Source organism: Ceratotherium simum, chromosome 29 (assembly GCF_057802395.1).
Source record: "Ceratotherium simum simum isolate JZ-2026a chromosome 29, ASM5780239v1, whole genome shotgun sequence".
Classification (NCBI taxonomy): domain Eukaryota; kingdom Metazoa; phylum Chordata; class Mammalia; order Perissodactyla; family Rhinocerotidae; genus Ceratotherium; species Ceratotherium simum.
This window is the reverse complement of record NC_141928.1, coordinates 33052397-33183975: the sequence shown is the minus strand read 5'-3', so window position 1 is coordinate 33183975 and position 131579 is coordinate 33052397. Positions and strand designations below refer to the sequence as shown.

Below are 131579 nucleotides of genomic sequence, written 5' to 3'. Positions count from 1 at the left end.
TAGAAGATTGGGAACTGGATTCCTTAATTGACACTGGTGCAACTTTCTCTACCATCCACTCAGAGGATTTATCTGCCTCTCACCTCTGATTCTATTGAAGCAGTCAGTTTCTGGGCAGCCTGCTTCATTGCCCAGATCTCAGCCCACTCCAATATCTTTAGGCCCTCTTAACTCCTATCTTGACTTTCTAGTTTCCAATTGCTCACCAGCAAACCTACATGGTAGAGATTTATTGTGTAAATTTAATGCCACCATAAATTGTAATGAGAAAGGCATTTTTATTTCCTTGCCCTCAGACGAAGTCCCAAATTTCCTACCTTCTTTACCAGAAATTCCTCTTGATTTAAGTTCAGCTGAAAAGGAGAAATTTTTTTTTTATTTTTGCATATCTGGTTTTCTGAAAAGTCTACAAAAAACATGTCTTACCTTCATAATCTAAAAAGGTATTAATTTTTTTGTGTGGTCTTACTTTTTCTACTTTTTGTTATTGATGTCACAATAGTTTATAACATTGTGAGATTCCAGTTGTACGTTATTATTTGTCAGTCACCATATAAATGCACCCCTTCACCCCTTGTGCCCATCCCTCAACTCTCTTCCCCATGGTAACCACCAAACTGTTCTCTCTGTCCGTGTGTTAGTTTATATTCCACATATGAGTGAAGTCATACAGTGTTTGTCTTTCTCTGTCTGGCTTATTTCGCTTAACATAATACCCTCCAGGTCCATCCATGTTGTTGCAGATGGGACGATTTTGTCTTTTTTATGGCTGAGTGGTATTCCATTGTATATATGTACCACATCTTCTTTATCCAATCATCTGTTGAGGGACACTTGGGTTGCCTCCATGCGTTGGCTATAGTGAATAATGCTGCAGTGAACATAGGGGTGCATAAGCCTCTTTGGATTGTTGATTTCAGGTTCTTCCTTGTCTTTACTGCCTCACCCTGTAACACTCTAATCTTGCCAGTAAAGAAAGAAGGTGAGTTTGACTCAGATGGGAACCAAATCTATTGATTTGTACAAGACCTAGGAACCATAAACTCTTTTGTAATCCCTAGGCACCACATAGTCCCAAATCCAGCTACCATTCTCATCTCAATTCCTGCTCATGCAGTCTGGTTCACAGTAATAGACCTCTGCTCAGCTCCCTTTTCAATCCCATTGCACCCTGACTCACAATTTCGTTCTGCATTTACATTTAAAGGGAGACAATTAACATGGACTAACAAACCTCAGGGGATATTGCTAGTCTTCCTCAATATTTTCCCAAGTCCTTAAAGCTGACTTGGATTCTGTAGCCTTTACCCAAGGCTCCACACTTGTTCAGTATGTTGCTGAACTTTTACTCTGTAAGCAAACTAAGCAGGGAGCTCTCATAGACTCCATCCTCCTACAGGCACTGGCTGAATGAGGCCATACAACCTCCAGATCTAAACTTCAATAGGTACAACTAACTCTTACCTATTTAGGACATGAGCGATCTCAGGGCATTCAAAAGCTCACCCCAAAACACCTTGAGTCAATTTTGTCCATCCCTCTCCCCAGTAGAAAAAAACAGTTATGTAAATTTTTAGGGTCAGCTGACTACCGCTGCCAATGGATTCCTAATTTTGCAGCCCTCGTTAAACCTCTGTATGCTCTTCTCCCAGAAATCAACCCAGAGACTGTTTCCTGGCCTTCAGGGCATTAACCTCCTTTGAAGCTTTAAAATTAGCTCTGTCCTCACCCCCGGCTCTTGGCTTACCTGATTTTGACAAATCTTTTCATTCACATGACCATGAAAATAATGAGATTGATGCAGGCATTCTAGGACAGTCTTTTGCCTCTCAGATACACCCTATAGCATATTTCTCATGCCAATTAGACCCTGTGACATCTGCCACTTGATTGACAGAGCCAGCACTCTAACATTAGGCTCCCCCATTCACCTCTATGTTCCCCATGCTGTCTGCTAATTTATAAGTTCATAAGTTCGTAGGATGCAGCACCTCTCTACATGGTGACAGACCACCTATAAACAGGCTTTTTTAATTAACCCTTCCATCCTCCTACATCATTGTAACACTTTAAATCCAGCTATGTTACTACCCCTTTCTGATGATAGAGAGCCCCACTCCATTCCACGTGATCATCTTGCAACTATAGAAATGGTCTCAAAAACACAAGAGTATCTTTCGGACCTCCCTTTAGATAACCTGGACTTCTATTTTGTGATGGATCCTGCAAGTGAAACTCCCACGGAAACATGATAACTAGTTATGCCATAGTCTCCCCACGTGAAATACTTGAAGGCATACTCTTTGCCCACTGTGAAATCAGCCCAAGCTGCTGGACTCACAGCCCTGACTGCAGCTGGCACATCAGCAAAAGGAAAAGCTGCCACTATTTACACAGACTCCAAATATGCTTTTGGAGTCTGCCTTGCTGTTGGCACAATTTGGAAATCCTCTGGATTCTTAACTTCTGTGGGTACTCCTATTGCTAATGGACATATGATTGCTGCCCTATTACAAGTGATTAACCTCCCTTCTAAAATTGTGATTGTTCACTGTTCAGCCCATACTAAGAAGACTAGTATTATATCTTTAAGAAACGACAGGTTTGACAGAGCTGCTAAATATACAGCTCAAAACAGACCCCCTTATCCTTTCTCTGCCTAATTTTGAAACCTGCCTTTATGCCTGACTGATATTACTATCAGGCAAATGCCCCACAATCTGAAAAAGACAAATGAGTAGAAAAAGGTACCAAACAGTGATCAGATGGATTACATAGTGAGCCAAACAGACTTCCTGTAGCTCCTTTCCTTTTGGCTCTTTGGCTTTGCACTTGTTTCCCAAAATGGGACATAGATGCAGGTGGCGGATACGTAGGGAACAAAAGACAGTTGGTTTTGCACTGGCATCCACAGAATTTCTGACCAAATTATTTCCCAGTGTACCACTTGCAAGTCTCACCAAACTTCTGAAAGAAATCAACATGCCCCAGGAAGTCCTCCTAGGCCCATGCTGTCCTTTGCGGCACTCCAGATGGACTTTATAGATTTGCCCCCAGCTTTAGGCTATTCTCATTCTTTGGTTATCGTCTGCATGTTTAGTGGATGGGCTGAATGTTATCCAGCTAGATGTGCTGATGCCACAACAGTGGAAAAGTTAATAACTGAGATTATCCCGCAATTTGGCATTCCTGTATGGATTGAGTCAGACCAAGGAACTCATTTTACAGCAGAGATAAACCAGCTACTTGCAAAAACACTTGGGTATTCATTAAAATTTCATATCCCATACCATCCTCAATCATCAGGGTGAGTGGAACATAAAAATCTAGACATAAAAAAGACTTTAGGAAAGATCTGTCAAGAAACCAGAGCTAAATGGCCAGAAGCTTTGCCTTTGGCCCTTTTAAAGATCCAGAATACTTCAAACTGGGGACATGGGTTGATCTCTTTTGAAATAGTGTTGGACACCCAGTGCCTACTGGCATCTCTAAACCTTCTATTCCTAGATTAAGTGAACATTATGGGAACTTAAGCAAACAATTTGATGGTATGAGTAGCTATGTAAAAAGAACTAACTAGTACACTTGAACCATTTTACCAACGGATAAAAGGGACATGGCCTCCACCAACTGACAAGCCTTGCCATCCTTTTCAGCCAGGAGACTGGGTGTACATCAAGGTCTTTAGAAGAAAATACACGCTGTCACCTCACTGGGAAGGACCTTAAGTATTGCTAACCACCCACACTGCCATCAAAATAAAAGAAAATCCTCGTGGATCCATGCAAGCCATGCCAAAATAGACTCAGGTCATTGCTCACAAGACAACTGGAAGATAGTCCCTAGAGGTGACCTTAAAATAAGGATATCCAGAGTCAATCCCCAGGCCCCAGTAGCAGATGGCACCATGACACAGACAGCTTTTCCCAACATCATGGATCAAGAAACTTCACTTTCATTTATTCTGGTTTTTTATGACTCCCAATACACTCATTAAAAAAAAAGCCTTCTCTTATTAATGAACATTTTCCCACATTTGTTAACCATTTATCAGAAGGCTGACTGCAGAGTGCTCTCTGTATCTGTCTCTCTAAGTCTCCACTATGGGCTCTTTTTTAACCCGTGTCTTGTTCTTATTAACCCTCTGTTTCAACAGGTCAGGCACAGAGCAAACACCTCCTCCTGCCAGCTTACCAAACTCTGGCCACATTAACTAATCAATCTGACCGTTGGTTACGTCAACATCTAAATAGTGCAAAAGAACCTGAACTAGTCTTCGTTTCTGCCCATGTGAACACCTGGTGGACTAAGTACCATCAACACAAATAATCCATAATCAATCTATATATCAAAATTGTGGTGCGTTTATTATGAGTCAATTTTGAGGACTATAGCCTGGGAGAACTTTTCCACCAAGGAAGGAAGCTGTCTGAAGAGGCGTGGTGCACAGAGTGGTTATATACCATCTTGGAACAAAGACCATACATCACATATGACAGGAATATCTCTTTTACTACTGTCACAAGATGCTTTGCTAGCACAGCAGGTCAGTGGTCACAAGGTGAGGACGGCAAGTTGGTGGTCAGGAAGTCAGTGGTCATGAGATGAGTTAAAACAGGTCAGTAATTAATCCTTAGTTTCTGGGAAGAAATGCTTACCCTTAAAGAAGTGCTGATATGGGGGAGGAAACATCCATGTCTTTAAAGCATCATTCTTGGCTTTGGGACATTGTAAATGTTTAAAGCAGACGACATTGCATGCTCAACAGGACATATCAGGTCTTTCTGGAAAAACAAGGTCAGGCTGGATTAGTTTTAAACCAAATGGCTTCCTCATATACTCCAATATATCCTATTGCTTTTCATTTATCTATCAGTATGGAAGATGGATGAGTGACAGGGTATGGTATCCACAACAAGACAAACAGCACTCTGCCTCTTCTTCTGGTGTGTCATTTGGGCCTGGAAAAATGCTATAGAAGCTCAAGGACTGTCCCTTGCCCAGATAAAGACAATAGGTGAAATTTTTTCCCTTTGCATTGAAAATAGAAATTACACTGGACTTTTCGGGTGACATTCCAGGACAATAGTACAATCAAACTCGGTGGTTTGACTCCATTGGTGGCATCTTCAAACCTTTCAAGGAGATTATAAGTGACTCTAGCACTACCGTTTTTGGCACAAACATCTGCCAAATCAACAAATGTTTTGGATGGCTCACAAGTCACCCTGTACAACATGGGATATCATAGCTGTTCCCCCGATTAAGCTGCCTAATACCACAAACTATATGAACCAAAAGTGTGGACTTACTTGGCCAGGTGACAGACCAAGCTTTCCAATTGCCAAAACCAGACTACAGGTCTCCTATACCAGCTATTTCACAATCTGTTTTGCTGGCACAGATCAACAGGAGCATGTGGGAAATGGAAGTGTACAAATACTAACAAAGGTCATGAAATAATTACAGGCTCCACTCTGACCTTATCATTGTTTTATTTAATTATTTTATTGAAGTCATATTGGTTTATAACATTGTGTAATGTCAGGTGTACATTATTATATATCAGTTTCTGTATAGACTGCATCGTGCTCACCCCCAATAGTCCAGTTTTTATCCATCACCACACATATGTGTCTCTTTACCACTTTTGCCCTCCTCCTCCACTCTGACTTTATCTTTGGATCACCCTGGTGGTCTTATTTTACATGGCAACTAAGTACATAGTGTTCCCACCTAAATGGTCAGGATGGTGTGGACTTGGATACCTGTCTCCCTCTGTCAACAAGTATGCCACCCTAAATGCCAGCCAAATTACACACTTGGGCTCCTTTGTTCATAAAGTTGTGCCACATAAATGTACCAGTTGAGAAATAGTAGAAAATCTGCTTGTACATCACAACTCCAAGTTCTTTTCAGCATTGAGGGTCTTATTCCCAAACTTTAGAGATTATGAATTGTAAAAAGCAATCTTAAATCACTCCGTGGTAATGGAACAAGAGTTCAATACGACTATGCAAACTTTGAAAATAAATACTCCAGGCAGAAGGAACAGCTTAGCCTCTGTGGTACTCCAAAATCATCATGTCCTGGACACACTGACTGCCCAGGAGGAGGAGCTTATGCAGTCATTGGTGAAAAATGTGGCTTCTATGTAAACCAAACAGGACAAATAGTATCTAACTTAAATCTATTAAAAGAGAGGATTAATATTTTTCATCAGATAAATGAAGCACAGACATTCTATTGGTTTGGTCTACTCCTGGGGTTGAGGGACTGGTATAAGAGGGTGTGGGGAAATGTGCTTCTATTTGTTCTTTTCTGTTTGTTCACCCTCATTCTAATCTATGTTCTTTTCTCTCTTTGCAGATCTTTTACCACTCAACTTCTAACTCATTTTCTCTCTCCACAGCTGTCAGCTCAGCTTTTAATGTGTAAAAGTTCCAGGGACGTTTCAAAGGAGGGAACTGTTGGGGTCCAGGAAGGGTGCCCTAAAATATCTCATAATGGCATATTGATTATTTTGAATTAAAGTTACATGAGAAACAGCTGACATAAAAAGAGCATTTTTGACCCTCCTCTCTCTGTCCCCACTAAAAGCAGAAAATAAATTTCCCATGTGAAAGATATCTTCCCTGCACCAGGAGATAAAGAGACATCCCTATCACCAAAGCTATGGAATTAAGGGCCAAGAAACCTGTATAAACAAACCTTGTTACTTTTTTTACTACCCCAAATCCAAAATATGCTTAAATTCCTTACTAATTAAGCACCCAAACCTGATTTTCTTTGTCCTCTCAAATCCTCACAAATGTATTTTTTCTTTGGGTAAAAAGATATGTAAAATGCCTACTTTGTTCACTCTCTGAGCATCATTTTTTTATGATCTCCCATGCACACATATTAAATTGGTTTTTCTTCTGTTAATCTGGTCTTGTGTCAATTTTATTATTAGTCCAGCTATAAGAACTCAATAGGGGTATATAGGGGGAATTTCCTACTCCCCAACACACTTTTACTTCTCTTCAAATGTCATCACTTCTTCCTTAATATTCCTGGTTTATTACATTTCACTACCAGAAAGCATTCCCGAATTGCATAAATATGTATGACATGTAGTCGACTTTCAAGAAATATTTTCACAGAATGTAATTCCAACGTGTAATTAGTCTTACATTAGAAGAAAATCATCCTTCAAACGAAATAAAAATAGGACTATAATTCAGCTTCCCAGACTAAGAGAGTTTCTTCTATAATGTTCTAGGAAATAGTCTTTAAAAAGAAGGAGAAATATTAATGGGGATGGGGGAAATAGAATAAAGAAAAGTTAACAAATAATTTAAGATAGTCTTTCATTTTCCCTCAGAAATATAAATTCTGTCTTGATATCCTCATAATTACAAGTCCCTGTTGATGTCCTTTCTAAACAGAATCCAACTGAAAAGACATACTGTTATCTGAGCACTCTTGGAACTTCACAGCTTTCCAAGATTATAAAATGAGCAGAAAGACTATTTGCCCTCATTGCCTGCTAAATTCCAAACACTGGAGTTAATAATCTGATTCATTTCTCATGCAACAGCTGAGATTTTAAACCATCTCCAATCTGCCCAGAAGAGAGAGCCCTGATAACAAGCCAAAGTACCTGACTTTTTCCTCTTGAGCCCTCTTTTCTAGCAGTAAAGGAAGAATGACACTACCAAGAGTTGTTCTGATGGTCAAAACCTCAAATATGTCTTTTGTTAAGTCTAACCGAGCTAATGTAAGAGAATTACCAGCTTACTGCCCACTTCTTGCACTAGTTTCCTATTAACTTTTAAAATTTATCGAGTCCTCTCCTATTTTCCTTCTTTTTGTTCTCTGTGTTCTCTAAATCTCGCACCCTTAGGGATAGCCCCTACCTTTTACTCATATATTTTATTAATTTCCATGACAAACAAGTTGTTTGACCTCTGTTGGTACCATTTGGGCATATCCTTCCTCTGCAAATAAAGAAGTCAAGGGCTTTGACTTACCACCAAAGGGTTCTGAACTAGCTGAGAACTACAAGTGTGGTCACAGTAACAAAATACTTTCCCTATGGCACAATTTCTACCTTTAGAATTTGAGTAACACCAAATCTCCCACTGATTCCCTCCCCCTCCTCAACTAATTCACAAGGGCTCTTGAGATAGCTATCGAATGGAGCATTAGTGGGATTTTACATGACAAGAAAATAAAAGCACTATCTCCATAAAATTATTGAGTCCTTATTTATTTGAGGTGATGGACAGAGCATTTAAAAAGTGAAAACTTAAGGAAACTATTAGTAAATTTAACTTCCTGAATTTTAAGAACTTCTGATCAGCCAAATACTCCAAAAACCTTGAAAACACAAGCCGCTATCTTGCAATAGACTTATGCTACACATAAAACTGATAAAGAATTATTAAGCAGAATACATAAACAATTCCTAAAAAATTAATTTATGAAACTCTCAGTTGAATATGAGAAAAAGACTTCAACAGGCACTCTATGGGAGAGGAAACACAAGTATAAGCATATGGAAAAAAGGCTTAATCTCATTAGTTATTAGAAAGATGCAAATTAAAATCATAGGGTATATTTATACTCACAAGATGGCAAAAAAGTAAAATTCTGAAAATAATAAGAGTTGGTTAGGAAGTGGATCACCAAGACTCAAACTCTGCTAGAGGAATGTAAATGGATGCAATCACTTTAGAAGGCAATTTGGCATCATCTACTAAATGTGACAATATGAATAACTTTTGACCCAGCAATTCCATTTCTAGAGACATACCCATCAGAAACGTGTGCACAAGCGTATCAGGAAATATGTACAAAAATATTCACAGCAGCATTTTTCAAGATGTTAAAACACTGGATACAACCAAATATCTATTAACAATAAAATGAATGAATAAATTTTGGCATATTCATACAGTGGAATACTATAAAGCAATAAAAATAAATGAATCACAACTACATGCAATAATCTGGATCAATCTCACAAACGTAACATTGAATGTTAGATGCCAGTCATAAATGAACTCACATAAATGAATCTTATAAATTTATATGTGCTAAACTAAAACTATAGGGCATACTTTTAGAGTAAATCTTTAAACAAAAACAAAGAAGGGATTACCAAGAGTCAGCATTGTGGTGAAAAATTATCAATGTAATTCACATTGATAGATTGCAAGTAAAATGGATGAAAAACAATACAGCGTGCAACAGTAAGCATCGGAAACCCGAAGTGGCTATATTAATGTCAGATAAAGTAGATTTCAAGACCCAGAGTACTATCAGAGATAAAAGATAATGATGACAAGATTATAAAAATCATAAATCCTAATAATGGATTTCAAAATATATGGAGCAAATTTGACAGGATTAAAGAGAGAAATAGACAATTCTATAATAGTGGTTGGAGATTTTAACATCCTACTCTCAGCAATTAATAGAACATTTTGACAAAAATCAGTACAGGCGTAGATTTAACACTATACATGACCTGGACCTAATTGCTGTTTGTAGAACCCAACAACTTCAAGTGCATGTGGTACATTCAACAAGATAGGCCATAAACTTCACTGTAAAATTAATCTTAATAAATGCAAAAATATTGAAATTATAGAGTATTTTATCTGACCACAGGGGAATTAAATTAGAAATTAATAACAATAAGAGCTAGAAAACCCCCAAATATATGAAAATCAAACACGCTTCTAATAATCCATGGGTCAAAGAAGAAATCAGATCAGAAATTAGAAAATATTTCAAACTGAATGATAATGGGAGTACAATATAAAAAAAATTGTAGGATGAAGCTAAAGCTCAAAAGGGAAGTTTATAATTTTAATGACTTACATTAGAAAAGCAGGACTAAAGTCAATGGCCTAAGGCTTTACCTGAAGAAGTTAGAAAAAAGAGGAAAGTAAACCCAAAGTAAATAGAAGAAAAGAAATAATAAAAGTACATATTAATGAAATAGAAACTAAACAGAAAAAAATTAACAAAGACAAAAGTTAGTTCTTTGAGAAAAGCAACAAAACTGGTAAACTTCAAGCTAGACTGAGCAAATCAAAACAAGGTAGAATACAAATAACAAACACCCAAAACGAAAGAGGGCTTATCATTGCAGATCCAATAGACATCAAAAGGAAAATAAGAGAATATCATCAACAACTTTATGACAACAAATTTGACAACTTAGATGAAATGAATAAGTTCAGTGTAAAATACAAATTACTGAAGAATTGTTTTGAGGTAAAGGAGATTAAGTAGACATGACAACAAAAGGCAAAGCATGAACCAGGACTGAACTCTGGATCAGGGGGTGAAATTGATATGAAGGTCATTCCTGGAACATTGGTGAAATTTGAATATGAACTGTGTATAAGTAAGTGTTGCATCAGTGTTACATATTTTGAATTTGATATTTCAGTGACGGAAAGAAGCAGAAATTTGATGGTAGCTGTAGTGTGCTACTATACAACTAAGAATAACATTGGAATTCTGTGGAATTAGAAGTTAACTTGAGATATTACTTTTGAATTCAGAAACCATTCAAGTAAAAACTTTAGGACTTTTGCACTGTGAAATAATCTAATGAAAATGAAAGAAAAGTAATTACAGATAAGATTAAGTTCATGCATGCAGATATAATTACGTTCAAGGTGCCTGTCACTTTCTACTTTAGGATACACAGAACACATGCTAATGGGATTACAAATCAAAGAGGCAGGACCAAGTTGTCCATTCCTAGGTTTAGAGTCAAGAAATTTACATTGGAATGACTTCCATCTCCGAGTAGAAGGGAGTTTTATGGCAAACCAATACTCAAAGAACTAGAAAAAACGGATAAGAAACAACATAAAAGCTAAAAACCGGCAACAATTTAAATATCCCATAACAGAATATAGATTGATTACATAACACCCAGTTACGAAATAATATGCTATTAATCAAATTTGTTATTAAGACTATATAAAGATAAGCAGAAATGATTGTAATGTGAAGGGGGTAAGGCGACATGATGTCACAGTAAACTTTAAAATACAGGAAAAAGGTTTTTTTTCATTTGGAAATATCCCAGAATGTTAGGTGATTATCTGAGCAGTGGGATAGAAATGATATTTTTGTTTTTCTCTTTCCCAATTTTCTTTAAAAAATGTGCTACCTTTATAATCAGAAAATTGACATGTTAAAAAACAGAAGCCTGTTTTATGCTGCTTGAAATACATACTGTTTATATAAGACCAATTTCTATTAACCCCAAATCTCTATTTTATTAGCAGGTTTTAGGTAAGTGTACTTACTGAGCTCAAAGGCCCAACTAAGTAAAAATAATTGGTAACTTTTTATATAGCAATCATTTAAGTTTTTTAAATGTAAACCTTTTATAATGACGTCACATGTTTGGTTACCTCTGTAAACAAGTTAGCAAATCTAATTTAATCTTCTCAGGAAAACTAGGTCATTATTCTGATATATTCATTGTACTGGACTGTAAACCAGTGACGCCCTCTAGAGTTACTGATGCGTGTGCAGTTTACCTTACCTGTTAGCTAAAATTTCCAGGACTATTGTTTCAGGGGGTGGATTGTCTCCCACCTCAGTACTAGCATCTAGGGTGTCAAAAGTTCAGAAATAGCCAAAATAAAACCAATGAACCACCAAAGTAATAATTAGTAAAAATTTATTGTGCATACACCAAAGAGTCTGTAAACCAGGAGCACCCAAACCAAAACATGGAATGAGGTTTAGGGGTATATCATTACAAAGCAGCTTATACAGTGAGAAGGCAGTGTCTTCACAGTGACTGGTAATTAAGCTCAATTCATGACTAAACTAGTTTTGTCTGCTCAGAGAAGCTTCAAGGCTGGTCTTCCTTTGGTTTTGATTTTAACAAGGGCCACGTTACTCAAAACATTATCAGCATTACCTACGAGCTTTTTGGACTTGCAGAAGCTCAGGACCCACTCTGGACCCAAGGAATCAGAATCTGCATTTTTGAAAGATCCCCAAGTGATTCACCAGCGTATTAAATTTTGAGAAACACTGCTCTAAGCTACAAAGGAGTAACTGCTTTTGATTTAACACTGACGTGAAGCCCGGTTTTGCAGTTCTCCAGCTGAAACCAAGTGTTTTTCCACACTACCCTTACCATCCCTTACTTCCATCTTGCCTGTTGCATTTTTCTGTGTCTCCAGATTGTAAGTAAAAGTTGTGTGGGAAATGGGAAAATCAAATCCTGATTATAAAATCCAAATGTTTCCATGCTGAACCCTTTTCACACAGCAGAAGGGATGTAACAGCTCTCATGTTTAAGCTCTAGGTCTCCAAACACTCTGACACTCCAGACTTCTGAAGTTCTTAAACATAGGTTATTGAAAACCTGATTGTCTGCTGATGACATTTATAGGGCATGACTGTAGTGTAACTAATTTTTCTAACAAACATGCCAGACTTTAAATACCCAACTGATTTTTGCCCTCTTCAAAGAAGTCACCCTGGGAAAAATAAATGAAATTTTCCTGTTTAAAACCTACCACTTTTTTTCACAATTATTAGAGTCAAGACATTCCCTCTCCCTGTCTCATTACTCTGTAGCCGTATCTAAAATCTGATAAAAAACAATCTCTAATTTAATCACTTCCTCATTTAATCATTTTGTCATTTAAAACCATCTGGTAACTTGATATTTGAGTAATTTCCACAAATTAAGTAGACCAAAGTCTGCAAAGACTTACCACCCTAGTGGATACTCATAGGTCCTCAAGGCCACTTTTAAAAATTACAGAAAAGATAAATGGTTTGAAATAAACACCATCTCCTTTGAAAAGAATATTCATTTAGATATAGAATCTGGTATATCTCTTATTTAAAATAAAAGTCAGCACTTAATAGTTGGCAAATATTCTAATTTTTTCATTTATAATATTTAAATTCAGGAAATGACAAGGCAGAAAAGCAGATTCCATCGTTAAAAAAATGAAAACACACAACACACATTCAAGAAATCTACTTTAATTCTGAAAGAGATTCATCCAGAATGAACAGTACCGTTTTCTACTATTTTTACTTGGGGGTAAAGCCAACAGTGAAACAACTTTCTATAACACACAATATAGATTTTTATGTTTCTTTTAAAATATCTCATCTAAGTTTCCTTATTTGTATACGTACTATATATAATACCATCTTAGATTTAAGAGTCCTAACAAGATTAAAACTTTTTCTTGCATCTACTCTTCTATGCCTATGAAGAATAGAGACCACGTCTGAACACGTAATGGCTTCATATCTTAAATCCAAGTTAACTACAATGTTTTCCAGAGAAGAAAATTTTCATAAAATATTAATGACCTGATTCCATTAAAAAAACAAAAAAGTTTCAGCAAATGTGAAAAAAGAAAATCCTATTGTCAATTCATGATATGAGGGAACAAAAAGAGACAATGCATTCTCCCAGAGAAATAGTGGGTTTTGAGAACAGTCTGATAGCATTTCACACAGTAAAGTATCAAAAGGTCTGACAAGCCTCCTTGCTCAGAGGGAAACAAATGGCTTCAACGTGCTCCTCTTCTGAATTGCTCAGTAACCCCAAGTGATTTTCAAATTGGGAGGCAAATTACTGGCCATAAGTTCATCAAATTTAGATCTATCCTGAACAGGCACATTATAGAAATCAAGAACATCCCTGACCCTGCACATCTGGTAAAGCCTGGAGTTAGGCACCGCATGGCCCAAGTCATCAGCTAAACGTGCCAAGAAACTGAACTTCAGACGACCATCATCCAGGGAGACGTCCAGCCAATTGCTTTTAACAGATGAGCCAAAAATTTCTTTGACGTGAGATTCCAAACGACTCTGGAGATCTTCAGGTGGTACGTATGTTCGGCTTCGTAAGGGTGGACACACCAGTATAGGTTCTTCCTTCACCTCTTCTATCTCAGCCACAACTGGCTTCTCTTTTCTGAAATGATCAAACAAATAGGTGAATCTTTAGTTCACCGCATTAATGAAGTTGACAAACACCAGACCCAATCTTGCCCATCAATCTAAATCAACAATTTGCACACTTACTACTCTTCCGGGCACTGTGAAGAGAAGAAAGAATAAGATAGGTCCCCGCCCTTGGAAGCTTATAGTTGAACTGAGCTGGCACAGGCAGAAAACAAAAGGTCGTTAGATTCTACACGCTCTAAGAATTCCCATGGATGGGTGAAGAAGGTAAGTTGTCTGTCCTCCAAGATCCAAACCCAATCTACCTCAGTAACCTCATCTCCCTATAATCTATATATACTCTATGCCCTACCCAAACTAAACTACATTCTGTTTCCCACTTTCCTGATGTTGTGTGTTAGCTCAGGTCATATCCTGTCTGAAATGCCTCTCATCTCCACCTACTTCTGACTTATCCTTTAAGTCCTAGGACAAAACTATTCTCTTCCAAGAAGCTTTACTTGATTTCCCCAATCAAATGTAACTGCAAGTTCCTCTGATCTCCTATAGCACTTTATATCGCTCTCAGGGCATGTCGCATCCTACCTGAGTTTTTATTTTATTTACACTCTACTTCTCTTACTAGATCAGGGTTTCTCAACCCAAACGTTATTGACATTTTGGACCAGATAATTCTTTGTTGTGAGGGGCTGTCCTGTTCTCAGCAGGATGCTTAGCAGCCTCCCGGGCCTCTACCCACTAAATGTCAGTAGCACTCCTGTCCTCCAGTCATGATAACCAAAACACATGGTCAAATGTCCCCTGGTGGGCAAAAATGTCCCCAGTGAAGAACCACTGTGCCAGATTATAAAGTCCTGAATACAGAGACCTCTTTTACTGATTTGGAGGTCTTTGGAAAACTGCTTGAATAACTACTGTTGAGTACATGGGCCAATGTGACGGAATCTGCCTGATACACTATTTCAGCGCTTAATGAAATATTTGTTTTCCAAGGAGCTGGCATCTGATCAGGATCGGGCATCCCTAAAATTGGAGGCACCAGAAATGAACGATGTCTGGCCAAGAATATGGTTTGTAATGCTGTTCCTCTTTGTCTACTCAAAGACTCTTCCAGAAATTTATCCCTCTTTCTGCACCAATTCTTTATCAATTTCTCCCCATCTACTAGAGCATTCCCAGGGCACACAATATACTGTAATGTCTCCCATCTTTAAAGAAAAAAATTCCCCATGACTCCATATTCCCTTTCAGCTTCCTTTACAAGAAAACTCTTCAAAAGAGTTGTCTATACTTATTGTCTCTACTTCCTCACCTTTCATTTTCTCCTAAACTACTCCAGTCACATCTCATCAGAATGAAGTATAATCCATTCCTTCCATCTCAGTCATCTCTTAAACTGCTCTAGTTTTCTTCGCAATTTACCACTTTCAGAAATTATACTCTACGTTTGTTCATTTTTTCCTCCACCAGAACCTAAGCTCTATGAGGACAAAGATTAGGTCTGTCTCATTAACAACTGTATCCCTAACACCTAGACACCTAGTTTATAGCAGACACTACAGATATTTGCTGAATGAGTGAATGGAACAAATTTGAAGGAGGTTCGAGAGATAATAACAAATACTAACCAAAAAAGACGGGAAGCTGAAAAATACCTGAGCCGATAACAAAAATCCTTCTGGACTAAAGGAGTTTTTGTCTGAAAGCTGAGGGCATACGTTGTTCCCTGAGGTTCCCACAGATTTTGATGTCCTAACACTATCTGAGGCAAACAGGTTTACCTTCAAAAGATTCCACATGGTGCTGTGGGATAAGCAGCGGATGGGGAGTCAAGAGACCTGGATTCTAGATCCAGCTGTGCCATAACTTGCTCTGTGACTTTTAGCAAAATACTTCTGTGGCGCCTCAGTTTCCTCACACGTCAGAGTGCTTAAGCTCTGAGAAGGGACTTTGCTTCCGCTGCGTCCTACTTAGGAAGATGCTGGGCCGCAGTAGGAGTGTAAGCACTATCTGTCGGGTGACTTAATGAATGAACAAACGAACAAAATGAGGAGGCTGCACTTCATCTCTGAATCTTAGAGATCTCTGCACTCAGAACCCTAACGCACTTTCTCACAACACTCCTTTATGAATTCGTCCCTTTATCCTGCTCAGTTTGTCTCCTTACTTTCCATGAACGTGACCCACCGTCTACCTTTCCGCTTTACCTGAATCGAGACCAAAATTCTCTGCGCGGCGCCCCTGAGACTATCCACGCGACGCCTCTTCGGGTAACGCCGGACACCCACAGCGCCGCCATCTCCGAGGGGAGTTACGGATCAGAGCTCCGCCCTCAGCCGGCAGTGACGCGCCAACACTAACCAATCGGGTGTAAGCTTAGTGGCAGGTGTTCCCTTTTTCCTGACTCACCAGCGGCTCCCTCTCCCTTTGCACGCCGGGAAATGTAGTCCGGTAGCCATTGCCGGCGGAGGCTGGACGGAGGCGCTCTCTCTCAGAGCATGACGGGAGTTGTAGTTTAGGGGCGTCCCGGGAAGGTTCCGGGTGACGCCTTCTGGTCCGGGGGCGGGCGGTCATAAAGCTCCTTGGCTGAAAGGAAGAGTAACTGGCAACGGGGAGGAGGTTCCAGCAAGGCCTAGGAGGCTGCGTAGCCAGGCAGGGGAGGGGGTTTGGAGTTGGGGGGCGGCCAAATAGTGCGTGTGGTATGCTGCTGGGGTCGTGACCGCTCGGGGACCGAGGCAGGACCTGGCCAGACCCATTCTGGAGGCCTCGCCTTCGTCGGGCCTTTTCTCCACCGGCCGGGTAGGCCTCACCGGAGGCTCCTTTGCGTGCGGCCGCCCCGGGTTCCTGCCCTGATTTTCTGTCCGGGAGATGGCTTCCCCGAGCCCCCCGCCGGAGCCAAAGGTAAGTCGCCCCTCCGGGTATCCCCGTTCTGTCGCCGCTACCGCGCTAGGCCGCGCCACCGCCCCCCGACCGTGGTCTCTAGGGCCAGCGCCGTGCAAGGAAGTACCCCCTAGTGTCCTGGGGTGCGGTTCGCCACCAGACTGCCCACTGGCTCCTTTTTTTCAAGAGCGACTTGATAAGTCAGCTGGAGAAAATTAGTAATGTTCCAAACTAGTGATCTCATTTGAGTTCTTGCAGGTAAGGCATCATTTTTGACCCTCCCCTGTGTCTTCTGTGCCTGTCACGATGCCTGGACCCAAGGTAGGCGCTTAGAGAACTTAATGGACTTGAATTGAATAGGGTCTCAAGCCAGTGTGAATAGAGAGTTGGAGCGGGGCACTGAGGTGTAGGAAGCTTGGGGAGGCCTTGGGGCAGCTTACTAAAATAAAGATATTAGGGCATGATTATTAAACCAGAAAAGCCTTAGCCTGAATCCCCTCATTACCGAGAACAAGGATCCAGCTCAGTTATCCTCTAGTTCGAGGTGCCTGGCTGTTACAGTCGGTTCCCTGAATTGGGCTCCATTTGGAACTCGTAGTTACCGTGTTCCTCCTAGCCTACCCGGCCCTGATGAGTGATTGCTTCTGCTACTTTCAGTGGTAGAATTGTCCTTGAGACAACAGGAACTGACTACAGAAATCATACTATTTCAGGGGTTGCTGACATTTGAGGATGTGGCTGTGTTTTTTACCCAGGAGGAGTGGGATTATCTGGATCCAGCTCAGAGAAGCCTGTATAAAGATGTCATGATGGAGAATTATGGAAACCTGGTCTCACTGGGTAAGAACCTGCTGTTTCTCTGATTGAAATACCTAAGAGGCTGTTAGAATTGAAACTCTGAGGACGCTTGGACCAGTACCAGTACCCAAACTGCTTTGTTCCAAAGTTCTGATTCAACCCTTTCAGCTGTTGTTTCCATAACTCTCATCCCTAGCATCCTTGCAATAACCAAAATACAAGCCTTTCTGGCTTCCTGTCTTCACAATCTCATTCCCATATTGCTCTGTTCTTTCCCTTCTAGCTCTTCCTCCCACGGCTTTCCTCCCACCCCTTTTCACTCTGCCTTCTGGAGCCCCTGTTCCTCTTCACATAATGTTCCTTACCCCTCCTGGCCTTAACTGAAACCTGGCAGTTTCCCAAGGACACCACTTCTCTGGCAGGGGCTGCTTATTCTCCCATATCCTCTTCCTTCCCCACCCTTTGTCTCAAGGCTGGAAGGCAGAAGTTATTGTTCTCCCAGCTTTTCAGTGCTATTCTCAAAGCGTTAGTTTTTCACCTTGAAACAAAATCTTTCTCCTTTGAGGCCTCAGCAGTCTTATTCTACTCATTCAATTCCTTGTCACTATCGTCTGTCAACTTTTTTTTGGTCCCTCACCTAGACTTTGTCGTGTGTTCCAGAGTCTTCTCTATGCTAACCCACACCATCGAGGATGCAGTCATTCCTTAAGCCTCACTGTACCTTAACTGTATTGTCTTCAGGGACCCTGCTTTTCATTTTTATTCAACAACTCACATCAATGAGCATACCCCTCAATTTTGTCATTTTGTTTAAGGCAAATCTTAAACGCCAATATTTTATTCTTTGATCAGTTATTCGTGCAATAGGTATGTATTTACTGTAACTAAACAAAGGTCACCAAAACAGACATGATCTCTGCTCACGTGGACCTTACTATAATTTCTTTCCTTTCCTCCTCTCCTACTCCTTTCCTACTTTCATTCTTAATGATGTTTCCTTTTCCTTGACTTCTCTAGTTTTTTTTCCAGGCTATCCATATCCATCTCTTCCTGACTTTGCCTCCTCATCTAATCCATGGAGCTATATATGAATTATCACCAGCATGCTCTCTTGCCACCTTGTTGTTAGGCTCTACCCATTCTGTAAACTTGAAATCCTGTATTGGTTATAAAATCTGCCTTTTCTTTTCTCCTACCTGAGTTGCTAAACACAGCAGGAGAAATGCGTTAACCGAGAGGATTGATGCCCTGTATATATGCCTGGCTTTTCTTCTAGTTTCCACTGGCTTTTTACATCTCAGCAAATTTCTTATCTTTGATTTGCTCAATCTTCTGTTCCTTTTGGTGACTATTCTAAAAACTTAAGGTTTTCCTTAGATCTGTCACTCAGTAGTGGACCTTACCTTCTGCTTCACAGAGAAGATAGAGGCCATTAGACATGAACTCTCCACTTTTCTGCCCCTCATCTGCCCACTTAAGGCTGCTCCTTTCTTCTCACATCTCCAAGAACTTGTTTATCAGTCGTCTTTTTTTTTTTTGCTTTATAGCTTCAGTCACTATTCCTTCCCCCCTGGTACCTTTATTCTGGTGATAGGCATGTTCATGGCTTTTCCACTTGGGGAAAGGAGGGGAGAAAGAAAAAACCTCTTCTTGGAGCCACAGTCTCCCTCTTGCTGCTCACTGTAGCCTGCTACTTGTTCTCTTCACAGCCCAAGTTTTTGTAAGAGTAGTTAATGTGTAGTCTGTACTTCTTTACCTCCCATTATCTCTAGATCCCTTTTCTTGCCTCTGCCACTCCCCTTAAATTGTTTAAAATTGGTCCGTAATAACCCAGTTGTCAAATGCAGTAGACTCTTCTTGGAACTTATTTTATCCCACCTCTCTATAGATATTTGAAACTCTTTATTGCTCCCTCCCCTTGTCTTGCATTCTCAGACTTCCTCTCAGTCTATATACTTCATTGGTGGACCTTATCTGCACTTGGGTCATCAGCTACCACTATATGATGTAAGTCCCAAATCTTTACCTCCACCTAAGAGAGACAGTATGGAGCCTGACTGCCTAAGTGAGAATCCTGGTTCCACCGCTTAGCCTTTGTGACCATGGGTGAATTACTTAACCCTTCTATGCCTGTTTCTTTTTTTATAAAGTGGGAATAGTAATAGCACTTAACCTCTTAGGGTTATTGTGAGCATTAACTGAGTTAATATATGTAAAGCACTTAGAACACTGACTAACATGTAGTAAGTGCAATATAAATGTTGATTGCTATCATCATCATTGTCGTTATCTTCTCTGTTGAGCTCTAAATTCCTGGTCATCTCCTTTTGAAGACCATATAAGCAACTCACACCTGGAAAATCTGACATAATCCATGAAAATCTCAAGGGCCTCCCCTTCAGAATTACACACTCCTTTCTCTGTGCTACCTGTATACACTTCCATTGTTGAATTTATCACACTGCTATAATCATTTATGTTACTTCTCTAACCAGACTGATCTCCATGAGAACAGTAACTATATCTTTTTCATTTGATTTCTCTAGCACTTAGTACAGAGCAGGCATATATTATATGCTTCTTAAATATTTGTGTGACTGAATGGCTATACTTAAGACTCAATACCTCTTGACTAGACTATTGCATTAGCCCATAAACTAGCCCCTTGCCACCAGTCTCCCTTTCTTTTAATATGTGCTCTTTACTGCCCCCAAAGTGATTTTGTGTTAGTTAACTACTTACAACTTCTGTTGATCCTTGATAGCTTAAAAGATAAAAATCTTAATTTCTTGTTCTACATACTAAGACCTCCCTATATAGTCCCTGCCTAGCTTTCTAGCTTCATCTATTATTTTCTGCACGTTACTTCAATCTTCAGCCATATCAGCTGCTGATTTTTTTTTTCAATATGCCATGGTATTTCTGAGTCACTGCCAGCTTTATCCACACATATGGTATCCTGGTTGATAGAACCGGGCAAATGCCCAGCCTTGCCTGTCCCCAGTACTGCAGAATGTGAGTTCCATATGGACAAAGGTGTGGCAGTGAGCCCATCTGTGAGCTACTTTCAGGCTCTTTTCTTTATTTTAGCTGAAATACAGCTTTTCATCAGTTATCATTTCTCCCTCTACAATCTTTTCATCCTTCTCTATAGACTGTGTCTCCATCCCCTTGATGAGAGATCATGATTACGCAACTGTTGCAACGTAATGTTTTCCTCCACTTCATCTTGTTGCTTTACTTGACACAACTCTCTTCTAGCTTTATAATTTTGGCTCTTTATTTATACCTTTCATTTTCATGCTGATTTTTCTTTAAAAACTTTAATAGCTACATTGATGATACAGCTTGTAGCTTGATCTCTCAGTTCTTGATTTTTCAGTTCTTTCAATTGAAACCAACTTCTTCAGTTTTAGTGACTTCTCTCCAGTCTGCCTGAGCCATATGGGACTTGGACAGGATTGAGAATTGTTGTACCTACAAAACTTTAAACTCATTATTTCTTTTCTTTGATTATAGTCTCTCGTTGCTTATTTGTTCAACTGCTCATTCATTCAATAAATTATCAAGCACTGTGCTAGCCCTAGAAATACAAGTTCTTCCCTATTCTCTCATTATTTTACCAAGAAAACTGTTCTTTGTATACTCTGTTGGATAGCAGGGTTGGCAGCTATGGTCCACAGGAAAGATCTGGCCCACTGCCTGTTTTTGTAAATAAAGTTTTATTGGAACATGGACATGCCCATTCCTTTCTGTATTATCTATGACTACTCTCATGCTACAGTGACAGAGTTGAGTAGTTACAGCAGAGACCATATGGCTCACAAAACCAAAAATATTTGTTGTCTGGCCCTTTTTAGGAAATAAGTGCGAATTCCTGTTCTGTCCTAAAGTTCAGCCACTTGTACTTTACCATTTTCTTGCCTTCTCTCTCTCCCTTCGGCTACCATATTATTAAAACTGATTAAAGATTATAGAAATCAACTCAAGTTAGCTTAAGCCAACAAGAGAAGTTATTTTAGGGACAGAGATGGCTCATGGAATATATGAGCAGGATTGCAACTGGACATCAGAAGAGGACTGAAACCAGAAATTGGATCACTCTCTGGAAGTCAGGAATTAACTCTTTTTACTCTGTTTGTTTCTCCTTTGCAGACTAGTCTTTCTCCCTTGTGTCCACATACATCTGTTCCTTTAGCTTCTGAGTTGATAGGTACAATTCTGGTCACATTCAGAATAACTAGAAATTTCAGTTTCAATTCCAAATTACTGGGAGAGATGCACTTTGAGTCAACTGTCTGTTCTAGACAAATTAGCTATGATCACAAGATGGGAACATATATGCATTGCAAAGATCTCAGGAAGTGATTATAGCTACCAAGCCCAGCTATAATGGATAGTCATTTCTAGGTTCCTCTGTGTGGAAGACTGGACTCACTTCTTTTCTTTACCTCTCTGTTTGACCTATTTATTTTCATGCCAGTTCCTCTCTGCTTTATTTACTTTAGCATTATATTACATCGTATGTCTGGTAAGAGAAGTCATTCTTCTATATTCTTTTTCAGGGTATACTTAACTAGTTTTCTGCATGTTTCCAATTGAAATTTAGATTCATTGGGGTTTATTGATTGGTTCCTAGGATTTTGATTGGAATACAGGGAGGTCAATAGATTGGTTTGGGAAGAATTAAAGTCCTTACAATAATGAATCCCTTTAGCAATTTGGTTGACTCTATTTAACTGCCTTATGTCCTTCAGAAAAAGATTATGATTATTTTAATGAATCTTGCACATTTCTTGTTAGATTTATTCCTTTATGATTTTTATTATCATGAAGAGCGTGTTTTATTTTTCAGTACTATTTATTAACTGGTTACTCTTGGTAGTAAGAACCAGTATTTATTTTATATATTAGTCTTGTTGTTGCTATTGTATTTCATTTAATTCTTTTAGGAATTTTTGATAGAAATTCATACTGTCTGCAAATAATGATAATTTTATCTTTGTCCTTTGAGTAAAACCCCTGGAACAATGTCTACTGAGTAAACATTGTGAACAGACTTCTCCTTCTCACAGGGAATTTATAATCCAATGGAAGAGACAAACACAAACAGTTAAAAGTGCAGTGTAATAATAGCTATAATGCAGTTATGGACAAGGGCTGATGATGAAAAACAGAACACCTAAATCTATCTAGTGGACTTAGTGAAGGCTTTGTAGAGGAACTGTTGCTTTGAATTGAGTCTTAAAGAGAAACCAAGAGTTTGCCAGGTAAACAATGTTAGGGGACATTTAGTAAGATATGCAGAGAAATGGCATAAAAGACTATAACACAGGCAATTTGCCCACTTAAAGTGTGAGGGAGTGGGTAGGAGCGTGAATTGAGGCTTAGAGACTGTCATGAAGTGCTAAGTATCATAGTGTAAAGAGCTTTGATTTGATCTTACAGGTGATGGAGTGCTAGTGAATCTACAGGTGGTGACACGACTAGAATTCCATTTTGGGAAGATCTCTCTGGATTCAGTGAAGTAGATGTAGTATGGGGACAGCCTTAAGATCTGAGCTAAGGATTATTAGATGGCTTTTGCAATAATCCAGGGAAAACATAGAAAGAAGGTAGATGTTAGAGAGTAGAATCATTGATTTTGCTGATAGATTTCTTCTAACAGTAAGAAAAAGGAAGAAATCTAGGATGATTTCCTGCTTTGGGACTTGAGGGTAATGGATGATGATGCCTCTCAAGAGAAGATGATTAGAGGTGGAGACAGACGTGACAGCAGATGACGATGATGATGTTAATTGTGAACCCTTTTTGAGACATCTCTCGGTGCTATTCAGAGAGTGTGTATATAGGGCAAGATAAGGATGTAAACATGGGTAACAATAACCTTAAACAGTTGACAAAGGAAGAGAAATACATGAGGGAAATGCAGTATAGAAAAGGCCAGAGAAGAAGTAGGGAGGGAGCTAGAAGAATATAATAGCATAGAAACCAAAAACTGTCAAGAAATGGGAGTAGTCAACAGTGTCAGATGCTGCTGAGTAAAATAAGGACTGAAAAATGTCCATTGTATTTGTTATTCGAAAGTCATTGGTGATATAATGAGAAGTTTCTCTAGATGCTAGAAACAGAAACTAGATTTCACAGTAGATTGTAGAATAGATTGAATGGGAAGAGGTTGGGCACGGAAAATATAGGAAATGGAGAGCTGCAGTGTTAAGATTTTTTTCAAAGCTTGGATTTCATCAAGAGAAGGATTTCAGGTTCAAGATAAAGTTGAGCATACTTGTATTTTGGTAGGACATGTCAATGGAGAATGCAGATTGAAGAAAGAGGAAAAAATGGTAATAATTGACGAAGTGTTCAGTGGCAAGTGGAATCGAGAGAGGGTAGATAGCATTAGCCTTGGATAGGAATGGGATATATCTTCATATACCACTACAGATAATTTTATAGGTAGGGGGCAGAAAGTTGAGAGAGTTCTCTCATCTTTTTTTATTGTGTGAAAGAAAATACAGTCCACTGAAAGTGGATTTAAGAGAGAACACTGTAAATACAGTCACGCTCCACATAATGACCTTTCGGTCAACAACAGACCTCATATATGATTGTAGTTCCATAAGATTGGTACCATATAGCCTAGCCGTGTAGTAGGCTGTACCATCTAGGTTTGTGTAAGTACACGTTATGATGTTCACACAATGGCGAAATTGCCTAATGACACATTTCTCAGAATGTATCCTCATTGTTAAGCGACGCGTGACTGTAACCTACGTAGAAATAAAGTTTCTACTAGTTTCTTTGGGGAATAAGAGAAGTGTTTTTTTTGGAGTAAAATAACTTAATGACTGGTTTGAAGTAAATAAAAAGAAATTTCAAAGATGACTCCACAGTTAGAAGACTAGAAAATTGAGAAAAAAGAGGAAATCTGAAAAAGGGAATTTTGTAGGGCCAAATATAAATTTGGTAGTGATAGAATTTTCTAGTGAAGTTATCGAACAGGCAGCAAGAGAGAGAAAATCAGGAAAGAAGTCAGAGGCATACTTAAGTGTTTTATATGCCACTCTGTTACGTCATAGACTGTTACGTTATCTTTCCTCCAACACATGCAGGATTTTCATTTTTCGGATGTCATACAGACTCTCAGTTGGAATTGGATGGTTCCAACTCGGGTCTTACATTTTTAGAGGAGTGAGAATCATGTATACTTGAAGAATGTGGTATGATTTGTGGTAGGTGAAGTGGTAAGCTACTGCAGACTTCTCTGTTCCTATGTTTCTTCCATTAGTTCTAACCATGTTCCTTTATATTTATTTTATTCTGTTTTTCTTTATCATAGACTCCATGTCATTCAACCCATTATTTTTTTTAAGCCATTTTGTCTCTTCATATAGGAGCTGCTTTACTTAATATTCTCTTTATCATATTATTTTCTTTGTCATATTATTTTCATTCTCCATTTGTATTTGTCATCCATTCCATTTGGTAGAAGGCTTCATGTCTTATCTCTGAATCCTGGATCATTACACGATGCCTGGAATACTTTTGATCACAATAAGTTCTTGTTAGTGAATGAATTGTTGCGTCCCCTGGTTTTCGTCTTCATGCTCCTCAGCATCATTTTATGTGTTCCTTTATGTCAATTATTTGGTGTACTCACATTCCGATAATGCTGTCTCATCCTAAATTTTCCTGTACCTATTGTTTTCTTCCCATGTTATTCTTTCCTCCTTGATAGATTGGTTCATCCTACCACTACTTGTCTTTATTTCTTTGTTTGCCCATTTTACCTTGCATAATTCACTGTTGATTTATCAGCCCTTCCTCCCAACTCTACTTTCTCCTACTGACTCCTTCTTTGCCTGGTAAACACTCTTTTCATACCCCTTCTCCAAGAAAAGCATTTCATCTCATCAGATAACTAATACTAAATATTTATATAGCTTGTACTCTTTGCCAGGTACTGTTCTAAATGCTTTTTGTATATGAACTAATTTAATCCTCACAACAATACTGTGAGGTAGTAAACTACATTTTATAGACATAATAGATTAATTTATCTTTTTTCTGAAAATTTATCCTTGCTAGCAAAGAGCTTGGCTGATGTTTCTGTTTTCTTTGTATTATTCCAGATGTTTTGAACAGAGATAAGGATGAGGAGCCAACTGTGAAACAAGAAATGGAGGAAATTGAGGAAGAAGTGGAACCACAGGGTGTAATAGTTACAAGAATCAAAAGTGAAATTGACCAGGATCCCATGGGTAGAGAAACCTTTGAACTTGTTGGTAGGTTAGATAAACAAAGAGGAATCTTCTTATGGGAAATTCCAAGGGAATCTTTGACCCAGGAACAGAGAACGTTCAGAGGAAACACTAACATTATCCATAAGAGACCAAACTCAGAAGAGAAATGCCATAAATGTGAAGAATGTGGAAAGGGTTTTGTCCGCAAGGCCCATTTCATTCAACATCAAAGGGTCCATACTGGTGAGAAACCTTTTCAATGCAATGAATGTGGGAAAAGTTTTAGTCGCAGTTCATTTGTTATTGAACATCAGAGAATTCACACTGGGGAAAGGCCCTATGAGTGTAATTACTGTGGAAAAACCTTTAGCGTGAGCTCAACCCTTATTAGACATCAGAGAATCCACACTGGAGAGAGACCGTATCAGTGTAATCAGTGTAAACAGAGCTTCAGCCAGAGAAGGAGCCTTGTTAAACATCAAAGGATTCACACAGGTGAGAAACCCCATAAATGTAGTGACTGTGGAAAAGCCTTCAGTTGGAAGTCACACCTCATTGAACATCAGAGAACTCACACTGGTGAGAAACCCTATCACTGTACCAAATGTAAGAAAAGCTTTAGTCGAAATTCATTGCTTGTTGAACATCAGAGAATTCACACTGGGGAAAGACCCCATAAATGTGGTGAATGTGGGAAAGCCTTTAGATTAAGTACATACCTTATACAACATCAAAAAATCCACACTGGTGAGAAGCCCTTTCTTTGTATTGAATGTGGAAAAAGCTTCAGTCGGAGCTCGTTCCTTATTGAACATCAGAGGATCCATACGGGAGAAAGACCTTATCAATGCAAAGAGTGTGGGAAAAGCTTCAGTCAGCTTTGCAACCTTACTCGTCATCAGAGAATTCACACAGGAGACAAACCCCATAAATGTGAGGAATGTGGAAAAGCCTTTAGTAGAAGCTCAGGTCTTATTCAGCATCAGCGAATCCACACCAGAGAGAAGACTTATTCATACAATGAAACTAAGGGAAGTTTTGATCCAAATTGTAGTCTTGTTATACAGCAGGAAGTCCATCCCAAGGAAAAATCTTATAAATGTGATGAATGTGGGAAAACTTTTAGTGTCAGTGCTCATCTTGTACAACATCAAAGAATCCACACTGGTGAAAAGCCCTACCTATGTACTGTATGTGGGAAAAGCTTCAGTCGGAGCTCATTTCTTATTGAACATCAGAGAATCCACACTGGTGAGAGACCCTATCTATGCAGACAGTGTGGCAAAAGCTTTAGTCAGCTTTGTAATCTGATTCGACATCAGGGTGTTCACACAGGTAATAAACCCCATAAATGTGATGAATGTGGGAAGGCCTTTAGCCGAAACTCAGGCCTTATTCAGCATCAGAGAATACACACAGGAGAGAAACCTTACAAGTGTGAGAAGTGTGACAAAAGTTTTAGTCAACAGCGCAGCCTTGTCAACCATCAGAAGATCCATGCAGAGGTGAAAATGCCAGAAGCCCATGAATGTGATGCTTGTGGCGAAGCCTTCAATTGCCGCATATCTCTTATTCAGCATCAAAAATTGCACACTATGTGGATGCAGTAAATGTAGAGAAGTTTTGAAGCTTAGTTTGACTTGAGACTGGCTACCCAAGTTTGGGTAGGCTCAACATGCCTCAGGTTTAGTGATAAAGCAAATTCTCCTCGGCCTCAGGCAAATGGTTTCTCAAGATTCTGTGAATAGTGATCAACTGTCCTCAGGCAATTGAAGACTTCCATTACTCTCTGTTTTGACGATCGTAGAGAAAGACTCAGTAATTTATCTAAGCATCTTTCTTTAACAGATCTTTCAAGAGAGGTTAAACCCAGGCTCAGAGCACTTGGTTATAATTAATAAAAGGAGAAGGACAAAGTTGCATTGGTACAAGGGAGCTGGAAGCAGCTGATGTTAGAAAACTAGAATAATTATTCGAAGAGTTCTCTGCCACCATCCTGTATGGTGGGTCTTTCAGTTCTGTGATATGTTTGGCTGTGCATGCCAAAGTCCAGTAATTAATCATATGATTAAGTTTTCAAGGAAACAAAGTCCAAATGTTTATTTTTTGGAAACTGGTGTCCACAGTTTTTGTTGTTGTTTAAGAAAGCCAATTGTTTGGCATGTGGGTGAAAGAAAGGCAGTTCCAATGCCTTGTGGTTGCCAGATCTGTAAAATGAGTGGACCATTAATTTTACATGTTAAGATTGAGTAATGAACAAACCTAGCAAAGGTGTTAGCAAGGAAGCTTTGGGAGTGCCTTTTTTTTTTCAAGATGGGCCCAAAAAGGTGGAAGAAGACACTGTTCTTTTGGTGCCCTGCCATCTGTGAAAGATATTTGTAGTCCTATACAAATAATCATTTTCCTCCACTACCAGTAGCATGTGAAAGTGTACATATTTTGATTACCAAGAATTGGGAATAAAAAGACCTGAAGTCTATGCTAGGAAGCTGAGATATTTTGGTATTGCTTTGGTTTTTATGGTAACTAGACTTTGCATGCAATTTTAAAATCCTTATTTCTGGCTCTAGGGCTTCCCTTAGTTAACGGTTATTATAAACTTATTAATTCATCTGTTTTAATAATTAAACCTGTTTTGTTTTTTGCTTTGTGTAAGAGTTCTTTGTTATTTTAGTATAAAATCTATCCTGTCAAATATGTTACTGCTTTTAAAAATTAGAATCAAGGATTTAAAGGAAGTTGCTCTCACTTCTTGTACCAATGACTAATTACGTTTTCTAGGATAGTTCAATTAAGGTTAAGTCCAGGTTCTTTAGTTTGTGAGTACACAATGCCAAGTCACCAGAACCCTGTAATTCTAACTTCCTAATTGAGCAAAAGATCTCCCTTTCTCCTGTGCCTTACACATTCTAAGCATCACCTCCAAATTTTCACCTTCCTGTCTCTGAGTATGTGTGTGTGTGCACGTGTAAATGTGGATGTTACGGTACATGTATAGAAATATACCTCTGTGTGCACTCCCTTATTCTAATTAGGTACTCCTAGTTACCATACAGCTAACTTCAAAACAGAGTTTGTAGCCCAATTAAAATTACAAAAAAAGAGAAGTAACTGAAAATGCACTTGATTCCTCAATAAAATTATCCTGCCCTAAATCTCCCCAGTTTTACTTATTTTACACCTATGGTTCCCAGGCCAAGGTCTCAGCTAAAAATAAGGTTCTTAGACCTCAGTATTTTGAAAAACCTAATGAAAGGTGTGTGTTTTCACTGCATGCACATTAAAACATTGCTTTGCTTTCTGCTGGAATTGCATCTGTTTCACGTATGGTTATCTTGCTTAGCAGAAGCTGGCTTTGTTGACCTCATTGTAATTTGGCGCCATGGTCATATGAGAGATTCCTATTAAAATTACATAGTTTTTAACATTCTTGGATGTGAATCTGGAGCAACAGCTGAAAACTAGCAGTGAAACAATTCTTGACTATATTTACAATTCCTTGCTTATAAAAAGCATAGCCAAAAAGGTGAGTTTTTTTTTTGTGTGTGTGAGGAAGATCAGCCCTGAGCTAACATCCATGCTAATCCTCCTCCTTTTGCTGAGGAAGACCAGCTCTGAGCTAACATCTATTGCCAATCCTCCTCCTTTTTTCCCCCCCAAAGCCCCAGTAGATAGTTGTACGTCATAGTTGCACATCCTTCTAGTTGCTGTATGTGGGACGCGGCCACAGCATGGCTGGAGAAGCGGCGTGTTGGTGCATGCCCAGGATCTGAACCCCAGGCTGCCAGTAGCGAAGCATGTGCACTTAACCACTAAGCCACGGGGTCGGCCCAGGGTGAATATTTTTAAAGCAAGTTCATTGCAGTATTCACTGTTGTTTGCCAAGGAAATGACAGAAGTACGGAGAGGGCTTTAGAGAGGGATATGAAGTGCCTAGAAGAGGAGGGAAGGAGAAAATTAAATATTAAAAGAGGAGATGATGCTTAAGAGGAGACTAAAAGATGAGTATCAGGAAAGATGATTAGTGTCTGAAGATGGGGAGTTGTGGGAGGACCTGGTAGCTACAGGGTGAACTCCCAGTTGCTCCGTGACAAGAACGTGGCAGGAGGTAAGGCTGCCAGCAAACAAGTGCAGAACAAGCGAGTTGTCATGCTCAAGAGAGAGGACTTGGCTCTTTTGCTTAAAATTCTGTGGTAATGTTTTCCTTATATTTAGGTATGTTGTATGTGTGTGGAAAGGGCACATATTTGAAGTGTGCAACTCTGAATTTTCCAAACTAAACACGAAACTGGCACGGCTTAAGAAACATCACTGGTACCCCAGAAACTCCCCTTGTGTACCTTTGCAAATACTGCACGGACAACACATCCTGTGGTGCCTCCATTTTAAATCAAGAGGCAATGTGGAAGTGAATAGGAGGGAAAAGATTGGTTCTTGACCCTTAGCTCTCTGGATCTTATCCTCAGAAAATTACACGAAGTACTGTTTCAAGAACTTGTGGTTTCCCTGTTAACTTCAAGAGGCTCTTAGAGTAGTACAGTTGAGAGATTATGGCATTTTCAAGTAAGGCAGTGGGAATGAGAAAAAGATGGATTTGAGCAATATAAATAGAGTAAGGGTTGGTTGGTAACTGAATGAGGAAAGTGAAGAGGAAAGAGTCAAGGTGGGTTTGGGTGGTTGGTGCTCTTATTCACTAAGATGGGGTGGGTGGCAAGCGGTGCACCTGGTGTGGAGTGAGGAGATTACTAAAGCTTTTGAACATGTAATGTTTGGTCTATCTGTGAGACAGTAGAGATGTCCAGAGGTAATTGAAGTCGTGGATATGGTACAAGGGAAGAGATCTGGACTAGAAATTGGCTTAGGAATTCACCAGTGTGTAGACACAGAAATGAATTAGGACTTGAGGAAAGAATAAAGAAAGAAAAGAAATCCAGAGATGGAATCCTGAGGCCCACTATTGTTTAGTGGGTGGGCAAGATGCAAAGGAGGCTGAGGGAGGAACACCGAGAAGTGTGGAAAACCCAATACGAAGTGAGAACTGCTATGGGAAAGTGACCTGGCAGAGTGCTGCAGAGACATCAAGGAAGGGTTGAAGGGTCCTTTAGATTTGATAATCAGAAAGTCATTAGGGCTGGACCCATGGCTTAGCGGTTAAGTGCGCACGCTCTGCTACTGGCGGCCCCGGTTCGGATCCCAGGTGTGCACCAACGCACTGCTTGTCCGGCCATGCTGAGGCCGTGTCCCACATACAGCAACTAGAAGGATGTGCAACTATGACATACAACTATCTACTGGGACTTTGGGGGGGAAAAAGGAGGAGAATTGGCAATAGATGTTAGCTCAGAGCCGGTCTTCCTCAACAAAAAGAGGAGGATTAGCATGGATGTTAGCTCAGGGCTGATCTTCCTCAAAAAAAAAAAAAAAAAGAAAACAAAGTCATTAAATTTGTTGTATAAGAGCAGCTTCTGAAATTGGGAAGAGCCAGTTTTCAGGGTGTTAAGTAGTGTCTGCAGAGTGCAGATCGTCAGGTCCCAAATGCTATCAATTCATGACAAGAAGTTTACTGTTCTACATTCAAATGGTAAAAATAAGCACAATATAGTATCTTTGTAAAAAAGCTAAATTGATTAAAGACCTTACTTTATTCTGAAGTTATGCACCCCTTTTAAATAAAAAAATCCTTTTATGAAATAATAGTAATTTTAGGGAATGGTCTGTTGAATCTGTGTCTTTAGTGAAAAAAAGAAAATTGACAACCCTTTTTTGATGATTCTTCTTACCCACTTAATTTTACTGGTCTGTAAAAGGGAATAGAAAGTAGATTACTTGTCTGTGAATATAAAGAGGGATGTAGATGGACTTTAAAGAAAAATTTGAGTATTTTGCCATTCTGAAAAGATAGCCAGTTTAGGGAGAGGTTGAAGATAAAGGAGAGCAGGTGGAAACTGATTAAGTTATTAGATAAGCAAAAATGAATTCTAGCACTAATGGAAGGATTTTCTTTGGAGGCTTTCTTCCTCCAATTTGGGAGAAAAGCGGGGTGGACACCGGTAGGGGTAGAGTTGGGAGCCTCATCAATAGTAAAGATTTGGAGTAGCAATTGGGGAGAATGGAAGAGAGAACCAAACAAAAACTTGTGGAGGGCTTATGGCGTTTTGTTTAGGGACCAGCTGAAGCAAAGGGCTATGAACTTGTAATGGGATTACTCAAATTGTAGGAATTAACACATGGAATGATTTTGAAAGAAGATTAGGGTTAAAGTAGATGAAGCAAATATAAATCAGTAGATGTTTTCAGGTTCTCCAGAGAAGCAACCAATAAACCAATAGGATGGATAAACAGACAGACAGTGGGAATTGACTCATGCCGTTATGAAGGCCAAGAAGTCCCACAATATGCCATCTGCAAGCTGGAGAACCATGAAAGCCAGTTGTGTAATTCAGTCAGAGTACAAAGGCCCAAGAACCAGGAGCGCTGATGTCCAAGGACAGGAGAAGACGGATGCCCCAGCTTAGGCAGAGAGCAAATTTGCCCTTTCTCCACCTTGTTGTTTGATTCAGGCCCTCAATGAATTGGATGATGCCTACCAACATTGGTGAAGGCAGTCTTCTTTACTCAGCCTACAGATTCAAACACAAGTCTCTTCCAGAAACACCCTCACAGACACACCCAGAAATAATGTTTTACCAGCATCCCTTAGCCTAGTCAAGTTGAAACAGACAATTAACCATCACAGTAGATAACATTTTAAAATGAGCAAGTAAAAGGAGTCTTTGGTGGCAAAACAAAAAAAAAAAGGAAATCACTATAATACTCCATTTCTATGTAATTTTGATGAGGAGGGTCTTTCTCCTTCATCTGTCTTCCTAAAGGAGGATGTCATCAGCAAATCTAGGGGGGGTCACAGCATACCCAGTTGAGCGTGATATTTGTTTACAGAATAAATTTCAACTCCTTTTTTAAATCTAGTCCGGATATTCCAATCATTTTTTTAAAGTTACTATTCCTAATCAGTATTTGATACCTTTCACCTTCCCTCTCTATCTCCTTCAAAAGTATTTTGTGGCCTTGGATGGTTGGTGGGGTGGGTTGGTTGGTTTCTTTTTAATTAAGGCCATCTCTACGATGCATGGACAAATGAAGAACACATTCACTTACTTTACCTCACAAATGGTACAAGTTCAATTAACATGTATTTTTCAAATACCTGCTAGGTGCTATGTTAATACTGTAAGTATTAATTGCATCAAGCAGTCTTTTATCCTCAAGGAGACTTTGGGGAGTGAGTAGTAAGCCGTGTGTATTCCATAGTGTAAAGGCTGGGGAAAAAAATCACCTAACTTTGCAAAACACTGAGTTTTGATACATTTTTCACAAATACAACATAGCATATATCTCTACCTTCACTATTTCCTGTCCAGGAGCCATGTTCTCAAGAATAGACTTATGTCAGTCCAATGGCTAAGGTAAACCTCCACATCACATGACAGTCATTGTGTCCCTAGAAACAAGAAGTACATTCTAACTTCTTTGGTCTGTATATTCCCTGAGGTAAAACCAGGGCAAGACAAGGAAGGAAAAGTTGGAAGTGGCTGCAGAAAGATGCCTTGACCTTGGATGTCTTAAGAGGCCAGGGTAGATTTGTCCGACACCTGAGACCTCAGGCTACAGCTTAGCCCTGGTTGTTAGGAACTACCAGAAGAATTAGCGCTATATTTAGAAGATGCTCTGTATTTCACTGTGCCACCATACTCAAAGGGCTGTGTCTGTGCGTGTATGTAAGCTCTTTTTGAGAACAAGATGTAGGAGAATTTTGAATTTTCATTTGTCCCGGTGCTTGCCTCTCAGGTTGCAATAAAACAGAGACGTTATTTGGGTGGTAAATAGCTATACTACATAAGGAGAGTTTGTTGTTGTTGTTTTCCCTAGTCTAAAGATGTCGTGTCCACTCACTGACTCCCACCAACAAGAGACTAGGCCCTGTGTTGGATTGCTACTATACACACTTAGCTGGCTCCCAGTTTCCTCCCAATCCTCTACGTTCTAACAAATAATTTTCAGCAGCACTCTTTTATCATGTTATTCCCTGCTCAAAAATTAGTCGCAAGTTCCTATTTTTCATTACTTCAAGGCCAGACTTTCCATATTATTCCTGCCCACTCTCCCCTTCCCCTCCACTATGCCACTCCACTTGATCTCACCATTCTGTTCCAATTTCCCACAATTTCCTCAACATACACAATCTGTACTGCAGTCAGGACCCAGTTAATTCATCTTCACTCCACTCAAGTGCCTTTACCAATCTTCAAGAGCCACCTGATGGGGAAAAAATATAACTAATATTTCTTCACGACTTATGTATCTGGCACGGTACATAAAATACTGTTAACCTCACAGCGACCATATTTTACAAATGAGGAAACTGAGGCTCAAGATCGCAAGATCATATAACTAGCAATAAACTGTCTGCAATTCATCCCACCTCCTTTGTAAAGCCCTTCTGATCTCAACACCTGCCCTTTGCTGCTGTAATGTAGCACATTGTTGTGTACCATTTTTCTTCCTAGTTGGATCCTTGTCTTCATCTCAACAAGGCCCGTGTAGTATCTTTACAGCACCAAGCATACAGTAGATGCTTGTTGACTGAATAATTGTTGACTGATTTTATATATGTTTACATATATTGATGCCCAGTACTGAGCGTTAGACTATTTCAGAAGGCTTAGGACAGTCTGTGCGACAGCCAGAAAACCGTGTTTATTTGAGTAATGAAAAAAGAGCCGTGAGTGGCTGTGTTGCGCTTTGCCATTATGACTCCTGTCTCTTAATTCATCCTCTCTAGAAAATGGGCTTAGGGAATTGGTAGCGTTACGTGAGCCTTCTGGGCTCTATTGAGCATGAGTAATTCATCTTCTACCCTAGAAGCGTGGCAGATGTTAAACTAAGGACAGGTTCACAATTCTTTATCTGAGAGCCTTGAGGGCATATGTGTTTTGGAAATCAATATGTTGGAGAGTAAGTATATTGCTTATGCTGTACCTTGTGTAACTCCCTCTGCAGGGTCCGAGTCAGCACCTACAATCAGACACATTAATATCTCTGCATCCCATCAAGTGGAATAAACACAACAGCCTCGAGTCAGGTTTGCCACCAAATAGTTTGCTCCAAACTTATGAGAAAACTTTTGGTTTTCAGAGCTTTTTGGATTTCGGGATTGTGAACCTATTATTGAGATGTATTGACTCCTTTAACCTCTCACTAATTTGCGATGCTATACTTGTCTTTATTTTGGAGACAAAGAAACTGAAACACAGAAAGGCCGTGTAATGTGTCCAAGCTCACACGGCTAGTAAGTGGCAGAGCCAGCAGTTGAACTGAGACTGTCCGACTCCAGAACCTGTGCTTTTCACCACCACGGGTACTGCCTCCCAAGAGGACTTGGCAAATCACACTGGCCTAAGTCTCACCCACGGGTTACGCGACCTTGGACAGCTGCCTTAGTGCACCGGCCGGTTTCCCCCGCCGTTGCTCTGAGTGAAATGCAGACGTCCGCTGGAGTCTTCCACCCCAGGAGAGCTAAATCAGATGGACTTGAAGTCCCAAAGCTGCCGTGTCTAAAGCCTGCTCCAAGATTTCTGCACGTCTCTAGACGCTTATATTCTCATTGTCACAGTCGGCTTCTGCTTCTGCTAAATTAATTCCCGTTATGAATCACTATGCATCATCTCGGCGTCTTGTTTTTGTAAGGCATAACATAGACGCATCCGTGAAACTCAGCTCTTCCGCTCAAGAAGACAAATATCTTTAGATTGCTTGATATTTCTCCCCCTTCCGAAAAGTCCTTTAGTCACCTCCCCACGATTCCATATTGCCCTAGCTTCTCCCTGCCTTCTGTCTTCCTCTCCTTTCTGTTTCTTCCTTTCTCGTCACTCATTTTCCTGCCCCTTCCCTCCTTCCTCTCCTTCTTCCTCTTCAGAGCAAAAACAAATTCCTCTTTTTATTCTTCCCAGCATTTAGTAATTTTTTTGTGGCGCTGGCTTTTGATACTTATGCCTTCATGGTATTACCTCCTAGTGACTTATCGAAGTGTTTTCTTACACAAAGGCAGTTCTAAGAGTTCCTTCCCCTTTGCCATCCCCTCATGTCCAACCTAAGTGCCCTCTCCTCCCTTTCTGCAGCCAGCTCTACTGAACGGCTCTCCTTCCCACTTCCCAACACTGTCAATGGCATTTTCGTTTCTTGCTTAGCTACTGAAGCTTACTTGTCTGGTATGCGAATGTTATGGCTATCCTCAAGCTGAAACCTCTTAATTACTTTCAGTGCCTAGTACCAGGTTTTATTTTTAGTAGGTGTTCAATAACTACTAGAATAAATCTGACAGTGTACCAAAACCTAGGATGCCACTAATATGTTCACTCAGTTAGTAGAAATGGAAGTCTGTAGCCTCATACAGTTAATAGAAACAGAAGTCTGTAGCCTCATAACACTCGTCTTGAAATTACCCTGAGTGGAGGAACTTACTGGGGTTGAGATTTCAGAGACACCTGTAGTGCTTTACTCAGGAAAATATATCAGATGATAGCCAGGGAAAATGCATTATATAAATCCTCACACCCAGTGAAATGTAATCGGCCCTGACCAAAAGACATAAATAACTCAGTCTTGATTAGAAATTCATGCTCAACCTGTAAATGAGAGTCTAAGAGGTTTCTTTACAACATAGGGTCAGTGATGCTGAGTAAGCTCGAGATAAAAATTTTCTGGCAGAAGAGCTTTGTCACACCAGGTGTTACCAGCTTTTAGGACAGCTTAGCACATGATAGGAGCTGAAGTGCTTGCTGATGGGATGAATGAACACAATACAACGTGTTGAGGACCTACAACACTGGTGGCAGAGGTGTGGAGCGCTGCCTGGTGCCCTGCCCTGCCCTTCCTCTCTGGCCTTGTGTCCGTTATAGGAGAAAGAGAGCTGAGTTTTAATCTCTTAACTCTACCCTAAACCCCTAAAGGTGTGGCCTGCAGCAAGTAATTCGACTGCTCTAGGCTTGGTTTTACCATCTGTAAATCGAAAGCCTTGGGCTGAATGACCTCTAAGGGGGGTTTGAATTGCTTGTATGAATATAGTTGTCTTTAGAAAAGTAATACAGGTACATGGAAATCAACACTCAAGTGTTGCAGAGGAACATAATAAGTAAAAATCTCCTTCCCTACGCCCTACTCCCAGGTCTTTTGGACTAATTCTGTCTTATTCCTCTAAATAATATGTTTATGCCTCTATTTCTCAATTTATCTACTCTAAACAATATTGTTTATCCTTGCACTCTTCCAGAGAGATAATTTAGTTTACTACCTTTTCCTATATTTGAATTATAGGTATGAATATTTTAATCATTTGTATCCATTTCCTTTGTTACTCTGATGGACTTACAACACTATTTCTTTTTTTAAAGCACCATTTCTTAATCCATCAATTGTAAGTAGAATCCTGACTCCCCCTAAGTGAATTAATGCTCCCTTTGCTTCCCTCCACTTCTCCTCCCCCTTTAATTTCTCAGCTTCTGTCAGTTAAATCATTACTTTTTTTTCACCAAAATCATTACTTTTATACTGTCCAAAGTTATAATGTTTAAATTCTCTATTGTAACTATGGTTGTCTTTAATGCTTTTTCTACAGGTTAATTCTGAAAATTGAAAGTCAGTAAAGTATAATTATGGGAATATTCTTTACTGCAAAACTAGGTAGTGTGCTCGGATGTGCAGAGGAAGACGTTGTCCTGTGTCACCAACCTGGGCCACTCGAGGAGGAATGCTCCAAGCATCAAAGTCACACTGAATCTCTTTTACACTCCACATGTTGCTCGAAATCTTTTTACATTTTACCTTGCTTCACGTTATGAATGGCTTTCATTTTTAAATATGCTCAAACTTGAACTCTAGCTTGGTAGTTCTCAAACTTGGCTGCACATTGGAATCATCAAGGGAGCTTTAAGAAACCCTGATACTTAGAGGATCCCACATCAAGAGCTTCTGATTTAATTGGGCAGGAGTGTGGCCTGAGCATCTGGGTTTTTTAAATTTTGCCAGGTGATTCCAATGAGTAGCCAACGTTGAGGACCCTGACCATTAATACCAATCATCTCTAGTAGGGTCAAAGATAATCAAACATACTGAGCCCTTTGAAGGCAAGAGCAGAAAGGGAAACCTGATACCAACTGAAGGTTTATAGAATATTTTATTTCCTTTTTGGTTGCAGCTGTCTCCTTCACAACCTACCACTGTTGAGATTGTTCAATGAGACGCACTTCTCTGCATTCAGCTTCTGAGGGGTTTCACTCGGTGGTCGTTATTTGGCTGGAGAGTTGATTTTGTCTTCAAGTCTATTCTTGTCTTAGGTGGATACTCAGGGGCATGGGGAGCTGGAAGTGTGGCAAGGAAACTGTTGGGTGAAATTTCGTTAGATCCTTAATATTCAGACTTATGTTTCAATAACTGATTTTTTTTCTTGTGTCCAAGAATTTAACATGCATTGTGTTTCCAGCAGTTTCAATCTAATTTTTCCTGATTTCCAGGGTTGGTCAAAAGTTGTTCCCTTTCAGCCCTCCTTCCCAGACCCCTGGAAGAGTGAGAGCCAGGCCGGCAGGCCTCGGGTTCTAGTAGGTGTAGCAGGCTGTGAAGAGCGACTGGGTAGAAGCAGCACTGGAGGCGCCTGTGTGAACATACTGGCCTTTGGCTGCCTGGCTGTTAGCCTGAAAAACAAGTGTGAGAGAGGAGGACGAGTTAGAGCCAACTCAGCGGTACCACGGCTTCAAGTCACTGCTGCTATTGTCTGCTCTCTCCAGGACTTATTTCTACACCTACAGTCATTTTCAAAGTGTGTTTCATGGACCTTGTTAGAAATGGAAATTCTCTAGCTTGACCCCAGACCTTCTGAATCACAAACTTGGTGGCTGATGCCCAGCAATCTTCGTTTTGACCCTCCCATCAGGTGGTTCGGACACACACCAAACCACCATACCCAGTTCTCCATCATCGCGTGGTAAAGCACTACCTCTAAAATCTCACACCTCACTTATGCCCCTGAGATGATTTTTTTTAGCTTCGCTGGGGCCTCCCTTTCTTTAGCGCCTCATCATCAAATTTCTGGCTGCACTGGGTTCCTTGCCCAGCCTCCTCTGTGATCAGCAAGCTGATTAAGGCTGTCACTCAAATTCAGCACTCTTCTGTCTTCCTGTTAAACTTTTATTCTTCTACCCTGCTATTTCCCATATAGGTTGATCTCAATCTTCCTGCATGCTTAAGAGAGCTGTTAGGAAAATTCAGGATCTAAGTTAATATACTACAAACTCATTCTCATTTCAGCTGCTCCTTGCCTGATGCTTGGACGGAACATCTGGTCAGTTTCCTAGTAGACCACTTCAACAGCGATTCCAGGCTTCCCCACTGGTAAGACTGAAATCTCCATTCCCTTATCACTCTAATAGATGGCCTCCAACTGCTACATCTCTTCACCTCTACAGACCTGATTCCAAACCCATTCTCTTTCTTCTTTGCTATCTCTTCCCTCCTTTCTAAGGCCAACTCTGCCACCTGTATTTAATATTTAGTTTCATACAATCCTGATTCCTCTAAGTCCTTGTCCTCTCAATGATCCCCGCTCTCCTGATCTCTGATCTTTCCTCTGGCTCCTTCTGCTTTACATTGAAACATGCCAAACTCTCTCCTATTTGGCCAGACTCTAAGCCTCCTGAAGGCAGTGGCTGTGTCTGCTTTGTTCACCCCAGTCCTTGGCTCACAGTAGGTATTCAAAAAGGAATGGTTACTGCTGGAATAAAACCCTTTGTTGTCCTCATTTCTCCTGGTAACTTTTCTGGGTTTTTTCCTAACAAACATTTTGAATGGTCATCTTTCCTCTTCTCTCTCTATTGATACTGTTTTGTTGAGGGTCACTGATATGCTCCTATGTGCCAGTCTCAGCCTTTTCAAAAAGTCCTTATTCTGAATCTCTCTATAGTGTGTTGTCATTGACCCCTTGAAACTTGTTTCTGTTTGTTCCCAGAAGCCTTGGTTCATTCTATCATATTATTGCTGCTTGGTTTGGTAGCTTGTCTTCTTCTTCTTCCCAAAATGAAAGGTGTGCTGGGTTCAGTCCTTGGCCTTCTTATCTTCCCTCTGAAGTATCTCTGTGGAAACAGTCCTTCAATCTACTGTCATCCAATAACCTCCCAGTGTGGATAATTCAAAACTCTCTCTAGCCCTAACCTTCCTACTGAGCTCGACTGCCACATTTTCAAATATCTAGTAGACACTATCTGGGGAAACCGTCATGGCCTGAGAAAGCAGTGCTTCTCCATGTGAGAGAGCCAGGCCCTGAGTATCCACTTGATCAAGGAGCTAAGAGGAGTGGCATCTTACCAGGGCCCGCTTCATAAATGCCTCCTGGGTGGCCTTCTTGTTTGCAGCCTTGCCACTCCAGGCAGCCAGGGCACTGGCCTGCAGGGCTCGTCCATAAGAGAAACTTAGTTTCCAGGGCTTTGGAAGAGGGCAAAGGTTGATCGCATTGAGGTTGAGAGTCGCATCCTCTTCACTCATGCCTCCAGACAAAAAGCAGATGCCTGGAAGGAGAGAAGCCATTACATTCTACTAGGCCCAGCTTATGTGCCCTGCTTGAGAAAGCAAGCAAGGAGCCTAAAAGAAATGTAACGTCTCAATCTTTTCTCTACTTAATTGTGTGGGACTGGGTCGGAGAAATTAATTTGCCTTTGCCGAAGCTAGTTGCGCTAAGGAGAGAAGGGCTTTAATAAATAAGGAGGGTGGTAAAATATTGAGGAAATCAATGGATTGTGTGCCTTTGGACAGACTCAGGATACGTGGTATCATGGAGTGCAGGGGGCAAGTGCTGGCTGCCTGTGAGACAGCAGAGGTCTGTTTCGTCGATAGAGGCAGACACCTGGACAAACACAGACCCTTGTGGCGCTCCTTCAAAGGATGAGGGCTGAGGCCTCGAGCTGGAGGAGAAAGAAAGCCTTACCAGGAACTGCAGCAGGAACAGTCCGGTGGAGAGCTGTGACAGTGGCCATAGCCACTTGCTCTGGAGTATACTTCTTGGTGCAGGCATGTCCAGCAGTCACCATGTTGGGCTTCAGCAAGGTGCCCTCCAGGTAAACATGATGGTCGTTCAGAGCCTTGTAGACAGCAGCCAAGACCTGAAGGACAAGAGGTCCCAACAGGTGAAACCCAGAGCCAGCCTTAGAGTCACCTGACCTTGGCCCTTTTACATTGTGGGGATGCAGGATGAAGGAATTCCCATATGTTGCTTAGCCGAAGCTTCCCAACCAGCCTCTAGGCCTCATCAGAGTAATGCATTGTAAACCACAGCCATCGAGCACAGCCAGCTGGCCTATCCCTGCCACCCCTACTCTGAATGCTCACTTCATGCACTATTGGCATGGCTCTGCCTCCTAGAGGCCCTTCACTCCTTCTTTCTCATTACTCCCCTTGGTCAATTGAGATGGCCTTGATTTAGTTAGCTGAGGACATCTAAATTGGCCTCCATTCTCCATCCCCATAGAAGCTGAGTGGTCATAAAAACATACATTTTAGAGACAGAAATGCTTTCAGATCTCATTTCAGTCCACCTAATTCTGCAAGTGGAGAAACTGAGGTCAGGTTACATTAGGACTTTCTTACTGTCTTACAGATATACTGTGGTTAATTTAGAAAGTCACATGGGAACAAATGACTTCTAATTACAGTTTCTCATGTGAGTCTCATATCTTATTTTAAAATTTCTTAGTTTACACATAATGGAACTGAGGTCCAAAAAGATATGACTTAACCCAAGGTCCCACAACTGGGAACATGGATTCTCGAGCCCTAGTCTTGATACTGCAAATCCTGTGCTTTTTCCATAAGGAGCATATCATGTGCCAAAACAGTAGAAGGTTTGAGAACACCTCGTTACCTTCTCAATGCTACAAAATGATTCCAACTAAAGAATATTTCATATATAACAGCTGATATATGTTAAGTAACAGCTATTACTTAAAAACAAGATTGTTCAACAGGAATTGGGTCCTTTATATTCAAGACTCACCTTCTCAGTAACGTACTGACAGTGTTCCAAGTCATGGTCTCCATCAGGAATTACCTCTGGTTCAACAATGGGTACCAGCCCATTCTAAAAAGGAAAAAGGAGGAGACAAAGTGAAGCTCTGCTCATCGGGAACTTTTCCTTAGGAGGATAGTCAACAGTTACAATTGGTGTAAAACGAAGCCCTTATGGAGAAATACCATATAGGTGACTTAAAGGCAGTGAAAGAAATTTAGTGGGATGTCTAGTGAGCATTTGTGGCTTAGCCAAAAAAGAACAGTGAGCTAAAAAAAAAACCAAAAAGTTTTTCTGGGAATGAAGTAAAATAAATGCAAACCCTTAATTTCTGTATCTTATTCTAGAGACTGTTCTGGCTACCTCAGCACCTAGCTGTCACCCTTTAACGTCAGTCAAGTTTAAATCACTAAGAAAGATGCCTCTTGTCTGGGTTAATTAAGGAATTAAGCAATGTTTACAGTTCTAATTGGGACTCTCCAGGTGCCCACAACTCAAGTAACCCCAACATAGCACCCACACAAGCAATCTGACTTAACTTGGATCCCAGAGAAACTTCAACTTAGATTGGAAACTTGAGCATCAAGTCACCATCCTTCAAGAAATTATGTGGATTGGAACTAGATCAGAACTATCACCTTCAAACTGAGGATCTAAGAGGATCATGCCTCAGACATGGTGGAGCATAGACAAGCAAGTGCCCTGGCCTTACGAGCCTGATCACTTTTAAGGCCCAGCTTCTAGAGCTCTGGCAGAGGGCAGCAGTTGATGGCATTGGTCTTTGGGGCTCATAGCTGATTTGTGGAATTAAATCTTTCCCTACCACGCTTGGCTATAGCAAAAGTAGTGATAAATGCTACCAGGATACATTGGTGAGAGAAGGCTCATGTGTAGTTATAGTAAAATTGGAAAGTTATAGTAAAATTGGCTCTGAAGAAAGCTCTTGCCTCCTGTTTTTTAGCCCAAGGGGAAGGCAGAGCACCTGCTGACAGATGCTGGCGTAGCGGGCCAGGGCGTTGGCATTTTCCTGGATGGCAAGGTTGGATGGACACTGGTTGTCAATCCTCAGCACAGCACGCCACTTCCCAAAGTCAGCACCATCTTTCTTATACTGAGCACAGCGTTCAGAAAGGCCATCAAGCCCTGCAAGTCACCAAAGAGAGAAAGGCTTCTTTGCACCCAGTCCCTGATCCATGGGGCCGCTGATAAAGTGAAGGAGTTCTCCCTTGGCTTAGCTTTTAGCCACAGAGTTTGAGGACCGAAAACATCCAGGCAAATATATATTAATCCCAGTACTGAGGCAAAAGACCTGGATTTAATAAATATGGTTTTAACATACCGTGGATACTCCAGAAGAAGACTAGAGGGAACTAATATTTGTCTAGTACTTACTATGGTCCAGGCATGGTTCTAGACGTTTTGTACACCTGATCTCATTTAATTATCATAACAACCGTGAGACAGTAGTCCCCCCTTATCCACTGGGGATGCTTTCAAGACCCTCAGTGGATGCCTGAAACCGAGGACGTTTTTTCCTATATACACATACCTATGATAAAGTGTAATTTATAAATTAGGCATGGTAAGAGATTAACAACAGTAACTAATAATAAAATAGAACAGTTATAACAATACACTGTAATAAAAGTTACCGTAGATCTTAACAACCTCAGCATGTGAGTTTTTTCTTCTTTCCTTATTAGTCAAGAACTTTTACCTTTTCACTTAAAGGAAGCACTTTACAGCTTCTCTTAGGCATATCCGAATGGCCAGCATCACTACTCTTGTGCTTTGGAGCCATTATTAAGTAAAATAAGGATTACTTGAACTCAAGCACTGCGATATCGTGACAGTCGATCTAACAACCAAGATGGCTACTAAGTGACTATACAGTGGGTGGTGTACACAGCGTGGATCCGCTGGACAAAGGGATGATTCACGTCCCAGGCGGGGTGAAGCAAGGCGGTGTGAGATTTCATCATGCTACTAAGAATGGCATGCAATTTAAAACTTATGAATTGTTTATTTCTGGAATTGTCCACTTAATATTTTTGGACCACAGTTGACCTTGGGTAACCAAAACTGAGGAAAGCAAAACCACAGATAACGAGGGACTACTGTTGTTGTTATACTATTACAACCCTATAGTCATATCATACAACTAATAGTTGTATACTCATTTTACAGATTTGGAAACTGAGGCTCTTAGAGGTTAAGTGACTTTGCCAAGTTTACATAACTAAAGAGTGACAGAGCTGGGCTTCAAATTCTGCTTAGCTAACCCAGAGCTGTGAATTATACTTGTCTCTTTGGGCAGTGAAGTACCTTGCAAAATTGTCTAAGTAGTAAGTGATGGAACCAGGCTTCAAACCTAGATATGTCTGATCCCAAAGCTTGCGATCTTTCCTCTCTACTGTTGCTGGATTTTTCTCTAAAAATAATATTCCCAGGTCCAGAGTATCTTGTCTGTGCAAGGCACTTGGTAAGCACTTTATGTATATTGTCTGATTTAATCCCACCACTATTCTGCAAAGTAGATATTGTTATCCCATTTTGACTGAGCCTCAGAGCCTTTAAGTGACTAGCCTGAGGTCACACAGTTATTAACTAGAGGAGCTGGGACTGAAAACCAGGTGTGTGGTTCTAGAACCAGTGTGATATCCACATTTTGTTTTCCCTTGCTCGCCTCTTGGCTTGCCTTCATTCCAGCATATAATGTGATTCACATCAATGGGTAATCGCCTTACCTTGAATGGTGGTTTCTTTGTTTGTTCCTGCAAGGGGAGCACCTCCTTGGTCTAACTGTGAATATAAATAATTAACAAGTAGTTAGCGGTGTCAAGTGTCCCAGTAGGACACAAGCAGAGCCCCTGATGCTAACAGTTCTCATCTTTCACAAACTAAGGAGATGAATTAGGAAGGTGTATTAGTCATGGGGGGAGGGGGACACAGTTCAGTCCATAGCAGAAGGGAAGTTACCTGGACGGAACATGTAAGGGGTCAGCCTAACAGGATGGAAAGCACAGGCCTGGAGCTTGGGAAGGAAGAAGTAATCCGACAGTTCCCGGGATGCAGAGGTGCCGTATAAGAGCAGCTTCCCTTAAACTGTTTATTCAAGAGACATTTATTAAGCACCTGCACATACCAGGCACTGCGTTATTACAGGAGACAAAGAGGATAAAGATGCAGCTTCTCCTCTCAGCAGAGCAGAGGCTAAGGTCATGAGCCGGAGAGGTAGACAGCCTGGGTTTGAACTGGCTCCAATTTTGCCTTGCCGGGGGCAAGTTATGTTACCCCTTGTCATTCCATTTTCTCACCTCCTTTCTAAAATAAGGATAATAATTGAGGCTACCTCCAGATGTTGCGAGGAGGACGCAATTAGTGCTTGGAGTTGTGAGCACTCAACAAATACTAATGTTCACTCCGGAGACGTTCGTGCAGATTTGGAAGACATAGTTACAACGGAACAGTAAATGCTTTAATCATAATAGCTATCATTAACTAAATAACAATTATGCAACAGGAACTGTTTTAAAAACTCATTCATCCTTATAAGAACATTTTAAGGTAGGTACTATTATTCCCATTTTAGAAATGAGGAAATTGAGACACTAAGAGATTAAGTACCTTGTAGAAAACTTGGTTAAAAGAAGAGAGCACTGGAAGAAAAGTCTAGAAGAGGATCTGGTTCTCAGTGGGAAGATGATGATGGAAAAGAGTGAGGACAGAAATAAGATGATACGAATGTTCAGAGTGTTGGCCCTCCCCCAGCCACCGGGCTGGGAGTTTGACTGGGGTGAGGCAAAGGCGAGATGGGAACAGAAGTATTCACCTTGATTCCCACCACGATCCCCTTTTCCTTGAGGATGTTTCTGAACAGCTTTCCCTCGCTGTCCTTCTGGTAGAGGGTCTCATGGAAAAGGATCACACCCCCGATGCTCTGGTTGATGGAGTTGTCCACAGTGAAGAGGATTTCTCGGAACTGCCGGCGGTTCTCTTCTGTGTTCTCCACCTTGATCCTCTGCAGGCGGTTTCCCATGGTGCCTATGGTGGGAGGGCCGAGGCAGTATAAGGAGCAAGCCTGGGCTTTCCTGATGCCCTCCTCCACACCAGCTCAGTGACTCTCACCAGGATGGGCAGCAAGACTCTCTTTTTCATTCAGATCTTCAAAGCTCCTGCCTCTTTTTTCTCTCCCCAGGAAAGGCCTTGGTTGCTATCAGGATGCTGGTTAGGAAGGTATGGGCTGGGTGTGTTGAGGTCAGGATGGAAGCCACCATTGGGTCCAAGTGGGTATGTAAGGCCCTGAGGCCTCTCCAGCCCTCCCCAGGTCCAGCCCTCAACCTGACTGGATGTACATACAGTGGAAGGAGGGGGTTGGGACAGACTCTTGACTTCCCTGGCTTCTATCATTTTATGGTGGGCCATGCAGGCCCCGCCACCACTCTCCCTCATGCCAACCTGGGCTTCTGTCTGCCACAAGCCCTTCCCTGTCCCAGGTGTGGACACTTCCCTACCCTCCCTGCCCTTCCTTGGCTGACTCTACACTGATTTCTTGTAAGCAGCAGAGGGTTGTATGTCTGACCATATTCCGGTTACTGAGTTCCTGGCCTTGCTACAGATGGATTCAAACGATCCCTGGCAAGGGGTCCTAAAATGGAGGGTTTGAGCCTCGTCCCTTTGTTTTCAGAAATCTGTCTACTGGAACAACAGGCCTCAAAAGGTCTATGCTTACTGAGTCTTCTGCTCCCACTCCCGTGTACAGAAAACTTTACTTCCTCTGAGAGGAAAGAAAATATGATTATCAAGTTGCCTTTGCTAAGTGGAGAAACAACAGTATGCCTGTTGTATCATGTTTCTTGAACTCACCTACAGACTCATCTGCAGCCAGGATCCCCTTGCCATTGGCAACAATGCGCTGGGCAATTTCTGAGAGCTCCTTCTTCTGTTCTGAGGTGAGGGCTGGAAATCGGTGGGCCATCGTGGCAGGTCTGGAAAAGAGTGCAGGAGAGGCATGAACAGAACTGTGAGTGGCTCGATGGAATCATGACCAAGACTCCAGTGTATTGAGCTAAGCCCTATAGGCCCCTCTGACATTTCTGGCCTATTTCCACAATTGGATAAACAAATTAAGTCTGTAGTTTTTTCCCCTTAGCCTAAGTAGTTGCAATTAGCCACAATAGATGAAGGTAGAATGCCAAATGGTGATCCTAAACAGAGTGCCTTCCAGGAAACCTTTGGGATCACTGATCCTGGTTCTGAACCAGCTAATTAGTGACCCACTGAAATCTGACAAACAGAGGGCACTGCAGTAACTGACAGTCCTTCTATTCTGTGGATTCCAGGTGCCATCGGGTGCCCTGGATGGCTTGAGGCCAAAACAGTGAGGCTTTTGGCCTCTGTGACCATTCTTCACTTTGCTCTGTTAGCCTGTAGTCCAGACTATTCTCCAGGCAACAGGCTTGAGAGGAGAAACCACCACTTGGCCTTGAAGTTAACCTCCCTTCACCTTTGGGACCTAGGGGGTGGGTGTAAGGCTCATTTTTCTTATATTCAACCACCTATGAGACCATTTGAAGCAGATGGGGGGTATTTTTCCTAAGTGCCTCTGGGCTGGAGGTTCCCACAGGCTCTAATGATGCTAAAGTCACAAAGTGATCCCTGCTCCAGTAATTCTCAGCTTCACTGCCTTATCAAGGAGACACTCTGGCTCAAAGAACCCCCTACCCAAACAACGTACTCAGCAGGGTCCTCTGAAGAGGTCCATTGCTTCTATTTGGCTGCCACTTTGGGCTAGTCTTGAAAAATGTAAGCCCATAGGCTCTCCTCTTGGATTTAGAAAGAGTGATTTTGTGTAGATTGAGCTATCAAACTAATCAAATCACAGTGAAGATTATCTGGAGTAGTTTCCTATCCAATCCTGTGGCCTCCTCCTTTCCCCAATTTCCTCTCCACTCATACACTCAGACACAGGGTGGTGTGGTCAGCAACGGAAAAAATAAAGATATTCCTTAAATAAAACAAAAGGAAAAAATAGCCCAATAATAATAGCAAATTATCATTTATTGCCAGCACTCTGCTAATTGCTTTACATACACTATATAATTTATTGCTCACAACAATCCCAGAAGGCAGCTGGGCTTCTCTCCCCTCCCATATAATAAATAAGGAAAGAATGTAAGAGAGTTTAATTATTTGTCCAAGGACAAATAGCTAATAAGGCACAAAGTTGGGATAAGGGGCAATAGTCCCCTCTTTCAAGGAAAGAGTGAATTTGGTGAAAGGAATCAGCATTTGGATGATTCTAATGTCCTTGATGACACCCCTCCAGTACTCAAAATCTTTGGGCTTGGATCATCATCCCACACCACTGACATGACCAATTCATAAACATCTGACACGTTCACACGGAGGTTTGCTGTAGTAGATCAGACAGACCCGGTGCAAAGACCAGCTCTGCCTCCCCTAGCTGGGCAAGTTGGTCATTTCTCTGAGTCTTAGGTTACTATGGATTAAATGGTGAAGATATTTGCTCTGGTTGTCTCATTGCCAAAAGGATCAAATGTGACCTGTGTACACCTTACTCATTGTAGTTGCTCAAAATATATTTGTTGAACTGCATGATAAATGTGAAGATGCTTTATAAAGCATTATGAAAATGTAAGGTATTATTATGTCTCTCTTTTTAAATTAAAAAAAATAATAATTACCAAAGGGACTTCCATGTTTCTATTTACTACCAAGCTATTTTCTTCAGACTGAGTGTGCTGACTTAATCAGAAAAACAGAGGACAGGTCAAATTGAACCAATACTGTTTATGGGAAGTTAAACTTCTACAGAGGGATTAAAGGTCTGTACCACATCAGCACAAATGTTGCCCCTTTGTTAATCATAAAACGGGGTCACAGGCCAATGTTCACCACTGGGAGACAGGAGGCCAGCAGGAGTGGGAAATGATAGAGAATGATTTCTGTGCCCCCAAACCTCTGCTCACTGAGGTGTCAAGTCAACTTTTCTTTTTAAGTGTGATTTTAAGTTCACACTATATTATTGAGTGAAAAAAGCAAGTTTCAAAGAAGTATGCAATATGTAATATTGTTCTTTAAATTAAAACACACACGTACCGGGCCGGCCCCGTGACTTAGCAGTTAAGTGCGCGCGCTCCGCTACTGGCGGACCGGGTTCAGATCCCGGGCGCGCACCGACGCACCGCTTCTCCGGCCATGCTGAGGCCACGTCCCACATACAGCAACTAGAAGGATGTGCAACTATGACATACAACTATGTACTGGGGCTTTGGGGAGAAAAAAATAAAGGAGGCGGATTGGCAATAGATGTTAGTTCAGAGCCAGTCTTCCTCAGCAAAAAGAGGAGGATTAGCATGGATGTTAGCTCAGGGCTGATCTTCCTCACAAAAAAAAAAAAACAAACCACACATACCGTTTGTGGGTCTGTATAAGCAGAGAATAACCACCCTGGGGTCATCTCTAGGGCATGGGATGGAGCGGAGTGACTCTCACATTTCACTTTATGGATTTTTTATAATGTTTGATTTCTTAGTGAACAGATTTATATATTACATGATTTATTATGCATAATCTATTAACAGGAAATATGTGTACAAATCTGGGGGAAGGTTGTGAGTATGAACATATACGAATAGAAGGTAACTACAGAAAAACAGAGCTACAAGTGACCTCAGACAGATCTGCATCAACCTGCCAACTTGAGAGATGAGAAAACTGAGGCCCACGAAGAATATGTCTGATGCCACTTCTAAGTTATGACATTCTAGGATTAAAAGTCATATCCTATTGATTTATGACTTGGAAGCCTATTTCCAATCCTTCTTCAGCATAATGACAGATGGAACCCTACAGTGTGGTTCTTTCTGCCTTCCTTGAAGAGGTTCTGTGAAAAGATAATAATTTGTAACATATGAACATTTAACTCCTGGAGAAATATACGGCAGTGGAGAGTCCACGTGCTTCTCCATGCGCGAGGCAGATGGATTTTCAAGAAGACAGACGTGAGGGGCTTGTTCATTGAAAGCCTCTGGTTGCCAGGCACTGTGCACAGCCCTTTTATATGTGGGTGCATGCATGAAGATGCCCTCAGCTTCATGACCTACCCCAATGCCTCAGTGACGAGTGCAGTGAGATGCTCTAGGACAGCCTGATCCCTGGTGCCTTTGAACATACGTGGAGCAGCCTAGAAAGAGACCTGAGTGTTGCTCTTTCCTCTGAACTGGCAAATAAGTGGAAGGAACTCCCAGGTTTATAGCAACTCCACTCCACCCCCTGCCCCAGCGCCTCCGGTCTAGCCTGGGCCTGGGTGGTCGCCAGATGTGCTTTAGCTCAAGTGATGATGGCAGCAGAGCTGGAGCCCCTGCTGGATCCAAATTGGCTAAGGGAGCCCAAGGTAACTATTTAAAGAGAAGTTTATTTTAAAAGGCAACCTACCCTCACAACACGCCTATTTTTCAGATAGTAGAACAAATGTACCAAAATACATCAGCAGCTTTTGATTTCAAATATCTTAAACCGTAGGATCTTCAGGGTGTTTGGTGCCAGTAGGAAATGTTATAGAAACTATCAAACAAGTGGACAGCTTGAGAATCCATAATCAAATGACAACTATGCTGTATGAGGTTTCCAAGCCTGTTTCATTTTCTCATTTGAGCTGTGGGTAAAGCTGAAGGGCAAATCATGCCAAGAGTTCATTTCTGTGACAAAGAAACTTCAGTGCTGGTACTAGTCAGTGTGGGAAGAGAATGAAGAAAATGACATAAGGTGATTGCTATGTAAATATATCATCGAAATAAGCAGGTTGTTATGGAGAGAGCAGAAATGAGCAGGAATCTCAAAAACTGAGTGCAACCTAAGCAAATAGTATTCAAGCTGTTTTTTCTAAGCCAAAGTCTCAGAAGAGCCCTCCTACAGGTAACAGTGGTAACTGGCAGCAAGGTTGAGCATTTTGCTGCCACTCAAAGAGCCAGGGAAGGTGTGAGTGAGCATTCACGCTGAGGGAGAAAAGCAATCATTTCAGCAGATCATCACATTTTTCCTGAAAACAGAGGCAAACAAACTTTCCCCTCTACACGCTTAGTGCTGTCGTTAACCCCTTACTCCTTGGTGAGTGCAGGTAGACAAAGGAGGTTCTTTTACTTACAGTTCGGGAGAGGAGAGTTCTCTTAGACGCCAGAAGCTGTGGACAAGGCAGCAGTTGCCACGTAGGACGAATCTTGGGGAATGCACAGTTTTTATAGACTTCTCATCGAAGTTTTTTTTTTTAAACTTTTGCCCTCCCCTTCCCACCTTGGCCTGGTAGGGAGGTGTTTATCCAATACCTCTGATTGGCTCGTAAACAGCCAATCCTTCTAATCATGCTCACACACTCATTGTACTCACAGAATGTTAAAGCTACAAGGGATATCTGGAAACCATGTAGTTCTTAATCCAGACTCTTCGTTTTACAGGTGAGGAGACTGAGGCACAGAGGATTCGGGGATTCCCCTAAGTCACGCAGCTAGTGAGTGACTGGGCTCTAGAGTCCACTGAGAGACAGTGGGGAGAGTGTTGGCTTAGCCCCAGCACTTACTGGACACTGGACCTTGGCCAAGGTGTTTTTTGTTATTTCTCTGAGCCTTAATTTCCTCTTCTGTAAATTGGGATCTCAACTTCATGAGAGCATTAAATGAGTTTGTAAAGTGCCTGCCTACAGTGGGCATTCAAAGATCTTCCCCAGTGCCCCCAAAACCGGGCTGGGCTCCCTGATGTCTTTAATTCCAGAACACATTGTCTTTTACTCTATCCTCATTCTCTCTCAATCTTTACATTTTTGTCATCAAAGTTGGTAAAAACCAGAATGAAACTCAAAGTGGTTGATATAAGCCATCAACTCCCCTAGACATGGCACTGACTGGCGATGGGCTCATTCCACAGGGCTTTCTCCTGAGCATTCAGCCAAACTCTAATTCAAGAGAAAGTAAATAAAAATATTGCATGCTTCCTGAGGCAAATAATGAATGAGGCAAATAAAAGTTATGGGGAAATCTAAAAATAATGAAGTGACCATGATCACAGGAAAGTATAAATTCTCAGGATCATATTCTTTTGGAATAACACATAAAATGGGGGTGACATATCAAAGTGCTCAGAGGTATAGAGTATAACACCAGAACCTATGGGTGAAAAGTGAAATGTCAATGAAATGAAGGAAAAAGAAGCAGAGAATTAGGTTGTCTACATAGAGTTTCAGCTCAGATCACTTCTAAAAGTGGGTAGTGTTAGACGTTGAATGTGATTATTGAAGGAAATTGAAATGCTTGAAACACAAAATTGAGGGAAATTTTGGCCAAAGCCTGTCCTAAGGATAGCAGAGGCTAGACCAGGTGAAGGTGCCATCAGCACTCTCGACTCCACTGGCCACCCAAAGGCACACTTTCTGGTTTCCCCATCTCCACCTGGTGCTTGATTCATCTGACCAAGATGACCTGATCGGGGGACATGTGAGTTTTCATCAGATTTGACTTTTGACAAAGGGGATTGGAGGAAGTAGAGGCGGATGGTGATGAAAGAATGGAGAACAGGGTTAGTGACAGTTGTTGGGAGTCGGGACTTGGGTGGTCAGAACTGTGACTAAAACACTCCACCTGCTGAGAGATGCATGGCAGAAATAATTTTACTTATGCTACTAGTACTAATTATTCTTGTTATAACAATGACAACAATAACAATAATAATTGCTATTTTTTGAGGTTCTGTGATGAATCGGTTCTTCTTATACATGATCTCCAATCTCAGCAGCTCTCTGAGGGAAGGTTTACTACCCCATTTTCTGGATAAGGAAACTGGTTCAGAGAGGGCAAGTAACTTGCCTAGAGTCACAGGACAGGTACACGGAGAGTCTGTCTCACTCCAAGTGAGTGGTCTAAAGCAGGGCTGCCTACATTTTGATGACCACAGACTGCATAGATTAGCTCTTTCGCTCCCCGCTCCCAGCAGTTTAGAACCTTGGACGTTAAACCTGCATTAATCAGGAAAGAACCACTTGCGTCGGCAGACGTAGGTGGCCCTGCTCCTGCTGGGCATCGTTCCACGTGAACAGTAGGCTGGCAAGGCATGTCAGAGGAGCATGAGCACTCCTGCCCCTGAGTGGTGTCCCCTGCTGCTGCTCCCCTGCCATCAGCATGCGGCCGCCTCCAGGGTTTGCAACTGAAACTCAAAGTTCAGGAAAGCGAGGCTGAGGCTTAGTGGACTAGAGAAACAGCACCTCCTGAGCAACACAGACTGCTTGCAAGTTTTTTTTTGTTAATCTCTTAACTCTATAAAATGTTCAAAACTGAGATGTCATGGGACCCGTCCCGTGGCATAGCAGTTAAGTGGCATAGCAGTTAAGTGCACGCGCTCCAATGCGGGCAGCTCGGGGTTCAGATCCCGGGCGTGCACCGACACACCGCTTGTCAGGTCATGTTGTGGCGGCGTCTCACATAAAGTGGAAGAAGATGGGCACAGATGTTAGCCCAGGGCCAATCTTCCTCAGCAAAAAGAGAAGGATTGGCGTGGATGTTAGCTCGGGGCTGATCTTCCTCACAAAAAAACAAAATAACACAAACAAACAACAAAAAAATTGAGATGTCATGATATGTGGAAAGACCATGGGACTTGGAGGCTGTGAAATATTGGGAAATCCTCCAACCTCTTTTGTCCTCAGTTTCACCATGTGTAACGTGGGCTAGTAAATTGGCTCCATCAGTAACTGATTATGGAGAATGAATGAAATAACACATGACGAGGGCTTAGCATACAGTAAGTTTGCGTTAAATAGCTGGATCTGAATGCATAATTCTCCTTTAGAGGCCTCCAATGGCAGACTCTTCTAATAGGCAACAACAAGATGATATCAGGCATGATCATTACTCTCAATACCCCAACAACTGCCTCATTCATTCTCCACTCCCTGCCTCACTCTAGATACTTCTGGTTTGAATATGATATCTACATAAGTCAGCAGACAGGCCATGAGTTAAATATATTCATGCACAGTATGCGATCTGAGTCCACAAACAAGTAAACTTGTACATGCAAGTAAATCTCATGTATAATAGTTACACTCAGTGTAGGATTAGTAATATTACAAAGAACTTTCATAAAAAGGAGCCACATCTACACAATGCGAGGAAGAACTATGATTGGGTTAATAATGGCATTTAAAAGTATCATTTCTAATCTGTGGTAGGGATATTTCCTCATTGTATTGCAATCTGCTTTGGGGGTTGAGATGGTTTCAGGACTCTGGAACTAGCAGTCATTATTTTGGTCATAGAGATAGGTCTAGTGTTATTTCACCATAGTTCACAAAATTTTTATGGAGATTCTGTGTGTGAGGCATTGCGTTACCTACAGAGATGTTTTATACAGGACACACTTTTGTAGAGACTACAAGATGAATAAGACTGGCTTGTTCTTAAGAAACTTATAATCTAAGAAGTGGGAGGAGAGGGTTGAGGTCAGGATCATATCAGATCAAACCAAATAAGAGAATGTATATGAGAATACCAAAAGATTGTGCAGCGGTGGTTGTGGTGGTCATTGTTACCGCAGTGTTCATGGAAGACTCTATGAAGTAACATGAAAGAAAAGTCTAGATAATCTGGATTTTTACGTGACCAGGTCATGCTCCATATCAATTGATTCAGCCCATCACACTGTAAGACCTATGCATGCAGGGGCAATGATGCCTCATCACTGTCTCCCCAGCACCTAACACAATTCCTAGAGCACAGTAGGCACCCAATTAATTTTTGTTGAATAAAGGAACCAATAAATATATGAATACATTTGTATCAACCTCAGAAAAGTTTGGAGTAACTGTCTTATAATAATTATCCCTGAAAACTTTGAAATAATTAAGAAGTATAACATGACCATTACTTTCTTCTAAAACTATGCTGGATTCTGAAAGCTCTTCTGTCATTGTCCATTTGGAATTTCATAGGAATCCAGGCTGTAGCTCTCCTGAAATGTGCACATGAACCACGGTCTCCTTAACTCCTTTAAAAAAAATTGTAGCAAAATACACATAACATAACATTTACCATCTTAACCATCTTTAAGTGTCCAGTTCAGTAGTGTTAATTACATTCACGTTGTTTTGCAATGGTCTCCAGAACTCTTTTCATCTTGCAAAACTGTCACTATATCCATTTAACCACTCCTCATTTCCCCCACTCCTCCTAGCTCCTGGCAACCATCATTCAACACTCTGCCTCTATGAATTTGACTATTCTAGGTCTCTAATCATTGAAATCACGCAGTATTAGTCTTTTTGTGGTTGGCTTATTTCACTTGGCATAATGTCTTCAAGGTTCATCCATGTTGTAGCATGTGTCAGAATTTCCTCCCTTTTAAAAGCTGAAGAATATTCCATTGTATGTATAAACCACATTTTGTTTATCCATTCATTGGTCTGTGGACACTTTGGTTGCTTCCACCTTTTTGCTATTGTGAATAATGCTGCTGTGAACATAAGTGTACACATATCTCTGTGAGACCTTTCTTTCCATTCTTTTGTGGTCCTTTTAATAATGTAATAGTTTTATTGAGAGAGAATTCACATACCATATGAGTCACCTATTTAAAGTGTACAATCCAACGGTGTTTGGTATATTCACAGAGTTAAGAGTATTAAGTGTCAGTTTGGGAGAGAGATGTGGTAGGTTTTTAAAAAGCCCAGAATCTGAGAGTGTCAATAGTTTTAAAGCACCAGAATGAAGCCCAGGGGCAAGAGCCTTTCGACCTCAGCAGACGTGGGAATGGAAGAGTCAGGGATCGCCTTCTATTTCCTCCTGGTGATTTTTTTAAACACTCTTCATTGCTAAGAAATCTGAACTGTGTGTATTCCAGGAAGGCTAGAGTGCCTGTGTATATTTAAGTACCCAGGGTAAGTAAATTTGAGAGTATCCAAATTCTAGGGCTGAGAAAAGCTACCCCCTTGAGACTAGAGAGTAAAACTCTAGGGCTTAGAAAATCCACCCCCTTGAGACCAGAGACAACTGAAGCTTGAAATGTGATAAAGAACTTGAGGTTTTCTTTGTCTAAGGAAATGTGTACGTGCAGTAGGAAGCTGCAGAGGCAGAGTGAATTAGAAAGAATGGGCCGCAGAATTTCAGAATTACTGAGTGACAGGAAAGAGTTACACTGTGGTCCGCGGTGACCACCAATCCTATTTCCCCACATTCCCTCATAGAGCGCTGTTTACTGCCTTGTCAGTGTTTTCTCTTTGCCTCTTGCTCAATCATCTCAAAGTCCAATTTTTCCCTCACTATCTAATCAGGAATGTTGGTTACTTATGTCATTTATGAGCCCCAGCATAATATTGCTTTCACTCTTCCTTATCTCTTTGCTAAAACTGTTTGGCCTTTAGAGGGGAAGCAATGTGCGTCAGTGGAAAGGGCCCTGGGTGAGCAGGCACGAGGTCTGGGTGATGGCCGAGTTCTGTCCCTAGCCAGCTGTGGAACAGGCGGAAATCACTTTCTCTCAGCCTCCCTCCCCTGGGGTGTCAAGTGGGCCTAGTAATACCCCTCCTGTCTAACTTGACCATGTTGGTGCACTGGTTGAACGTATCATCTAAACAAATGCTTTGAAAGCTGTAAAGACCTACACAATTACGAAGTGCTATAAACCACACTACTTCACAGAAACAGACGGTACCCTGCTCCTGTGGTACATGCACACTCACACACACACACATCTGAGAATCAGAAAACTAGCCCTAGATCTACCCTTAATAGCTGAATGACACTGTCCAAGGGAGGGCATTACCATTTCTTGAGCACTTACTGCTCACAGGGCCTTTTCTGGGAGCTTCACAGAATATTTCATTAATCCCCACTTCATCAGCAGGGTAGGCATCGTTTTGGAGAGGAGGGAGATGACCCCGTCTCTGGCTCAAGGTCACACCGTTAGTAAGCAGCAGAACAGGGACTGAAATACAGATCTGTGACTCTAAAGCCATTGTGGGACCTTGAACTCATCACGTATACAGCAAAGGAGGGGGTCCCTTCTAGCTGTGATAGTCTATGGTCTTTCCCCCCAAAATTGCCTGTTTTAACATACACGGTTTGCCCCAGAGCAAAGGAAATGGTTTTAAACAATAATATAAGAAACTTAGATTAGACCATAAACTGTTTTATTTGGGGAAGTATTGTTGAAATGGATCATTTATTGACTAGAGATCTTCAAAATACTGGCACAATGGAAGAAACTGGGTGGTTCTAACCCCTCGTCTCTTATTCCCCTTTTCTTTAGGTTTGCTTCATCTCATTTCAGCAGTCTTTAGGAATGAAGAGCACCAGGCTGACCAGATCCAGATTTACACTTTCCTGGAAGGCTGGATAAAAGGCCCAGATACTGAGGGGCAGGCAGCCAGCCAGCACATGCAGAGGGCAGACCAGTCAATCACTTAGTGACCACCTCAGTGCCACCTACTCTCCCACAAAATGAAGAACAGTGTCACTCAGCCTCCCAGGTAATTAATACAGTCACCGACAAACTCAACCTGCTGCCCTTCTGAAGGTCCAGCCATAAATTTTCTTGGCAAGTCAATATCATTCAATCATGTAGAATTTGGACTTTGAAGTCAGAGAGAACTTGCTCCAAATTCCAGCTCAGAGCTTCCTAGCTATGTTACTTTGGACAAGTTCTCTAACCGTTTTGAGCCTCAGTTTCCTCAGCAGCAAAAGGACAATAATAAAACTTAACTTAGTGGAAGTTCCACTTAGTGGAAGAGAGGTAGAAGCGGGTTTGAGGAGGATGAAGAAAATGGCCGCATCATTTGTGGAAAGTGTAAAGAGGAACGGAGGAGGAGAGATGAATAAAGAGATAAGGCCATGCATCCATGCTTCCGGACTCAGAAGCAGACTGAGTGGCGGGAAGGGTCACCCCACCAGGGAGGCAGACAAGCTGACTTCATTAGCACCCCTGGGCCGCACCATTCAAGGTGCACAACTGGCCTGTGCCACTGCCACCACCACGGCATTCCTGTCCTCTGCGGCACAGCTGACTCCCAGGCATGTTCAGCCTGGCTAGGCTGCCAGATGGAGGTGCAAACAAGAGGCTGGAATGAGTTATCTCTGGCAGGGTGTCAGGGATTTCCTCATCCAATCACTGGCACCCCAGCAGAGCAGGCTGCATGGTCGTGACCAGGCCCTGGCTCCCCCGGAGCGGGAAGAGAGGAGCAGTTACCCTCTTCTCATCTGTTTCCTGCCCCGGCCTGCCCTCTTCTGCTGCTCATTTTGGTGGCTCTCCTTTGGGCCATTTGCCAAGTGAGAATAGAGTCCCTCTGATCCCAGAGAGGAAGGTAAAAGCAGTCACTATAAAGAAAAAAAGGCAGTCACTTATTAAAAAATAATTATAATCTTGAATGTCATTGTCAGAGAATACAGACAGCTGCCTCTTGCTAGAGCTCTTGCTTACACCGTGTGCAGGTACATTTGCTGATCATTTTTCCAGTGCCCTCTTCTCCTCCCCAACACCACTGTCTCTGGGGTCTTTTCCCTCATACCTTCTCCCTCCTTCATCCTGGACCTCCAAGGTAGGCCGCCTATAGTGGTTCTGCAAAAGTGACGGTCCCTGTTGGGTCTAGGAGGAGAGAGAAGACAAGATCACAAATTGGTACATGTAACTCAGATCTCAGATCCCTCCTTGGCTTTTTAGATCCAGATAAGATTGGCTCAAACCTCCATCTATAACCTCCAGAAAGTCCAATGCCTTCCGCCAGTTTGGAAGATATTCCCAGGGAGGTTCTGTTATTAAGGTCGCTCTGCCTCAGAGCATCTCATTTCCCTGAATCAGTTCAGTCAAGCGCACGGGTCATTGTCCCAGCCCCAGTGTACCAGCCCTGTCCCTGCCTTGGTGACCTAGATGGGAAACTTGGCTCCTTCAGCAGATCTCCATGAAAAAGCAAAAATAAACATACGAACAATTTCACTTGCACAAAGGCTTTTTGCAGTGTTAAAAGATAGACTGAGACATTAAAATTATAAGAATTTATTTGAGCAATACCAAACGGTTAGAAGAGCTCTGTCAAAGGGAGCTGGGGAAAAACTTTGATAGAGAAAAAGCCGAAGTAAAGTAGGGAAATTATTGATAGGCTATAGCCTAAAGCTTAGTTGGCTGTATGTGACTGGTTGTACTTAGATTTGGATTTCATAACCTTGAGGCATATACAGGCTTAGATTTGCGTTTGCTAAGGTAGATGCCACTGCGTTAGAGCCACCTCACTCTAATGACCTCCTGTTTAATTAATCTAACAGTAGACATAGCTAAAGATTTGCAGAGAGGAAGGGGAATTACATGGTGGCCATAGAACAATTTGAAATTGAGCATTAGTCATCCCTATTCCTAAAAGTCCTTTGAAATACCCCACCAGATGGAATGTTCCATTGACTGCTGAAGACTCTACTTCTCTCCTCTCCTTTCCCATTTCTCCTCCTCATTTCTTCCCTCACAGATTGCTCATAGAAGTCTGAATTGTTTTTACTCCACTAGCTGAGGCAGCACTCCCGCACTCACCTCTAAACCTTTGTATCTCCAAACAAATCAGTTTCCTGGGCTACAGGACAGGGCCATCTACTCCGCTAGTGAGGAGCCACTCAGAAACCCAGAGACTTCCTCGAACACGTTCCATCTTCCTTAAAAGGCACTTTCCATATGACGTCACAATTTTGGTTTCTCTTTTAAGTATATTCCAAGGTTGTGTGGTGAGGGCCGTAAGAAAGTCAAGCCCCCCTGTACCTGAGTTCGAAGGAAGGTAGTCTCTTTCTCTGAGACTGTCAGGGAAGAATCCATATGCAGATGCGCTGAGCAGAGTTGGGAGTGTAGAGTGTTTCCTGCTCTGAGATAGAACGTCAGGTACGTGTTTTGTGTGGATAACGGAGGATGGAGTTGAGTGCTGAGCTGCGATGAGGATCAATCCTCCAGTGGGCCTGTTTTACTACCTGCCCTTCTGCTCTGTGACTGTGGGAGTGGAAGGGAACCAGAAAACACCAGAGAAGAATTAATAAAGGACAAGCATTCCTTTATACCCTGAGGATATAACTGCATTTTCTTGAGCTAGACATGACCAGGACAGACAGTGGCTCTGTTAGCTAATCCCTAAGGCAAGGGAAGATATGGACAATTCTAGACCTTAAGTTATTTTTTCATACACATCCACCTCCTTTAAACTAAGTTGTAAAAATCAAGCCCACACAGGAGTGACCTTCTTACATGTTTACTTGTTAAAGCCAGGAAAAGCATTGTTTTGAATTAGGTATGTATCAGTGAGATTTTCATCATGGCCAAGGGGAGGATCTAGCTATGGCTATTAACTTGCAGACTGCAAGTTTTGGGCATTTCAGGCACCCATTTAAAACCAAGTAAAACAACTTTTTTTTTTTTTTTTAAAGATTTTATTTATTTATTTTTTCCCTCCAAAGCCCCAGTAGATAGTTGCATGTCATAGCTGCACATCCTTCCAGTTGCTGTATGTGGGATGCGGCCTCAGCATAGCTGGAGAAGCGGTGCGTCGGTGCGCGCCCGGGATCCGGGCCCAGGCCGCCAGCAGCTGAGCGCACGCACTTAACCGCTAAGCCACAGGGTCAGCCCGTAAAACAACTTTTGTATCGGCTACCACACCTCTGGTTCTCTGCTGAGTAAATCCTGAATGGTTTCTATTCAGGTCCATCCTGATAGATTCCTTAACTTCACCAGGACCGATGCCAGAGGCCAGGAGGGTCTAATCTTCACATTCAAGAAAGGCCTCAAATTCCGTTTAGATGTGATTGCCAAATGAGTTATACACACAGTTATTGCTTCATGTGTGTATTCAAAGCATTAATTTGCTAAATGTATGCATTCAAATTCTACCAGGGTTTTGGTAACTGTGGTTTTGCCAGAGTCTTCATTTTTAATATACTTACCGGAAGCTTAAAATTATGGAAGTAGCCTGGATCTCTCTTGGCCTCTGAGAGGCCCTGTCCCACACCTATCTTGATTGTTTATATATAGATAGATCTTTATTCCACAAGAAAGGAGTATAAACTTGGGCTCAAATCCCCCAATAATTTATCAAAAGATCACCTGAATGAAATATTGGGAGAGAATTCCTTGAATAATATGCAGTCCATCCAGTTTGACCATATCAGAGGTACAGAGAATGGGCACATTACATACCCAGGCCTACACCTTTCCTGCTGGAATCGTTTTGGGTGAATAGTTCTAGTGTGCTTTTGGTATGATGCCATCTGACTTGCCTGGAGGCCATCATCGAAAATAGGTCTGTGCAGGGCCGGCCCCGTGGCTTAGCGGTTAAGTGCGCGTGCTCTGCTGCTGGCGGCCTGGGTTTGGATCCCGGGCATGCACTGACACACTGCTACTCCGGCCATGCTGAGGCCGCGTCCCACATACAGCAACTGGAAGGATGTGCAGCTATGACATACAACTATCTACTGGGGCTTTGGGGGAAAAATAAATAAAATTAAAAAAAAAAAAAAAAAGAAAATAGGTCTGTGCAACTCACTCTCTGGCCATCGTCCAATAATCCCATCACAGGCTGTGCTCATTATGAAGTCCTCAGACAGAAATTCTTGTCTGATCTGAGAACTAAGAATGGTTGTACTTCTCCTGAGCAATCAGTTTAATATTATCTTATAATGTTGTGAAACTGTTTAACTGGCCAGGTTTCCATTTCTCATTGCCTGCTAGTTTATTGAGACACACATTTTTGATCTACCCCTACTGTGACCAGAAACCAGGCAAGGAAAGGGTTACTGAAAATATGACCCATAACTAAACACAGTCTGTCAAATGTTTTCCAGACAAGGAGAAAACAAAATGTGCTGTTTTTCAGAAGATGTCCTCATTTTTTGCAGATGTTGCCATCCTGCAGTGAAACTGACATGGTTGCAGCAGGACCCCTGCAAATTGCTGCAGCTCTAAATGGCACGTTGGACTGAACCTGTTACGTAGTGATACATTGAACTCTTTATGTAATAGCCTGTACCTGTGCCCTGATCAGGCCCAGTTGTTACACAGTTGTAACAGTTCCTCTGCACTCTGGTGTATAAAACTTCCACTTGCACTAAGCCCAAGGTGGGTGGGGGCTGGGGAGGGCACTGCTTTGGGAGCTATCCCTGGTGTTCTCCATCGCTTGTGCAAGCAATACACCTTTTTTCTTCACCCCCTTCAGCTTTGGTTGTGCTTTTTGGTTCCACCCTCACCAAGAGACAGACCCACTGAGTTCGGTTACAACATCAAGTGGTGGACCATAGTGGTCAGTTAGTTAATTGTAATTACTTTGGCTAGTTCTTTTTAGGTTTGTTTGTCTTTGGGTTCTTGCTTTTGGTGTTTTAGTGGATGGTTGCTTTTTATTTTAGTTTTTAACATTTTACTTATTAATCCAGATGTATTTTATTTTTGTGAATGGTTTGAGGCAGGAATTTAAATGTATTTTTTTCACCAAATAGTAAATTGTGTGAGTCATGCATGTTCATAATGTTCTCCATGCATGTTCTTAAATGCAAATAACAGGCTCTACTTGTCTTAGTCATTTTGGGCTGCTAGAACAAATACCATAGATTAGGTGGCTTAAACAACAGACATTTATTTTCTCACAGTTCTGGAGGCTGAGAAGTCCAAGATCAAAGTGCTGGCAGATCCAGGGTCTGGTGAGGTCCCACTTCCTGGTTTGCAGATGGCTGTCCTCCCACTGTATTCTTGTTACCGAACCTGAAGTGAGTTCAATCACCTGTCACACAGCAAGCCAATCTCTGACAGTGGGCGTAGTGGAAGAAAGTAGGAATTTTATTGCAAAGTGCTGAGCAAGGAGAATGGCAGCTAACACTGTAATCCTGAACTCCCTGAAAAGCTACAAGCAAGGGTTTTTATTTGAAGTTTTAGCCAAAGGAGGGAGGAGCATGTGGCCTTGGGGGCTGAAGTTTTAAGAGTCCTCCACACAGGCGCGACTGTCTTTCATATTTCTTTATGGGTCGCATGTGCAGATTCAGGTGGGTTCTCTGTGTTGCATGTGGTAGATTTTTAGTCTGTGAGGTCTAAAGTTTACAATCGGTCATTTTAGCTTCTCAAAGCTCCTGTGAGGTGTTTAGTCAGGCAGAGGGCTGTCAGCAAGCTCCTCTCTTATCCTGCTGTTCTGCAAAGCAAGCTCAGAAACTTTGGTTACTTTGTTTCCCATCAACCTTGTGGGTACAGGCAGGTTTCATCCTAATCCAGGGAAATTTTAACTCCTTCATCCTCGGTTTCATTCTTACGTGGCAGAGAGCAGAGAGAGGAGGCAAGGTCTCTCATGCCTCTTCTTATAAGGGCACTAATCCCATTCATGAGGGCTCCACCCTCCTGCCCTAATCACCTCCCAAATGCCCCACCTCCTAATATAATCACATTGGGGGTTAGGATTTCAACATATGAATTTTGAAAGAAACACAAACATTCAGTCCATAACTCTACTCTTAACTAGCTTAAGCAGAAAGGGATTTATTAAAGGATACTTGGTAATTCACAGACCTCTGGGAAGACCAGAGAACTAGGCTTGTGGGCTACACAGTCAAGAGCAAGACAGGCATGATCAGCAGATCCAGAAGAAATACCTGACCATACCACAGGATGGTTCTAGCAAAAACTCTTTAAAAACTGACTCAGTGGGGGCCAGCCCCTGTGGCCTAGTGGTTGGGTTCAACATGCTCTGCTTCAGTAGCCCAGATTCAGTTCCTGGGCACGGACCTACACTACTCATCTGTCAGTGGCCATGCTGTGGTGGCGGCTCACATACAAAAAAAAAAAGAGGAAGATTGGCAATAGATGTTAGCTCAGGGCAAATCTTCCTCAGGAAAACACACACACACACACACACACACACACACAAACTGACTCAGTGGGACACCTACAACTCTGACACTGTTACTGGGTGTGCTGGCTGGATTTTCTAGGCTCTTGTTTCAGCATCACAAAAGAATTTGTGAGCGAACACACACAGATGAGTTCAAAGAAAGAAGGGATTTATTTTCAAGGTGAAAGTACACTCCAAGAGAGGGAGTGGGCAGGCTCACGGTGAGTGTATGCACTGAGGTTTGGGTGGCTTGTAGATTATATAGGTTTATTTATTTATGAGGAGGGGAAAAGAAGGGGTCTGAAAGAATTTCACCCAATCAGCTTGCTGTCCCCTCCTCCATGTCGGGAGGGGGAGTTTTTCCCCTTAGATGGTCCTTGGCAGAACTGTCATGGCTTCTATCCCCCACGAGGGGGGGTCAAAACCACCATGTAAATTTATTATGATTTTAGTATAATAAGGGTGAGTTTGGGGCGCAGCAGGTGGAAGCTAACTATGTGCCTGAGCGAGCTGCAAAACAGGACAAACAGGACGTTGTGGGTGTTGAAGGGAGGCCATCCAAGGAGGGTTCTTCTATTGTAGTGTGTCAGCTTTTAGCCATTCCCCTGCTCATGTCTGACTTACTACCTGCCTACAACAACATGGCTGCTCCAAAGGAGCAAATGCTCTGGACACCACACTTACCAGAAGCTCTGTCTCCTTGAATATGCCCCCTCACATGGCTCCCTTCCACATAAGATGTCATGGGGGGTGAGAGTGAGGAGGGCGTAGAATCTAAGTCATATGCCTGATTTTTGGATTTTTTTGGGGAAATCAGGACTCGTTTACAAAGTGAGAAATGATCAGAATGTCAAGAGGTTGTTAGAAAGATGTTGGACAGCCATAATGCAGAGTTCTGCTACATTAATCAGTTAATTCAATACTGTTTCTAAAACAATTTAGCATTTTTTGAAATGCCACCCATAATATATTTGATTAATATGTAAATGTATATGCATGCATAGCATGCACACACACAAATGTATTATGCTATTTTTCCCTTGATGCATTTTTGTTTACCCTTGTACTACTCAACACTTTTAATTATTGGAGCTTTATGATACATTTAAATATCTAGGAGAATATGTCCCCTACAATCTTTTTCAACGATTTCTTGGCTCTTCTTACCTTTTAATTTTGCAAATGAACTTCAGAATGGTTTCATGAAATTCTCAATTTGGCATTTTTATTAAAATTATACTAAACTTGTAAACAAATTAGGAAATAATTGATGTGTTATTAAAATTTACCATCAAGAAAAATAATATGCCACTCTATTTACATCTTAATTTTTGTAATTCACCAAATTTTTGTAGTTCTTTTGATAATTGGCCCCGTGCATTTCTTGTTAAGTTTATTCTAGAAAATTTTTTGTTTTTGTTGCTATGTTAAGTGAGACTTTTTAAATTATATTTTTAACTTATTAACGCTGTTAGATAATCTATTTCTTTTATTATAGAAAAGATTTCTTTAGTAACTGTGGAAATTAATAAAAGAAACCTTAACTAAATTGGAGTCAGGAAGGCCTATAGGGGGAGCTCTCATGCCCTATCCTACAACTTCAATTACTCCAAACAGGACGAGATGGAAGCTTGCATCTTCAAGAGGAAGTAAAACTACTTTACTGCTGAAGGCAGATTTCTCTCCCCACCTGGCAACAGCCCAACCAATGAGAAATGCGGCAACTCAGCCAATGAGAAGCTGTTGCCACCTTGAACTGTTACTTTCCCCAATGGATTTTTGTTTAGAACATCCCCTCCCTATGCCCCCTTTTCTCTATAAAAGCAGCTCCCCTCCTTTGTTTTTTGAATTTTATGATTTACCACAGCATGTATGTCCTGAATTGCAATTCTTTTGGCTATTTCTGAACAAACTCACTTTGAGGGTAAAATAACAGGCAAATTTGTTTTTTAAGATGATGTAACTCATCACCTTTTTGACATCCATAACTAGTTTTAATAGTTTTTTTAGTTGATTTTCTTCCATTTTAAAAATTGTAATCTAAGAGAAATGATACCTTGTAAAAATAATGAAAGAATTTTATAGTCTTTTCAGTAGCCTCTTACCTATACAGTCATTAGAACTTACAGAAAACAGCTAAAATTTTGTGATGATAGTGTGCTTTTTCGATTATTTATGATTTATTATTTTTCATGGCAATGCTGCTAGTGTTTTATTGTTGTGTCATGTTGCTTTTTAGTTTGAGATATTTGTTCATTTAGAAAATTATCTATCTTAATTCACAATTTAAAAAAAAATCAAGAACAGACATTGAAGCAGATGCTTCAGCTGGCTGGCTAGAGGCAGCAGCACCAGGAGCCTGCAGGAGGTGCTGGCGGGGCTGGGTTTGTGAGGCACACTGCCCTGGCCAAGCAGAGGATGCAGGGCTGGGACTTGGGTTCCTGTGGGGCCGGGCGAGGCGTGCAGCCCGGGTGGGGAAGGCCGGGTGAGGTGGAGGTCTCTGTCCCAGGCGGGCATGGGGTGCAGGGCTGAGGCAGGGACCCTGTCTGGGCCAGGCTACGCTGTTGTGAGGAGAGGGGCTGTCGCTGTGCCAGGCAGAGTCGGGGGCGCACAGCAGAGAAGGAGGAGCAACACGTGCAGAGCCCAGGCATTCTACAGGGAGCGTGCTGACCTTTTGCACATCCCGGATGCCTGTGCTAAGCAGACCCATGCTAAGATGGCTACTAAGCGGCACACGAGGACACGGTGGCCCAGGAGGCAGCAGAATCCAAGGAGCTGGATTCCAGAGGTGGTGAGAGCCACCACTGGCCATCAGCAAGCAGAGCCACCTGATGATTTGGGCGTGGAATCAAACTCATGTGACCTTCTGAGAGCGGGCACTCTTCTTCTGAGCAAATCTCAGATGAGCTTGCGAGAAAAGAGGAAGAGCGACCATATAAACCGTGTGCCTCCAGGCAGCTTACTAAAAAGTATAGCTCGTGTGCAACCATAATCCCAGATGCCAGCATAGTCAGCTGAACTAACCTAAGAACCACAATAAAATGTGTGAGCATAGCAATATATTACCAGGTAAAGAACAGATGCTGGGACAGATCCCTGGAGATAGATATAGTTGTAGATAGAGATACAGATATATATCATCTTCTCACACTCCCAAAACAAATTGAAGATATGCAAGGACTTCAGAGTAATGGATGAATAAGGGAGTGCAGATACAGTCAATTATTTAATAAGGCATAATAGAGGAAATGGGAATGCTGTTTGTACAGGTTAGATATAGCTTTGATGTGACCCTCTCCCCCCAAACCCCCAAGCATCTGATAGAAGCAAATTAAAAATCTTTTCCAAGGGGCCAGCCCTGTGGCTTAGCGGTTAAGTGCATGCACTCCGCTACTGGTGGCCCGGGGTTCGGATCCCGGGTGCGCACCGATGCACTGCTTGTCCATCCATGCTGAGGCAGCATCCCACATACAGCAAGTAGAAGGATGTACAACTATGACATAGAACTATCCACTGGGGCTTTGGGGAGAAAAAGGGAAAAAAAAGAGGAGGATTGGCAATAGATGTTAGCTCAGGGCTGGTCTTCCTCAGTAAAAAGAGGAAGATTGGCATGGATGTTAGCTCAAGGGCTGATCTTCCTCACACACACACAAAAAAATCTTTTCCTGGAAGAAGAATATGTTATCTTAGGCCCCAAATTATTTCTACAAGTAAACTTCCAAATACAGTGTCTAGACACCTTAAAAGATAAGCAGACAAGTGAACTGAAAAACACAATTGAAATCAAGAACTTGATAGATAAATTTAATAGCAGATTAAGCACAGATAAAGAGAGAATTAATGAACTGAAAGGTAGATTAGTAGGAAATATACAGCACAAAGCAGAGTGAGAGGGAGGATAAAAATACAGAAGAGTGAGTTAGAAACATAGGGTAATCAGTGAGAGGTTCTAACCTACCTATACATAGATTAGCAGAAGAAGAGAAAAAACCAAGCAGAAGTAATATTTGAAAAGAGCATGGCTGCAAACTTTCCAAAGTGATGAAGCATCGATTCACAGATTCAAGAAATCCAGTGAATTCTAAACAGGACAAATATTTTAAGTACATCTAAATACTTTATAGTGAAACTGTAGAACAACGACAAAGTGAAAAATCTTAAAAGTAATCAGAGAAAGCATGACTTTTGAAGAGCCACAGTCAGACTTACAGCTGACATCTCAATAGCAACAATAGAAGACAGAAGGAATTGGGCTGTTATCAATGTGATAAAAGAAAATAACTGCTACACCCAGTGAAAATATGCTTCAAGAAGGAGGAGAAAAGAAGTATTCTGTCCAAAACAAGGTAAGAAAGGAGAGAAAGAGAAACAAGAAAAAAAGAAGAGAGAGTGCAAAATTAGATGGTAGAAATAAATACAAAAATCTCAATCGTGATACATGTAAATAGATTAAGATCTCCAATGAATATATCCCCATACTAGATTTTTTAAAAGTCAGAAAATTCTGTTTATTATTAGCAACACAGCTAAAATGTAAAGAGTCAAAAAATTTCAAAGTAAAAGAATGCGAAAAGTTATGCCAGGCAAATACTAACCAAAATAAACTTACATAGCTATACTAACTTCAAAGTAGATTTTAAGGCAAAAAGCGTTAATAGAGAGAAGCATTACTACATAATGATAAGAGAATTTATTCACCAAAAACAAGTAACTTTTACTTCATACTTAATGCAACTAATAATAGAACTGTAAACTACATTAAAAAAAAAACTGTAAGGACAAACACATGAACCCAGGATCATGGGAGATTTTATTTATACCTTTCTTAGTGATTTTTTAAGGATATAAAAGTTTGAACAGCATAATGAAGCTTGGCTTAATGCATCCAATAACTGCCGAATACACATTATTTTTAGTATACTTAGAACATTTACAAAAATTGACCACATATCAGGCCATAAAACACATCTTGGGAAATTCTGGAGGCTTGCTATATTATACAAGCCTCAATATGAGTAAATAAGAAATCAATAACAAAAATAACTAGAAAAACTCCAAGTATTTGGAAATAAAGAAACATACTTCTGATTAATTCATACACCAAAGAAAAAATCATAATGGAAATTGGAAAATATTTTGCATTGAATAATGGAAATAATTTGTATTGAATATTTGGGGATGCAGCCAAAATAGCACTCAAAGAATTTTTTTTGCCTTAAATACTTATATTAGAAGAGCAGAAAGACTGAAACTGAAAAACAGAATAAACCTAAAGAAAAGATATGAGTAGAAACAAATGAAACAATATAGAGGTAAAAGTTGATTCTTTGAAAAAACGAATAAAATGACAAGCCCTCTGCCAAGACTGTTTCTTTTGACTTTTTTTTCTTTATCAATGTTAAGAATAAAAAAAGATACTAAAAAGTTGACAAGGATATCAAGAAACCTGTTACCCACGTATTTGAAAACCTAACTAAAATGGACAATTACTGAAATAATATAACAACATTGACTCAAGAAGAAATAGAATAACCACTCAAGAAATAGAAACTGAAGTTGATGTTACCACAAGGAAAATTCTAGGGCCACACACATTTATTGGTTTGTTTTAATCATGAAGCAAATGCTTCTGATTTTACTTAATACTATTCCAGAGAACAGAAGGAGGGGACACTACCCAATATATTTATGAGACTAACATAAACCTGAAACCCAAACTTACACAATAGTATTGTCAACTTAAAAAGCAAATTTGTCTGTTATTTATCTCAAAATGAGTTTATTAGGGACTAGCCAAAAGAATTGCAATTCGGAATGTGCATGCTATGGCAAACCATAGGCAAATCCAGAAACCAAAGGAGGGGAGCTGCCTTTACAGAGGAAAAGGAGGAGTAGGGAGGGGCTGTTCTAAATGGAAGTCCACTGGGGGAAAGTAGCAGTTCAGGATGGCAAAGCTTTCTCATTGGCTGAGCTGCGGCATTTCTCATTTTCCAGGTGGGAGGAGAAATCTTCCTGCAGTAGTCCTGTAGTTTTACTTCCTGCAGAAGATACAAGCCTCCCTCTCATCATGGTTGGTGTAATTGACAATGTGTGATAGGGTGTGAGAGCTCCCCCTACAGGCTTTCCTCACTCCAATTTAGTTAAGGTTTCTTTTACTAATTTCCACAGTTTGAAAGAGGAAAATTACAGCCAATCCCTTCAGCGAACATAGATGGAAAAATTCTAAATGAAATCTTAGTTGAATACAATAACTTGTAAAAGTGACCATGAGATGGGTTTATCTCAGGAGTGCAAACTTAGTTTATCATGAGAAGATCAAATAATATAAGTGATTATATTGTCAGATTAAAGGAGGAAAATAATCATCTGTTAATGAAAAGGTGTTAGACAAAATTCATGATTCAAGACTTTTTATCAACAGAAGGAACTATCCTTAATCTAATAAAAGTGTCTATGAGGGCCGGCCCCATGGCTTAGCGGTTCGGATCCTGGGCATGCACAGATGCACCGCTTCTCCGGCCATGCTGAGGCTGCATCCCACATACAGCAACTAGAAGGATGCGCAACTGTGACATACAACTATCTACTGGGGCTTTGGGGGAAAAAAAAAATTAAAAAAAAAAAATTAAAAAAAAAAAAGTGTCTATGAAAAACCCATAGCAAGCATCATAGTTAATAGTAAAATATTGGAAGCATTTTGTTTGGGATAGAATAAGACAAGGGCCCCTGATATCAACACTTCTGTTCAATATTGTCCTAGCCAGTGAATTAAGACAAGAAAGTGAATAAAAAGTATAAAGTTTAGAAATGAAGAAACAAAATTGTTCATTATTTGTAGGTGATAAGATTGTCTACCTGGATGGAATAATTATGAGAACTAATCATAGTTTAACAAGATTGCTGGATATAAAATCAGTATACAAAAACTAATTGTCTTTTTAAATACCATCAACAAACAGAAAACGTATCTTTTAAAAAGAAATTTTCAAGAGCACCAAACCACATAAAATACTTAGAAATAAACCTAACAAATAGATCAAATCTTTAGGAGAAAATTGAAAAAACTGTTTAAATTTAAATTTTAAAACTAAAATATAATTAAAAATTTAGTTCCTTAGTTACTCTAGTCTCATTTCTAGCACTTGATAGCCACGTGTGGCTAGTGGCTGCAGTGCTGGGCAGTGTAGCCTTAGAGCCTTATGGTTCCAGAAAACTAAGAAAGGTTTTTTAGTTTGTTGCAGAGAAGTATGATATAGTGATCAATATATCTATCAAGACTAAAAATATATTATATATAATTCTATTTAGATAGAATCATGTGAGGGAAGTGGAAAAGAATAATGGAAATGTTTTGAACTTTTACATTTATTTTTCTCTAATGGATGATAGTGGGTATTTAATCACTTTAGTATTTAAGATTCCCTTGTTTATATTTAAAAGAGTGACCAATATCAGGGCATTGGATAGTACAGCCTTTGGAACTATTTACATTTATGATGACAAATTATATATGTTAATTTAAAGTACAAAGTTGTACATAGTTTCTCAAAACTATTTTTGGAGACACGTAGGCCCAGTTTGAAGACTACTATCTTAAGTGTACTTAAGAGTTTTTCTTCAATGGATATATATATATATTAAATCTTTTCATCTTTCAAAAAAAGAATGAATGGTGAATATTACCAAAATCTGGCCATTTTTTAAATGACTTTTTAAAACTGTTGATATAACGTAGATTTAAAAATCATTAATTACTTTTGTATCCCTGGACTATTTACTCCAGGGTCCCCTCAAGGTCACATAACCAAAAACAATTACCAAATAATTCAGATTTATTAATGTTTCTCAAGGAACATTAACAAAAGTCAGACTCATAACTACAGCAACGCTTCTTTAAATCTCCTTTTGTTTTTATCCTATACCTCATGAGTACTCCAGAGTCACAATCTCAAACTCCATCTCCACTCTCTTCCAAAGTTCTCCCAGACATCGCTTTAGAACAGAATCTTCTCCATCCTCCCTCCCTTGTGCCACTCCACATTTCTTCCCCACAGGAAATGGAAGTCAAAACTTCTGTTCCTGCTCACCAGCTGCAGGACTCTCGAACACGGCCAGAGGACGTAGGCTCTATGCCTTCATTTGTCCGTAACCCTTTACAGAGAGACATTTAGAACCCTCTGAAAAATGTAGTTGTTTTCACACTCTGGCTGCTTTTCTCAAAAAATCCTCGTGGAGAATCCCTTAAGAATAAAACCATCTACTTTGTTACTGGACTGAAATTGCCTTGGCCATGCTGTATTATCATCTAATGTAATACTATAATATACTATATATATATATACTATATATAATATATATATATATACTATATATATATATACTATATATAATATATATATATATACTATATATATATATACTATATATAATATATATATATATACTATATATATATATATATAGTATATATATATATATATATATATATGTGGTTCATGTCACTGTTATATCTCGTTGTAGATGAGTAAGCTTGCCTTCCTGATGTATGTATTTATCTTATGATTCTGATTAAAATGTCTCATTCCAAGAGGCAAATCTGTGCTGAGTCTATAAACGCAGTCCAGTTTCTGATCCTGCAGGGCTGTGGTCCAAACGTAAGCGATGAGAAATTTACCCTGTGAGGTCTACAGCCTTGTTCCCTTGATCCCTGTGATAAACCCAACATTACCCACGTAGCTGAAAAAGTGCATCGAAATTGTATCATATGTAGAGTTTTGCATTCTGCTTGTCTCATGTACCATTACATCTTAAGCATTTTCCTAGACCACTAAATATCCTTTGAGAACATAATTTTTAGTGGGTTTACAATTTTCCAGAATATAGACAGGCCTTTGTTTAGTCAACCAGTTTCTGTTTGAAAATCTGGGTTGTGTCTCATTTCTTTGCTGTAATTATAAAAAGAGATGCAGTGAATATCCTTATACTTAAAACTTTTTATATATTTCTGTTATTTCCTTAAGATAAGGTCCTAGGACTGGAAATATTAGGTCAAATTGAATGAATGCTGTGGGCACCCGCAAATTGTTGCCCAATATCCATTTTCTCCTTCTTCTAAAGTAACAGAGTTTTAGCTGGGTATATAGCTGCACAGCGACAGCTCTTTCCCAGCCAGCCTTGCAGCTCGATGTGGCTGTGTGACTAAGCTCTGGCAGATGGGATTTGAGTGTAGTGATGCGGGCCCATGAAGCATTGTGCTTCAATTCCCTGGTGTTTCTCCAGCTCTTCACTGGCTGGAAGATGACAAAAGCCGAAGCAGTCACGCTGAACCCACAAGTGGAAACCACATGTTGAAGACAGCAGCAGGGGCAGCTACAATTTGTGGGGCCCAGTGCAAAATGAAAATGTGGGGCCTCTTCTTCAAAAAGCAGGGGAAAAGTGCCATTAAAGATAGTAAAATTTAAAGTTTTCTCCTTCTTCCATGGTTGATTTTGATTTCTCTCTCTCTCTTTTGATTTCTCGTGGTATTTTTTGTTGCTATTTAATGTTGTTCTAAGTAAAGAAAATTTAAGATTTAGATCGTTAATATGAATTTTTACCATTTATCCTTATATTGTGCAATGCCAGTTTTAAATGCACAGGTAAGAGCATTTAACTCATGTGCAGATAACCAAAATTACACAGTTTGTGTTTTGTAGTTCATACATATATGTTCATATACATTTGGTATTTTATTCTTACCAGAAGAGTAGAAATTCTGCACAAAACTAACTCAACTGTTTTTGTTTCACTTCTTGATACACACATATTGTCTTAACACTCTCACAGCTTACTGATGAGTAAGGAAAGACTAAAAGGAAAAGGAAGTATAGGTTTCCCTTTCTTTCTGTGTCGTCATTTTCAGTGTAAGTGGCTGGCTAGTACAGGGAAGTAACACAAGTAAGAAAGGATGTGATGTTTCCTCGTTTGTTCATATTTCTTAGGAAGTCACTGTCTTCTTTCTGGATTAGAAGCAAGTTCTGGTTCAAATGGAAAGCTTGGCCTCCCAGGACTGTCAGTGCCCTCCCCCAGCCCATTACTTAGTCACAGACATAACACACTTAACATATACTCACTTCAAGTCTCCCTGAAATCCCGTGCACCGTGGGCCCCCTGGAATTCTGTGCTCAGACAGCATTGCCAACACTATATGCAAATAGAGTGCCAGGAATGGCAGACACACTTCCTGTGTATTCCTCTGCTTGTGTGCATGTTCCATTGTCCCATTGGACTTTACTTACAAAACACAAGTTCAAAGATAAAATTATGAAGAATTTCTAGATGGCAACAGTGGCACATTAAACCAAGCTTTGGCCCCTTCTGAGCATGGAGCTCTGTGTGGCTACACAGGTCAAACACCCATAAAGCCGGCTCTGGTCTGCCTGCCTGCTGGATATTAAGTGAGACTGAAATACCTTACTACCCAGTTTAAGTTGTTGTATTTTGGGATCTCTGTTACACTTTGTACTCTGACTAATGCAAACACTTTTAGTTCTCAAAACATAGTGCCAGTCATTTGATAATGTAATATGAATGTTTATTATTCTGTGTGAAGCACATTATTCGTGTGCTAGCCTGTAGTGTTCATTAGTCACTGCTGAAGATTAAGTACAATCATTGAGTAACTGCTAAAATAAAAAACCATATCTCCAATGTGGCCCACATGGTCAAAGGTGCCCACTAATCTAGAGCATTTTGATTAGAGAATTGTGTGTATTGATTCCTAACCAGTTGTTTTGGGGGAAAAAATGCAATGTGTTTGGGGAGGTGCTTCAAGTGTTTTCATTAGGAAGAAGAGTAAAAATATTTCACCTTCCTCCATGAAGCTTGGACCTTAAGTACACTAGCTGAATGGAATATTGTTAAGGGCAGCAGGCGTGTGATGAAGATGAAAAAGTGAATATGAAAGTCCTTTTAGAAATTGTGCCTGATGCCAAATGTCAGCCAGATAACCTACCAAATTTTTCATTTTTTCATTTAAATATTTTGGCATCTCATAGACACAACTTCATTTTACCCATGTACTTTTTCTTCATGTTTTCTCCTTGATCTGCATCTACAGTAGCCTTTTCTGAAAGTTCTCATAAAAATGCTTTTTTGTTTATAAAATAAAATCTGTCTGAAAAAAACCCAAAATATGTTGCCAGATTGCATAACCGAGAGAGTGTGGCTAGGAATACCCTCATAAGCTATGGATGACTGCAGATGCTTCACTCTGCTCTTGCTGTTGTCTTCATTTTGATGTTCCACCCCCTCTAACTTAAAATGTCCCAAACTGAACTCATCTCTCCTCCAATGTCAACTGTAGACACAAAAGCAGCTAGTATTTCTTTAGCCTTTAACATGAACCAAGCATTTTACATACCCGTTTCATTTGATAGATAGCGTCATCATCACTACCATTTTCCAGATGAGGAATGGAGGCTTGGAGAGCCTATGTAACTTGCTCAGGGTCACACTGAGCTATGATCCCAGTACATATGACTCCTAAGCCTATGTGCTTAACCACTCCTCTTTCCTCAAGTTTTCTATGACGGCGAGATAATTCCTAAAATAGTGGCTAGTGGTGTGATTAAGAAAAGAAGTGTTTTCCTTTACAACTTGCCGCAAATTAATGTCTATAGTAAATCCAGAATACTGGTATCCTATCACATCACTCTGTCCCTATGATTCCTGCCATCGCCAACAAACACCTTGAAAACTAATGGGTTCAGCCAAGACGAGTTTGCTCAGAGAAGCAGTGATTTTTTATCCCCTAGTGACCTCTTGTGGTTAATGGACTACCTGCTGAGAAACCTACCTCCGGAGAATCCCTGGTTTGTTGCCTCCTGAATGTTCATCCTTGGGCTACAGAAAAAGGGTCATAGGGGAACCAGGAAAAGGGACTTTGTCTTGTCTCACTCACTGACATGCTTGGAAGTCAGCATTGAGTAGGGCATCATTCCAATATGTGTCATCTCTAAAATTAGCCCAGGAAATATGTAAGAGAGCCAGGTTTTCTGTTTCTTGAACTTGCTTTTCATATCTTTCTTTCTTCTTTCTTCCCTTCCTTCCATCTTTCCTGTCTTAATTTAGGTGAGGAGAGAATACTGTAATGAAGCATAAATCAGACTGGAGAAATAAATAGTAGTGATAAAATAAGCCTAGTGGTATACAAGTGTGTACAAGGGTGCTTACTGCAGTGCTGATTTTAACAGAAAATTTTTAAAAATATATAAACTTCCATCAGTAGCAGATTTTTTTAAGCAATTGTATTACATTCATACAATGGAATACTAAAAAGACATTAAAATCTGTGTATGTGCCGACACACACAAGGTGTGGGGGGTGGGATGTGAGTAAAGAAACCAAGTTACACAACAACTTGTATGACACCCTGTTTTTGTAACACTGAGTGTGTGTTTCCATGAAAAGAGAAAGTCATCAAAAGGTTAACGGTGGTGGTTGTATGTGCCTGGTGGTATTAGTTTTTTTCATTTTCTTTACATTTTTCGGTATTGCAGTGCTTCCCAACTTAGGCAGCACACTAAACATCTGAATACTGAGCCCCCTCTAGACCAATGAAGTCAGAATCATTGGGGTGAGGTCCAGGTGATTTCCAACATGCAATCAAGTTTGAGAACCAGTGTTATCTTGTTGGAATCTTTTTCAATCCGTGATCATAGTTACAAAACAGGAAGAAGGGGGAGCCAGAGAAAGCTGTCTTCGTTTTGCCAATTTATGTGCATGTGTATATGTGTGTGTGTGTGTCCACATGTGCTATTGCAGACAATTAAACTAAGACTAAAGCTCTCAAAAAATCCGAAGGAAAACAGTCAAGTGGCCTAAATTAGATCACCGAGTCTGAAGTCAGAAAAGCCTAGCTCGGGCCGGCCCTGTGGCTTAGCGGTTAAGTGCGCGCGCTCAGCTGCTGGCGCCCCGGGTTCGGATCCCGGGTGCGCACCGACGCACGGCTTCTCGGGCCATGCTGAGGCCGCGTCCCACATACAGCAACTAGAAGGATGTGCAGCTATGACATACAACTATCTACTGGGGCTTTGGGGGGAAAAAAAAATAAAATAAAAGTTTAAAAAAAAAAAAAGAAAAGCCTAGCTTAGTTTCCTCATTCTCCTACTTCCTGCCTATGTGACCTTGAACAACTCACTTCACCTGTTTCAATGTTAGTTTTCCCATCTATCAAAGGCAGGCAGATATCTGTTCCCAACAGAACTGTGAGAACTAAATGACATATTGCATGTGCAAGGACCATATAAATTGTTAATTATAATATGTGACGGAGGGGAAAAAAACAGAAAAGAAAGTAGGAGAAATAATTTAACATTACAAGATAAAATGTAGTCATCCCAGGAATGTTAACGTCTTTTGTTCCTCACTGATGGTTTCCTTCCTCCAACAAATACAGTTGCTGAGGGCCCCACTGGATTGCAGGCGCTGCTGCCACGGATGGAGAAAACCCAGCGACGTCGACAGTGTTTTCCCTCAAGGGGCTGTAGGAGGCAGAATTCTACCTCTGCCCTCTTAGGGTCTCCAGCTGGGCCTCAAAATTAAATCAATTTAAGGCAGATTAACAGGAGAAAACATTCAGATTTTTTTCATGTGCATGGGAGTCCCCACAGGAAAACGAAGACCCAAAGCAGCAGTTAGAGCCCAACGCTTATAGACTCAGTGGGACAAAAGTAGCAAATTATGAAAACGTGACAATTCAAAGGGACTGGCTTAGGGCAGTTAATGGTGGAGAAGAGACTGGGATGATAAGGGTTAGTTTCACAAGGTTTGTTTGCACAGATTTCTCTCAGCCTCATCTTCTGTCTCTGCTGATGAGAACTTTTCTTTCCTCCTGGTGTAGGGAGGACATCTTTCACATGGGAGCTTCGTCTCGGGCTTTCAGGAACAAAAAGGAAGGTCAGAGTGCCCTTTTTACATCTGTTGTTGTTTAGGTGCCTTTAACTTTAACTTTAATAAATAATCTTTACGCCAAAGTGGCACTTTTGGGGGTGACATACTCTGGTTTCCTTCAGGGCTCACACAGGCAAGGGAGAGACAGGCTGTAGCAAATAATACAATGCAATAAGTGCTAGAAGAGAAGTGTGTATGCTCAAGGCGGTAAGGGGGTCTCCAGATTCCAGCAAAGCCCACGAGGAGCACAAGAGTGGGGAAGTGCAGGCCGCACGCGCCATCTTCTAGGGGGCGCGCAAGGCTTTTTCCTCTGAGGTCTGAAAGAGTTAGGTCTATCCGAGGCCAAAGGATACAAAGACAGCTGAAGTAGAACTGGGTTAAGATAAATGCTCCCATGCCTCTCGGTCTTGGGGATCTCTGTTTTTAGATGTTTCCTGTTGAATTGCTTCTCTCTTTGCTCCCGTGCAGCTGGCACTGTAGGAGGAGGACTCTGGGTCCTCCTCTCACTTGAAAACTTTGCTTCCTCCACTTAGAAGGCTAAGCAGGAACCAGAGTGAAGTCCCCCGGGTGGGAAGATGCCTCATCTAGGCCAAGTCACACGGACAGATGACATCAGGACTTGGGGATGATTTTGCCATAAGTTCTTGCTTGTGCACATGCTCTGGGGGTGGGTGGCCTGTGCCAAGGTACTGACACCGGCCCTGATATCAGTTCCCGTACATTAAACCTGGAATGTATGGAGTTAAAACCAAAAGCACTCATCCTCTAGCCCTGTTTCTCTAAGTTACAGTCATATGTAACTATTGGGTTTTTTTTTTAACCTTTGTAACCCTGAACTTCACAAGGCAGATAGAAGTTACAAATTGTTAAAAGCCCAGGTGGCCTCAAGCTGGGCTCACACTGAAGTTTTGGCTAACTACAAGTTCTTGAGGTTTGTTACAAGGAAACTGATATCAAGAAGCCAAAGCTTCTCAGACCTCAACTCCTAGGCTTCCTGGCGCCGGATCCACCCTCCACCACGGAGACACCCACCTGTGATCCCCTTATCTCGCCCTCCTCCTCCCTGCAAGCAGCCTCAACGGGCCAAGCGCAGGCTGGTGGGAAAGCGCCAACCAGCAAGGCCACAGGCTCCCTCTCCCTACAAGCAGCTACACTCCTCACAACCTTTAAAACCCCTTGCCTCCCATCTTTCAGGGAAACGGGACAAATTTGAGAGCTTTCGTCTCCTGGCTGACGTCACCCAAAATAAAAACTCTTTCCTTGCCATAAGCCTGGCATTCCAGTTTTATTTGGCCCCTCTTGTGTGGCGGGTAAAGAACCTGGGTATGTATCCAGTAACAGTATTGAAAGGAGCTGGCAGGACAGGGTTCAGAAATTTGGAACCCAGACATACTTATCAAACTCACTATAACCAATAGATATACCTAGATCTTTTCATTTTATTTTTTTATTAATTGTTTCATTATTGTTCATGACTACATGATTTGTAGATTCAAGGTCCTCTTGAATCTTGTGAAAACTTTTTGGAAATTTTCTAAAATTTATTTGTGGCAGCAACTATATTTTATAGGAAGATATTTCCCTGATTCCTAGACTGATCCCTTCTTTTCATCTTGTATATTTTTATAGTGTAGTAAAGTTTCCATTTGCACACTCTTACATAAGGAGGCCTAAGATAGTCTCTTATCGTTTCACATGGAAAGTGAAGATAGAATCTCTCAAAATTTGTGTGACATCCAAATGAAGGGAAATATGGACAATTTTTTTCCATTTAATTTAGCTTCTATTTATTTATTTTTTGACATATAAAAGCTGTACATATTTGATGTATACCACTGGATGAATTTAGAGATAAGTATACCCCCATAAAACCATCACAATATATGACAAAAACATAGTCATCACCTAGAAAAGTTTCCTCCCACCCTCTTTCATTCTTATTACTTTTTGTGTGTGATAATAATATTTAACATAAGATCTTAGCAATGATTCCACATAAGATCTTAGCAAATTTTAAATTATACAATACAGTACTGTTAACTCTAGGCTCTATGCTGTACAATAGATCTCTAGGACTTGTTAATCTTATATAACTGAAACTTTGTACCGTGTCACTAATACCTTTCAGTTTCCTGCCCGCCCCACTCCCCGCAAACCACCATTCCACTCTCTCTTCTATGAGTTGGACTATTTTAGATTCCTCACGTAAGTGGTATCATGCAGTACATGTCTTTCTGTGTCTGGCTTATTTCACTTAGCATAACGTTCTCCAGGTTCATCCATGTTGTCACAAATGGCAAGATTTCCTTCTCTTTTAAGGCTGAATAATATTCAATTGTGTGTATACACCACACTTTCTTTGTCTATTCATCTGTTGATGGACATTTAGATTGCTTCCATGTCTTGGAAATCGTGAATAATTCTGCAATGAATATGGGAGTGCAAATATTTCTTTGAGATTCTGGTTTCAGTTCCTCTGGATGTATACCCAGAAGTGGGATTGCTGGATAATATGGCAGTTCTGTTTTTAATTTTTTAAGGAAGCTCCATACTGTTTTACATAGTGGCTGTACCAGTTCACATTCCCACCAGCAGTGTACAAGGGTTCTCTTTTCTCCACTTCTTCGCCAACACTTGTTACCTCTTGTCTTTTGATAACAGTCATTTAACAGGTGTGAGGTGATATTTCATTGTGGTTTTGATTTTCATTTCTTTGATGATTAGTGATGTTGAGTACTTTTTCATGTACTAGTTGGCCATTTGTTTGTCTTCTTTGGAAAGAAGTTTATTCAGGTTTTCTGCTTATTTTTAAAATTGGATTGTTCGTTTTTTGCTATTGTATTTTGCCATTGTATGTGTTCCTTATATATTTTGTATATTAACCTCTTAGCAACTATACAGTTTGTGAATATTTTCTCCCATTTCATAGGTTGACTTTTCATTTTGTTGATTGTTTCCTTTGCTGTGTAGAAGCTTTTTAGTTTGATGTAGTCCTACTTTTTTATTTTTGCTTTTGTTGCCTGTGCTTTGGTGTCATATCCAAAAAAATTCTTGGCAAGACCAATGTCAAGAAGCTTTTTCTCTATATTTTCTTCTAGGAGTTTTATGGTTTCATATTTTACATTTAAGTCTTTAAACCATTTCTAGTTAGTTTTTGTGAGCAGTGTAAGATAGGGTTACCTCCAGTACCAGGTAAACTGTCCCAGAGTGGTTGGGTGCATCCAGATATACCCGCAGACCAGCCCTTGCTCTGCCCTCACCTCCAGCCCAGGCCCCTGAGTATATGGATGAGTTCTGCAGGTGTCCAGGCCACTTCTTGGTGAGTTGTTCCTTCTTGTGGCTGAGTTGCAATAGGTAGGATTGCCCACTTTTTCAAACTAGTCCCTTCTGCACCATTTCTTGCAGAAACTCCCCTAAGTCTGTTGCATATGACTGTCCCTTTTCCTTGATTTCTAGCACAAAAACCGTTTTCTTTGTGCTTTTATATTCTGTAGTTGTGACAGAGGGAATCTAGGAGTTTGCAGTACAGAAGATTAGATAAGAATGCTGATACCAACATCATACCCAGAAGATAATTCAGTGAAGAGTTCAGACTTTCCAACTCTCCGAAGGCTTCTCATAATACTTGGAATAAAATGCCAGCTCCTTACTGTGGCCTAAAAGGGCCTCCTTCTCCGGCCTCATCTCTAACCACTCTCCTCCCTCACCCCCATTGCATTGCAGCCATATTGACATTATTGTTGTTCCTCAACCAGGCCAAGCTTATGTCCACCTCAGGAGCTTGTGCCATGTGCTGTTCTTTCTGCCTGGCATCCTATACTTTGAATATTTACATAGCTTACTCAGTTATATCATTTATGTCCCCACTTAACTGTTAGTTCTTCAGAGAAGCCTTCATGATACCTTATCAGAAATAGCCCTCACAGCTTCTACACTCTTGAACAGCTTTGCTTCTTCTTATAGCACTCGTTGTCCTCTGAAACCATAGTATTATTTTATTTGTATACTTTTAAAAAATCTGTTCCTTTTCTAGAATATAATCTCTACGAGGACAGGGACTCTCAGCTGTCTTGTTCCTTGCTCTATCCCCAGAGCCTAGAACAGTGTCAGGTTCTCAATAAATTTTTGTTGAATGAATGAATAAATGAGTGAAAACCAATTTACATTTTTAAAAGGTATAATGGATTCTGAGAACAACCCTACTATCGGGGCTTCTACAGATTCTGGGCAAAGAGAAAAACCTGGCTAAGTGTGAAGTCTGAGGGTTTAGTGTGTGGCTTGTTCTTTCAAGAGACTGTGCCTGAGACTAGCTGTGGTGCTGAGACCACAACTGGGCCCCTTGAGTTTGCAAAGGCAGGCCCTGCACATCCTTTTCACCAACCCTAGGACCACGTGCTACAGTGAGGATTCTAAATCATACTTCTTAATATTTTTGAAACTGGAGTGACTTTTACGATGTGTACTTTTAATATATTGCTTTTGCTTTTTTTCCTCCTAAAAAGCTGTTAAAACCTAGAGATAACCGTGTGTCTTTTATAATTGAGGGCATCTTCAAATCAAAGATACAGTATATTTACAAAACTCACTTACAGAACTTTAGATTCCTAAAATATTATAGCTGGTAGGCATTAGAGATCAGATGATCCAGCAGATTTTAAAGACTTTTTCCGTTTTTTTCTTTTTTTCCTCCCCTTAAACCTGGCCGTTTTTGAAAGAAATCTTTAGAGAAACTATAAACAAACCAACAGATAAAAGCACAGTGGTGTGGTAGGTAACCCAGCCACTCAGCCCTCCTCTCTTCTGCCCTACACTCTAAAGAGAGCTTTCAGAGAGCAGTTGGAAACTTAATGAAAAGACACAAGCCAGTTCTTTCATCTTTGGCTGGTACAAAAACTGCTATATAGGTCTTTTTAAAATAACAACTTTATTAAGATGTAATTGACATAATAAAGGGCACATTTGTAACGTATAATATTTGATGTTTTGACATATGTATACACCCATGAAACCATCACTGCAATCAAGATATTGAACATATCCATCACCCCTAAAAGTTTCTTTTTGTATCTTTATCAACTCTTTTTCCCTACCTTACCCCATCCCATCTCCAGGTAACACTGGTTTGCTTCCTGTCACCATAGGGATTAGTTTGCATTTTCTAGAGTTTTGCATAAATGGCATCATACAATACATACTCTTTTTTTTTTTTTTTTGTCTGGCTTCTTTCACTCAGCATAATTATTTTGAGATTCATCCATATTCATCCTTTTCATTGCTGAGTAGTATTCCATTATATGGATATTCCTCAGTGTGTTTATCCATTTGCTGTTGATGGACATTTCAGTGGTTTCCAGTTTTTAACTATTACAAATAAAGCTCTATAAATATTCATGTACAGGTCTTCATGTAGACATATGTTCTCATTTTTCTTGGGATAAATACCTAAGAGTGGAATGGCTAGATGTGATCAAATGATAGGTGTGTGTTTAATTTTTCAAGACACTGCCTACTTGTTTTTCAAAGTGGTTGTACCATTTTACATTCCCACCAGGAATGCATGAGAGTCTAGCTGCTCCATATCCTCACCAACACTTGGTATGGTCAGTTTAAAAAAAAAATTTAGCCATTCTAGCGGACGTGTGGTAGTATCCCATGCAGTTTTAATTTGCATTTCCCTGATGACTAAGAATGGGGAACATCTTTTCCTGTGCTTATTGGCTGTCTTCTGTGGTGGAGTGTCTGTACCACCACTTATAAGTCTTTTAACCATTTCAGTTTTTTTTCTTGTAGAGTTTCTGTAGGAATGAGAATGCTTTGAGGCATTTTGCACTCTATTTGTCTATTCCAAAATTTTGTTGACAGAACTATTAGATAAACAGCGCTATTAGTTGGACATGAAGAAGATCTGTGTTAACTAACAGAAAATTGTCTAAATAGGCTGATATTTATGGCATAGACAGAGACTATTCACACTTATTCAGGCTGGCAGAAGTGAAGGTGAATGGGTGAAATGATGGCATATAATTGGGAGACAGCAGGAGAGGTTGAGAGAAAGAAGCTAGCACGCGAATATTGATTTTGCTCCATCCAAAGTCTCTCCTCCTACATTGTCTATATCATGGCCAACCCTTCATAGTTTTTTGTTTTTCCAAATTTTTTTTCATTGTTCTAGATGAACTTTTTGTTATTTATAGCAAATATGTTAAGGAGATGGGGACGCTCATTCAGCCGTGGAATCTAGTTACAGGCCATTCCTTGTGGTCAGGTTGCCAAGAATTTTCAGTGGTGGGCCACTTGATCAGAAATCCATGTGTAGGCAAAAGGAAGTTTATTTATACAGCAATGTTAACAGATAGCAGGTTTTGTGTGAAAAGAAAAGGGAGGCTTTATACAAAAGTGCAGTAATAATCCTAGAGTTTGAACTTGTCTCTCTAGCAAGCAGGTGTAGTGGAGTGAGCATACTGGCCTAGATTGGAGTTCTAGAGACAGTTTGTCATGGAGTGGAGTGGGCGTGACCCCAGGGAAAAGACAGAAGGGCAAAGGGGGAAGTGAAGATGGCATTCAAGGTGAAGAGCGAAGAGCTGGTCATGTAAGAGGGGAGGAGGAGATGGAGAACGGTCAGCCAGCTCTGCTTCCATTTCCATCTTGGCCTGCAGGGGAGGCAGCATTTCCGCTGCTCCCACATCCTCTACCTTTCTTACAACTTCTTCCTGAGGGAGGAGGAATTAATTACTCAAGCACTCAAAGCACAGGGAAATTACCAAACACGTTTAACTAGAGGATGGTCTCTAAGCTGATGTTCTCTCTTTTGCAATTACAGTCCCCTTATTGTAGTACACCGGGTCAGGGCCAGGCTGTTCTCTCTTCTACATTTGTGCCTCTGCATAAATTGCGTCTGGTCTGTTCCAGATCTTTCCATCACTCCTGAGTGGTGGAAGCCTTCTTTAGGTTTCCAGGCCGAAACGGCATAATCTGATTTGGCTTAACAAAGATCTCTGCCCTGGGAGATAATTGGGTGCTTACTTATCAGTTAATAAAAAGGTATTTTATTTTCCATTTGGTTATTGTTCTCACGTGAACATTCCTCAATTAGGAATCTCTGAAGAGGTCTGAATGGTAGGATTTCAGCCCCTAAACTGAAACTCTGACACCCCCATAATTAATCCCAAACAATGTCCAAATCCAAAAGGAGCCCAAAAAAGAGGCAAAAATGGTATCCAAGACAGAAGGACTACAACTAGGATCAAGGTGACAGGAGAAGTTCAGAGGGTAAATAGAAAGTGGAAACAGGGTCCCTTTGAGCTTCATCTGTGGGTGGAGAGGAAACTGTCATTCATCCCTCCATCCACTCATCCATCCATCCATTCATCCATCTATCCACTCATTAACACATTTCTGAGTTCCAGGCACTGGGCTGTAACTTTATGATACAGCAGTAAGCAAGTCAGACAATCTGAACGAGGATTGGAAAAAAAATGGGTATATGTGAATTTATCATGAAAAAGGGGAAAAAAAGACTCAGAATGGGGAGATGGCACAGCATTCCCTCCTCACCCCTACTCTTGTACTATGTTGAAGCTCCTTTAGAAAGAGAAATTAGGACTGGTGCTTACTCATGAGAAAGTTTTTGGGACTCTGGGCATAAGAAGTACTGATTCAAAGATCAGGTGACAAAACAGAGCACAGAGCTAGAGGGAGGGTCATTGTTTCCAATTTTTCCTAGGACCCAGCGCTGACCTGTAAACCTATAAACCTGTGACCGTAAAGGAGATATTACTAGTATTCACCAAAATCTGTTCTCCTTCCCTTTCATGTATGTGAAAGACCTCTCTGCACTTTGGGCCCTCCTGCAGTCGAGGGGGCCATGGTTCTGGCCATTTGCAGTTGGGAGCAGAGAAGAGCTGGTGAGTAACCACTAAGCCCTCTATCTGTGAGTATCTCTTTAAGCCTCCTTGGTTGACCAGGGAGGTTTCCTGCTCCTGATGGACTGTCAAACATCGCTCAATGGCTAGAAATTTCAAGATCTTCCTAGGATTCATGTCAGACTCACTTCTAAATTTCCAGGGATACTGAGTTTTCTCAGTGAACATAATTTGATTTCAATTTCATAATTTTCTCTTGAAACTGAATACAGACGGGAAAATACTTTCTAATGCAGACATATTAAGATTTGCATGCCAAAGAGAGTTTCAGAAATTTATAGCACGGTTCATAGTGTACATCAAAATTCATGTGACGACTTTCCAAAATTGTGAATTTGGAGAGAAATAAAAAGCTCTTCATGTGCCCCAAATTAATAATTCAGGACTGTTCAATAATAGGTAGAAAGCATAACCTTCAGTTGTCAACTGGTTAATCCCCATGTCCAATTTGAGTTTAAATATCTGTATTTCCTTGAAACTAACAACAATATTGTTAGTTTTGTTTCCATGATGTTTCATGTTCAGTTGCTCAGACTTCCTATCAGATCAGAAAGAGAATGCAATCTTATGGGTCTCTAGGAATCTGACAAGCTAAGCCTCTCAAAAGCCCTTTGACACTTCCAAATAGTTAATCTTGTAGCAGTATGTTTCCAAAAGGCTCCTATGACCTACTTAACCATGTGACTATATGGTTAAATAAATCTAATCTAAATAAAATAAATCTCCATGTTGCTTCAATTTCTCAATATCATGTAAAGTGGGAAGAGCAGGAAGAATATTAAAAATCTTGATCACTTCCCCAGCAATAGGACAGTCATTGTTCACATTTTGCTCATGAGCTATCCTCATATATCTTCTTTGTGGCTAACAGAAGCCCCATCTTGGTGCTGGCCGGGTGGTGCAAGCAGTTAAGTGCGTGCGCTTCACTGCGGCGGCCTGGGGTTCGCCGGTTTGGATCCCGGGTGCGCACCGATGCACCGCTTGTCAAGCCATGCTGTGGCGGCATCCCATATAAAGTGGGGGAGGATGGGCACGGATGTGAGCCCAGGGCCAGTCTTCCTCCGCAAAAAGAGGAGGATTGGCAGATGTTAGCTCAGGGCCGATCTTTCTCACACACACACAAAAAGCCCCATCTTGGTTGGGTGGTGGGTAGAGAGCCCTTGAAGTCAAGAAAGATAGGCCCCCACCTAAGCCACAACGGAATGAATTGCGATTGGGTTTATCCCATTTCCCTTTGCCTGTGATTGTTCTAGGAGTGGGCCTGTGGCCCATATCTGGCCAATGAGACAAAAGGAGAGGTCTTCTGGGAGACTTCCTGAAATTGTTCTTCCTGGAGAAAAAACACAGAACTTCACAAGGGGAAAACTTTTCACCCCAGCCTCCACCTTCCTGCTTTGAATGCAGCCCTGTGAGGGCTTGTATTTGAATTACAGTAGCATTGAAGTGGCAAAAGATGGCAGAAAAGGATAGACAAGTGTCTGGGTCCTTGACGACATTATTGTGCTGCTAAGACTGCCTTCTCCAGACTTCTTATTAGGTGAGAATATTAAACGTCCTTATGGCTTAAGGCCCTGGGAGACTGGATTCTGTTATTTGCAGCCGAATGCATCTTAAAGCTACAATCATCTCATGTGCTGAAACTAACCTGCAAAATTTACAACATACTTCCCCAATACATGAGGAGAATGTACAAAAGCACTCCAAACATCTCTTTTAGAGAAATAGGCTGATAACACCATTTTTTCTTTCCAATTGAGCTATCCCATTTTGGCAAGGGAAATCGGAATTTTCATATATAAAGCAAGCTTACCATATCCTTATTGGCTGGTGGTTAGAACTACTAGCTCCTGAATGCTTTCTCATCAATGTTAAGAATTACATTTGCTAAAAACTCAGGCCTTTCTCTTATTGTTTTGGGTTATTGTGCTTGGTTCATTCCTATGGGGGAATCCTTGAAGGTAAGGATTAGAGTAGATGAAGAGTTTTGAACAATGGTTGTGGATTTTGAACATCCACTGTTTGTGGAGCAGCAGTTTGGCCAGCTGTCCTTAGAGCGAGACTAAGGACTTTGCCAACACTGTTTTAATGTGGATTAGTAAAAAGAAAAAAATTTAATTTTAAAAAGGGGTGGGGGCCAGCCCAGTGGTGTAGCAGTTAAGTTCACCCCTCTGCTTCAGTGGCCCGGGGTTCACAGGTTCGGATCCTGGGCATGGATTTACACACCATTTATCAAGCCGTGCTGTGGCGGTGTCCCACATACAAAATAGAGGAAGATGGGCACGGATGTTAGCCCAGGGCCAATCTTCCTCAGCAAAAAAGAGGAGGATTGGCATGGATGTTAGCTCAGGGCTGATCTTTCTCAAAAAAAAAAAGTAAGGGATGAGTCTCTTCTGGCTTGGGGATCCGTATGGAAATATTGATGAGAATAGGTAGAAGAAACAATGTGGCCCTCAGTTAAAAATTCTTCAGAGTTCAAAGGAGAGTGCTCGCTCACAACTTGTGCTGGGTGAGCTAGTTATCCTGTGAGAAGGACAGAAAGCTCCAGGAGACTGGATCCAACTGCAGTCAGCCGTGGAGATGAGCCATGGAAAGAACACACTTTACACAAGAAACCCAAATGCCACAAGAATGAGTAGGGTGATGAACTAGCAGGAAAGCTTTGGGGAAGGAGACTCACCTTGAGGGAGCAAGGACCAGGGTGACCCTCACAATCCTCTCTCCATTTGAGGATCAGCAAGCTCGTGTCAGCAAGATGAGATGGACAAGAATACAGATTGGGTGTGGCTTTTCTGGATTCTTTTTTGAGAAAAGTATGGCAAGTTGCTGCCAACAAGGTATGTCATCCTCGGGCAAGCAAAGTTCTTTGGGAGTCAATTTTTTTTTCAAAGTGAGTATTTTTAATTCATTTTCAGAAAAAAGATTTCAAATGAATTTGGATTACAAAACATGACATTAAGAGGTTTGTTTTTCTGGAAATGCAAGGAAAAAAAATAACCCAATTATTCGAGGATAATTTTCTGGATCTTCCTCTTGCATCAAAAGCTGTATACCTTCTCCCCAGAGCACCTGTGCTGAGAGCCAACTCACACTCTTTTATTTCCCTGTAGCAGGGACAGGCTAACTCCCCTCCACCCCTACTCCTCACTTATTTCTGTAAATAAATGTTCGTGTCAACCATTTTCTTTGTTAGTTCGAGGCTTCTTTGGTGGACCATGTTGTCTTCAGCAAGAGAGGTTGCAGAGGAGTTGAGGAAGTTGGGGTGCTCTGGGACAATTTATAGATGGCACCCCGTGACCCTGCAGTCCTAGGACTTACCACACTGTACTAACTCCCCCACCGGGTGCCAAGGTCCTGAAAGGAGGAAAGCACGTCTTATTCGCTGACCTTTGTGTCTCCAGCTCCCAGCACAGGGCAGTCACCCAGTAGGCACTCCATAAACGTACACTGATACGTGAGACGTGACACCTGGTGCCTTTTATACAACAAAAATGATCTGTCCTAAAGGGTTCCTGAGATGCAATTCTGAATTTTAATGTCTGTCTGCCTTAGTGTGAGGATTAATGTGTAACAATAATTTAAGTGTGACAATAAGGGGTTAATTTGGCCGAAACAGTTCTTTTCTTCCTTTGGTGTTAACTGGTAAAATGAAAGATAATGTGGTTCTAATCTCTTCAAAGCCTTTTCTGTTTCAAATATGGGAGTGTGTTTCTGCAGATTGGGGCATTTCAGCTAATAGTTTAGCTAGATTAAAACAGACAAAAGCGTGAGTCATCTGAATGAATATTGCTAATATGATTTAGGCATTCATGAAGATGGGGAAAAACTGCTAAATTTAGATTTACGTATGATTAATTTGTTTGATGTAGTTCCTTGCAGAAAAACATGCAAACTAAGAATTTGAATGTGACAAACACCATTCTTGTTTAATAACTTTAAAAATATAGATGCTTTTTCTTTTACTTGTTCAGAAGAGGGAGAATACTCCATGTGTACATTCCAGGAAGAAGATAGAATCCGGCCTCTTTTACCATTGACTTCATTGGATGGGGACCTGGATGGAAGCCAGGCTTCTTTTCCTGAACCCCGCTGGCTGTGGATTGCGGATGTATTGGGGCTGGAAAGGGATATGGTTGAGAAGGACAAGAGGAACTGCCCAAACATATTGCTAGAAAGAAATCTACACAGACTGGTTGACCTGTGTTTCAAAAGTGTGTGTTAACCGATTGTACAAGTAACCATGGTCTCAGGTCTCTGGGCCACGGCAATGCCAAGGTTTACATCTTTTTCTGGATAAAAACAAATTGAGGTGGGGTACATCCTTTGTCTGACGTGTTGCCAGTGCATAAGTTTTGTGGAGGACTCAACTTGCTCACATTCAAACAAAGCTACACTAACAAAATATAAGACACTAAAAGTCACTTACCAGAAAAATGATCGTTAAAGAGCTTCCTGTCCTCCCATCCCTTCCTGTCCCTCTGGGAATGGTTACCTCTCTATTCTTGGTTTGTGTTAAATCATATAATATTTTGCCAGAGGCCACCCCTACCACCCGGAGCTACACGGTCAGGCTTAAACCCTCACTACTCACTGAGATGACTTGAGAAAGTTCACTGGGACAGTGTGGGGATCATTCTTTCACTCTTTTTCTGGCCTCTTGGCCTCAAAGTCCTAGAATAGGCTGTGCAGCCTCCACGGGTGGTGCTCATGTCTAGATGATGCCCACTGGCAACACCACAAAGATGCAGTAGTTGCAGCCCGAAGGAGAAAACCCAGCCTTCCCCTGAGAGTAACACACAGGGACCCCGTCACACACACACTGAAAACAAAACCACCACCACAACAAAGAAAACAGTCGCTGTGTGGCAGTGCAAAAGGTTCTCTTTGCACTTGCCATTCGCTCTGCCTGCAATGCATGTACAACACTTCTTTTCACAGGGGTCAAAATTGTACATCATAACCAACCCTACTACCTGGAGCTCACTCTTTGTTCCCCTAGTCCCATTTCTCTTCTCCTATTGTAGGCAGCTACACCGTGGATTCCTTTATTCTTCCTTCCCTTCCCTTCTGTCTTTCCTTTCTTTCTTTCTCTTTTTCCTTCTTTCCTTCTCTTTTCTTTGTCTGTCTGTCTTCCTTCCTTTCTGTCTCTCTCTCATTTCCTATTATGTGTCAGGTACTGTTCTAGGTTCTGGGGACACAGCAGTGAATGAAACAGAAGACTTTTGATATTGTGGAGCTTATATTCTGTGGGGCGGAGATGGAGGAAAAAAACCCAAAATAAGAAATAAGGGAATTTCAGGTAACGACAAGAGCTTTGAAGGGAATCAAAGTGGGTAACGTGATAGAGGGGCTGGGGGTCGGGGAGGGGAAGACTGCTGTAGACAGGATGGAAGGTCTGTTGAGGGGATTAACAGAGTAGAGACTTGAATTATAGGGAAGATTCAGCCCAGCGAAAGGCATTCCAGACAGAGAGACCGGCAGTGCAAAGCCCTTGCAGTAAAAACCAGCCTAGCAAGTCCAAGGGACTGAGAGAAAACCAGTGTGGTTAGAGCACGAGGACGGAGGGGTAAGACATGAAGTCAGCGAGTTTGCAGGGGCCAGATCACATCTGCACTGGGAGGTAAGGGAGGGGTGTGAATTTTATTCTAAATGCAATAGAAAGCCAGGTCCCAGGAAAGTAATGAATTATTTATCCAGAACACGGACTATCCATCGTTTAGTTCCTTTGCATTCTTCACAGGGCTATAGAGACTTCATGACAGTGGGCCATACATAAAAGATTTATCACATCACGGAGTTTGGGACACACAACAGGTGACAAATGTGAGACCCTCTGCTTCACTGTACATCTTTGTCCTCTTTTCCATCTCTCTGACATCTTAAAGCTACCCCATTCCTAGATACCATTCTGTTCTTTGTTTAATAAAGTTATCATTTGCCTTTGGACTTTCATCTGTTTTTCCCCCCAAATTGTTAACATAGATGCTTTTTTTGAAATCAGTTCATTCTTCCATATTTCTGTGTAGGTCATTAGGAAAAGGATCAAGAAAATTTGTTAAATTCTAAAGCAAAAATTCGCATTTATTGCAGAGTGATGATTCACAACAATGTTGCAATCCAAGTCCTGGGGTGATCTGTGAGCTATAGCACATCTCCTTTGCAATTCTAACATATTAAGTACTTTTTTTGCCGCTTGGACTATTAGATTTCCAACCATCTTTGACACAGCCCCAAAGGTTTTCCAAATAAAATCCAACCTAAAAAAAACAGTGCCAGTTAACGAGCATTTCTCAGCAAACTCATTCCAGTTGGAATAAAAATATCCAAAGGGTTCATGTGACTTAAAATTACCCAATTTTACAATCATATGTTACTATAACTCACAACCCATCGTAGTGTATATAAAAATCCCACAGTAATCAACTCCAATTAGAATGCCTCTCCACCCAAATTGAGTTAACAGTTAAATAAACTCTCCCAAATGATGAGCGTATCCAAGGTAAATTAGATTAATTCTATCATTATGTTAATCCCATTGGTGTTCTCCAGTCGCACTGTAGTATTCTCAGCATTTTTCCTTTAAATAACAACAACAAAAAAGAATGTACAATTCAAATGTTTCCATTTAAAAAATACAACAAAATCAGTTATGAATTTTGAAGCAAACAGCCCATACTTTTGAATGGCGACCCTGGGACTCCACAATGGGGGCTGTGTGTGTGTGTTACTATTTGCCACGTCTGAAAAATCCATCCACAGAAACAAGAGAGAATGACAAGTCTTCTCAGGGTGCCTCACTGGAACGGGTGCTTTTATTTTAACTGATATGTCTATGCAAACACACTCAGTCAGAAACGGGAGCTTCTTAGGCCTGACTATAATTTAAACTCTGAAAGGCGAGCGGGACTGTTAGAGACCTTCACCCGCTGGTAACCCATGTCCCTTGATATGGGAAGGGGACTTCAGTTCTCCTCTAGCCCCCTTGTTTAGGATTAAACAAGAGACTTCAGTTTTGGTGTAAAGCTGCCAGCTGTCCTAATCAAAGACAATATACAAAAATTAGACTCTAAGGAATGAGAGACAGAGGAGAAGATCTAGAAGTGCGAGGGGATAAAAGGGCAAAACTGAGCCTGCATCTGCAGAAAATATCCAAGGACAGCAGACTAGTTAAGATCAATGGGGGAAGACGTCTTAGTGTGTAGGGAGAGAAATCAGACAAGGCAAAGATGGCCTTGGCCATCCAGAATGAAGGAGCCAGGGAGGGGATGTCTGCACGCAGTAGACAACTGAATTAGACAACCGAATTAGAAAGGGCAGAAATGGGAACCAGCAATGATTCCCTATCTTGGGCCTGGCTAGCTTAGATGTGGCTCTCCTGTCACTGGGCAAAAAATTTTCATGAGGAGACCCAATCATTAACGCAACAAACTCTAATGCGTTCTAGGTTGGGGTAGCACTGTTCTCAAACACGGGCGTGGACCAATTACTGGGAGAGAAGGAACAAAGGAGTGGAGTCTGAACTTACTAAGTCATCTAGTGGCTCTGATCACTTTGGACATTCCTGGAAGACACATACAGCTCACCATAACAACACAACACCGACCGATACCTGTTCGTTCCCCAAGACCAACATGACGATGAGTTTCTGCCCTCTTAGCTTAACAGAGACATTATTTAGTCCAGGTTACAATCAGATTTTACAAAAGAGAATTTGACTACATAGATATTTATAAAATTAATGTGGTTAGGAAATAAAGTGCAAGGGCTGGAAGTCAGAAGAGCTATGTCCCAGTCCCGGCTCTCCTGCTGAACCTGGAGAGGTCGTTTAACATCTCTGGGTCTCAGTTTGTTCATCTGTAAAATGTGGAGATGAACTCCCACATCCTCCTTTGGTGTTCTTGAGTAGATGGATCCCAAAACAGAAGCTCCCTGTGGAAATTTAAAAGCAAACCAACTGCTTGAACTCTAATGTGACCATCCATCCTCATCAAGGGACTTCTTGGCCCCGGTTTGATAAGTATCATCAAAGGACATTTATTTGTAACTTTTGAGAAAAGTAACTTTCCGATGCTAGTCTTGGAACAAGCTCAAGAGGAGTCTCAGATCACTTCCAGTTTGAACGAACAATTCTTATTTTTGGCTTGGTTGGAGGTGGCTTGGGGGAAAGCTGAGCTGCATATCCTTCAGAGGTCAAAATGAAAAGTCAGCCTTTATTCTAGCAGCGTTTGGTCTGGAACAGCTGTTCCACAGGTGTCAGCCCTACGCCCTACCTCATACTTTAAGCAATATCACTAACATCTTTATCCAAAATACACTCGAGTTTTATATACTTACTACAGGAGAGAAAAGAACAAATAGTTGCCAAGTGTCCTCTATGGGTGAGGCACTTGCTAGGCGTTTTATGTACATCCTGTCAATCAATCCACAAGGAACTTTAAAAGGTATCTATCACCATCCCCACTTCACAGGTGAAGAAACTGAGACTCAGAGTGGTTATGCCTTGCCCAAGTTCAACCACTAGGACATGGCAGAAACTGAAATAAAAATTCAGGTCTTCCGACCTCACAGGCCACGCTTTTTCTTCTATGACATCATGCTACCTAGAAGAAAAAGAAATGAGGATGAATGGTTAGCCAGCAAAGTTAGGGGAAAGGATCTGCTATTAGTAAAGAGCTCACTCATTCTATATCATTCTGCAATGTCCAATTTTCAAAGAATCAGAATGTGATAGAAATCTTCAATATTAAATCATTACAAAACATAAGCAATCTGACTTTGATGATCCAGAAGGCACTTCCAGATCTTGCTTAAAGTTCTCACGAACAATACTGATTATCAGTGCACTACAGATGTGTGGAAAAGAAAACGCCAGGTAACAGAAGCCAGATCTCCTGCCTCCAGGAAGTTGGGCATTGCACAGCTTTCATCACACCAGGTCAAGGAAACAAATGGAATCTATCCACATGGTCCCGTATTTTTGGACATATATTCTAAACATACATCCATTCTCATGCCCAAGGAGAAAGAAATCAATTCAAAAGGATCTCACCTTTCACCAAATTCTACCCTTAAAATCGTAAAACAGTGATATCACTGTGCACAATATTTTTGGCAGCCACAAGCTCTATCAGAAAGCAGAGCTGAAAACAACTAGAGAATACAGCTAGTATTTAAATGCCCCCTCGCTGGGCGGGTCAGACTGCATGAGGCAGTGTGGCTGTGTGGAGGGAGAGAGGTCCGGACCTGTGGTGAACTGCTGCTCCTGCCAGAGCGTTACCAAGCCCAAGGTTCTTGACTAGTATGTTCCTCAGCTGTCCCAGTGCCTATACCCCTAGCAACATTAAACAGTGAAATATCTGCAAGCAATCATGTCCAAATAAAGAGCTCAATATTTTGGTCCAAGAAGTGGCCAACTTCAGGAAGGCATTTCTTGGCACGCTAGAGCAGACTGGGATGGAAGTTGTATCGCAGACTGGAGAAGAGCCCGATGTGTTTCACAAGGTTGGGCTCCACCACGTAGGCTCGCTCCCCCTTGGCCCTCAACAGTGAGTACAGGGCCATGTCCTTGCCAAAGCCCTTGTGGCAGTACACCTGGGACAGGTAGGTGAGGGTCCGGCGGGCCGCAGGGGCAGGGAAGAGCATGGCTGGGGTGCAACACTGGGAAGCAGGGACCACGTTGTACAGGGAAGGACTCAGCCGCCGCAGTTCCAGGAAATAGTGCCGGCCCACCAGTTCCACCAGACCCATGCTGTACAGGGAGAAGAAGAGCATGACCGGCCAGCTGAACCCCGGACGGCTGGCAAACCGCATGTATATCCAGGTTAGTGAGGGCCCCAGCAACATGCCCACGCCGACCCACTCCAGGATCCGCATGGGCTCTGGGTTGATATAGTGCTGGAGCCTCTCGGGATGATAGAGCTTTAGATAGAGGGCATCTCTGAGATGCGGCTCGGAGAAGCGAGCCCGCAGAAGGTGCTCCAAGACCGGGAAGATCTGCTCCTCTGGAACGGCGTCGTCTTCCACCATCAGGACATAGTCTGGGTTGTAGGTCTGCAGGGAGGACTCCAGGCAATAGACATAGTCCTGCTTCTCTTTCTCGAATGAGTTGGTTGAAGGGTCGTCGCCATAATCATCCTCAGTGCCCTCATAGCGGTTGGCCACTGGGACGTACTTGGACAGCAGCTTGGCGTCGAAATGGCTCACGCTGCGCTCCACGTTGCACAGGAAGAGCTGGTGCCCCTCGCACTGGGGGCCGCACTGTTGAAGAAGCCGGTGGAACTGGGACACCACCTGCAAGACGTAGTGGAAGCCAGGCTGCCTGTCCACGGTGATGATGGTGATGACCAGCCAGGGGCGGGGGGTGGCCTGCCAGACGATGGGCACTGAGCCATTGGCGGAGGGCAGCTCCTCAAAGTAGTGGAGGGCAGCTTCACCCTCTTTCAAGCTTTGTTGCAGGAACTCTTGGCTCATTTGGTTCAGATGCCAGCGGCGCAGATAGAAGTAAGAGTGCAGAAGCCGGTGACAGGCCAGGGGGGCCAGCAGGCCAAACGTCACCACCGTTAGGATGAAGAGCTGCACAGCAGTGCTGCCCCAGGACAGCCGCCTCAGCCTCCGGAGGAGCATGGCAGCTGGAGAGGCTGATATGCTCATGAGGCCAACTTCCGGTCAGGTCTGGTCCCAAGAACAAACCATCCTGGAACACAGGCCAAAATCAGCACAAGTCAAACCTAAAGAGAGAGGAAGTAGAGAATGGTAAAGAAGCGTTAAAAAAAACCCAGGGATGGAACTTTGCACATATCAAACCAGAAATTCTAATTCTAGGCTGTGTAGCTACTAGAGACTTGCAAGTATTTTCTCCAGTAAACTGTTCTTTGGTGGTCTCTGTTAATGATTTCTGGGATTCTTTTATCATCTCTATGAGTAATAAAACCTTGGTGCAGCCAACCAAGTCTCCCCGCCTACGGATCCTCAGTCGGGTTTACAGTGTGCCAGGAAATCACCAGGTAGGCTAATAAAATCATTATATCAATTCAGCAGCAACATAGACACAGGTTCTTAAAATAAATGCAAAGCAAGTCTTGACACAAAGGAAATACACATGTAGAGTAAGTTTCAACGTAAGTGCATAGTAAGTACTTGTTGACCAACTGTGCATAGCAATTTCTGAAAACCCTGTCTTTCTGCACATCTCAAACAAGAAAAGGATATTTAGGATTTCCAAAAACGTCTTTGTCAAGATCTTCCATTCTTATTTCTCTAATCTCATGCAACTATATTTAACATTGTATATTAATTTAATTCTGATTGTTCTCCCATTTTATTTTTCACAGAACTACCATGGGAACCAGCGAGAGAAAGGATCTCCCATATGCCAGTGAACTCTGGAGCCCAGACTTTGGGAGGGAGGAACTATCTGAAGGAAGACCCAAGAGCAGCTTTTCAATGAGGGAGGGAAGGGGTAGGCAGAGATGAAGATGGAGGCGACAGCTGTCCCCAGCCTGGTCCAGAAAGGAATGTTGCGTGACACGATGTCTCAGAGTGCAGGCCTGAGGTCAGGCACAGAGTAAAAATGCCATTAAAATAAATCCATATGTACAAATTCAAGTAACGTGTTAGGAGTAAGTAGGCTTAATGATCTGAGGGAAAACAGACTCGCGCCAAAAAGTAGAATTAAAAGGACAAAGCCAGTATAACAGCAGTAACGTCAATGCAAAACAAAATGGTATCTACAGAAAAGAAGGTAAACCTCTTACCTCAGAAGCATGGTAAGGTTTGCACACATTTGGAGGAAAACTGCCTAGCGTGTCAGTTGAAGGAAGAACTGCCCAGGTACCATAAAGGTTGTTGGGGTGCAGTCTCCAGTGCCCTCATATCCGTGTTCTCCCTTCCTGGGCACACAGAAAGACCTGTCTTCTTCCAAGTGAGGTCATGTGACCAGGGTCATGTGTCAGTAACATGTGGGCAAAGTGATGGGTATGACTTCTGGGCCAAGGTGGTTGAGAGCAGATGTGCCTTCTCGACTTTCATTTTCTCCATCTACCAGCTGAATGGACAGTCTCGGTGATCTAGAGGAGGGTGGAGCCACCGGATGGCAGGAGTCTGCGTCCTTGAATGACTGTATGGAGCAGAGGTCCCTCCCACTGCTCACCTCCCAGGACCCTCCCAACCTAGAGTGGGTTGTGTTGTGAGAAATACATAAACTGCTGTGTCTGGTCACTAATGATTTTTAGATTTGTTTATTACAGCAGTCAGCCAACCCTGCCCACTAGAGTTGTGTAAAATACCAAACCTCTCTCTATAGAGTATGATGACACAGTAATTCAAGGAAGTTGAGAGACAAGTCTCATTTCAGCAACAGAAGCAGATTATACTGTGGGACCCCAGAGGTGAGACAGACTCTCCCAGCACTAGTAAAAGATCTGGGAGATACCTACAGAAGGAAAAAACAGGCAGAGGTTTGACTAGTAGGCAACCCCAGGCTTGCTAGTTTGTGAACTTCCAGAGTGCTACAGACTGGCTGCTTCTTCAAGTGCTCTGCTCAGGTCAATGGAGTTAATAAATCATGAGGTTGCACATCCAAGTGGCCTCGTCAGTTCCACATCACTATTAGTGGAAGCCAAGGACTGAAACTGGGTTGGGCTTGCACTCGTGGTAAGCTGGCCTTGGGAATGGGGTCATTCAGGTGGCTTCCTGCTCACCCTGTTCTCCCTGCCCTTGCTATCACGCAAGAGAAATATACCCACTTAGAAGAAGGAACAAAATAACAGTCAACAAGATAAGGCCTGCAGCTTGGAAAATGCCAGGCACACATTAAGTGCTAAGATGAGAATGTGATTATGATGACAATGCAGAGTTCTGGGTGTGGTGTAAAACGGCTAACCACCCTCCTTCAACAGCCTCTTCCTGTGACAGTTTTTGATAAAGCAAGAATGTGACGCTCTTTAGTCCAGATAAGCCCCAGGGGTGGGATGTTTAAGGAGTATGTATATGGGTGTGTGTGTATGTACGTGCACAGACAATTATCATCTAAAAATAGAAATCTGATGTCACTCTCCTGCTTAAAACTCTTCTTTAGCTTCCCATTGCTCTTATAATAAAATGCAAACTTTTTTTTTTTGTGAGGAAGATCAGCCCTGAGCTAACATCTATTGCCAATCCTCCTTCCCCCCACCCAAAGCCCCAGTAGATAGTTGTACGTCATAGCTGCACATCCTTCTAGTTGCTGTATGTGGGACGTGGCCTCAGCATGGCCGGAGAAGCGGTGCGTCGGTGCGTGCCCAGGATCTGAACCCGGGCCGCCAGCAGCGGAGCGTGTGCACTTAACCGCTAAGCCAGGGGGCCGGCCCCAAACTTCTTATGATGGTCCACAATGCCCTTTATGATCCGGACCCAGCCTTCCTCTGTTGTCTTGTTCTACCGCTCTGCTTTCTCAAGTTGCTCTAGACTCTATAGAGGTTGACAATATTTTTCTGTAAAGACTAGACAGTAAATATTTTAGACTTTTTCGGCCACATACTGTCTCTGTTGCATATTCTTCTTAGACTTTTTCTTTCTTAAAAACTCTTTAAGACTCCACGGGGTCTCCGTTGTGGAGTGGCCTCCTGCGGTCTCCTCTGCAAATGTGCTCCGTGGCCCAGGGCACCATTCCAGCCACCCTGCCGCCCATGATTGTGCACCGAGGTTTCCACCAGGCCACAAGCAAGGGCATGGCAGCCATCCCCTCCAGTGGCTCGCTCCTGGCGCCTCACAACCACTACCACACATGACTACTGCTGGGGCCGCCTGGGTTCCACTCCCAGGGACAGACAGTTCCTGCGGAAGTGCCGAGTACCCCGGGCAAGCCATCTCCCCAACCCCTGTCTCCCCAAGGCCGACCCGGGGCCCTGGTGGGCGAGTTTCTTTTTCAGGAAGTCCATGCTCCCGTTCATGGCCAAGGGGTTGGAGCCCCCAGAGCACTCGGAATCTCCCCACGCCTCCAGCAGCATGATCACTGGTTACCTGGCCAGGAAGCCACGAGGAAGCAGCCTGGCAGCCAGCCCAGCAAAACCAACATGGAACCTGGTCCCGAGTGGCCACCACCAGCCACGGGGCTTCCGGAGGTGACAGGTGCGTCAGAGCCCTTGACCCCTCCCCGCCTGGCCTGGAGACTAGGCAGGTTGCAGCAATCAGATGCAGTTGGGCAAAACACCAAAAAGGAAACTGACAGAACCCGGCTATTCACTATCCAAGCCACAGGGAGCCTTCCCGAAATCCTGTAACTGGGTGCTTTTTGCACAAGTACAAAATAAACTCCAAGCGGCCAGCAAGGGAGAAAAAAAAAAAAAACCAACTCTTTAAAAATGTAAAAGCTATTTTTAGTGCTTCAGCTACATAAACACAGACTGCAGGCCAAATGTGGCCTGCAGCCCACAGTTTACCAACCTATGCTCTAGACTAGCTCTGTCCAATAGAAATATAATGCAAGCCACAGATGTAAAATTTTCTAGCAGCCACAATAAAAAGTAAAAAGAAACAGATGAAATTGATTTTAATAACATATTTTTAATACAATACATCACAACTATTATTTCAATATGAAACAATATAAAAAATTATTAACGAGGTATTCTATGCTCTTTTTTTCATAGTAAGTCTTTGAAATCCATGGTGTATTTTACATTTACAGCATCTCTCAATTCAGACTAGCCACATTTCAAGTGCTCAACGGCTACATAGGAGGGCAGCTCTACAGGCTGATCTTCCTTCAGAACAATGACTATGCTAAGCTCTTGCCCATCTCCCGGCCTTTGCTCATGCAACTCCCTCAGTCTGAAACATTCTTATTCTCCTGCCTTCCCTGGCTCTTCACATAGATTTTTCTCATCCTTTAATACAACCTCCTAGAGGGGAAATTAGCTGAGTGACTCCTATACATCAGGCAAATAAGAAAACACCCACATCGAAACAAGTAGGAAAGGTTGAGACACGCTCTCACCCTAAAACCCACCCCTGGCCCAGCACCGTACAACTGGGAGAGAACTCACAACTCCCAGTTTCTCCCTCAAGAGTGAAGGGTCTGGATCGCATATCTAGCACCCCACCTCTTAAGACTCCCACCTGAGAGACGAGCCCCCAAGAACACTTAGCTCTGAAAGCCAATGGGGCTTGTATCCACAAGACCAACAGGACGATAGCAAAGAAAGCAGCAGTTCTTAACAGGGAGTGAGCAGTCACCACTGGTCCCCCCAGGGCTCAGTGCAGAGGGAACCCGCAAAAAACACCCATCCCCCAGTCTTTCCCTGGAAGAGGTTTGACTGCGTACCTTACAAGCTGCTGCCTGAGGGTCAGGCTTCTAATTTAGCACTCATCTCGGAGCTGGCTGTGATTCTCCCGGGCAGCCGGGGGGAAGCCAGTGGGCACTTGCCCCACCTTCTCCCACGGGCTTGCTCCACTGATAACACCAGGTGGCCAGCATCTCTCTGCAAGGAGCTTGTACACATCTGGCGCCCCAGCTTTTGCGGCAGCTGCCTGAGAGGACAGTCCCTGGGATCACCTGGCTCTGATAGCCAATGGCACACGACTCAAAAAACTATTAGAACCAATAAATGAGTTCAGTAAAGTTGTAGGATATAAGATCAATATACAAAAATCAGTTGCCTATCTATATACTAACACGGAACTATTGGAAAGAGAAATTAAGAAAACAATTGCGTTTATAATAGTATTAAAAGAATAAAATACTTAGGAACAAATTGAACCAAAGGGGTGAAAGATCTGTACACCAAAAGCTATAAGACATTGATGAAGGAAATTGAAGAAGTCACAAATAAATGGAAAGATATTCCATGTTCGTGGATTGGAAGAATTAACATTGTTAAAATGTCCATATTACCCAAAGTGATCTACAGATTCAATGCAATCTCTATGAAAATTCCAATGGCATTTTCCACAGAAACAGAAAAAAGAATCCTAAAATCTGTATGGAACCACAAAAGACCCTGAATAGCCAAAGTAATTCTGAGCAAGAGAAGAAAGCTGGAGGCATCATACTTCCTGGTTTCAAACTATATTACAAAGCTATGGTAATCAAAACAATATGGTACTGGTATAAAAACAGACATATAGACCCATGGAACAGAACAGACACTCCAGCAATAAACCCAAGCATATATAGTCAATTAATTTACGACAAAAGAGCCAAGAATATACAATGGGGAAATGATAGTCTCTTCAATAAATGGTACTGGGAAAACTGGAGAGCCACATGCAAAAGATATGAAACTGGATCCTGGTCTTATACCACTGTCAAAAATCAACTCAAAACGGATTAAAAATTTGAATGTAAGACCTGAAACCGTACAACTTCTAGAAGAAAACATAGGGGGTAAGCTCCTTCACATTGGTCTTGGCAATGATTTTTTGGATTTGACAACAAAAGCAAAAGCAACAAAATCAAAAATAACAGGTGGGACTACATCAAGCTAAAAAGCTCTGTACAGCAAAGGAAGCTATCAACAAAATGAAAAGGCAACCTATGGAATGGAGAAAATATTTGTAAACCACATATTAGACAAGGGGTTAATATCCAAAATATACAAAGAACTCATACAACTCAATAGCAAAAAAAAAACACCCAAATAACCCAATTATTAAAAAATGGGCAAAGGGCCTGTATAGACATTTTTCCAAAGAAGATACACAAATGGCCAACACATACATGAAAATGTGCTCAACATCACTAATTATCAGGGAAATGCAAATCAAAACCACAATAAAATATCACCTCACACCTGTTGAGATGTCTATTATCAAAGACAAGAGACAACAAATGCTAGCGAGGATGTGGAGAAAGGGCATCTTGTACGCTGTTGGTGGGAACATAAACTGGTACGGCCACTATGGAGAACAGTATGGAGGTTCCTCAAGAAATTAAAAATAGAACACATGGTCCAGCAATCCCTGCTGGGTATATATTCAAAGGAAACAAAAATCACTATTTTGAAGAGGTATCTGCACCCCCACGTTCACTGCAGCATTATTCACACAGCCAAGGTATGGAAACAACCTGAGTGTCCAATGATGGATGAATGGATAAAGAATACGTGGTATATATATGCAATGGAACATTATTTGGCCTTAAAAAAGAAGGAAATCCTACCATTTGTGACAACATGGATGAACACAGAGGGCATTATGCTAAGTGAAATCAGACAGAGAAAGACAAATACTGTACATCACTTACATGTGGACTCTAAAAAAAGATTGAACTCAGAAACAGAGAGTAGAATGGTAGTTGCCAGGGACTGAGGGGGGGATAGGGAGAGGTTGGTCGAAGGGTACAAACTTTTGGTTATAAGATGAATAACGTCTGAAGATCTAATGTATAACACGGTGACTATAGTTGCTAACACTGAATTGTATAATTGAAATTTGCTAAAAAAGTAGAACTTAAGTATTCTCACCAAAAGAAAAAAAAGGTAAAAAAAAAAAGTAAGCAAACTCTTTACGTACAGATACGGAAAGATTTTAAGATATATTTTCAGTTGAAGAAGACATAGAAAAGTATGTATGTATAGCACGCTACCATTTGTGTAAAAAAGGGTGAAAATATACACAAATGTACTTGCTTATATACGTATATACATAGGCTATCTCTGGAAGAATCTACAAGAGACTGGCAACTTTCCCTCCGAAGAGGGGAACTAGGTAGCTTAGGGACTGAGGTGGGATGGAAACTTTGTACTAAATACAATAGTCATCCCCCCTTATCTGTGCTTTTGCTTTCTATGGTTTTAGTTACCCGCAGTCAATTGTGGTCCAAAAATATTAAATGGAAAATTCCAGAAATAAACAATTCATAAGTTTTAATTGCACACCGTTCCGAGTACCGTGATGAAATCTTGAGCTGTCCTGCTTCCTCCTGCCTGGGATGTGAATCATCCCTTTGTCCAGCGGATCCACGCTGTATATACTACCTGCCCATTAGTCACTTAGTAGCCATCTCGGTTATCAGATCGACTGTCTTGGTATCACAGTGCTTGTGTTCAAGAAACCCTTGTTTTACTTAATAATGGCCCCAAAGCGCAAAAGTAGAGGTGCTGGCCATTCGGATATGCCAAAGAGAAGCCGTAAAGTGCTTCCTTTAAGTGAAAAGGTGAAAGTTCTTGACTAATAAGGAAAGAAAAAAAAAATCGTATGCTGAAGTTGCTAAGAACTATAGTAAGAACGAAACTTCTATCCATGAAATTGTGAAGAAGGAAAAAGAAATTTGTGCTAGTTTTGCTGTTGCACCTCAAATATGCACGTATAGGAAAGACCATAGTATATGCAGGGTTCAGTACTATTGGTGGTTTCAGGCATCCACTGGGGGTCTTGGAATGTATCCTCCGAAGTTAAGGGGGGGACTATTGTACCTGTTTGCACCTTTTGACTTAAAGGTACTGATTTATAGAAAATAAATTTTAAATTTCAATATATTTAACATAAATATCATCATCCTCCCACCAGTTTTAGCTGCAACGGTAGCTTGTTAGATTCCTTCCTAGCCCTTGGTTTGGTTGGCCTCCTCCATGGGAACATAACCCTCAGGGAGGACAATGAGCTTATCTGTCTTGATCACCATGGATACCCTGCACCCAGCTACCTGTCTGTCACATGGGTGGCAAGTCTACGAATATTTAGTGAATAAACAAACTGACTGAGGGCAATCCTTAAACCCAGATATGACTGGAGAAGCCCTGAAAGCACCAAGTCCTCCCAGGCCCCTGGCTTTTTGCTTTATTCTCCAGGATCTTGCTCAGGAGCCTGGTGCGCTTGCAGGCCTAGCTCCAGCATTTCTGAACAAGAGAGGCTTGTATGTTCCTAGTAGGTAAAGAGGAAGAGGACTTGCTTGAAGCCACGGTTATAAAGCAAGCATGATGATTCTCCTTAGACGTCAGTATTTATGCTGGGCAGTAGAAATTAGATGTCAGTGCTTTCCAAGCCACTCTGGGCTGCTGCTCTCAGGCCCTGCCCTTCCCCTTGACAGCCCAGGCTCTTGACTCCCTCTCCCCTCTGGCAGGTGGGACAGAAACTGAAGTACCGGGTGCTGATACAAAGCAGACCTTTACTCCAGGCAACCGCCCACCGGCAGCAATAAAATCATCAACATATCAGAAATCCCTAGCTTTAAAAATATGGTTGTGAGACTGTTGTTCTACTCATGATCAGGGAAGGACAGGGATGCAGTTTAGAGGACACAGGGTCCCTGCCTACACTGACCAGCTCTTGCTGGGGTGCTGAGCAGCCTCAGATCTTCACAGCTTACGATAAGATGCATTTCTTGCTCATGGGTCTGTGGATAGCTGTGGCTCAGCTGGGTTCAGCTCCAGCCCGCAGGTCAGAATCAGGTCGTTCCACATACGTCTCATTCTAGGTCAAGCTGCAGAAGAAACAGCCCCCTGAGGCATGCTCTTTTGGTGGATAGCAGCTACAGAAGAGTCAAAATACGCAGGTATATTACAGCCTCGCTTAAGCTTGCCATAGATCAAGTCCACTCACCATCCACCAGCCAAAGCAATGGGGCAGGGAAACTTACTTCTCCCGCAGAGCAGAGGAAGGGGAAAGTGAAGACTCAATAGAAAGGAAAAGCAGCAGGCCAATTTCTAAGCCCTCAGGAAAAGAGAAAGGATCTAGCAATCTGCTCAGAAAGTCTGGGAAATTTCTAGAATGCTCACAAGGCATCTGGCCCCCCATATTATAATACTTTGTATGAGTCAGAACGGGCTACTGTAACGACCCCAAAATCTCAAGGGTTTATAAAAACTGAGATTTTATTCTTACTCATGTTACTTGTCCATTAGGGGTCAACTGTGGCCCTGCTCCATGTCATCTGCACTCCAGGCCCCAGGCAGATGGAAGTGCCTCTTCCCTGAACATTGCTGGCTTTGTAGCAGAGGGGAGACAGACAGTGAACCACGAACTGGCTCTCAAAGCTACAGCTCAAAAATGTCACATATCATGTTCACCGACATTTCACTGACCAGAGCAAGTCACATAATAACTCGAGTTCCACAGAGCAGAGATATGTAATTTTCCAGCAAGAAGGGGGTACCAAAAGACATATAGCCAAGCCTGCAGTCAATGATTAGGGAAATATACATCTCTCCAGGGAGGGGCAGAAAATATCTTGAACCATAATGCAAGCTAGCACACCCACCTTGGGCTATGGGAGCTGGGATCAGATCCTTCATTCAATGATCAAATGACTGATTTGCCTAAAATCCAGCTACGTGGAGTGATGTAGGCATTCAAGACTGTTCTTGTTTGGTTTTTAAAACATTTTCTTAAAGCATTTAACCAACTGCTGCACGGTAGAGTGTGGTATCCAATGCCACCTATAGTTTATTTCACTTTACTGATCTGGTTTTAAGATAACTGGCACTGGGGGAACAGACCCGAAAACAAAGGATTTTCCATTGGTAGTTTGGGGGAAGGAGTTCTCTACTCCCAGCCCAATCATGGGGGTGGGACAGAAGAAGGGCTATGTCTACATTATCACTCTGATAGCCCTTTTCCAGAATTTCACAGTCACCCATGATGTCGCCGGCTCAGGCCCACACTTGAGCAATGTTGTGCACTGATTGGCATCTGTGAGTTGGCCTGGAAACCACACTGTTACAGCCCCAATTCTATGGAACAACCACACTGTTACAGCCCCAATTCTATGGAACAACCACAATGTTACAGCCTCAATTCTATGGAACAATGATTAACAAATTCTTCTTATCTATGCCTTGCAAGTGCATTTTGAAAGACACCCATGTCCTAAACTGGATTATGCCTGTTAGCATGTCTAGGATGGAGGGCTCAGGGAGGACTGTAAAGGACAAAGACACCAGGAAATGAACATGAAACAGGGCTAGGATGAAAAAATGGAGCAACAATGACAGTTACATTTTAGTGCAGCTTCTGAAAATTAAACTGAAGGGGCCCTAGGGGAATGGGAGGCAGAACACCAGGCTGAGTGAGCGTCAGGAGATAAGCACTGGAGAATGGCCCAAGTTTCTCAAGTCCGCCCTCCTACTTGAATGACACCACCACTGTCCCAGGCACCTGGGTCCAGCAGACCAGTCAGTTCTGACTTCTCACCTCTTCCAGTCACGTCCCAAGTCCTTGCAATTCTACCTCCATGGTCTCCCTTACGCCTCTCTCCTCCCCTCCCCATTGCCATGCCCTTCTTCATGGCCACGTCCTAGTCCTAGTTACTCCTATCAGCTTCAGGCCGGCTGACCGCAACAGGCTTCTAAGTAGGCTCTGACTTCCAGAATGAGCAACAGATTTGAAGACAAAAGATCTTGGTCCAGTTCTGGCCCCAACACCAAAATCATTAGATGTCTCTGAGACTATTTTGCCTCTCTGCAAAATAGGAAAATAAAAAATATCTCATTTTTGGAGGCATTGTGAGGATGAAATGAGACAATGGCTTTGAAAGCTCTTTGTCAGACACAAGACACTGCAAATGATGGTCAAGTTTTACATGATCAGCATCCATCGGATCCTCTGAAGCACAGGTCTGAACATGGCACTCCTCTCTGTAGAACTGTTCAATGATTCCAATGACTGTAGAATAAAGTCCAAGTTCTTTGCCAAGATTCTTCACGATCCAGTTCCAACTATTTTTCCAGACCTACTTCTCCTCACACAGGCTAAAGCAACCATCAAGAATCAGGGACCTCTTCCAAAAGCCAACCCTGATCTCCCCCAACCAGAAATAATCTCCTTTTTTCCCTCAAGTGCTGGGGCCCTTTATATGAACTTTCCCCCAGGATATTCATTTGTCACTTTCTACTTTAGACTGCATCTATTTATAGCTACCACTTATTAAGCTCCTACTACATATCCATGGGTCTGTACTAGACTCTTGCATCTATTTCTTCTAACCAAAATAGCAACTTCAAATAGCAATGGAACTAATCCCATTTAGATGAAAAAAACAGATGTTACCAAGTTGAAAGCAGGAAATTCAAACACAGGACAAAAGTCAAAGCCCATGTTTTTCCCTGCTGCCTGCTCCCTTCCACGGCTTTACTCATGGCCCTTGACTTATGCCCCAACTGGACTTATAAATCCCTTGTTAGTGCATTCAGTCTGATTTTTCTTTGCTTCCCCTCACAGACCCAGCACAGTACTCCATGCAGAGAAGAGGTTCAATGTCTGTGGAGCAAAGATATGACCATAGTCAAGTCGTTTGACCTCTATGGACCTCAACTCCTCAGCTATAAAATTGGGAGTATCAAACAGCCCGTCATACAACGTGCAGAGGTCAACTTATCTGTGAATGTTTACTGAGCACGGATTATGTGCCCGGCAGTGTTCTAAGCATCTCACTGAGAAACCCATTTTTTTTTTTTGAGGAAAATCATTTTTTTTATTAGTGTCATAATAGTTTATAACATTGTGAAATTTCAGCTGTACATTATTATTTGTCAGTCACCATATATATGTGCCCCTTTACCCCTTGTGCCCACCTCCCAACCCCCTTCCCCTCTGGTAACCACTAGTCTGGAGAAGCCCATTTTATACTGAAAAATCTAAGACACAGTTAACTTGTTCTTAAGGTTAACAAAGCTTTTAAGTGGGTGGCAAAACTTGAACCCAGGCAGACTGGTTCCAGAACTCGTGTTCTCAACCAATACACAATATTGTCTCTGCACAGATTGGGAAACCACGAAAGTCACCTGAAAAACCATTAGAAATGGTTATAGACTTTCAGAATGTGGCTGGTAACAGAATTAATATGTAAAAATAATTTATATTATATATACACAGGCACTATATATATATATATATATATATGTAAATTGCTTTCATCTAATCAGACAATCACTAAATTAATTAATGGGATAAAAGATCCTAGTCAAGATGAAAAAAAAAAAAACTAAAATACCTAGGAATAAACTTAAGAAGTATGCAGAATATACACACATATAAAATTCTACTGAAAGACATTTAAAAAGTCTTTAATAAATGGAGAAAAATAACATTTTCCTAGCTGGAAAGCCTCACTAATGAAAGAGGAGACAGAGGTCTCTTTCTCCAAAATTAATCTCTGTATTTAACATAACGACAATTCAATTTACTTCAAGAGGGAGTGGCCCAGTTCAGCAAATGGGCACTTTCATCTAAACTTGTGCAAGCTTTGGAGGGAAAGTTGAGATGGTATATATAAAAATTTGACATGTGCATCCCTTTTGGCTCAGAAATTCTACTTCTAGAAACCTACCCTGCAGAAATGTCAACACATGCTACCAAAGAGGGACAAGGAATGTTCATGGCAGTTTTATTTGTAATAGTTAAGAAACAGAGAGAGACAAAGGGGCAGGAAAGGAGAGGAAGAAGGAAGGATGAACTATTTCCAGTGATAGGGGACAGATTTTGAGGTAATTATACAAGGGGATGATATGGAGACGTTAAAAAGAAAGAGAAAGGTTTAAATACACTGACATTTAAAAAGTCTTAGCTAGATCTCTGCTATGGACTGAATGTTTGTGTTCCCCCAAAATACATATGTTAAAACCCTAACTCCCAATGTGATGCTATTTGGAGATGCGCTCTTTCGGAGGTAATTAGGTCATGCCAGTGGAACTCTCCTGCTGGGATTAGCACCCTTATAAGAAGAGACAGGAGAGAGCTTCCTTCCCTTCTGCTCTCTGCTCTGAGCACACAGCAAGAAAGTGGCTATCTGTAAACCAGGAAGACAGTCCTCTCCAGAACCCAACTATGCTGGCACCCTGATCTGAGACTTGCACCCTCCAGAAATGAGAGAAATAAATGATTCTGCTGTTTACCGGTCTATGGTAATTTGTTATAGCAAACCAAGCAGATTAAAATAGTCTCTAAGGGAAAAATGCAAACTATGTCAATGCAAACTGTAGAAAAATGTATATAGTATGATTATTTTATTTTTAATGTGGAGTATAATTTAGTGAAAGAGAGATGAAGGTACTAGGATTGGAGGTTTCCTGTTTTGCTGTCTACGCCTGTGCAAAGAGCATGTATTACTTTTATGATCATTATTAAACATTCAATTCAACAAATACCAAGTCTTGCCCCAGGCACTGGGATGTGAACACGACAGTCTCTACCCTCAGTTTCTCCTCTAAGGTCCCTACTCTCAAGACCCTTGTTACCAAAAATCGAATAGAAATCCAAACATGATTTTGTTTGTTTCTTTTGGTAGATGGGAAGAGGCTGGTTAACTTGACCAAAGTATTCTAAAGATCATCTAGAATTAGTACTAACAAAAACAGCTGGGAAATGCTTGCTTTGCTGGCACATATACTAAAACTGGAAGGATATATCAAAGATGAGCATGGCCCCCGTGCAATGATGACATCAAGTTTATGTAGTACTCCATAACTTTTTATTGTGATGGTGGTTACATTTGACAAAATTCATCAAAATATACATTTAAATGGTGCATTGCATTGCACGTAAACTATACCTCAAAAAAACTGATTTTTTAAAAAGCCAGGAAAATGGTGATACTGGGTAATAATAGAGAATCTGCCTAACTAGCTATTAAACCTATTATAAAACTTCAGTAATTAAAATAACATGGCAATGGCACCAAAATATACTGATAAGTAGACAGATGCAAAAATTCACAGACAAAAATATGTAATAATTCAATCTATCATGATTGTAGCAATTTAAATCAGGGGTACAAAATGAACTTAATAGCTTTGTAGCAATTGGCTAACCATTCAGGAAAAGTAAATTGGTTCTCCACTATTATAACTTAAACTAGAATAAAATTCCACATTAACATTTCTAAACAAAAGCTTAAAAGTACCTCAAGAAAATACAGGAGAATATTCATACAAACTTGGGTTAAGAAAGGCCTTTCTCAGGAATAAAAGGAATCCAAATAGGCAACGAAGAAGTGCAACTCTCACTATTTGCAGACGACATGATTTTATATATTAAAAACCCTAAAGAATCCATTGGAAAACTATTAGAAATAATCAACAACTACAGCAAAGTCACAGGGTACAAAATCAATCTACAAAAATCAGTTGCATTTCTGTATGCTAATAACGAACAGAAAGAGAGCTCAAAAAGATAATACCATTTACAATTATATCAAAAAGAATAAAATATCTAGGAATAAATCTTACCAAGCAGGTGAAAGACCTACACAATGAAAACTACAAGACATTATTGAAAGAAATCGATGATGACATAAAGAAAGGGAAAGACATCCCATGCACAGGGATTGGAAGAATAAACACAGTTAAAATGTCTATATTACCTAAAGCAATCTACAGATTCAGTGCAATCCCAATCAGAATCCCAATGACCTTCTTCACGGAAATAGAAAAAAGAATACTAAAATTCACATGGGGCAACAAAAGACCCCGAATAGCTAAAGCAATCCTAAGAAAAAAGAACAAAGCTGGAGGCATCACAATCCCTGACTTCAAAACATACTACAAAGCAATAGTAATCAAAACAGTATGGTACTGGTACAAAAACAGACACACAGATCAATGGAACAGAATTGAAAGCCCAGAAATAAAACGACACATATATGGACAGCTAATTTTCGACAAAGGAGCTAAGAACATACAATGGAGAAAGGAAAGTCTCTTCAACAAATGGTGCTGGGAAAACTGGACAGCCACGTGCAAAAGAATGAAAGTGGACCATCTGCTATCGCCATTCACAAAAATTAACTCAAAATGGATCAAAGACCTGAAGGTGAGACCTGAAACTATAAAACTCATAGAATAAAATATAGGCAACACACTATTTGACGTTGGTCATAAAGGAATCTTTTCAGATGACATGCCTACCCAGCCTAGGGAAACTAAAGAAAAAATAAACAAGTGGGACTTTATCAGATTAAAGAGCTTCTACAAGACAAACGAAACCAGAATCAAGATGAACAAACAACCCACCAGCTGGGAGAAAATATTTGCAAAACATACATCTGGCAAGGGGTTGATCTCCATAATATATAAAGAACTCACACAACTGAACAACAAAAAAACAAACAACCCGGTCAAAAAATGGGCAGAGGAAATGAACAGACACTTCTCCAAAGCAGATATACAGATGGCCAATAGGCACATGAAAAGATGTTCAACATCACTAATCATCAGGGAAATGCAAATCAAAACAACACTAAGATATCACCTCATGCTCGTTAGAATGGCTATAATCACCAAGACAAAAAACAACAAATGTTGGAGAGCATGTGGAGAAACAGGAACCCTCATACACAGCTGGTGGGAATGCAAACTGGTGCAGCCTCTATGGAAAACGGTATGGAGATTCCTCAAAGAATTAAAAATAGAGATGCCCTATGACCCAGCTATCCCACTACTGGGAATCTATCCAACGAACCTGAAATCAACAATCCAAAGAGGCTTATGCACCCCTATGTTCACTGCAGCATTATTCACCCTAGCCAAGAAGTGGAAACAACCCAAGTGTCCCCCGACTGATGATTGGATCAAGAAGATGTGGTATATATATACAATGGAATATTACTCAACCATAAAAAAAGACAAGATCGTCCCATTTGCAACAACATGGATGGGCCTGGAGGGTATTATGTTAAGTGAAATAAGCCAGAAAGAGAAAGACAAACACCATATGATCTCACTCATATGTGGAACATAAACCAACACATGGACAGAGAAAACTGTATTGTGGTTACCAGGGGCAATGGGGGTGGGGGGTGGGCACAAGGGGTGAAGGGAGACATGTATATGGTGATGGACAAACAAAAATGTACAACCCAAAATTTCACAATGTTATAAACTATTTAAACATCAATAAAAAAAAAAAGGCCTTTCTCAGCAAGATCCTCAAGCAGAAATCATAAAGAAAAACAATAATAGATTTGGCTAAATAAAAATGTTAAACTTGCTATGATCAAAGACGAAAACCTGACAAAAACATTAAGCAAACTGGGAAAGATCGTACAACACATATGACCAAATTACGACTTTAATGTGTAATATATAAAAAGTGCTTAAAAATCAGGAACAGAAAGACACTCCAATTGAACAAGGGGCAAAATAATTAACAGTCAATTCACCCACACAAACTCAAAAGGCCAATACACAGAGGAAAAGGGGTTGATTCCCCCTGGGTAATCAGACATGCAAATGAAAACAAGATACTATTTTTGCCCATGTTATTGATTTAAATGTGTGTACGCAGGGAAAATTTTAAGATAACCAGAAACTCTCAACAATCTAGACGATGAAGTTTTAAGTTATCTTTACTTTCTCCTTTACATTTTTGTTTCCTGAATATTTTGTAATAAGCTTATCTTTTAAAAAATTCTAATAATTTTAATAACGTTAGGTGTTAGACACACAGCTTTCTCCTCATCTTCTAAAGTAGCTGGTGCAGCGCCCTCTAGAAACGCCCTCCTGAAAACAGCTATTCCCCCCACAAGGTTTAGCTCTCTTGGGGAAACACGCGCGCACACACCTGCACGTTTTGCTAACGGTCCGCATCGTGACGTCATCACCGGAGTCGCCCTGCGGTCGCGCCCCCCGCGTCGGGGAGAGCACTAGAGGAGCAGGGGGCGCTCGGGCCCCGCCACACCGCGGGCCGGGCGCAGTGCGGCACCGGCAACGCCCGCGCCGAGAGGCCGGGAGGAGGGCGAGGCCAGCCCAGCTGGCTCCAACTAGCCCTGTGGAAAGAGCACGGGAGCGGAGGACCTGAGTCCCGGATGTACTGCCTGCCGCTGACCTTAGGCAGTCCCCGCCGCGCTCGGGCCTCAGTTTCCCCACCCGTAGGCCGAAGCTGAGGGTCTCGCTCGCCGCGCTGGTTCGCCTCGGCTGGTCTTTTCGGGAACTGGGAGGGACGCCTTTCTCTTCCGGGTCGCGCTTCCCCGGCCCCGGGGCTCCGCGGTCGCCCGCAGAAACCTGTCCCTGCTACAGCGGCGCGTCACCGCGCGCCGGGCTAGCCCGAGGGGCGGTCATTAGGCGATCGGCCCCGAGGCTGCTGGGCCCGGCCAGGCTGGGCAGGAGCCGGGCTCTCACCTGGGCTCGCACGCGCCCGGCTCGCGCCTTCCTGTCGGCCTCGCGGCGCAGCCGAGCCGCGCGACACTCTTTCATTTTCATCCCTGCGCTGGCGGCCGCGGCCGCGCGGGGAACGCCCTGCCGGGGTCCCCGCAGTCCTCCGCTGGAAGCGGCCGGCGCCGGGAAGGGGCCGCAGCGAAGCCCGCCTGCTCAGAGCGCACAGCCGGGGGCGCAGGCCCTCCCGGGCTGCGCCAGCCCCCGCCACCCCTAATCCCAGACCCCTCGCTCTGGTGCGTCTCCGGGGTGGGCGCTCGGACCACGATGCCAAAGGGGCTGGGCAGATCGTGCGCAGCGGAAACCTACCCGATGGGGGCGGTCAGCTCCGTCCCCTGCGCACGCCGAGGGCCGCCTCTGGTGTCGCTTACGCTGGCTGGCTCATCCCCACCGAGGAGCCGTGGCCGGACCCTGAGGCGCGGGAGGAGCGGGCGCAGCGCGGTTTGGGTGCGCGCCGAAGCATCGCCTCCTCCCGCGGCATAGCTCCAGCGCGGGGTCCCCGCGCCCAGGCAGGCCATGTGACCTGAGAGCTGCGGAGCAAGCGCAGCCCCTAAAGCCAGCTGGGGAAAAAAGGACGGCAAAAGGCGCCAACTGATGGGCAAAGAGGGAAAAGCAGGCTCAGGGTAAAGGAAGTTGAAATGCTGGAAGGATTAGGTCTCTGCGCTGTTCCCAGTCCCAGCTGTCCATCAAGCGTGTTCTCTGCTGGAGGGATTTGTTTTTGCCAATAATAAAAATAATAGCGGACGCCACTTCCACCCGCAATCCCCACTGTACCCAGCGTTTATACCGGGTGCCTTATGAACATTCCTCTAGCTCTCACTTCACTCCTGTACATTGGAGATTATCATCCCCAGTTTGCAAGTGACGAAAGAAGATTTGAGAAGATAATTTGCCAAGTGCAACCCTTATTCCAAAAGCCAGAAATGTAAACATTTACTAAAAAGCAGAACGGTTTGGTCTAACCAGATCGCCTAGTCAGGCATGGGATTTAGGTCTGTGGCTCTTTCCACTTACCTGTCAGTCTCTCCCAGGAGTGGCTTTGGTGGTTCATTTAAAAGTCTCGTCAAAACTGACTATAGTGGAGCTATTTAAAAATGGAATCAGCGCTGCCTTTCCAGAGAAACTGTCTTTTTGGCTTGAACCTTGGGTTGGGCCAAACCTTTGGACTGGTCCAAAAAGGCGATTGTTTCACAAGCAATTGTTTGAGAAGTCAGCAGGAGACCAGACATCCCCATCACAAAGACTGAGGATTGTGGACTTTCTGAAGATAGAATCAACAGTCAATCAATGTTTAGCCAAGACTAGCTTTCTGCCTCCCATTCCAATTAAAATTCTTTGTAATACAACCTCTCGTCTTTGCCTTTAAAAACCCCTGACTTTTACTTTGTAGTGGGACACTATTTGGGTTGCTACCCAAATTTGTGTACCCTAAAATGCAATTCTTTGATCCCCAAATAAACACCTCTCTGCCTCTCATTTTGGCTCTTTATTTTTAGGTTAACAGCCTGAAGCAGTACCCATCCCTAACCCTTAATTTTGGCAGATAGATAATATCATACCCATCTTACAGATGGAAAAATTGAGCTTTGGCCAAAGGAATGATCTTATCCAAGTGACAGGGCTGGTCAGTCTAGTCTACTAGTTAATAAGGGAGTGGTTATTTACTAGGAACTGTGCAAAACATATTATTCACATTATTTTAGTACTCAATATTCAGTACAACTCTAATTTGGGTACAACAATCTTATAAGGAAGCTACTATTATTATTCTAAGTCAAGAAAACTGAGGCTCAAAGGGATTATGAATTTGCATAAAGTTCCGAAGCTAGTAAGTGGTAGAGTTTGGATTCACATCTAGGTCTTTTTGTCTACAGAGGCTTCACCTGTCTCCAAAGCCGTGTGTTTTTTTCCCCCATGCTATGTGGCTTCTTACTCCTTTCTATAGCTTCTAGATTTTGCCAGAGACAAATGGAGTGTCTAACCTGTATCCAGAGGCTCAGGGCATTGTAACCGCATTGAGCTCATTCGCTGTGACATCTTCTGGATGATGTAAACAGCGCCTAATAAATTGAAGTCTTTATCAGCCAGTGGCTGGCTTTCTGTGTATAGAGCCCAGGCTGTACCATTTATGGATCCTGATGTTCTCCCGAAGAGCACCAGACATAATTTCTAAGGGCAGATCAGAGCTGGGTATATTTCACTCATAGCAAAAGCCGAAGTTCCTACAATCGCCAGAAAGGTCCTACAGGATGTGGCTGCTGGCTCCTGGTCTGGCTTCCTATCCAACCACCTTCTCCTTTGCCCTCTACCCTAGCCACACTGGCCCCATGCTATTCCTCAAATACACCAAACCCAGTCCCATCTTACGGCCTTTGCACCTGCTTTTCCCTATGCTTGGAACACTCTCCCTCTAGATTTCCATGGGGCTTGCTCCATTGCTGTCCCTGATCGTCCCCTATAATCTCCACTCCCATCCCAGCACTCCCATCCCCTGAGCTCCTGCCTTTGTTCTTCTCCACAGTGAATGACAAGTGAATGAGTATGAACTCCTGGTTCTACCCTGTAATTCTAACACTTTGCACAGAAGATCTAGAAGAGAGAAGGGGGCAAAGGGAGAAGAGAATCGTGAAGAAGATACCTGCAAAGTGGCTGTAATTACTAATGAAGGGCTTTCACGCATTGAGAGATCATTTCTGAACTTCACCTCTCAGAAACCACTTAGTTAATAGGCCACAGAGGTTTAATAAAAGATCCTATACATAATTAGGTGATACTGAACAAGGTAACTTAGTGTGTATTGTGAAAGTGCTAAGTAGTCACTAAGTATATAATAAGTGCTCATAATGGTATTTGAAGATGTGATCTGTCATAAGTTATAATTTATTTCATTCACATATTATGAATGAAACTACCTAAAATCTAGGGAGCTCTTAAAAGAGCAGTGAGATCTCAAGCCAACTCGGTGTCCAAATGAGAATTGCAGAATACTTTTTCCCCCTCAGATAGGTCTTCACTACTCATTCAAGCATATGTGTGTAAATCTGTTCCTGCCTTCAGGGTCACCCCCAAGTCATGCAAACAGGAAGCATGTTTCTTTTAAAAGATGAATAGAAGCCAGCATTATATTTCGTCAGGTAGGCACAGAGAGATTACTTGCATTAATGAAACGATATCTTTCAATGCACGAAGGCCCTTCATTGGAAAGCTATGATTTTGGGTCTCGAATGTTTTTCAGTCCTCCAGAAACCTATTTAAACACAAATGGTCCTGAGATAGAGAACACTGGAGGCATGAGAAAATTGCACATAGGTTGAAAACAATTAATGAGGAAGGGGAACACAGGAAAGAGATGTGGAATGACCCTGGGGAGGAAAAGGATGGGATCAAAAGAGAAGACATAGACAGCCACGTTCCACCCTGGTCTTTCCCTTCTTCCCAGAGTTCCCACCAGAGTTTTACTGCCTTTCTCAGGCCTTCTAATTCTAGGTCTGTTTGCCTGTGTAAGCCAGGGGTTAGCAAACTATAACTCACTGCCTGTTTTTGTGCAGCCCATGAGCTAAGAATGGTTTTTACAATATTAAATGGTTAAAAAATAAAAAGAACATTTAGAGACACGTGAAAATTATATAAAATTCAAATTTCAGTCTTATGGAGACCTAGTCATTCGTTTACATATTGTCTATGGCTGTTATCACGCAACAGCAGAAGTGTTGAATAGTTGTGACAGAGACCTCATGACCCACAAAACCTAAAATACTCATGATCTGGTTATCAGACACCCACTCTAAAAGGTCTATTCAGTGGTCACAAGGTAAGGCAGTAAAGCCAATGAGGGCTCACATGATTTCATCTCATGTATGTCAGCATAGTTGATGCTAGATATTAAGTTCCCTTAGAATCTTACATCCATCCATCTGGGCATCCCTCCATCCTCTATTCTTATGACTAATATTTATTGAAGAATTGTCCTGACGTAGTGCCAACACTATACATAGATGAGAATGAAATAAGATGAGATGGGTGTCCTACTCTCAAGTAATCATTAGCAATGTTGGGAAGTCTATATAAGACTGCTGAGACCTGGATCTGACACAGGAAAGGAGCTTGAGAAGGTACTCCCACTTTCTGGACCAGTCCCAGACCTCCTACTTCCAGACTTCTTTTACATGAGAAGGTTAAAAAAATTTTTTTAAGTTATTGTTATTTTGGGGTTTTTTTATTATGTTATTAAACTTAATCCAATATAAGTTATAAAGAGGAATACACAATTATTTGAAGTTGTTTCATACTCTGTTAAAATCATATGGTAAGATTCTAATTGCCATGTTGGGTGGTAGTTTCAAGGGTGTTTATTATTATTATTTTATATGATTATAGTTACACATAGATAATGAAAATAACTCCATTCTCTATGACAGGAGTAACAGAGAGCCAGTTTTTCAGATTAAAACTCAAAGTTGAACAGGCATCAAGGTCTTTTATGAAAGAAAATAAATAGAGGTTCCAGGAGAAGGTAAGAGGGGTGGTAACCTAGGAAAGCCTGGGAAATTCCTGGGAAGATAAGTTTGCAGCCTTCTGGTTCTCATCTGGTAAGCCCCTTTCTTTGTTCCTGCCTAGCTACCTCCTTTCCCTTGTGGTAGGGAGGGTTTTTTCTTTTCTTCTTTTTTGAAAAATTGGACTTTTGGGGCTTAGAAAGAGATCAATCATAATTCTTGGTTTATGATATGCTCTCATCAGGTGCCTATGTAGGGACTTCTGTCTATTAGTAACAATAACAATAATAATATAATAAATGCCCTTAAAATCACCAGCCAGCATGGAAACTAGAACCCTGAACAACAGCTTCCATCCAGCTATATGGTTCTTACTCATTCCATCCCCTTGGATATGTTAAAGAAAAAATTATTTGACAACACTTGTTGAAGACAGTGAGGCAGACCTTATTCAAGGGGGCCATGATGATAGGTATAGGGACCACTGCAACGGGGTCTTGTCGAAGGGGATTGGACTCAATTCGGAACATAGCAGGGGCAAATGGGAGTTTACAGCCAAGCGGCAGGATGGAGGTTGGTGGATGGCAAATTACTAAGAGGAAACATTTGGCGTAAAGAGAGATTCCGGCTAAAGGGACTTCACAGGTTTCTTGCTGAAGACAGGCCAGGGTGATCAGATATTGAGGGTGGGAGTTCTTGCTAAACTGACTTAGCAGGGTTCTCGCTAACACTAGATTTTACAAGTGCACAGATAGGCCTAGGAGAAGATACAGGAGCCTCACTAAAGTTTGGTCGAGCAAAGAATCTTTATTAGTCGTGAGGGGAGATATTTGTATTCCATTCTTTTAATGGAGCAAAGGAAAGAAAGTAAACACAGCTCAGTGGATTTCCATGTTCACAGAGATGGAGTGTTTTCCAGCAGCTCTCTAAGGTCTCACAAGCTGACTTCTGGAAGCTGCCCCTGACAATGTGGGAACTGAAATAAATTTGCAGTAGCATTAACCATACAATTTTCCCGCAAACTTCAATCTCGCTGTATAAGTGAGTCCTGTTGCTGCGTTTGTCACTAGCCAAAAACAGAAACATTTTCTTTTCATAAGCATGGGACATTTTTAACCCTTACTTTATTAAAATTGTGACTTCACCAAAACACCATAAATATTTCATCAAAGATGCATTGCAGACTGTGTCCTGAGAAGTGCCTACAACTTACCTGACACACTTGGTTTCCTTCTTTGTCTACAGTAAGACGTATCTCCCATTGCTCGTCCTCCCAGGTTGGAAATGGTGTTATGGTAACCTCTAACCATCACCTGATCACGTGATTCTTCCTATTTTACAAAAGAGAAAAAACCAAACAGCAGAGACTATCCTCAGTCAGTCCAAAAGTAAACATTCTAATCCATTTTTATTAGAGTAAATCTTTGATTAGCCAGAACTAACATTCTGAATCTATGAATAGTCAGACCCCTCACTCCACTCACCTGGCTTTTTGACAGCAGAGCTTAGATAGATCAAGACATCATCTCTCACCTGGTAATAGTCTCCTTTTCTGTCTCAGGCTCTTTAGTCTCTTTCTAAACAAACCTCCAAAGGGCTACCCACTGAACTTTCTAAAAACACAAACCAGATCAGGTTTCTCTCCAGTTTAAAACACTCCAGCTGGCCAAAGTTTCCAGCTAATTTGCATAACATTTAAGGCCGTTCATAACCCGGCCTCTGCCAGTAGCCCCTGCCCCAGTAGGATTACCTCTCTGGAAAAACGAGCTCCTTGTGGGTATGGAGCTGTCTTTCCTACACCAGTTACTTATAATGGATTTTTGAAATAACTGAAGGACTAAGCAAATGAAGAAACCCTTTATAAGGAGGACTGGATAGTATCCGTGTGTATTACCCTTTGAGGTAGTCTTGATTAGGTGGGGACTGAAATTGATCTTTGATATCTGTGAGCAGCAGTTGCCTACAGAAATACAATATGGTATTTTTGCTGCGTCTGATTTTAAATTGTACTTATTTTTACTGCCTGGTGTTCTTGTAGGTTCAATTTAATTTATTGTAGACCCAGAGTTCATGAGTGATAATTTATTCAAATTTCTAGAAGGGTGTCAAACTAAGCATTTATTTGATTGGCACGCATTTTTAAAAACTTCCTGAGCTGGCCCTGAGGGCTTAGTGGTTAAAGTTCAGCACCCTCTGGTGGCCCGGGTTTGCTTCCCGGGCGTGGAACCACACCATCCCTCTGTCAGTCACCCTGCTGTGGTGGCAGCTCACATAGAAGAACTAGAAGGATTTACAACTAGGATATACAACTATACTTGGGGCTTTGGGGAGAAGGAAAAAAAAAAAAGAGGAAAGATTGGCAACAGGTGTTAGCTCAGGATGAATCCTTCCCTGCAAAAAAGAAAAAAAAAGCCAAACAAAAACAAAAAATCCCTTCCTATGTAAATATAATATACATATCATCACATGTTTTAAACATGAGATTTTGTTTTCTTTTATTGTTGCTATAAGTATTTAGTTATGATGATAAGTGTTTTTTTTTTAATTTGGGGGAGGTGGCTTTTCTGCTTTGAAAGGACTACCTACAGTTACACGGATTGAAAATTAATAGTCTACATATTAATGTTGAAATTTTTAAAACCTACATTTTTTAAACCTATGTTTAATTTATAAATCTATTTTTATATTCATAAATCTAGTAGTTTTATATGCAAATAAGCAATTTTACTTTTTTAATTAATTTTAAAGTACATTTGTACATTTAAATATATTTGATTTTCTTACATGTTTTAAATACCTGAGAGTAAACTCAAAACTATTATAAGAAAAACTTTACTAAGCATTTAAACAACTTTCAAATATCTAATATGTTTCTGTATAGAATGCCTCTCAAAATCTTGTAACATTCAATGGAGTTTCCACATTCAGTCCAATTCTCCCACATCTGTCAACTTAAAATTAAAAGACTAACAGCCAGATTCTCTTAAACGTTGTAAACATACACAGGTTTTCCTGAATTAATGAAAGTATTAATACTATGTGCTTAATTTAGTTCATTTTCTCTATACTTAATTATAAATCTTCCCAGGGTTGGAAAGTCACTTCCCTAACTAAGGAGAGCTGGGTCAAGAACTCAGGAATAGGAATCAGATGCATGTCAGAGATTGAGGACTGGGACGTGCTCCCAGGAGGCTCCCTCCCAAGCCACTGACATTCGTGCCGTGTTACAGTCACGATGCCATTCTGTTTTCTGGGGACTCCAGGTCCGCGCCCCTCAGCCACAGTTCTGGTTGCTTAATTTGCACTGGTAATTGACTTCCATCACCCTGATTTCGTTAAGCCTCTGCTGCAGTGATTGGAATCCATATTCCTCTCACATTTCTGTCAAGCTCTTGACAACTCCACAGTCACTCTAAAAATAGGTTACACCTGACTGATATATTTCCTGTTTTAAAGTTTAATTTGTTTTGCAAATAATTTATACTCATTGTGAAAAAATTACAAATATGGTCAAAGAAAATCAAAATTTCCTAAAAGTAAAAATCAAAATCTGTCATATTAAACAGTTCTTAATCTTCATGTGCTCCCTTCTCTCTATCTCTCTCATTTCTGTGTATGTGTGTGTGTGTGTGTGTGTGTGTGTGTGTGTATAACAGGACACTTTTGGCTATTTGAGGCTGGCAAAGACCTTACTGAAATTTCCCACCAGTGTGTGTTTGCGTCCATTGAAATGCTGGCACTTTTATTCTGGAACTAGAAGAGAACAGAGGAGTTTGAGTTGGGGACAGGGAGAAGAAAGAGAAAAGAGGAAACTAAAGGGAATAGGATGGCGTGTGTCTCCTCCTACCCACTGAGCTGGGTTTGAGACACTGATTAGAGTCAGAAATGGAACAAACTGTAGTTAGGACAGGTCTGAACTGTTTTCATCTTCACTAATGTGGGTATAAATAACATCTTCTGTTGGGAACTCACTCCCCAAAATAACTAGGGGACACTTCAGTTGGGATTAAGTTTCTGCTTTCGGGAGGGGTGGGTGGCTCAGAGGTATTATATTTGGACATACACATAAGTGTGAGCTATTTCAAAATGATTCAACTTTCCAACCAATTCTTCGAGTGTTGTATTAGTTTCTTCTTGCTGTTGTAACAAATTACCACAAACTTGAAACAACACAAATTTATTCTCTTACAGTTCTGAAGGTCAGAAGTCTGAAATGAGTCTTATGGACTAAAATCAAGGTGTCAGCAGAGTTGATTCCTTCTGGGGGCTTTCAAGGAGAATCCGTTCCTTTATCTTTTCCAGGTTCTAGAGGCTGCCCACATTCCTGGGCTCATGGCCCTACATAACATCACCTTTTCTTCCCCTTCTTCTACCATCCCATCACATTCTTCCTCCTTTAACCTTTCTGCCTCCCTTTTATTAAGGACCCTTGTGATTACCTTTAGGGCTCACCTGGGTAATCCAGGCTAATCACCCCATCTTAGTCCATTCAGGCTGCTCTACCAAATACCATAGACAAGGTGGCTTATAAACAACAAGCATTTATTTATCACAGTTCTGGAGGCTGGAAAGTCCAAGATCATGGTGTCAGCAGATTCGGGGTCTGGTGAAAGCCCACCTTCTCATTGATGGCCGTATTCTCCCTGTAACCTCATAAGGTAGAAGGGGTGAGCTAGCTCTGTGAGGGTCTCTTTTATAAGGACACTATTGCCAATCATAGGGGCTCTGCCCTCATGGCCTAATCACCTCCCAAAGGCCCCACCTCCAAATATGATCACCTTGGGGGTTAGGATTTCAACATATGAATTTGGGAGGGATATAAACATTCAGACCACAGCACTCTCCGTCTCAAGGTCTTTAACTTAATTAATCACATCTGCAAAGTCTCTTTTGCCACATAAGGTAACATATTCACAGGTTCCAGGTGTTGGAACATAGACATCTTTGGGAACCATTATTCAGCCTACCACAGGTGCCTACTATTTGCCAGGCACTCCGTAAGTTCCGGAGATATAGCAGTGAATAAAATAGAAAGCTCTGAGGCTGGAAAGAGTTGGAGCTTAATGAACACGTGGGGAGAGTGATCAGACCATACAAGATCTTACAAGTGTGGACAGATTTTGGGACCCCTCTCCCTGGTCTAATAGGCGAATCTAGCAAGCAAACTGCATAGGCTTTAAGTCAGCACAATAAAATCCATGTTGTACTGTGAAGCAGCCATGCAGACCATCTTCAGCCTGTGTCAAAATGACCTTGCAACCCCTCGTCTCATAACTAAAGACGCCAGCTGGAGAAATCAGCAACAGGGAATGATAAAGGTACCTAACTCCTACACCCACAGCTGCATTTTTTGGAAATTGAGCGAATAAATAATGACCCTGGTCCTTGCCTCCCTTCACACCGAGATAACATCAGCATCTCTGAACTTGTTTGATGTATAACCAAGGAATTCTTGTTTATGTTACCTTCAATGTACAATCAAGAGAAAAAACAGATGCACCCTATCCCTTTTTTGACATATATGAAATCTAATGGTAAGTTTTTTTCCTCTTCCCTGCACGCACCCTGTTTTGTGAAAGAGATATTAGCTGTGCTTAAACTCACACACCTCAGAGCAGTTCCTCAGAATACTCTGTTGGACTGTTTCCCAGGATTTGAATTCCTCACCTTGATTGTCAGATAGACTCCTTTAATTAACCTTTACCCAGACTCTTTATTTCAGTTGAGGTAAGCCATAGCCACAAGATTAGGTTTTATTCTTAGTGTAATGGGAAGTCATTGAAGGATTTTAAACAAGAGGTAACACTATTCAATTTGTGTTTTTAAAAAATCACTCTAGTTGCTATAAAGTGAATGGATTGGAAGGGCTCCCTTCACTATCTACCCTCTGTGGCTGGCTGAGTGCTTAGGGCCCTTTAACATTTAGGGAGTGGGTGGTGGTAGAGGAAGCAAGCAAGTGAGCCTGAAAAGAATGAGTCTGTGAGGCAGGAAGAAAAGCAGGACAGTGCAATGGTGTCATAGAAGCCAAAAGAAAATTCTTCATGAGGGATCGATCAATTATGTCAAAGTGTTCAAGATGACAACACAAAATAGATTTAATAACGTGGCTGGAGTCTATTGTGACGCTGATTACAGCAGTTTCTCAGTAGAGTGTTGGGGGCCAAAGCCAAATTGGAGGAGGTTGAAGAGTGAATGAAATAAAGGCAGTGTGGGTAAAGGGATGAGTGGAGGAGGAGATAAGACACACAGAATTTTGGAGGACGGAAAGCAGCTGGAGAGAGGGGAGAGTGGAGATGGGCTGGCTGTAGGTTCTGCTCTGGTTCCAAGCATGATGCTGACCCAGCCCCTCTGCTGGCTCCCTCCACTGAGAACAATCCCAGAGGAAGAAAGAACCGGAGAAACCCCTGCAGTGGGAAGAGAGGCTGTTGGTTACTGGTGCGTGTGATTGGGGTGAGGACTTGGAGTGGGGGACAGGTGGTCAGGCACTGTGGTGGGAGAATAGAACAAGAAAAGAACTGTGGGAATTATGTCCTTGCTCCTCTCATTGTTTTGGGACAAAGCCGGCCTGTGTCTTTACCTGTGGTGACTCAGATCTTTGGCCCAGATGTCCCTAGATTACAATCTGGGTGGGGCCAAAGTCTGTATTTATAGGAGTTAAGGAAATAGATGGGACTGACTCACTTTGGGCAATTGATTTCCCACCCCTCCCTTCCGAACTCCAGGTCTGGTAAGTGGCAGTTTTGGAAGTGTCTCTCCCTAACACTCTTCTCCCAGGGAGGAAAAGTTGAAGCCCTGACCTGAGGAGTTATTTTGAAATGTAACTGTGGTTGACTTAAGATTTTTTTGGTGCCTGGGCTCTCCACTTAAGACCTCATTCGTTGTAAACTTTCCTGGCCTTCTCTGCTGATATGTACCGAGGGGAAAATAAGCCCACTGGCCAAAATAACATGATATTTGAGAAGAATAACTATTTCAAAAGAAAGATAATATACTGGACTATAAATTCTATCAGAAGGTAATAGAACAAACAGAGCAGTAATTTTAAAGTAGCTATAATGAACATACTCAAAGAGATAAGAGGACATATTAATAAAATGAAATAAGAATAAGAAAATGTAAAAAAGAATTAAGGAGAAATATGACATATGAGAAATAGGTGAAATAGCAGAATGGATAAAGTTGAGGAAAAAATTAGTGATAAGAAGGACTAGATTGAGGAATTTTTGCAGAAAGAAGTGGGAAAGGAGAATACAAAAAATATGGAGGAGAAAAATAGGAATTCCAGAGAGAAGAAAAAGAAAACAACAGAGGAGAAAATATTGAAAAAATAAAAGATATATGTTTGAAATTAAAAAAAGATGAAAAGGAAGGTCAAAGAGGAGAGGTAATTAAAAACCCATGATTAGACACATTTTAGTGACATTAAAGAATATGAAAGGCAGGGGGCTGGCCCTGTGGCGTAGTGGTTAAGTGCTCGAGCTCCACTGCTCGCAGCCCGGGTTCAGATCCCAGGTGCACACCGAGGCACCACTTGTCAGGCCATGCTGTGGAGGTGTCCTGTATAAAGTGGAGGAAGATAGGCACAGATGTTAGCCCAGGGCCAGTCTTCCTCAGCAAAAAGAGGAGGATTGGCATGGGTGTTGGCTCAGGGCTGATCTTCCTCACACACACAAAAAAGAGAATATGAAAGGCAAAAGAAAATTCTAAAAGCTTAGAGAAGAATAGATCAAATACAAAGGAACAAATATCAGATTGTCATTAGATTTTTCAACAGCAATCACAGATCCGATAAGACAATGGAATAGGGTTTTCAAATTATTAAAGGAAGAAAACTTAGAATCCAGAATTTTATGTCCAGCAAACTGTTATTCAGATATGTGGGCATGACAGAAATGTTCTCAAATGCACGCAGTCCTCGCATTGCATGGTAGTGCAGGCCTGTAAAAATGATTGTGTAAGGTGAAACCATATGAAGCCATTTTAATAGTTAAGCAGAAAGTTTATTATGATTGTTCCATGGCCTTAAAAATTTTTCCCAAAACTTTAAAAACTCTCTTATTGTTGGTTATAAATGTATAGGGAAATGAAAAAAAATAGCCAAACTAATATTTATTTAGTAAATTGTAATTTAAATCTTAGAAACATTGAGAATTAAATATTTTATTTCTTTGTAAAAAAAAAAAGTACCAAGAGGAGTTTGAATAGTGCTTGCCATCTTCATTTCTTCATATAAATTATGATGTATAAATTGCTTCTGGTGGTCTAGTGGTTGAAATTCAGTGCTCTCACCATCACAGCCTGGGTTCATTTCCCGGTCAGGGAACCACACCACTCATCTGTCGGTTGTCAGACTGTGGTGGCTGCGTGTCGCTGGGATGCTGAAAGCTATGCCACCAGGATTTCAAATACCAGCAGGGTCACCCATGGTGGACAGGTTTCAGTGGAGCTTCCTAACAAAGACAAGGAAGAAGGACCTGGCCACCCATTTCCGAAAAAACTGGCCATGAAAACCCTATGAATAGCAGTGGAACCTTGTCTAATACAGCACCGGAAGGTGAGAGGATGGCGCAAAAAGACCCAGCAGGGTTGCACCAGGCTGCACACAGGTTCACTAGGAGTCAGAATAGACTCGACAGTAGGCAGAACAATAAATTGCTTCATAATAGAAAAGTTAATCTATCTTCAACACTTTATTGGCCACTTTGAGATTCTATGTCTTTCTTTGCATAAATTCTTGATGGTGATGGCTTTGAAAAAGGCTTGTCTCATCAACATACAATATTTGGTGATCATCATAACCACCTGTGTGTCCTGATTTCCCAGAAATGCTGATGCTGACCTGAAACAAAACTTAAATTTTTTTCAAGTCCTTATATCATGGCCTTACAACTTGTTAGCAAGTCAGGTACAAACAAGGAAGCTTATGCAATGGAAAGGAATATAAGTTTCCAGTAACCAATCACAATAGAAAACAATATACTTGTTCCTGTTTTATAAACTGAGCTGTGACTACTTAGCTCTAAGCTTCTAACCACCTTAGGTTTGGAAGTCTCCCTGTTCTGTAACAGTTTGTTTCTGGCTCAATAAAATACTCACACCAAGTAAAGCTCTCTGAATTTTCTTTTGAGAGGGGCAATGGGGTGGGATGGGGGATATACACTATATGATTAGTGTAAATTATTGTTGACATCTTGGTTTTGTTTTGGGAGGTTTGGTATCCAGCCCAATGACTGCCATGAACAATGTGTTTCTCGGGACTCACCTCTGACTTCCCTTGAAGATAGTTAAATTAAACAAGGAGGCCATGGGCCGGCCCCGTGGCTTAGTGGTTAAGTGCTCGCGCTCGGCTACTGGTGGCCCGGGTTCTGATCCCAGGCGAACACCAATGCACCGCTTCTCAGGCCATGCTGAGGCCGCGTCCCACATACAGCAACTAGAAGGATGTGCAGCTATGACATACAACTATCTAGTGGGGCTTTGGGGAAAAAAAGGAGGAGGATTGGCAATAGATGTTAGCTCAGAGCCGGTCTTCCTCAGCAAAAAGAGGAGGATTAGCATGGATGTTAGCTCAGGGCTGATCTGCCTCACAAAAAAAAAAAATAAAAAATAACAAGGAGGCCATTGTACTGATGTGGCTCTAACGCCATGGGGCCTACCTAAGCAAACCAAAATCTAAGACTGTAAATGCTTCAAGGTTACGAAATCAGAATGCTAGGGACAACCAATCACACACAGCCAACTAGGCTTTAAGCTATAGCCAATCAATAATTTCCTTTCTTTGCTTCCATACTTTCTCTATATAAGCCCCGGCTCCCGTTAGCAGAGCGCTCCTAACCACTTTTGCTTGGGCGCTGCCTGATTCAATCGATTTTTGCTTAAATAAACTCTTAAAATTTTTAATGTGCCTCAATTTCTTTTAACAAAGCTTAAGCCAGACTCTATTCAGCTTCTCTTTTGTAAGGGGAGGGGATGTCTTTTAACAATGGCAATAATGCCCTCTCTTTAAATAGCTAGGTTTGTGCTTTCTACTCAATTTACATGTTAAACCCCTTCATATTCATTTATGTGTAAACAGTTGATAAATAAAATATTTGATTTAGAAAATGGAGTGAATGGGAGATGAGGAAGTGGAGATTGAAAGTGGAGACAACTCACGTAAATCCTAAACTGGTAGTATATTTAAACGTTTTTAATTTCTTATAAAAATGGATGCTACACATGTACCTGCTTACTCCATTCAGCAATACATTGTAAGCTTATTTCATGTTAAGAAACACAGCTCTATATCACAATTTTAATGGCTATGTAGAATTCTATATTATGGACATACCATAATGTATTTAAATTGATTCTAAAATTTTAAAATTATAAATAATTCTATGATAAACATTTTTGTATAGTTATATTTAAACAATTATTTGATTTTATTTTCTTTACAACAGACAATTAAAAGAGCTAACATCTGTTGCCAATTTTCCACTTTTTTCTTCTTCTTTTCCCTGAAGCCCCAGTACATGGTTGCACATATGATAGTTGTAGATTCTTCTAGTCCTTTGTGAGCTGCCGCCACAGCATGGCTACTGACAGACAAGTGGTGTGGTGCCGCGCCCGGAACCAAACCCCAGCCGCTGAAGCAGAGGGCGCCAAACTTTAACCACTAGGCCATCAGGCCCAGCTCTGACTTATATTTTAAACCTTTAGTACAAATTGACAGATTGATTGGCACTCATTTTGAAAGTAGGACAGTCTTCACAAGAATTAAAAAAAAATACAAAACAAGATGTTCAGTACTTCAGATATTTTAGCATTTAGCAGCTTGAAACCACACATCTTTTTGCTGTCACTCTAAATGTTAAGGTCACATTTCAAACAAGCTGATCTAATTAGGCGTGGTCATCGCTCAGTTGTAGGTGTTTGCAGACATAATTATTAGGTTAATAAAAATAAGCACAAACAAAAAAATGAGAATCTGTACGGTTTTAGAGGGAACTAGTCTTCAGGGTTAACTGAACATTTGAAATGTCAATGCAGTGTCAAAATGTGGTCCACGGCTTTGACATGTTCAAGTACAGTATCTTTATTGCTATACTTTCAAAAATGCCTATTACTGATATGCAATTACTTTTAAAGCCTTATTAATTACAAGCTGCAAATGAAGCCAGCTTCTAGGCTGGAGCATAAATTGTAATTTGAGGTTTTAGTTCAATAAATAAGGCCTAATGACTTAATCTTTATGAAGGGTAAATGTTACCAACCCAAACTATTCTTGGGACTGAAGGGGAGCAGAATACGTGACCTCTAAATATGCCACTTTGGCCTGTGGATTATTTTGAGCTGAAGGCAATCAGGGCCTAACAGACTTAGGAAATTTTTTTTTTTACCTCTCCCTTAACTGCCTTAAAGAATTTAGGTATGAAACCTGTACCAGGAAGAGAGCTATTATCAGAGATAACTTTTTATACCAGAAAGACTACATGCATGGCAAACATTTGTTTACCAAACATTTGCTCTTCCCACTTTCCTGTGAATTGTTTTCCTCCCCTTTGAAGTCCCCCTTCTCCTTAGCTCAGGATGGCATACAAGCTTCAATTGTCTGACTGTGTGGGAGGCTCACAATTTTGAGGTTCCTGTACATACAAAATTAAATTTTTTTCTCCCGTTAATCTATTTCTGTCAATTTAATTATTAGACAAGCCAAAGAACCTAGAAAGGAAAAAGGGGAAAGTTTTTCCCCCCCTTCAGGAGGAAGACTAGGGAAGGGATGTGACCTGAACTCCCTCCCACTTGTTCCAAATAAGATCATGTGTCTCCTGCTTTATAAATGTCTTCAAGAGGAACTAATACCATCATCCTGCAGTAAAGGTCACTCAAGCTTGAAATGCAAATGAGCTACTTGTGAGCGTAACTTAAATTTACAATAATCAGTACACGTATGTGTAAGGTCAGAGTGTTTCCTGAGGTTCTGAGAGTGAGAAGCGAGAGAAGAGCTGGCTGAGAGCCAGAAGTATCCTGAAGGTGATGCGGGTGGGGGCCTGGCTGGGAGGACTTTACAAGAGTGAGGATGCTGGAGGCAGTCCCTGCTGACTTCACAACTCTGTAAGGAACTGTAACCACAATAGCCATCAGTGTGTTCAGCCATATTCTTCCTCTGAGGTGGGGAAGGGGTGCTGATAAGGCAAGAGTCTAAACATTCATGGGTTCCTGGCTGTGTACTACTGCTACAAGACCTTTTAACTGGGTTTGGCCACATGCCTTCCTGCACCAGAAATTTATATCTGAGTGTATCAGAACGAATGTGAGTAACATCATAATACAGTTAGTTTGTTAGAGTCAATAAATGTTTACATTGGCATACTATGTCAGTTATATTGATATCAATTCTCCTTTGTCGATCTCAGAATAATTTAAAAGCTAGGAATGAAAAAGACTAGACATAAGTAATAATCATGAACCACACAAGACAGCATATATACAATTAAGTGATAAATAGTATTTTTCAAATTAAGTAATGTACAGACCTTTCTCTAAAAGAAAACAAATTTCTCATGGACCACCTAGTGCTTACTTAAGTTATTTTTCTTATAATGTTAGTTAAAAATGTATAAACATAATCTTGGTATAAATGCCTTATGCTTATATAACTATACAAACCAAAACATATTTACAAATTAAATATAAATACAGCCAAATAATCTTCACATGAACAATATTTGGTGTGACACCTGTGTTGTTTTGCTGGCATTATTTGCAGTATGGATACGGTGTGCTATAGATTCTTTGGAGTTCAGTGATCCATCTCATCACTCTTGACTGCCTGTTGGGGAAGATGCCTGACCTCTATCCACGCAGATTCTCTTAGGACACCTATAAATTCCAAGGGTGAGAGAGGGTGTGCCTGGAAACCTAATTGCCCCAAATTTGTGCTCAGAGAGATTGACCTGAATGAGCACAATTACCCTGGGCTGGGATAATGATTATTGCATTAAAAAAAAATTTTTTTTTTTTTTGGTGAGAAAATTTAAGTTCTACTCTCTTAGCAGATTTCAATTATATAATACAGTTTAATTTTTTAAAAAGGAAAATATCATAGTATTCCTACTGTCATGGTGTTTCATGCTAGCACTATAAATTTAGATACATTTTCCATTGTGAAGCTATACCATCATTGAGCCAGCCCTTCTTGATAGGTATCATTAATATTAAAATAATATATCTAATCCTGCTTGTTTTGCTTCCAGGTTCATCAAGTAGCCTTTTGATTATCTGTAAATGTGGCTTCATGCACAGACCA

At 41.4% G+C, this 131579-nt stretch overlaps 4 protein-coding genes, 1 non-coding gene and 1 pseudogene across 10 annotated transcripts; 3 read left to right on the top strand and 3 right to left on the bottom strand.

The window, feature by feature from the left end:
- Positions 1-13019: 13019 nt before the first annotated feature.
- MRPL50 (mitochondrial ribosomal protein L50) lies at positions 13020-16293 on the bottom strand. Its single transcript, XM_004423267.3, has 2 exons — positions 16182-16293; positions 13020-13984 (listed from the first exon to the last, which is right to left on the bottom strand). Exons 1-2 carry the CDS (start codon positions 16271-16273, stop codon positions 13603-13605), a joined length of 474 nt encoding a protein of 157 aa, XP_004423324.1. The 5' UTR covers positions 16274-16293; the 3' UTR covers positions 13020-13602.
- A 285-nt stretch (positions 16294-16578) lies between these two features.
- ZNF189 (zinc finger protein 189) lies at positions 16579-28539 on the top strand. 3 transcript variants are annotated; one of them, XM_014782031.2, is made up of 3 exons: positions 16579-16875; positions 17613-17694; positions 25785-28539. In XM_014782031.2, the coding sequence occupies exons 1-3, from the start codon at positions 16843-16845 to the stop codon at positions 27503-27505; spliced, it is 1836 nt and encodes a 611-aa protein (XP_014637517.2). In that variant the 5' UTR covers positions 16579-16842; the 3' UTR covers positions 27506-28539. The 3 variants fall into 3 exon arrangements, with proteins under 3 accessions (XP_014637517.2, XP_004423325.2, XP_004423326.2); XM_004423268.3 differs by having other exon boundaries at positions 17568-17694; XM_004423269.3 differs by having other exon boundaries at positions 16580-16875; positions 17610-17694.
- Positions 28540-38545: 10006 nt separating this feature from the next.
- Positions 38546-46993, bottom strand: ALDOB (aldolase, fructose-bisphosphate B). The gene is made up of 8 exons (XM_014782033.2): positions 46867-46993; positions 45833-46044; positions 44748-44802; positions 42983-43143; positions 41989-42072; positions 40924-41098; positions 40308-40507; positions 38546-38641 (listed from the first exon to the last, which is right to left on the bottom strand). Exons 1-8 carry the CDS (start codon positions 46976-46978, stop codon positions 38546-38548), a joined length of 1095 nt encoding a protein of 364 aa, XP_014637519.1. The 5' UTR covers positions 46979-46993.
- A 44792-nt stretch (positions 46994-91785) lies between these two features.
- PGAP4 (post-GPI attachment to proteins GalNAc transferase 4) lies at positions 91786-114880 on the bottom strand. 4 transcript variants are annotated; one of them, XR_015548982.1, is made up of 3 exons: positions 114105-114305; positions 94784-96461; positions 91786-94334 (listed from the first exon to the last, which is right to left on the bottom strand). XR_015548982.1 is itself a non-coding variant. In XM_014782035.2 (2 exons), the coding sequence occupies exon 2, from the start codon at positions 96382-96384 to the stop codon at positions 95173-95175; it is 1212 nt and encodes a 403-aa protein (XP_014637521.1). In that variant the 5' UTR covers positions 96385-96461; positions 114810-114880; the 3' UTR covers positions 91786-95172. The 4 variants fall into 4 exon arrangements, 3 of the variants coding, with proteins under 3 accessions (XP_014637521.1, XP_004423330.1, XP_087275520.1); XM_014782035.2 differs by lacking the exon at positions 114105-114305 and adding an exon at positions 114810-114880 and having other exon boundaries at positions 91786-96461; XM_004423273.3 differs by having other exon boundaries at positions 91786-96461.
- On the top strand, positions 99441-99992 carry LOC147913251 (pancreatic progenitor cell differentiation and proliferation factor pseudogene; annotated as a pseudogene).
- On the top strand, positions 110011-110116 carry LOC147913250 (U6 spliceosomal RNA). Its single transcript, XR_015549051.1, has one exon. It is a non-coding gene; the product is annotated as a U6 spliceosomal RNA (small nuclear RNA).
- Positions 114881-131579: the final 16699 nt, after the last annotated feature.

Bases quoted from the DNA above. Each gene is read 5' to 3' on its own strand.
- ZNF189 (XM_004423268.3), top strand. From the start codon at position 16,843: ATGGCTTCCCCGAGCCCCCCGCCGGAGCCAAAG. The intron at 16,876-17,567 runs GTAAGTCGCCCC...ATACTATTTCAG, and splicing joins GCCCCCCGCCGGAGCCAAAG to GGGTTGCTGACATTTGAGGA. The intron at 17,695-25,784 runs GTAAGAACCTGC...GTATTATTCCAG, and splicing joins TGGAAACCTGGTCTCACTGG to ATGTTTTGAACAGAGATAAG.
- PGAP4 (XM_014782035.2), bottom strand. From the start codon at position 96,384: ATGAGCATATCAGCCTCTCCAGCTGCCATGCTCCTCCGGAGGCTGAGG.
- ALDOB (XM_014782033.2), bottom strand. From the start codon at position 46,978: ATGGCCCACCGATTTCCAGCCCTCACCTCAGAACAGAAGAAGGAGCTC. The intron at 40,508-40,923 runs GTAAGGCTTTCT...CTCTCCTTCCAG, and splicing joins TGTTCCTGCTGCAGTTCCTG to GCATCTGCTTTTTGTCTGGA. The intron at 38,642-40,307 runs GTAAGATGCCAC...CTTGTTTTTCAG, and splicing joins CATTTATGAAGCGGGCCCTG to GCTAACAGCCAGGCAGCCAA.
- MRPL50 (XM_004423267.3), bottom strand. From the start codon at position 16,273: ATGGCGGCGCTGTGGGTGTCCGGCGTTACCCGAAGAGGCGTCGCGTGG. The intron at 13,985-16,181 runs GTAAAGCGGAAA...TGATCATTTCAG, and splicing joins GAATTTTGGTCTCGATTCAG to AAAAGAGAAGCCAGTTGTGG.